The sequence below is a fragment of the Homo sapiens genome, chromosome 4, assembly GCF_000001405.40.
Source record: "Homo sapiens chromosome 4, GRCh38.p14 Primary Assembly".
NCBI lineage: Eukaryota > Metazoa > Chordata > Mammalia > Primates > Hominidae > Homo > Homo sapiens.
Genome location: NC_000004.12, coordinates 77135449 through 77279627, shown reverse-complemented (window position 1 = coordinate 77279627; position 144179 = coordinate 77135449). Strand labels below are relative to the sequence as shown.

Here is a 144179-nt window from a genome sequence, read left to right as displayed (position 1 = left end):
GTTAAGGGAAGAATTGTTACCAGTTCTGACTAGATTTCACCATTCTCTAATATGGTTCTTGTGCTCTTCAATTCTACTTGGTGAGGTCCCAAGGTCCCTGCTATGCTGAGTGACAGATGCCCATGTCACTGCCATCCTGCCAGCCACAGTTCCTTCCACTTCTCCTTTCTGGATTTCTATGATACTTCCGTCTCCACATTTGGCACCACAAACATGCTGAGCTTCACAGAGTCTGGTGTGCACTGCCCTTCTCAGATGTGAAGAGGACCTGCTGCATGTGGCAACATGCTCAGCCACATACTCACCAAGTTGCAGATTTGGCAACAACCAGAGTATGCTGGTACACAATCACACCCCCTTCTTGCCATCAGTGGGACAAGTTGTTCCAGCATGTATGATGAAAATAGTTGGTGCTTCATGCGGTGCCCTTTCACTGAGTCAAGGCATTTACCACCCAGTAGCTAAGACTGCTGGCTGCTAATGGTTCCCAAGCCACTTCCTCTGGAAAACTGCCCTCAGCCTAGTAGAGAGACCTCTTCCCCAGAAGCCCACAGCCAGTACTGACTCTGGGAATAAAAGGCTTACATCGATACCTCAACATGGCACTTGCACTCTCAGAGCAACATGCTCTGTACCCTCAACATGCTTTGTAACCTCAGAGCTCCACGTGGGCCCGGATGGAAGCTGAACTCCAACATACCATATGCCTGCTTAGCTCCCTCCTCTGCCCCTCCCCTAGAAAGTCTTATGCAGGCACCTTGACCTACAACAGCATGGCTGACTTTCAGTTCATGAAAGGACAGAGTACAAGAAGCATCTCACAATGGCCTGTGGTAGGAAAATTTTTACCTTCTTTAAAGGGGCACAAGTTATGTCACAACAGACTTCTGACTGTTTAAGCTAACAGACAAGAACTACAATAAGCCATTTGATAGGCACTTGGATGTGTTAACATCAATATTACTTCTAATTCAGGAACACAATTTCCAATCTAACAAGGCAGATGGGGATTCCTCCACAATCGTGTTTGATCTGTTCAGCTGAAAAGGGGCTCCTAGGAGATAGGACAAGTTACTCTGCCAGTGACTCGGTTCTCACAGGACCTTGAGGAAAGCATCTCAAGTCATTTTCCTGGAAGTAAGAGCCCACCTGCAACCTTGGGGTTGACTGTCTACACTTGACTGTTGACTCAAGAGTCACACAGGACAGAACCTGATGAGGGTCTGCCCTGGCCTGCAAGTACAGCATCAGCATAAAATCCAGATCCTGCACGCTAGAACTCTCCCTAGGACTCCAAATAATGGAGGACAGGGCTCAGCCAAGGGTTAAGTTGGTGCTTGAAAGTTATGGGCATCTGTAATTTTACCTTCACTTGGAAGGGTTATCTTTTGTACCCCAACCGGTATCAGCTATCACTTTGTAGTACCTGAGGTACACCAGTGCCATGCTGTAGTTGTGGTTTCTATAGCTTAGATTTTTCCTCTGCTCATAGGAGCGATTTCCAGGGTCTTTAGCAATGTGACCTGGAAGAGGAAGCCATACACGTAATATACTTAGGGCTCACCTCTCAGACACCTGTCTCAGTATCTAAAAGTGGGAGTATGCACTCGAGACATAAGTTTCAAATGCAGAGACCTTAAGCCAAAGGAAGTCATCTGGATACAGGCAACCTACAAATACCTAGGGGAAGCCAGGGGAGTTGGACAGACAGGAAGGTTTAAAGTTCCTGAGAATAGTACACCAGATAGCAAAACACTGGAGTCCCCTGAATAGGTGTTCTGCCCATTGCTGACACCAGTGACATGACACGTTTTCCTCTAATTTCTAGGTACAAGCCAGCATGTTACAGCATTTTATGGCCCTAGATAATTATCTTCTATACTGCCATGGTTTATTCCCTGGTGTTGGCCCCTCACCTATGGAATTCTGTGTCTTTCATTGGTCCCATCAAAAGACGACTGTCTAGAAAGCCAAAGATAACCCTCCTTCCTGAATCCAGAAGCAACAATGCCCACGATGGTCTTAACCATGGTCTACATAGAGTCCAAGGATTAGCGTTACTGAATCAGAGAGCATGTCAACACGAGGCCAGACTAGTTGGGGGCAAGGAGATGCCAGATATCCCTCTTGCCACCAGGGGGATATTTGGAATTCTATCATCTTTCTCTGTACTGGTGGCATCTTCTACAAGACCTAGAGAAAGTGTAGATGAGCATCTTGCTTCTCTAAATTCAATGGTGTCTATGAAGATATACTGTATCAATTCAGATTAACTGGATTCCAGACTTCATGTAACACCTTAGCTATGTCACCCTAGGGAAGTAGTTTGCCTATAAATTCCCCATGCAGTAACATGCAGACTCTAACCCTCAAGAAGGTAGAACTATCATTGAATGCTTTAAGAACTGTAACTTACATCAAGTACCATAACTGTTCCTCAACATTCAACTTCTTTGGAAGAGCCACAGAACCAACAAGGTCAAGACAAAGTCCTTCCTGCCAAAGTCACCACTGGCACATTGATTGTATAGACTGGCAAAACTTTTCTACCCAAGCCACTATTCAAATTGAAGATGCCCCCACATGACCCTGTGCATGCACACCAGCATGTTCATCTGCAGGTGAATGCAGGATGTAGAGCTGCCCTATACTCTATGTCCCCACAAGGCCCATCTCACATGCTTACATTGCTTACTTTGCCATGATGTGTCACATGTCTTTCCTGCATTGAGAGAAGTTAAAACAATCCCAAGAGGCCTGGCAAGGCTCCTGTTTGAAAGAAAGTTTGTATACAATAAGGCACACTAGAAAGTGAAAGCATAGAAAATATAGCCATACATTTTCTTCCTTCTGATTCCTTTTTTTCTACACATAAGAGAAAATGTGAGCAAGTGTTTGGTTCTGCAAATGTTACCTTGAAAAACATACCATCCTCCAGCTACTATGACCCCCAGTCCACACTCCAAGGTGCTGGCCATTGACATAGAAAAGCTGGCTCTGGCTTCTCTGCATATTTGCTCTGCTTTAGACTTCAGCTCCTGTATTAGTCTGTTTTCATACTGCTATAAAGAACTACGTGAGACTGGGTGATCTATAAAGGAAAGATGTTTCATTGACTCAGTTCAGCATGGCTGGGAGACCTCAGGAAACGTGCAATCATGGCAGAAGGCAAAGGGGAAGCAAGGCAACTTCTTCACAAGCTGGCAGGAAGGTGAAGTACAGATGAAGTGGGAAGAGCCCCGTATAAAAGCATCAGATCTTGTGAGAACTACCACAAGAACAGAATGGGGGAAGCCACCCCCATAATTTAATTACCTCCACCTGCTCTCTCCTTTTACACATGGGGATTATGGAGATTACAATTCAAGATGAGATTTGGGTGAGGACACTAAGCCTAACCATATCACCTCTGTTCCACTAGAGGTCCTCTATCCTAAACAACTTCTACTTTGGATCCCCAGCTTTGAGATTCATTTTCCTTTCAGCTTAACCCATTCTCCTTCCCAAAACTGCCTCCCATCCAGGCCTGCATGCCCCAGAAGTCTCCTTAGGACTCTCAATCACTGCTTGTTCTCCACAGAATGACATCTCAGAAGTTGGCCAGCTGAGGCTCCAACTGACCCAATTTTCTCAGAAACTTAGGTTTTTCCTGTGTAACTCAGTGCTTCCATCTGGCCAAGACTGTGAACCTCAGTTCCCAAGGTGTCTTGGGTCACAAATGTACCAAGTGGAATCTGGATCTTGGAGGGGGCATCCATAGTCCTCACACAAGACCATTTAGAAGTAGGTAGCCTTGTAGAATGTGCAGACAGCCTTCAAGAAGCCTGGTAGAAGCATTTGTGAGTCATGCATGCTGCATATTTGGATGCCCTCCTTCAGGAGAAAGCATATACATGCGGGAGGCATCTCCATGGTACCACACCCCCAGTAACACTAATGGGTTCGGTACCAAGAGATAAAAAGAAGTGGTCCCTTTTTCCATCATTCCAAGTGAAGCATTGACGTGTTTTGTGAGTCATCCTAATGCAGGATTAACCACTCTGAAGAGAGGATGGACTAGTATACCCCGGGAGCAAGTAATATGAATGGAACCCAGCAGATAAAATGGGACATCTCCTTCAACTTCCTTGCCCCACTCCAAAAGATAAAGGCAAGCAGCACTATCTTGAAAAGCATATGATCTCTAGAAGTGGAGACCCCTCAGGCCAAAGATTTAGGTCACAGCACCAGGTAAGCACCAACCCTCAGCTGAGTTGACAGCTGAGGCCAAAGGGGATTTAGGGTAGATATTGGAGGAGACAGAGGATGAGAATTAGTTGTTACCCAAGATTGACTCCAGTCACAGGCGCTGCATTTTGTCCCAGAGCCTCTTGAGTTTACTCTGGAAGGGAGGCCCAAGGGACATGGAGTTGCTGCTCTGAGAACCTGTGTAGCCAAGTACCTCTGCGCAGTACAGCGGCTGACTGTGGTGGCTATTAAAGTGTTGCTTCCCACATCCTATGTCCAACCAATGCCTGAGTGTAGCAGGGGTGCTCAATCCAGCACATTCAGGACGCATGTGACTCCAAGGGGGCATTTGAGCTCTGGGGCTTACCAGCATCTTTGCTAAGACACTTAGTATCACAGCTCAGTCTAAACCACTTCCCACCTAATATTTCTTCCTTCGAGTCTGACATGCATGATCCTCTGGATCCTACCCCAGATTCAATTCCTCACAGAACTTCCTCAATCCCAAAATTTTTGAACCTCTGAATCTCCCTTAGCATCTGCATCTCAGAGTTCACAACAGTATGTAGTTTTTAGATGTCAACTAAAACTCGAGAGTAAAATCAGCACTATAGTAATTTGAGATGTAATTTCTACAGCTCTTGAATAAAGCCCCATGTGAAAGGCAGCATGTATATGCCCATGGACACTGCCACAGTCACTCCTGTCAGAGGGAGGATGACCATTTGTCTGGAAGGAGATGATTAGGCCTGATCTTGAGTTACCTTTACACCTTGGGCATTAACTTTATTACATATTGACCTGATGTCTGAGGTATCTTCACCATCCCTTCTAGGAGTTAGTCCCTATCTGTAACTTTAATATTTCACTGTTTGCCAAGTTACCACCTCATGCTCCAGGAAAATTGTTGGTTTCTTCTATTCTGGCTCTCATGTTCCTCTATGTGCCATTTCTTTCTGCTACTGACCCAGGTGAACTCATGACTACTGTAAGCATAGCCGTATACCCATGGCTCACAATGCCCCACAGAGGCTTATTACCAAGTGTCTAAAACTTAGGTGGCCATAGGACACAATGATCAGGAAGGCCAGAATTCAGATTTGTTTTCACTGGAGGCTCAACTGGATCCAGGCAACTATCACCTATGCTAGGGTGTGGGTTGGCGTTACTAGCCATGACACCTGTCAGTTACTCCTTCCATTTGCAAGATATTTCATGTGAAGCTTCTTGTTTGATTTCACCTTTCATTTCTGTGCAGAAGTTCCAGGGTGGTGGGGGATATCTAAATTTGTTAAAAGAATGTCATGAGCAACAGAAACAAGGCACCACCTTGTTTCTATGAGTGGCACATAGCTGGGGAAATAAGCATGTCAGTCACATGAATTCGGTATGATTTCCATGTTATGTTGGCTTTGGCACAGCCTTTCTAGCTCTCTTTAGGAGACGATTTCTCCTTCCTCATTTAAGCATTTAATCTGATAAGCCTTAGATGCTATTCAGTACTCTTATCTCTCCAAACTTGTTAGCTACAGGTTGGTTTTCATCCTGCAAGTGATAAGTTAGGTTCTAATATCCAGAACATTAGTTATATTTCACTGGGCTTCAAGTGTTAGGATCTTTTGATCACAACTAACCAAGGAACCTGCCAACTGCATTGGCCTAGTAAAAAGGAAATTAGCTCACCAACTGCAAATTCTACATGTAGTGTTGGTTCCAAGTGAAGCTGGTTCAACAGGCTCAGGTGCACCAAGAATCAGATTTCTTTGTCTCTTCTACCCTCCGTGGTATCAGCTTAACTCTCAGCTCCACCACCACCCTCTGGACAGGAAGTTCCAGGCACTCCCTTCATGACAAATGCTGTATACTTGAGTATTTTCTTTCAAATGCTCTTCGTGCTAGAACATCAGTTCTAGCAGTATCTTCCAGGGTTTCAGTGGCATGGCCATGTAGATAGCATGCCCATCCCTGAACTAGTCACTATAGTTAGGGGATGTGGGTTGTAGTATGGTATACCTTAATAAGCTGGAATGAGATCTGTGGGGAATAATTTCTCCACAAGGATGTCAGGTGTGTATTTGGCCAACAATGTGGGAATCAATGTTGAAGAAGCACCTGACAAGTGTCTCATGTAAGATGCTAACAATATCAATAAGCCTTCTGAGTTTTGGCCAACATATTCACCAAGGAGTTCCCTCAACAGCCTAGGTCCTGCTTTGACTTATTTTTCCTTGAGTTCTCAAAACATAGCCTACGTGATAGAAATAAAAATTACTATCTAGACATGTGGCCTTGGCATGCCAGCTCGAAAACACAAACAGCTTTCTGATCTGTTTCTGAGCAACTTACAAGGGTGGTATGACCACATAAGCAATAGCCTCTTAGGTAGTCAAGGAAAGAGCAGGTATATTCAAGTACCTGAGAGTACTTCATACCTATGCCAGAAGAACACCTGTGTTAATTGATCCTGCCTAGAAAAAACAAAAGTGATTCCACTGCATTTCTGATACAGTTTAACCGGACATCAGGCCACTTGACCAGCTTTTCCAAAGACTTGCTGAGTTGAAACCTATAATTCATGTGACTCAGGCATTGGAGTAGTTCATATTTCCCAGAACTCAGTGCAGCTGGGATCAGGAATCATTTAAGGAGCTTATTACCCTCACCCCATGGGAGTGTCCTGGGATTTACCACCAAATACTAGGATTCTCAGGTAGAGCTCTACTGGTCACAGGAACCAAGCTTGACTCAGATGTCTACAGTGAAGAGTAATTGCCCAGCAGTGTCCCCATCATGGCACAGCAGCCAGGCCTAAGGCAAGCTCATTGCCACAAAACGGGACCCCACTCTTCAGCAGCTTTGAGTCTAAGCCTCACTCTTGGCCTACCCAAAGCTCATTTCACCTCACTGTACTCTGAGGCTACCTGCCTTACTCCCTTACCTGCTTTGTGGGATGAATCCTCCCCCACAGCTTCTCATCTCAGTTGTCTGATAGATTCCTCCATGTTCAATCCTGTGTAGGCATTTTTTTCTCATAGGACCCAGCTCAGCCCTTGAACTCACATATTCTTCCCCTAATCCTGGGCTCAAGGACCCAGAAGCCAGCAAGACCCTTGTAATTCCCCCTCAACTACAATGGTTAGGTACTTGCCTCTGATACAGCTCTCAGTTTCCACCACACTTCTGCTTTATGCCAAACAATCCAAGCAGACCTAGCCCAGGAGCCCACACTTTATCTAGAAAAAATATCCTGATTATAGGAGTCCAACAATCGAGGAGACATGCGATCAAAATGATGAAGGCACTAACACTTGCATTTTATACACTGCCACTATCTGTAGTTCTGTGTCTATACCAAAGGGTCCCTGATACTCAAAATATGGAACAGGACTAAATATAAGGGCTGGCAGCAATAGCTCAGGCAAAAGCAAAGGGAGCTACAAAAGAGGCCTTGGGCTATGTCTTCTCCTGTATCCTCCTATTCAGACTGGTTCCAAGGAAGATCCATTCTACCACCTAAGGGCAGAGCATAGAGCTTCACTGAGCCACCAGCCCCTGTTGACAATCTTGAACAGGGAAAGGGAGCTTCTCCCTGATCACTAGGGAGATTCACGATGCCCCAAACCCACCCATCATGGGGATGATGCCTTCCATGCTCTAACCTGTGTCAAAGGAGCTCCCTCATCTCATGCAACACTATTCTGAAGGTACATCAGCACTATGTGTGAAACTTGCATAAAGCTCTTACCTTTTCCTACAAAACCTGGTCTTAGTTCCCTCCCAGAGGGGGGCAAAAATGTTATAGAAGAAAGTATATTTGGACAGAGCATTGTTTGACATGTAACACAGTTTTCTAGAGAGATCCAGCTCTTGCCTGCAATTTTTCATGTTCCTTAACAATGTTGATTCCTCTGAGGCACCAGATAGCAGACTGATACAGTTGAAAAAGGCAAAAAAGGCAGCCAAGTGGCATTTGAGTTGCCAGAAGGAAAACCACAGTTTGTTATTACCTCCTATAACCTTGTTTTACTATCGATGCCCTGGTCTGGTTTGGCTCCATCATTTGTACAGAAGCAGGCAAACTGTTCAATCAGCACCAGGAATACCACATACCAACTCAAAATGATTAATGTGTAAATACATTAGACTTCAGAGCAATCAAGTCCAAGAAGCATTTAGGTTGAGACCAAGTCAACCAGCAACACTAGGTTAGAAGACAAACATTATCAGAGAAAATAATATGCCTCAAAGACCCAGCTGAATTGAACCTCAAGAGTAACATCGCAGGCTATCAAACATGTAGGACTCAGAGTAGTTCCATTAAGTCCATCATTTGGGGTCTACTAGAGGACAAGCTTTAAGACTGTCCAATGTTGACTTTTCCCCAGTTATTAGAGACTAATGTCCCTGCCAGGAGACTGCTAGGGAAGTGTGGTGAAAGGGAGAAGTGTTTCTAGGCCAACCTGTCCCTTGCCCCAAAGGTGACCCAACTGAGCCTCCAGGGAGCATCCCTCAGAGACTGATCTAGCTTTGGGGATGCTTCCACACAATTCTCATCCTGTTGTCTGTTCAAAACATTGCAGCTCTTGGCACAGACAAGTTCTGAAACTCCAGAACCCTCAAGATGGGGCTGACATGCTGGACTTAAAAGTAACAGCATCTATCTGTTTAAGAATTTAGAAGGAGGTCAGCTCTGATGCTTCATGTTCACCCCTTCAGGACACCATAAGGAAATATCCTGACAGTTTGATCCATACTAGGTCTAAACGTTCATGTGTTCATTTTTATGCTGTGATTCTTTGACATAGTAGGTGAAAGGATGCAGCCACTATTTCCCCTTTCAGGAAGGAAGGATTTGTTCTGCAACCACTGGATGCCCCAGGAGTCTATTAGCTGTCGGCCCCTCCTAAGCTTTAGCTCAGCTGAAGAGAATCTCACCTAAGGCCACATCCCCTCCCAGGTAGCTGCCTTCCAGTGCTTGTCAATCTGGGAATAAAACCCAAGACCTCTCATCCCAACTCAGCTCTAAAAGGTCATCTAGGTATCACAACTCCCCACAGGATTGGCCAGAGCTTCTGTGGAAGCTGCATCACAGCTCAGCTCCTTCCTCTCCCTGGTCCTGCTTCCTTTCACAGGTGTGGAACCCCAGACCGCTCCCTGGTGAGTTTCCTGAGGTTTACCTCCGCCTGAGGATCTGCTTCCTGGAAGACCCCTCCATTTTGACAGCTACAGAAACATGAAATTCACTTGTCCAGTTAAACATGCTAGTCTATCTGCTGTTGTAACATGAAATGGAGGCCAAGGGCAGAAGCATCTTTAGGATAACCCCATTCTCAAGAACTTCTTTCCCTTTCTAGAAGAGATTCGCTGAAAGAAACATCTTGCATACACACACAGGAGTTTAAAGTGACACAAAGCAACACAGGACCACTGCAGCCAAAGGCTGTATATTGTCAGTGCAGTGTGTTTTATGACTTGAAGAGGTAAAAAAATAAATACAGGCCATTTCTGAGGTTTCATTCCAATCTCCTAACAATTCCCACATAAGTATCTAAGACCTTCAGTTGGGCCTTAGGTCAAATGATGTAACAAGGCTACTTTGAAAAAATGGCCTTCTTGGGATGAAGCCCCCGCTCAAACCTGCAAATCAAGAGGTGTCACATTCCAAGGACAGGCACATGGCAAAGGATGCCTGGAAGGGGTAGTGGTAAGGACAGCTCTGTGTCACTAATTTTGTGGTTAGAACTATGAGTGAATCACATTCATGCCATGCCTATAACCTCAGATTCCTATTAAGCATGTCTATCTCCTCAGCCCTACCTTGTGTGTGTCTTCAAGGGCAAGCACCTGCAGTCTTGGGAGCACTTCCCTTGGATTATTGGACCCATTTTGCATGCATACATGAACAGTTACAAGTGTCAGAGTTTAAAATGTCCCCCTACACCAAATCAGAGCCACCATGAATGACTCTCAGATACAGGATTGTGAAAGCTCATTCCACAACCAAGGTATAAAGTACAATCTTGCACTCCCCTGAGGGACCCAAGGAGCCTACAGATTGCAGGATTTTGATGGTTATCACAACATTGCCTGGCCTCCTACCAATCCCTGTGCTGCCTCCCACTCCTTCACTTGTTTCTTCTAGGAGTAATTCCTTAGTTCCACATGAATCTCTCAGGGTCTGTCTGGGGGAGTTCAAACAAACCACCATATCACTTGATTTCACCTTAAATCCATGACACTTCCAGTTTCTGGATCTGGGTCTTGATTTCTCAGCATTTGAAATGAAGAGACAGGATTTTCTTCGTTGAGCTCTGGGCTCCCAGGACCTTCCAGCAGAAGCTGTCAGTGCTTTGCCAACATCTCCTTAGGCCCCTCTCTCATGTTTGGCTTACCAGTGCCTACCTATATGACTGCCAACAGCCTGCATCTATGTTTGGGGCTGCCCTAAGGGAACACAAAGGACCTGGCAGTTTGTGTCCCCATAATGTCTGGCTTTATCCAGTATCAGACAGAGTAACAATAGATAAGTACTTCTGCTCCCTCACTGATTGAGGCAACTGTGATATGACCCATATAGCCTCTATGGGCCTGCCATATCAAGCTGTGCTCACCATCCAAGGGACTCTTGTTACATCCCTGCTCACCTCCCTCCTCCATCTCACTTCTCTACCACTAAGTTTTACTTGGCTCTATGTCCTCATCTCTCAGATTCTCATCAAGTCTACTTCCAAAGAATCTACCCCAAGACTTACTCAACTTCTGGGCAGCCACTGGTCCCAGGAAGTCATTCATGAGCAGCAGCTGCGCCTGAAAGAAGCTCCCATGTGCCCAGGATTATTTCTTACAAGCAGATGCTGTCAGCCACCTCATCAGTTTTCATCTGAGCACATTCTATCTTTATACTCTGTCATGGCATTTTTTTCATATGCTGCAGCCCTAGAGTGCTTGGACCACTTTGACGTCTGGTAGAAGAATGCTCTGAAAGCACCAAAGACACCCTGGAGTTGCTAGGTCAGCCCTTCAGCTGCACACTCCCAGAATGAACAGGGTCACACTCCACATGCCATGAACAAAAAGTCAACACACGGTGCTTTCTGAGTTCAGCAAACCATGTAAAAGCTCATCCATGTGAACACCTGGAGAACCATTTCCTGAAGAGGAGGAGTCAAAAGCCTCAAGATGAGTGAGCAGCTGACCAGACAGCCCCTGCAGGCTGAGCCTCAGGCCTGTCTCAGGTGGCTTTAAGATCAGTAGTGGGCCCATCTGGAAGCACCTGTGCCCTGCCACCTTCATTACCCTTTTCCCATCTTCAGCTCACCCTATTATCCAGGGTCCTAGTTCTCTGTGCCTCAAACTCTTTGGGTATTTAATTCAGCTGGTTTCATATCAAACCTTTCACACATCCAATTAAAGGCATGTTTGTTGGTTATACTGTAAGTTGGAAAGAACTTTTTTCCCCAGAGAAAAATGCATCCAGTACCAAAGGGCAGTGTAATGTGGCTCCTGTCACCATTGCAACTGGAGTCCCACCTGGACATCGACTGCTCTGTTCTATAGCTTCAACTCCAGTAGTGAGAACAGTCTCCCTCCCCACCCAGTCTTGCCTACCCCAAGAGAGGAATACTTCCTCTAGGAGACACTGAATGGGTTTCCAGAACACCTGTAGCTACTAGTGGACACTCGGGCATTTTATAGCAGTGGACACGTAGGCAAGGACAGGCGTTACTCTACAGGCAGTGGCAAATGATCCCAAGTGCTCATGAGGAAATAGGTTTCTGCTACAGAAAGAGGAATGTATATAGTCTTACATGTTGCTGCCACCAGTCGTGGTTCAACAGTACAGTTACTACAGCGACCATGGCCTGGCAGGGGCAAGGCACACAGGTGCTAGAGACCCCTCATGAGTCACTGGCTCGCCCTACTGGATAAGCCATCTAGATCACAGATATTGGCAAAACAGACATCTAGAATGGTGGTTAGAAGATGCATATTCATTACTATCTAGGGACTAGTTGAAGCTGTGGAGAGAGTAGCTTGTCATACTCATGTTATTCTAAAACTCTTTGTAATGGGTGATTCTTCAAAACGGTGACTTGTCAAACTAAGACATAGTGAACTCAATGTAGGGGCATATGTGGATCCAGGTGAGTCAGGTAGACTCAGCTCCACTTGCGTATTTGCTGAAGCCACCAGAGGTCCCCTGCAGACACGTCCACATGTTGTGTTCTAAGGCTCTGTCTGTACCCATATTCTCCTGCCACAGAAACATGCTTGCCTACATGCAGAACAGGCCAGGAGTGCTGACAGTTCATCTTCAGGAAGAGTCCTCAGCCAGTGAGGGGCAGGAGTGAGCAGCTCATCCCAGCCATCCACATAGACCATTCCTCAGGATTGTCCCAGAGGGTCCTCAGAATTGGCCCCAGTTTCCCACTGGGCTCACCCACTCACTGACACTTTCATGGTTTACCTGCCTTCCCAGCCACTTCCCCTCACCATGCTTCCAGGAATCACCTCCATTAAGTTACTTGTGCCCAATTTCTTGCCTTTCTAGAGAACCCAAACTAAATGGGAATGGAACCTGAATTGACTAAATTTACCTGAAAAGTTCTTAACACAGGGACTCAACTAAGTTGAGCTGGGCTCAGATGTTGAGACCATTTTAAGAAAGACAAAGGGACTTACACTTGTCCACCTTAATATTTGTTTATGTTATGCTGAGCCGTTCATTTCTTGCATCTAAGTGAGCATTGTTAGCCAGTAGAACAGTGCAGTTGCAGCATTGAGGCAGGGAACTTGACCCTGTTCCTCTTTTTCCCCTTATGTGACTTATAGAAATATTTTGGGTAAAGTTAGGGGAAGATTTCAAAGAGTCTATTTTACTCAGAGGTTTTTCATGTAAGTAACTCAGTTTTCTCTACATGGAGTACCAGTTTGGCTTGAATACATTTTAAGTTGTTTTTCACATACAACAGCTTTGGTGGTAAGTCATTACTGAGTCCTGAAGCTCAGTGGTGTCATCAGGGACCCAAGTTCTTTCCATGTTCCCATTCTCTCATCTTAACATTGACTGCCAAGATGCATGTACCTCAGGCTCAGAATAGCTTCTGACCTGCATATGTCACATAGATGTTTCAGGTACCATTATAATAACAGTGCAATGCCTCTAGTTGGATCAGATCAGTCTTTCCAAAAGCCCTTCAGTACAGATATTTGTTATATTAGTTCTTGCGCTGTCACCTATTGAGGTTAGATGGAACTTATGTTTAGCTTTGACAGCCTCTTTGAAGTCAGGCAATAGGGAGTGGTTGGCTAACCCTCAGTATTCATACCCAACAATGAATAGCATAGAGGCTTGAAACCTAATATGAAAGGCCAAAGCTTCAAGGAGTAGAACCTACCCCTTTTCCTAGGGCCTATCCTGCCCTACACTCAGGGCTTAGTTAACCTTTCTTCAAAGCAAAGAAACCAAAATTGCCACAGCTACCTACTGACCAAGGTTAATGGACTCATGGGTGCTGAAAAATAGGCCCACTATGCTTCCCTCATCTACCCTCTCAGATCAGCATTAAAATGTCTTTCTAGAAAGCACCAAATCTCTAAGTATACTAGAAGGGCTGCAGCAGGAAATAAGAGGAAGTTCCTTCCTGCTATTTTTCCACCCCTCACCAGAGCTGCTTAAGTAGCTTCGTACCCAATCCCTATTTTCACATTTCCATAGCCCAAGAATACAAGACACAATATGAAAATTTTACTACTATACCTTACCCAGGCCTTGCAGCTAGACAACATGATGCTGCTTTACCTAGATTCTGGTGAGGTACTGAAGACACCAGCCTCAGAGGCCAGAAAGTGCACAAACACCAATGTGGTGGGTGCTCCATAGGCCCATGAGTTCTTAGTGGTGGCCTCACATGAGGTTCTTAGAACACTAGAACTCTGCCTGAACCTGCCAGTAGCTAATGTGTGACCACTACACTCAAAGCTAGACAGATCTAAGCCAGGTAGCCAACCTCTAAGAAGTTAGACACCATCAATCTACCATGGGTGAGGCAGAGGAAACCTGATCAGGTGAGCTAGCACATTGTTACACATGTAGTTACATTTGGTACTAAATCTGAAGGATTTTCTTATCCTAGGTGGTATAAAGGACTAGTTATCCAATGCCCATTTTCTTCCTGTAGGTAAGAGTTCCAAGTTAGGTAGCCACACAGCTCCACCAGCCAAGACTATATGACTAGCCTCTCAGCTAGTTGTGACCACGTGATTAAATCCTGGGCAATGGGTGTGGACAGAACTAGTAGGCAAGTTATAGTTCAGGCGTTTGAAAGCAAGCTTCAAGCTGGCCATCTTTAGTCTCCACTTCTCCTTCCAAGAACAGAGGGTAGCCATGATGACTCACATTTGACAACTCAAATGCCTTGAGGGTTTTTTTGACCTAAGAGATCACAAATCCTTACTGTTGTGGGAAGTCAGGGACTCCCAAATGGAGGGACAAGCTGGAGCCACAGCAGAGGAACATAAACTGTGAAGATTTCATCTTAATATGGACATTTATCAGTTCCCAAATAATACTTTTATAATTTCTTATGCCTGTCTTTAATCTCTTAATCTTGTTATCTTCATAAGCTGAGGATGTACGTCACCTCAGGACCACTGTGATAATTGTGTTAACTGTACAAAATTGTAAAACATGTGTTTGAACAATATGAAATCAGTGCACCTTGAAAAAGAACAGAATACCAGCGATTTTTATGGAACAAGGGAAGACAACCATAAGGTCTGACTGCCTGCAGGGTTGGGCAAAGAGAGCCATATTTTTCTTCTCGCAGAGAGCCTATAAACGGACATGCAAGTAGAGATATCACTAAGTTCTTTTCCTAGCAAGGAATATTAATATTAATACCCTGGGAAAGGAATGTGTTCCTGGAGGGAGGTCTATAAATGGCTGCTCTGGGAAGGTCTTGTGTAGTTGAGATAAGGACTGAGATATGCCCTGGTCTCCTGCAGAACCCTCAGGCTTACTATGGTGGGGAAAAACTCCACCCTGGTAAATTTGTGGTCAGACTGGTTCTCTGCTCTTGAACCCTGTTTTCTGTTGTTTAAGATGTTTATCAAGACAATACGTGCACCACTGAACACGGACCCTTATCAGTAGTTCTGCTTTTGCTCTTTGCCTTGTGATCTTTGTTGGGCCCTTATCAGTGGTTCCACTTTTGCCGTTTGTCCTGTTCCCTGAGAAGTATGTGATCTTTGTTAGACCCTTATTAGTGGTTCTGTTTTTGCCCTTTGAAGTGTGTGATCTTTGTACCTACTCCCTGTTCTTACATCCCCCTCTCCTTTTGAACCCCTTAATAAAAACTTGCTGGTCTGAGACTCAGGCTAGCATCATGTTCCTACTGATATGTGATGTCACCCCTGGCGGCCCAGCTGTAAAATTCTTCTCTTTGTACTGTCTGTGTATTTCTCAGCCAGCCGACACTTATGGAAAATAGAAAGGACCTACACTGAAATATTGGGGGTGGGTTCTCCCAATACCTTATCTGACCTGAACAAGAACCACATGGACTGCTACATTTATTATTTTTTTTTAAATTACCAAATAGTTTGTCAGGATTCTTATGTCTATTCGAGTGAAGGAATAAACATCCCAAGGAGAGCAGATGTGTAACACCAAATGCCCATCTCACCTATACTGGTCAAACAAATGGATACTACTCAAGGACCCTCCAGTACTGTGCTTTCACTGACTACAGACCAGATTTCTGGCCCTTGGAGAAAAAAGAAAAATTGGTCTCCAATAGAACCTCCCACAGCAATCAGATGGAACCCTTCCAGGGAGGCTCACATGGTCATCTTTAGTTCTACTTGCAACAATTACTTCATGCCATGAAAACGCAAACTAAGCACAGCCCTTCCTGCCAGTTCTTCAGATATTGTTGGTGCTGCCAGATGAGTTCTGGGGCCCATAGAGGTCACCCAGAACTGTGATCTATGAGTCACCCACAACTGTGGTCAGTATAGATTGGTTTGGTTATTTTTGCTCAAGGAATAGCATTACAGCTTCACTGAACAGAGGAACAACACTTGAGCACTGAAGCTCATGAAGAGGCAAGCATCGAAGAGAAACTTAGTTCACAAGGACATGAATGCTTAAGACCACAAAGCTAAGACAATGGCCAAAGTTATGGGGGAGGAATCTGAACACATATCAAGTTCTATGATCCCATATCTGAACAAGTGGTAGAAAATATTAAGTCTAACAGTATCTGAAGGTGTAGCGCAACCAGAATTAGAAGCAGCTAGCCAGCTTATGCAGATTACAGAGAAGCTCACAGGTCAAAGTGAAGGAGAACCAGAAAGAACACCACAATCTTTCCAAGAGGCATACAGACCCACTGGTTCTCAGATGCATCTCCTTCCATCTCCATATCCACTGAGCACACTATCTTTGGAGCTCATGCTATGGTGGTGGGAACAGTCAACATCTCATGAGCAGCATCAGCATGGACTCACTTGACTCATTTCAGGACCTCCTACCCCTTTTTTCCACGGGGAGATAGGGTCCCTGACCTTTCTGTGGTAGGCAGAATGATGGCACTATAAGACATTCTCACGTAAGTATTATGTTGTACACATCACACCCCCAGCATACTTCAAACTTCTTATTGTTTTCCCCACTACATGGAAGATCCTGTCCAAAATCAACAGTACCATAGACATATTCTAGTGCCCAGCTTCCTGTCAGGTCAGAAATGAAGTCTGTTTCAAACATGGAGTTACACATTAGAATCATAGTGATGGGCTAGAGGTAGTTTATCTGTCCTCATGTTCATAGTAGTGGGGAATAAATGTGGTCACAAGTTGTGACAGACTAAATGGGGGTTGCACATTCATTCACATGCATGAAGTAGAGGCACTTTGAGGCAGCCACATTTAAGCTAAGATCTAGAATCCAGTAAGATACCTTAACCATGGGGTTAGGTAGGATAAGATATACACCATGTCTACAAATGCACTTGTTGGCCAATAACCACAGCAAGTGGTCCACTGATTGCACTAAAGGAGCACTGATGAAGCCAAGAGGCATGGATGGCAGTCATCTAGAAATGCCCCACAGCACCACAAAATTTGTGCTTATGAATAGGGTAGGTGAAGTTAACCAGCCCAGTCATCTTTTCTAGTCTCTTATGTATGTAGTATACACGATTCTTTCAATGAATTCACAATTAGTTCTAGTCCAATCCATACCACTCCAAAATATCCCAGTGTGTACTTCTAAAGCTACATCTTAGAGGAAACTAGAATATATACAATCAAGAGGGAAAAGCCAAGATTCCAAGTCAAGCTGGGCCTTTACCCGGAAAGGAGACTCATCTCCTCACCTCACGGATGGGTCCAGCCAAGACATGGGACTCAGGTAGTAAGCCTCCCTGAGCAGAGAGCAAAAGGGAATACTCAAGGAGAAGCACATCAGTACTTCCATGCTTCTGCTCCATCTCCACCAGGACCACACCATCCTGGCCTGTCACTACAAGGCCTAGCTGCCTTTTCTACAGAAAGGGGACAGATGTGTCCTGCAGCTAGGTATGTTAGGCCTTATCCAAAGTCTTCAGGAATAAGATGCGAGTCAGCAGTAACTAGAATCTTAGCTTCTGTCACATGATAGGCACTCATGTGTACAAGCCTCATTTGACACCCAACATGGAGAGGGAGGTACATGGGATATTGGTGGAGGTCTACTCCAGGACAGCCCACCAAAAGCTTTCAACTCTGAATCTGCTTCTATTCCAAATCTGCAAGGTGAAGTGGAGAGTAAGGTTTATTTTGGGTCAGCTGGCATCAGTCAGACGTACCTCCATTCTACACCAAAAGACAAGCAGTTCGAGATTTCTACATCCGGGGTGAAAAAAGTAAGACCTCCCTGGATGCATTCTATTGCAGACCCTACGTGGAGTTGACTGGCACTTCATGGTAAGCCTCTCAACCCTCACCTTCACACCCTTGCAGGCTGCCCAGCTTTAGTCTTCCCCTCAGAGGGAAGTAGACACTCAACTTGCCCTTCCCTGAGTCCTTCCTACTGAGGACTGAATGAACCCCATCTGACAGCTGCCCCAGTTCTGGCTTAGGTCCCTATTCTAATGCTGGCTGTGGCCTCAGCTTACCCAGCCTGACCCCACCTCTGGAACATGCTCAATGGTCTAGATTGCTTCACTGGTGGCACAAGAATCTGCAGCTGTCCGTCATCCAACCTACAATGGGTACTTCTAGGAGCCAGACAGGTCATAAGTCACAAGCAGTCTACTGAGAGGGCATTTTTCCTTTAAGAACATATACTAAGTTCCCAAGAGCTGGCAATTTTTTTTTTTTAAGGAAAACATGGGTAAATTGTCATCTGATTTTAAACAAGCCTATGAGGCAGTTCCTTCATCAGTACGCAGGGAATTACTGCCCAGGCTAGAAGACCCTAAATTAGAACCAGAGCCACAGTTGAATAGGAGTAGATGGGACTTGAATCTCCATCTAACCCAATCCAGGAATTTTAAGATTGAAAAATAAGAGTCAGGTGAAATTAGACTATTAGAGTAGTTGAAATGTAGACAGCTCATTTTATTGGACAGAGCTACCCCATTCAAGGCTATTAGTAGGGAACTCCCTGTACTGAGTGAGGGAAGTCTCAGAATTATGATCTCTAGGGTGGCAATGAGTGTCAACTGATGCAGTAGAAACTCTAACAAGACCTTGGCATGCCTGATCCTGCTTACTCCATTCTAGTCTGACTCTACAAGTCTCTTGTGATCTTCTTAGCTCTCCCAGACCCCGAAATCCATGAAACCATATTCCATTTTCAAAAAGCCAATGTCAATGTTCCTTAGCTGATCCATTCTATCATGGTCCAAATGCGCTTATCCTGTTGACAAAAGTGAGTGTAAGTAAAGGGACACTAGTGGAAGAAGGAGTACTGAAGCCCTAGCAACATCTATTTACTGATTGAGTTTAGAGCCTTTTTCTTAATCACCTGACCTGCCATGGTAGATAGAATCAGAACATGCAATTAGTTTGTTAAAATGCTGCAGGTGCCAAAGCATGTCTGAAGATACACTGACCTACGTACCAGTAGGCAGCTTCTGCTGTACAGCAAGATTCATGCAAAAGTCTACATTTTCTGCTTTCAAGTATGGCCATTTCTTGGCCAATACCACTGTTATTCCTGCACAGCAATCACTTGCTGAAGCCAAGTAGCAGCTGCCTGTTGCCATAGACATGGTTTATCTATTGCTGCTGCACAAATTAACCCTTGCAGCTTAAAACAGCACATACTTATCTTCTAGGTTTTAAGGGTTAGGAATGCACTCATAGCTTAGCCAGACACCTCTGGTTCAGGTTCTCATGAAGACACCGTCTGTTAGCCAGGACATGTTCTCATCTGAGGGCTCAACTGCATACAGGAGGATCTGCTTCCAAGATTACTCGTAACAATTGGCTGATGCCTCAGAACCTCCACAGTGGTCCCCTTCTTATGCGTGGGGTTTTGCTTTCTGCAGTTTGCTATCTAGTCACCCACAGATGGAAGATATCCAGTGGAAAGTTCTAGAAATACACATCATGGGTTTTAAATTGCATGTCATTCTGAGTAGCATGATGAAGTCTCATACCATCCCACCTTGGAATTTTTTTTTATACTTTAAGCTTTAGGGTACATATGCACAATGTGCAGGTTTGTTACATATGTATACATGTGCCATGTTGGTGTGCTGCACCTATTAACTCGTCATTTAACATTAGGTATATCTACTAATGCTATCCCTTCCCCCCCACCCCACAACAGGCCCCAGTGTGTGATGTTCCCCTTCCTGTGTCCATGTGTTCTCATTGTTCAATTCCCACCTATGAATGAGAACATCGGGTGTTTGGTTTTTTGTCCTTGCCACAGTTTGCTGAGAATGATGGTTTCCAGCTTCACCCATGTCACTACAAAGGACATGAACTCATTTTTTGTGGCTGAATAGTATTCCATGGTGTATATGTGCCACATTTCTTAATCCAGTCTATCGTTTTTGGACATTTGCGTTGGTTCCAAGTCTTTGCTATTGCAAATAGTGCCGCAATAAACATACATGTGCATGTGTCTTTATAGCAGCATGATTTATAATCCTTTGGGTAGATATCCAGTAATGGGATGGCTGCTTCAAATGGTATTTCTAGTTCTAGATCCCTGAGGAATTGCCACACTGACTTCCACAATAGTTGAACTAGTTTACAGTCCCACCAACAGTGTAAAAGTGTTCCTATTTCTCCACATCCTCTCCAGCACCTGTTGTTTCCTGACTTTTTAATGATCACCATTCTAACTGATGTGAGATGGTATCTCATTGTGGTTTTGATTTGCATTTCTCTGATGGCCAGTGATGAGCATTTTTTCATGTGTCTTGTCTGCATAAATGTGTTCTTTTGAGAAGTGTCTGTTCATGTCCTTCGCCCACTTTTTGATGGGGTTGTTTGTTTTTTTCTTGTAAATTTAAGTTATTTCTAGATTCTGGATATTAGCCCTTTGTCAGATGGGTAGATTGCAAAAATTTTCTCCCATTCTGTAGGTTGCCTGTTCACTCTGATGGTAGTTTTTTTTGCTGTGCAGAAGCTCTTTAGTTTAATTAGATCCCATTTGTCAATTTTGGCTTTTGTTGCCATTGCTTTTGGTGTTTTAGACATGAAGTCCTTGTCCATGCCTATGTCCTGAATGGTATTGCCTAGGTTTTCTTCTAGGGTTTTTATGGTTTTAGGTCTAACATTTAAGTCTTTAATTCATCTTGAATTAATTTTTGTATAAGGTGTAAGGAAGGGATCCAGTTTCAGCTTTCTACATATGGCTAGCCAGTTTTCCCAGCACCACTTGTTAAATAGGAAATCCTTTCCTTATTTCTTGTTTTTGTCAGGTTTGTCAAAGATCAGATAGTTGTAGATATGTGGCATTATTTCTGAGAGCTCTGTTCTGTTCCATTGGTCTGTATCTGCTTTGGTACAAGTACCATGCTGTTTTGGTTACTGTAGCTTTGTGGTATAGTTTGAAGTCAGGTAGTGTGATGCCTCCAGCTTTGTTCTTTTGGCTTAGGATTTACTTGGCAATCTGGGCTCTTTTTTGGTTCCATATGAACTTTAGTTTTTTCCAATTCTGTGAAGAAAGTCATTGGTAGCTTGATGGGGATGGCATTGAATCTATAAATTACCTTGGGCAGTATGGCCATTTTCATGATATTGATTCTTCCTACCCATGAGCATGGAATGTTCTTCCATTTGTTTATATCCTCTTATTTCATTGAGCAGTGGTTTGCAGTTCTCCTTGAAAAGGTCCTTCACATCCCTTGTAAGTTGGATTCCTAGGTATTTTATTCTCTTTGAAGCAATCGTGAATGGGAGTTCACTCATGATTTGGCTCTCTGTCTATTATTGATGTATAAGAATGCTTGTGATTTTTGCACTTTGGTTTTGTATCCTGAGACTTTGCTGAAGATGCCTGTCAGCTTAAGGAGATTTTGGGCTAAGACGATGGTGTTTTCTAGATATACAATCATGTCATCTGCAAACAGAGACAACTTGACTTCCTCTTTTCCTAATTGAATACCCTTTATTTCCTTCTCCTGCCTGATTGCCCTAGCCAGAACTGCCAACACTATGTTGAATAGGAGTGGTGAGAGGGCATCCCTGTCTTGTGCCAGTTTTCAAAGGGAATGCTTCCAGTTTTTGCCCATTCAGTATGATATTGGCTGTGGGTTTGTCATAGATAGCTCTTATTATTTTGAGATATGTCCCATCAGTACCTAATTTATTGAGAGTTTTTAGCATGAAGGGTTGTTGAATTTTGTCAAAGGCCTTTTCTGCATCTATTGAGATAATCATGTGGTTTTTGTAGTTGGTTCTGTTTATATGCTGGATTACATTTGTTGATTTGCGTATGTTGAACCAGCCTTGCATCCCAGGGATGAAGCCCACTTGATCATGGTGAATACTGGCAAACCGAATCCAGCAGCACATCAAAAAGCTTTTCCACCCACCATGGATTTAAGTCATCCTTTGTCTAGGGTATCCACACCTAGCACACTACCCAGCCATTAGTTATTATTTGTTACTAAGTCAACTTCTGTGGCATTGTAGTGTTCGTCTTCCAGCAACCCTTATTTTACCTAAGTCCCAAGGTATACTAGTAGTGATGCTGGTATGTTATAGTTTTATTTTCTTATTAATCTTAGTGTGCCCAATTCATCTGTTAAGCTTTGTGTATGTATGCTTTGTGTATAGGTGCATATGTACAGAGAAAATACAGTGTATATAGGGTTAGGCATCTACAAGGTGGCCAGGGGGGAGTGGTTCTTGGATCATATCCTTGACATCAGGAGGACTACGATGCTTCCAAGCTCACTCAGTGGTAAGCTCCAGCTCTTCAGCCTGTTGGGCTCCAAGTTTCTGCTCCTTGCCATCATATGTGGGCCATTCAGTGGGGTGGCTCAAACACAGCAGCTTAGTTCTCCTAGAACACATGTTCTAAGACAAGGAGTAAGGGAAGTGATATGGTATTGTTGTGTCCCCACCCACATCTCATCTTGAATTCCCATGTGTTGTGGGAGGGATCAAGTGGGGGGTAATTGAATCATGGGGGCAAGTCTTTCCTGTGCCGTTCTCATAATAGTGAGTAAGTCTCATAATATCTGATGGTTTTATAAAGGGGAGTTTCCTTGTACAAGTTCTCTTGTCTGCCACCATGTGAGACATGCATTTCACCTTCTACCATGATTGTGAGGCCTCCCCAGCCACATGGAACTATGAGTCCATTAAAACTTCTTTCTTCCCAGTCTTGGGTATGTCTTCATCAGAAGCATGAAAATGGACTGATACAGGAAATCTAAGACAGTAGCTAGTATCTAACCATGTATTTGGAGGGACCTGCCACTTCTTCCATTGTCACTTCATCAAGCAGCAAGCCACTATATCTACTCTCAAGAGAAGGGGCTTAACACAAGCTGGAATACCAGGAGTCAAGGATCACTGGGGGCCAGCTCAGAGGCTTCCCACCTCACATGGACTATGCCATCTCCCACTCACTGGGTCATCTCTATTGTCTTGCACTTTGCCTTGTGGCTTAGCTATTCTAAGTGCCACACCTTTGTAGATCTCAGAATTAGGCACACTGCTATTGAAGGGCATGAAAGTTCTCATCCCTATGAAGGTCAGTCCAATTGATGTCCCACTTGAGAAAGAAGGGTCTGACATGATTTGGGATATTGGTCAGTTCTTTAAACATTGTGTTAACATGCAGCTTCCCAGAACTCCAGCCCATTACAGTGCTGTTATATACTGTAAAATGGATTCTACCCTGAAGCTGCTACTCCAGGAATCATAGGCTTCACAAAGGAGATCCCTCCCTTCATGATTACTCAAGTACCTACACAGCCCACATTACCCATCTGGCCTCCATGCTTACATGGGCACATATTCCAGGCAGTAGAAGTCCTTTCAGGTGTTTCCTTTTCCCATTCTCATCTGCTGAAGACTCAGGGTCACAGTTGAAGACATCCTTATTGTCAAGAGGCAAGTAAGGACTAAAGTACTACCCTGGCCTGAGTGGATCACTTTGGATTCTATCTTGTGCCTATAGGACTGGCACAGGATTTCTTCTGTCAGACATACCCTACCTGAGGAACCTGAAACAAGTGGCCTGGGATAGCCTGGCTACTGGACAGGCTTTGGATGGGTTGTGCTTTCCTGCATAGTGCCCCCCCACACTAGTGTGGCAAAAATACAGAAGGTAAGATTGAAGGTAGCTGTAAAGCCAAAAGCCATAAGGCAAAACTTATAAGTAGGATGTGAGGAGTATTCAAAGGGGCCACTCTAGTATTAAGTTGGTTTCTTCTAACTAGAAACAGAATAAATCTGTAGGTATCTTACAGTAAAATTGCTAGGAACACAGAAGAGGTGGTCTATGTCTCTTCACATCTGACACGAGAAGAGTGTCAGATGTGTTTATGTCCCTCTGACAGGTTTTCCACCTCCAACAAGTGCTCTGCATGCTCAACTTCATTTCAGTCTGTTTCCCAATAATCTAACCTGTCATACTAGGCAATAGGAACCTGGAGGAATGTGATCCCCCTTATCTATATAATTCTTGGTCATCATTGGGACGAAGTCACTCTCAATTCTATGAACTTTTCAAAGGTCACATGCTATCACCCAACCTCCTGAAGGTAAAATGCCACTCCTACCCAAGGGCCACATTCCCCTTAAGGTCACAGGATGTAAGAAATGACTTCTTGCCACAGCCAGCATATTTCTCTACCAGCTCTTCTGATTTGCTGAGCTGGGGGACCCAGGTAAACTTGGCACATACCACACAACCCATAGAATAAAGCAATGCTGTGAGGATGATACCTGAGGTCTTTCATGCTAACACTCTTCTAGCCTAATACTCTTGACTGAATTCCAGGCAGTTAAGGATTTGGGAAATGCTAAGACATGGGCTAGCTGAGACTATTCATTTAAGTAGATGCCCTGGAAGCCCACTGAACTTCTCCGCCCTGAGATTTAAGTAGAATTTAGTCTTGAGGCCACCCTAAGATACAGGGTATCACAGGACAAGTAGTTGCAGCTCGGCTTATTGCTACCCAACAGAAATGAGCAAAGGAAGAAGAGTTATAAGCTCTGCAATTAAGTTTTTAAGCCACCCCCTAGTCACTGATTACTTAGTCACAGCCCAAGTAATAGTAAGACGCTTGGGCTCTATTAATAGTGTCTTACTATTACCTGGGCTCTTAGATACTACTTGGTGAAATCGCTGGGTCCCTGCTGTGCTGAATGATAGATGCCCATGTCACTGCCATCCTGCCAGCCACAGTTACTATACCTTCCTCTGCTTTCTGGATTTCCTTGATATTCCTCTATTCATGTTTGGCACCAAAAACCTGCTGCCGAGTGGCTCAGCAGCATTGACAGCCTGGTGTGTACAGCCCTTCAAGTGTTAAGTAAGGCCTGCCATGTGTGGCAACATAAGCATGGCCAGGTGCTGACAAAGATGGAGATCTGGCAACAATATACTAGTTTGGAGATCCGGCAACAGAGTCAACTGGTACAAAGTCAATCACATCCCCTTCTTGCCGTCAGTGGCACAAGGTGTTCCAAGCATGGATAGTGGACATTGCTGGTGCTTCATGGGGAGCTCTCTCCAAGTCAGGGTATTTATCCCCTAGCAGCTAAGGTCGTTGGCTGCTAGTGGTTTACAACTGTCCTTTACTTTGGACAATGCCCCTCAGCCTAGTATTAACCTTCTCCCCAAGCAGCGCATAGCCTCTACTGACCCTGAGAATAAAAGCCTGACATCTGTACCTTAACATGGCACCAACTCGGCTTTTGCACCCTCAGAGCTCCCCTGGGACAAGATGGAAGGTGAATACCACCATGCCACATTCCTGCTTAGCTCCTTCATCTCCCTGCAAATCCTACACAGGGAACTTGACCTGCAACAGCATGGCCAACTTCTAGTTTGTGGATGAACAGGATGCAGGAAGCATCTCACACTGACCTGTGGTAGCACAATTTTCACCCCCCTCATTAAAGGGACAAAAGTTATGTCATGATAGACTTCTCACTGCTTTTAAGCTAACAGAAGATGTGAAAACTACAATAAGCTACTTGATAGGCACTCAAGTGTGATATCTAGCCTCAATTTTACTGTCACTTAGGAGCACATTAGGTTCCAATCTGTCAGACACGAATGCAGATGAGAATTCCTCCATGGTAGTGTTTTATCTGTTTCTTTGGCTGGAAAAGGGCTCCTAGGAGATAGGACAGGTTACCCTGTCATTGCTTCAGTTCTCATAGGACCTAGAGGAAAACATCAAGTCATGTTCCTGGAATTTTGAGTTCCTGTCTCTACACCTGACTGTTGGCTCAAGTCACACAGGACCACAGCCTGATGAGGGTGTACCCTGGCCTGTGAGTACAACATCTGCATAAAATCAAGATCCTACACAATAGAACTCTCTGTAGGACTCTGGATAACCAAAGATAAGGCTCAGGTTCTTTCAGAACTCCAGCCCATTACAGTGACATACACTGTAGAACGAATTTCACTGTGAGGCTGCTACTAAGATCATAGGCTTCACAGGAGATCCCTCCCCTCAGGACCACCGATACCTACCACAGCCCACATTGCCCACCTGGCCTCCATAGTTACAGGAGTGCCTATTCCAGGCAGCAGGAACTCATTTAGGCTTTACCTTCTACTATTCTCATTTGCTGAAGGCTCAGGGTCAAAGTTGAGGATATTCTGAGAAAACAAGCTGAGAGTTAAAGCACAGTCCCATCCCTGAGTGGATCACTTTAGTCTCTCTCCATCTTGCACCTATGAGAAGACTTGGACAAGACTGCTCCTGCCTGGAGACATACCTCAAAGGAACCTGGGACTAGGGGTCTAGAAGGGCTCTGCTACAGCCACTGGACAGGTTTTGACTCAGTTCTAATTCCCTGAGAGGTTTTTATCCTTGTGGCAAAAGAGCATAAGATTGAAAGGATTCCCTATTTAATAAGTGGTGCGGGAAAACTGGCTAGCCACATGCAGAAAACAAACTGGACCACTTCCTTATACCTTATACAAAAATTAACTCAAGATGGATTAAAGACTTAAATGTAAAGCCCAAAACCACACAATCCCTAGAGGAAACCTAGGCAATACCTTCAGGACATAGGCATGGGCAAAGACTTCATGACTACAACACCAAAAGCAATGGCAACAAAAGCCAAAATTGACAAATAGGATGTAATCAAACTAAAGAGTTTCTGCACAGCCAAAGAAACTATCAGAGTGAACAGGCAACCTATAGAAGGGGAGAAAATTTTTGCAAGCTACCTATCTGACAAAAGTCTAATACTCAGAATCTATAAGGAACTTAAATTTACAACAAAAAAAAAACCATGAAAAAGTAGGCAAAGGATATGAACAGACACTTCTCAAAAGACACTTATGCAGCCAACAAACATGAACAAAAGATCATTGGTCATCAGAGAAATGCAAATCAAAACCACAATGAGATACCATCTCATGCCAGTTAGAATGACAATCATTCAAAAATGGGGGAGAGTCTACCCTGTGGTCCAAGCCATCTGGAACATGGGGGAATAGCATGTTGAACTCCTATTCAACTCAATCTATGGAAGTGATAGATATATAGACTACTCCTGCTATGTCCTTCATGAATTGTGGTGTTAAGATATCTACAGACCTAATTCTTAGTTTCCAGTTTAATTAGAAGAATGGAAGTCGATGATATAGTGGCCCTATTGAATACTCCTCCCAACCTGCTTAGAATAAGCACAACTTTAGTCCTACCATGCCATCTCACTTGCCAAGCACACCCAGTCACTGAAGATGAGATTCCATCTGGAGGGCTCTATAGGAAAGGCAGCAGTTCGACAGGAAACCTGTGCCAAGTGCTTCTACATGGAAAAGCAGGTCAGAGACTAGAAAGCAAATCCAGTCCAAATCACTAGATATGAAATGACTTGATTTGGGAAATCACTAGCTATGAATTCACTAGATTTGGGAAATGCAAATACGTGTGCTAGCCAAGACTGTTCCTCTTAAGTAGATAACCTGGGAAGCCCATTGACCTTCAGACCCATAAGATGTAAGTAGAAATTGGAGTCACGCCCACCCTGAGCTACAAAGTATCACAAAACAAGTAGTTGTGGCTGGGCTTACTGCTCTCAACAGAATTAGGTAAGGGAAGAAGAGTTACCAGCTCTGTGATTAGCTTTTACCATTCTCTAATATGATTCTTGCGCTCTTAAATTCTACTTGGTGAGGTCCCAGGGTCCCTGCTATGCTGAGTGACAGATGCCCATGTCACTGCCATCCTGCCAGCCAGTTCCTTCCACTTCTCCTTTCTGGATTTCCATGATACTTCCGTCTCCATATTTGGCACCACAAACATGCTGAGCTTCACAGAGTCTGGTGTGCACTGCCCTTCTCAGATGTGAAGAGGACCTGCTGCATGTGGCAACATGCTCAGCCACATACTCACCAAGTCACAGATTTGGCAACAACCAGAGTATGCTGGTACACAATCACACCCCCTTCTTGCCATCAGTGGGACAAGTTGTTCCAGCATGTATGATGAAAATAGTTGGTGCTTCATGCGATGCCCTTTTACTGAGTCAGGGCATTTACCACCCAGCAGCTAAGACTGCTGGCTGCTAATGGTTCCCAAGCCACTTCTTCTGGAGAACTGCCCTCAGCCTAGTAGAGACCTCTTCCCCAGCAGCCCACAGCCAGTACTGACTCTGGGAATAAGATGCTTACATCGATACCTCAACATGGCACTTGCACACTCAGAGCAACATGCTCTGTACCCTCAACATGCTTTTGTACCCTCAGAGCTCCACCATGGGCCCAGATGGAAGCTGAACTCCAACATACCATATGCCTGCTTAGCTCTCTCCTCTGCCCCTCCCCTAGAAAGTCTTATGCAGGCACCTTGACCTACAACAGCATGGCTGACTTCTAGTTCATGAAAGGACAGAGTGCAAGAAGCATCTCAGTGGCCCGTGGTAGGACAATTTTTACCTTCTTTAAAGAGGCACAAGTTAGCTTGAACAGTCAGAAGTCTGTTGTGACATAACAGACAAGAACCACAGTAAGCCATTTGACAGGCACTTGGATGTGTTAACATCAATATTACTTCTAATTCCGGAATGCAAGTTCCAATCTAACAAGGCAGATGAGGATTCTTCCACAATCATGTTTTATCTGTTCAGCTGAAAAGGGGATCCTAGGAGACAGGACAAGTTACCCTGTCAGTGCCTTGGTTCTCACAGGACCCATGTCAGGTCATTTTCCTGGAAGTAAGAGCCCAACTTCCATCTCTGACTTCCTGTCTCTACATGACTGTTGACTCAAGAGTCACACAGGACAGAGCCTGATGAGGGTCTGCCCTGGCCTGCAAGTACAGCAACTGCGCAAAATCCAGATCCTGCACACTACAACTCTCCATAGGACTCCATATAATGGAGGACAGGGCTCAGCCAAGGGTTCAGTTTGTGCTTGAAAGTTATGGGTGTCTGGAATGTTACCCTCACTTGGGTCATCTTTTGTACCCCCACCTGTGCCATCTATCACTTTGTAGTACCTGAGGCACACCAGTACCATGCTCTAGTTGTGGTTTCTATAGCTTAGATTTTCCCCTCATGCTCATAGCAATTTCCAGGGTCTTCAGCAATGTGACCTGGAAGAGAGGCCCATTCACCTAATACACTTAAAGCTCACCTCTCAGACACCTGTCTCAGTATTTAAAAGAGGGTGTCAGTCAGCGTACCAATAGCTTAACCACATGTTGAGCCCTTAATCCAAAGTCAGTCATCTGGATACAAGCTATCTACAACACCTAGGGGAAACTGAGGGAGTTGAACAGACTGAAGGATTTAGGATGTTCCTGAGAATAGTATACTTGGTAGTGAAACACTGGAGTCCCATGAAGAGGTGTTCTGCCCATTTCTGGCCCCTTTATAACATGCCATACCATGGTTTCCTCTAACTTCTAGGTACAAGCCAACATGTTGCAGCCCTTTATGGCCCTAGATAATTCTTATTACACTGGCATGGTGTATTCCCTCGTGTTGACTCCACCTGTGGAATTCTTTCATCTGTCCCATTAAAACACAAGTGTCTAGAAAGCCAGAGATAATTCTACCTTCTGAATCCAGGAGAAGCAATGCCCACTATGGTCTTATCTACGGTCTACATAGAGTCCAAGAACTAGCATTACTGAATCAGAGAGGATGTCAACAGAGCCAGACTGGTTGGGGGCAAGGAGATGCCAGATATCCATCTTGCCACCAGGGGGTAGAGGGTATTTGGGAATTCTATCATCTTTCTCTGTACTGGTAGCATTTTCCAAGACCTGAGAAGTGTAGTGAGTGTTTTGCTTCTGTAAATTCAGTGGTGTCTGAAAGAACACTAGATCAATTCAGGTGAACTACATTCTAAACCTAGAATGACACCTCAGCTAAATTTCCCTGGCCAAGTAGTTTGCCTATAAATTCCTCATGCAGTAACATGCTGACTTTAGCCATCAAGGATGCAGAAAAATCATGAAGTGCTTTAAGAACTTTGACTCATATCAAGCATCATAACTGTTCTTTAACATTCTCCAACTTCTCTGGAAGAGCCATGGAAACAACAAGTTCTAGCGATAGTCCTGCCTATCCAAAGTCAACATTGGGACATTGATTGCAAAGACTGGCAAAACTTGTCTACCCAAGCCCCTATGCAAATTGAAGATGCCTGCAAGTGACCCTGTGGTTGCACATGAGCACATTCAGCTGCAGGCGAATGCAGGGAGGATGTCAGGCTGCCATGTGCTCTGTTCCCACAAGGACTTGGTCTCATGCTCACATTGTTTACTCTGCCGTGTTTTATCACGTGTCTTCCCCACATTGGGAAAAAAGTTAAACAAGCCTAAGAGGCCTAGCAAGGCTCCCATTTTAAAGCAAAGTTGTACACAGTAAGACACTGGAAGGTGAAAACATAGAAGATACAGCCATACATTTCTGCCTTCTGATTCCTTTCTATGTAAAAGTATGAACAAGGTGTTTTTCAAGGTAACATTTGCAGAACCTTGTCAACCCTCTACTCTTTGGCCCTCAATCCATGCTCCAAGGTGTTTGGCATTAACAGAAAAGCCAGTGTCAGCTCCTCTATTTTCACTCTGCTTTATACTTTAGCTTCTATTCCCACCCCCGCCACCCCTCACTGAGGTCCTCTGTCCTAAACAGCTTCCACTTTGAATCCCCAGCTTTGTGATCCATTTTCCTTTCAGCTTAACTCATTCCCCTTCCCAAAAACTGCCTCCCAACCCCACCCACACCTGCATGCCCCAAAAGTCTCTTTAGGACTCTGACTGTCAGTCACTACTACTCCAGAGAAGCGCATCTCAGAAGCTGGCCAACTGAGGCCCCAACTGACCCAAATTTCTCAGGAACTTCAATTTTTGCCATGTGACTCAGTGTTCCCACCTGGGCAAGATTGTGAACCTCAGTTCTCAAAGTGACTCAGGTCACAAAGATACCAAGTGGGATCTGGGTCTTGGAGGAGGTCATCCGTCATTATTACACAAGACCATTCAGAAGTAGCCTTGTAGAATGTTCAGACAGCCTCAGGAAGCCTGGCAGAAGCACTAGTTACTGGGTCAAAAAGGCTTCACACTTAGGATACCCTCATATAGGATGCAGTACATACATCAGGCAGGCTGTTCCATGGTACTGCAGGCCCAGCAGGAAAACTAATGGTTTGGGAACCAAGAAATAAAAAAAAAAAAAAGTGGGGGCCACTTATGCTTTTTTTAATCAATCCATGTGAACCACTGCGGGATTTTGAGAGTCACTCTTCAGGAGTAACTGACTGATCAGAGGGCTACTTTTATATTCTGAGAGGTAGTAAGAATGAATGGAACCCAGCTGATGCAACCGGGCATCCTTCAACTTCCTTGCCCCACTCCAACAGATACAGCCAAGCAGCACTATCTTGAAAACCTATGGTCTCTAGATCTTTATGCCCCTCAGGCTGAAGATCTGGGTCCTACCACCCGGAAAGCGTGAACCTTCAGCTGAGATCACAGCTGAGGCCAAAGGGAATTTGGCAGTGGATATTGGAGGAGAGAGGATGAGGATTCGTTGTGACCCAAGATCCCACTACAGCCACAGGAGCTGCATTTTGTCACAGCATCTTGAGTTTACTCAGGAAAGGAGGCCTGAGGGACATGGAGTTGCTGCTCTGAGAGCCTGTGTAGCCAGGTCCCTCTGTGCAGCACAGGGGCTGACTTGGCAGCCATTAAGGTGCAGCTGCAGTGCTCAATATGCCCATTCAGGACACATGTGACTCCAGTGGGGATTTGGGCTCTGGGACTTACCAGGATATTTGCTAAAACACTTAGACTGAGGTGCGATACTAAGCCACTTCCTATCTGACATTTCTTCTCTTTCCTCCCAAGTCAGACATGTGTGATCCTCTGATCTTCTCCCAGGTTCAATTCCTTATAGAACTTTCTCTTCAACCCCAAGATTCTTGAAGCTCTCAATCTACTTTAGCCTTTGCATCTCATGACACAATAGCATGTAGTTTTTAGATGCCAACTAAGACTCTAGGGTAAACTCAGCTCTATAGTAAGTTGAGATATAGTTTCTACAGCTCCGGAATAAAGCCCCATGTGAAAAGTAGCGTATACATGTCCATGACACTGTCACAAGTGCTCCATTCAGAGGGAGGATGACCATTCGTCTGAACGGAGATGACTAGGCCAGATCTTGAGTTACCTTCATACCTTGGGTGTTGACTTTCATGTTGACACGTTTGAGGTATATGGGTCATCCTTTCCAAGAGGGAACCCCCACCCCTCCCAACTGTCATGTTTCAGTTTGCCATGTTACTGTCTCATAAGTGCACCAGGAAAGTTATTTTCGATTCTCCTATCTGACTCCATTCTATATGCCATGTCTGCTACTAGCCCAGATGAACTTATGGCTGCCATGCACATAGCCATATACCAGAGGGCCTCAGTGCCCCAAGAGGCTCATTACTGAGTTTCTCGAGCATAAATGGTCAGGGGAACACTGACTAGGGAGGCCAAAATTCAAACTTGTTTTTACTGGAGGCTAGCTGGATCCTGGCAATTGTATCACCCATGCTAGCATGAGGGCTCGTGTTATAGACATGACACCCATCAGCTAGTTCATCCCTTTACAGTGTTTCCATTTAAAGCTTTGTTGTTTCAACTTTAGTCATTCCTGCACAGAAGTTCCAGAAGTGGTGGGGGCTACCTGACTTTAAAAGAATGTCTTGAGCAACAGAAGCTTAACATATCACCTTATCTTTATACGAGCGGCACATAAGGCTGCTGAATTAGAAGCAGGTCAGCCATAATTCAGCATGATGTCCATGTTACATGGGCTCTGGCACAGCCTTTCTAGTTCTCCTGAAGGCTTACTTCTCCCTTCCCTATTCTGAAGTATTTAATCTGATAAGCCTTAGACACTATTCAGTACTCCTAACTCCAAGCTTGTTAACTAGCAGGTTGGTTTTAACTTTGCAAGTGAGAGAAAACCCAGTTTATTCTAATATCCACATCCTTGGTTACACTCCATTGGGCTGCAAGTATTAGGATTCTTTTGATCACAAGTGATCCAGAATCCCACCAACTGCATTGGCCTAGTAACAAGGAAATTCATTAGCTCACGAACTGCAAAGTCTAAACACTGTTGGCTCCAAGTGAGACTGATTCAACAGGCTCAGGTGCACCAGGAGTAAGACTTCCTTTGTCTCTTCTACCCTCCATGGTATCAGATTAAACTCTCAACCCCACCACCCTCTGGATGGGAAGTTCTAGGCACTCCCTTCATGACAAATGCTTTGCACTAATCATTCAAGTTTTTTTCCCTTCCAAATGCTCTTCTGGAAACATCAGTTCTAGCAATATCTTCTAGGGTTTCAGCGGCATGCCCATCCCTGAACTAGTCACTGTAGTCAGGAGAGAAGGGTCGGGACATGGCATACCTTAAGCTGGAGTCAGATCTATGGGGAATGGTCGATTTCTCCCTAAGGATGTCAGAGTGTGTGTAGCTGCCAACGTGGGCATCAATATTGAAGTACCTGACAAGTGTCCTAGGTAAGGTGCTGACAGTGTACGATCAACTAGGCTATCTGAGTTTTGGTCAACCTACTCGCTAAGGAGTTCCCTCTTAACATTCAGGTCCTGCTTTGGCTTGTTATTGTCCCTTGAGACCTCACAACGTGGACTCCCTGATAAGAAAAATTTGGGGGACTACAAAATGTATCTAGCTACACAGCCTTGGGATGCCTAGTCAAAAAACAAAGATCCACTTTCTGATCTGAGCAACTCATGAAAGGGGTATATCACATAAGCAACAGCCTCTCAGGCAGCTAAGGAAACAGGTATCCTCAAGTACCTGAGATTATCTTTTTCGACACTCATACCAAAGAAGCAACCCTATTAACTTATCCTACAATATGTCCAGGAATAAGTGACTCCACTGAATTTCCAACAAGTTTTTTAGCCAGACAGAAGACCACTTGACCAGCCTTACCAAAGACTTGCTGAGTTGAAACCTACAACTCACGCAATTCAGGCATTTAAGTAGTCCAAGTTTCCCAGTGCTCGGTGCAACTGGGATCAGGAGTAATTTCAGGAGCCAATTTCCTTCAACCCCATGGGATCCAGACTAGCAACATGAGGATCCATTCTCTGCTTCAGACTTAAGTGGGTTCTAAACCCTCTTGAGTGCCCTGGGATTTACAACCACATCCTAGGCTTCTTAGGTAGAGGTCTGGTGGCCATAGGACCCAAACTCCACTCAGATGCCTGCAGTGAAGAGTAATTGACCAGCAGCATCCCTGTCATGGCACAGCAGCCGAGCCTAAGGCAAGCTCATTGCTGCAAAACAGGGGACTCCACTCGTGAACAACGTGATGGTTAATACTGAGTGTCAACTTGATTGAAGGATGAAAAGTATTATTCCTGGATGTGTCTGAGTGTGTTGACAAAGGAGATTAACATTTGAGTCAGTGGACTGGGGGTGGCAGACCCACCCTCAATCTGGGTAGGTACCATCTAATCAGCTGCCAGCATGGCTAGAAGAAAGCAGGCAGGAGAAGATGGAAGAATGGACTCACTGAGTCTGCTCTGGCCATCTTTCTCCTGTGCTGGATACTTCCTGCCCTCAAATATCAGACTCAAAGTTCTTTAGCTTTTGTACTCTTGGATTTACAAGAGTGGTTTGCCAGAGGCACTCAGGCCTTTGGCCACAGACTGAAGGCTGCACTGTCTGCTTCCCTACTTCAGGTTTTGGGACACAGACTGATCCACCACTGGCTTCCTTGTTCCTCAACTTGCAGATGGCCTATTGTGGGACTTTACCTTGTAATCGTATGAGTCAATTCTCCTTAATAAGTTCCCTTTCATATAAACATATTAGTTCTGTTCCTCTAGACAACCCTAATAAAAGCAATGATGAGTCTAAGACTTACCATTGGCCAACCCAAAGCTCTTGTTTCACTTTACCACAATCTGAGGCTACCTAGCTACCTTACTTCATTCTTCATTCTGTACTTTGTGAGATTAAATGCTCTCCTGCAGCTTGTCTAAGGTGTCATTTCTGATCAATTCCTCAATGCCCAACCCTGTGTAGGCATTTGCTTCTCCTAGGACCCAGCTCAACCCAAGAATTCATTAGTATTCCCTGTAACCCTGGGCTCAAAGACCTAGAACCCAGCAAGGCCCTTATACCACCCCTCAACCTTCATGGTTAGATATTTCCCCACCCAAATCTCATCTTGAATTGTAGCTCCCATAATTCTCACATGTTGTGGGAGGACCTGGTGGAAGATAATAAAATCATGGGGATGATTTCCCCCATACTGGTTTCATGGTAGTGAATAAGTCTCATGAGAACTGATGGTTCTGATGGTTTGATCAGGGGAAACCCCTTTCGCTTGGTTCTCGTTTTCTTTGCCAGCCACCATGTGAGACATCCCGTTGCTCTTCCTTTAGTCTTCCACCATGATTGTTGGAAGGCCTCCCCAAGCCATGGGGAACCGTGAGTCAATTAAACCTCTTTCCTTTATAAATTACCCAGTCTCGGGTATGACCATTGGCAGTGTGAAAACGGACTAGTAAACCTATCTCTGCTTTACACCAAATCACAAATCAAAGCTGACATAGGCCCAGGAGCCCATACTTTATCTGGAAGAAATATCCAGATTATGACAGTAAGGCCAAAGACAGGAGACAGATGATCAAAGTGGTAAAGGCACCAACAGTTCCATCTTATACTTTGCCAACATCTGTAGTTCCATGTCTACACCAAAGGGTCCCTGATACTAAAATATGGGACAGAACTATCCACAAGGGCTGACAGCAGCAATAGCTCAGGCAGAAGTAAAGGAAACCACAGAAAGTCTTTGGCTGTGTCTTTTCCTTCATTCTTCTATCTAGACTCTTTCCAAGGAAAAACCATCATACCCTCTAAGGGCAAAGCATCAAGTCGTACTGAGCCATTAGACACTGACGGCCAAGGGTAATTCAAGGGCACTTCTCATCCTGTACAGTGACTTTGTGTGTCAGCTGCATTTGACATTGACCATGCATAATAGCATGTAGCATTGTACCATCGCTCTGGAAGCATTTCCCTGTACCAGATCACCTCAATAAGCCAGACAGGACACCACTTAGCTGGCTACACACTGGCTATTGGAACGGACAAGTGCTGCATTGCTGTTCTACCTGATGACACTGCATACATGCATGGGTTTACCATGCTGTTTTTCACATCCTGATAACATTGCATTGGGATTCACGGGGCTATGTAAGAGTAAGCAGAGGATAGGTTTGGTGCCTTTAAAGCTGCTGCTGGGATTAGAGATCCATGCAAATTACCTGCAACTTCATGTTCAGGCTATGTGTCAAAGATAGCTGGCTATAGTTGGTGCCACAATGCCCTTGTTGATATCCTTTACAGCTTAAGTTGATGGCCTGGACAGCCACTGATGGTTCAAGAGAGCATATATAGCAAAAGAGTTGCAGATATACTTGTAACAGCTAGTAACTTGAAGTATTTTGAGTCTGCCCTGATTCTTATTTCCAGGGGTAATTGACCAAACTGATTTTGGAATGCTTGGAAGTCACTTGAAGCAACTGGACCCAAATGGTTTCCTTATGCCAAAGCCACACATCACCCAGATGCATTCAAGATCACGGAGACTCCTTTTGTTATACCTTGTGTCTGCCATATTCTACCACGCTGCCAAATTCTACTATGAGGAATTACCAGAAATGCAAACCAATACCTGGTAGGATACCAGAGAAAGCTTAGAGATGCTTACAGGAGAGAATTAACTGGTCTATCTACCTTCATGGACAAGCACTCTGCACGCATGTGGAGTCACACACCGAATGCTCCAGGCAACCTCTCAGGGGGAGAGAGAGGTGGTTCAATCAACCAAGACACACTAAAAATTCAGGGTATTTCTGAAGATTTAACTCCTAGGAATTTCCACATCACTGTCTTCCCTGCTGGGCCTGGGAAGAAGCAAACAGGCAACACCACAAGGCTATCTTGAAAGAATTTTGGTTTTGGGATAAAGCCCAAAGGCGAGCCTGCAAACCTTAAGCCGTCACATTCAGAAGATACAGAAGTAGCAAAGGTATTACTTGGAGACAAGGAGAGCCCTGTTGCCTATTCACCTATTCTTTTCTTCCTGTAACAAAGATAATGAACCCTATCTTGGGGCCATGTCCATATCTCCTCAAATTCCTTTTGCCATTTCTCTGTAATCCTCAACGTTGGATACCTGTGTCTTTAAGAGGCAGCATCTGCAGTTGTTCGAGCACCTCCCTTGAGTTACTGGACCTATTTTACATGCACACCAACAGCCAGAAGTGCCCAAGATTACCACCTCTTACCCCCCACTAGACCAGGACCACCAGTAATAAATGCTGTCATATTCTCACATATGAAAGCCCAGCTCAAGCAATGGTGTAACCTCCAGCGCTCCTCTGTGAGAGGCAAGGGGATTTTGTCTGTGATCACAGCCTTGCTTGACTTACCTATCCCCTTCTTACTCATCCTGCCTCCCCAACTCCTTCACTGATTTCTTAGAAATACGTTGGTATTTCTAAGATCTCTGGTCCTGAGGAGTTCGTTACAGTTACCATATAGTTGGCTTCATAATTCTTGACAACTAATGACACTTCCAGGGTTGAAAGTCGCCTTGATTTCAGTGTTTGGAAGAAACAGACTGAGGATTTTTTCCTTCAGGCTCCTGGCACCTTCCAGTGGCTGTCTATGTTCTACCAAACATCTCCTGAAGTCCCTCTCATTATCATGAACCAGAAGCTTCCATGGTGATAATCCTACCTATCTAAAGTCACCACCTGCACATCTAACAGTTGGCTAAACTTTTCTATCCAAGAGTCACTATGGAAATTGAAAATGCACTTAGAGGACCCTGTGGGTGCACGCCAGCAAGTTCAGCTGCATGAGGGACAGCTGAGATACAGATGAGCTGCATGCATCAGTTCAACCAGGCACACATCTCATGTTCACTAATTTGCCGTGCCTTGTCACTTATCCTCACGTTAAGAGGTTAGCATGATGCTTAACAGACCCAAGAAAACTATGTTACAAGGAAAACTATGCTGTAAACCATACTGATGGTGAAAGCATGGACACTAAAGCCTTATATTCATTCCTTCACTTGAATTTATGCATGAGAAACAGCGTTATCTTGGTTCTGGAAGAGGTACCTTGAAAGACATGCCGTCCTCCACTACTGTGGCAATCCACTCTAAGGTGTACACCATTCGCATATCGAGGAATTCACTGGCTTTTCTCTAGCACTTTGTCCTGCTTTACCCCTTTTTCTGTTTGCCATGGACGTCTGCTCATTCTGCTTTGTGTCATCTGCTTGGAGACCCATTTTCCATTTACATTAACCCATTCTTCAAAGCTCCCAGTTATCCCGAACTGTACACCCCAAGTGTCCCTCATAAGACCATTATAGTCAGTCACTGTTGGTTCTTGCTCTCTAAAAGCCCCTTAAGTTGCCCAGCCCAGGCTCCATCTGAAGGAGGTTGCTCAGGGAACACAGTTCTGTGATCGAGTACTGCCCTCTCCTGGCCAAAGCCCTGAACTCAGTCCCAGCGGGTCTGCCCCTCCAGTTCACCTGTGAGACTTGTCTGATTCTCCCCCAACCCACACCACGGCCCACCTGTACTGCCTGACACGAGGGAAGTACAGGACCTCTCACATCTAAGGCAAGGGAAACTGGAGAATCAGTTAACAGCGATGTCCTATGGACTCAGACCTCATACTACATTCCCTCAGAGGAAGCTCAAGTGTCACAGTCTACTTTCTCACTGTCCAAGAGTTGGTTCGTTTGAAATGTAGACATAAAATATAGGTCACAGAATGCACCGTTCTTGAACCTAATACCTGAGGCGGCTCACTGGATGCTTTCCTGTGGACACCCTACAGCCCACTGTAGCTGATGTGATTCTGAATGACGGAGGTTGTCTGATGCTATCTGCCTATGACTTAGATTTCTTTCCTCCAATGACACAGCAGTTCCCCACTCTGGACACAGATCAGCAATTGACCGAGGGGCTAGGGAGGCAGGCATACTATGTCCTCCAAGTGCACACCTCTTGTGAGCACTTAACCTTGGAATGCTAACCTATTAGGAACTTAACGAGATCAGCCTTCATGCTAAACTCGATACAGAGTCCTGAAAGGATATCAGACCTTTGATGTAACTTGTTGCTATAGATTTCTATCCCATCCTGTCACCACACTTTATCCAACAGGACTTCAGTTAAGGGTTTGCCACTTCAGATTTTCTGCCATCACCCCTCCACTGAAAAATGACAGCTGTCACTCAGTCTCATTACCTGATCCTCAGCATGAGGTCTGCCAACAGGCCTTGGCATTACCAATCACATCCCGCAATACCCAAGGGGCAGCTTATTTCCTTTAACTTTGCTGCTAAGACTCAGTTTTACTTCAAGAATTTCTTCATTATCAAGTAATCTCACAATATTTATTCAAAGGGCTCAGACACCAACAGCAGGTATCTTCCTGAGCCACAAACCTGGGCTCTGTAGGCATTTACAAGCCTGTGGCATCACTGAAACTGTGTTGGTATCAGGAAAGAGATCCCATTATTTCCCAAATGCTAGATGAAGACCATGTTTAAAGCATCTTGGCTGTACTCTGTGGCTGTGGCAGCCATGAAGATATGCCTCAGGCCATATACAGGAAAGTAACAAATCCAAGTGTTCCACCAAGAATTAAATTTGGTGGCAAAAGCAGCAGCTCAAGATTAGAATATGTATTGATGCCTGGGCAGTGACCAGTGCTTAAGCTACCTGGTCAGAGGCCTGGATAAAAAGACTGGAAAAATTAGAAGTCCAAGATGGGATGTATGGATGCTTAAGACTTGTAGATTTTTACATCACCTGTTAAGACACACTACAAGCCAGACGTTTTGTCTGTTTGGTGAACAGGCAAAATAGCTCTGCCACTGGGTATCGGCCAGGCTTTTTCAGCAGCTAATGGGTAAATGCATATTGTAGCCACGGTAGCAGACATGGAAGATAACATGTGTGCCCAACATGGACTGCCATTTCCTAGAGAAATTCTGGTTACCATTTCTTCTGAAAGACCCACTTGTCAGACATTGAATCTCAATGTATCAGTATAAGGAGACCAACTCACTACATGGTAGCAAGTTGACTACATTAAGCCCCTTCCCGTTCTGGGAAAGCCAGAAGTTCATGTTCACAGGAATAGATATCTCATGTTGATATGGGTTTGTCTCTCCTGCTTATGAAGTCTCAGCTACCTCCCACTCCGGGGACTCCTGTGCTTCATCCACAGGTATGGAGCCCCATACAGCAAAGTGTGTTACCACTGGATTGAGGTCACAAAAGATAGACAGGCCCCAGATCACAAGGTCTACCGGCCATATCACAAAACCATTTAGAGGCAGGGAGTCTCAGAATGGTGACACAGCCTTCAGGAAACAGAAGCATGGACTCCAAGTAAACATGCTGACATTTTGGGACACCATCCTTTATGAGGCAGTGTGTTAGAGGCATCTGTGTAATACTGTATCCCCTATAGGAAGACTACATGGATGCAGAAACTAAGAAGGTTAGTCATACTTTCCATCATTCCCTGTGAGCCACTGGGTTCACTGAGTTATCCTTGTGGGGTAACAGGAGGTGGTTTGTACATTAACATGTATGAATGAAACCTGGGTCATCTACTTGGGCATCTCCTGGTACTCCCTTGACCCACTGTAACTAATTCAACAACCTACCTTGAAAAGCTAGAGCTTACTAGTGGTTCAGGCCCCTTAGTATGAAGATTTTTATCCTACCAGCTAAGAACTAGCCCTCAGCCAAGGTTATAGCTGAGGGCTAAGAAAATTCAGAGTGGATAGTTGTTGTGGCAGATTAGTGTTCATTGCAACCTGGGATCAATCTAGACACAGGAGCTGCATTTCATCCCATGCATCCTTGAGTTCCCCTGAAGAGTCCTAAGGGACACAAAGTCACTCTTCTGTGGACCTGTGTAGAGAAGTAGAGCTGTATAGCACGGGAGCCAACTATGCTTATTAGAATGTCATTCTTCCCATGTGCTGCTTCATCCGATACTTGAGTGCAGCTAGGATGCTCAAGCAGCCCTGTTTAGGGCACTTGGGACTTCTGATGGGCAATTTGGGCTCTGGTATTTATCCTTGCCAAAACAATGTCACACACCTCAGTCTCAGCCCACTTCCTACCTAACATCTTTCCTTCAGAGTCAGGCCTGCATCATAGTCCTCTTCCCAGACTCTTCCAGCTCCCTCAGTTTCCCTCACAGAACTTTCCCCACCCCAAAGTTCTTGAGCATCTAACCCCACACCTTGGCATCTGCATCACAACACAAGCCAGCAGTATAGAAGTTTTGGGTTAAAACTACAACTTAAGTACTGGAGTAAGTTCAGATGTGGAAGTCAGCTTGTAGATCCCTATGGACACACCCAAGGCTACTCCATTCAGAATAGAGATGACCACCCATGCCAGGAGTCTACACCAATCCTGAATTGCCACAATGTGGCTTTTGGCCGTTTGCTTTATAAATTCCATGCTGACGTGTTATCTGAGGCATATGGATCCTCCCTTCCAGAAGTTACCCCCCACCCTTCCCAATTGTTTTACTATGTACCAAGTTATCTCACAATTGCTCAGATGCAGTTACCTTGTTCTGTTCTAGTCTTCTCACATTCTGTGTGCCATTTATTCTATTGACCCAGACGAACTCATGATTTTCCTGGGCATAGTTAGTTGTCTGTTCATGGCCCCCAAAGTCATCCTTAAGAGGTGGCTCTGAAAGCATCCAAAATTTGAGCGGCTGGAGGAACCCAGACTGAGCAATGAGGTTAGAACTCCGATCTGTCCCTTTGGTTTGGAAGCCCACGGGAACCAGGGTTCCCTGGAATCAGGTAATTCCAACTGGTGATGCCAACATGAGGGCTGCTGTTACTAATCACGACACCACTCAGTTAATCCCCAGTTTGGTTTGTGTTTATATTCAAAAGACTTAGTTCTTTGCTTTAACACTAGTCATTGCTATGGAAGTCACACAGGTGGTGATAAGCTTCTGAATTTGTATTCTCCAGGACATATTTGAGAGCAGTACTTTGTCTTTATAGATGTAGCATATATGCTTATGAGGTGGCTGCCAAGATAACGATCGAGACAGGTGTTCCTACCAGGAGGTAGTGCAAGGAGAGCAGTGTTCAGCAACAGGAAGGAGTGCCTATACCAATCCATCACCCTTGCCTTCATGACCACCCAGCTGAGCCCTCAGGCCACTTCCCTTGGACAGTGGTGAATCCAGCCATGGGGTTTCCTCCTGACAATTCTCGTTCTGCTCTGAGTCAAAACATTGAAGCCCTGTTGCCCCAAAAGGTACAAGAATTCCAGGACAAAGATGAGGTTGACTCGACTTCAACCAAATCATTTATCTGATTAGGACAGCCTGTGACTTCCTACTCACCACATAAGGCATGAAAATAAACCTTATTACTGCTTTTGAGGTTCATATTAGGTCTAGATGTTCAGTGTGTTTTCTGCCATGTGCTTTTACATAAACCTTTCAGGAATGAAAGGTTTGTTCTCCCAGCTACTGGATGCCCACAGGCAGGCAGGCAGATGTCAGCAGTCCGCCCCTCTTGGGCTTGGCTCACCAGAAGTCACACCTCTTCCTGGGTGGCTGGCATCCAATGTTCCACCTGAGATTAAAACTCCAGACCCCTCATCCCAATGCAGGCAGGATAGCTCTAAAAGGACCTTGGCTTCAAAACCCCCTGACAGGGTTGGCTTGAAGCTTCTTTGAAGAAGGCATCACAGCTCCACTTCTTCCTTTCCTTCGCTTTCACAGGTGTGGAGCCCAAGACCACTCCCTGGTGAGCTTCCTGAGGCTCACCTCCATCTGATGATCTGCTTCCTGGAAATCCCATCCATCCTCTGACAGTTAGAAACATGTGATTCACTTGTTCAGTGAACATGCTAGTCAAGCTGCTGTTCTAACATGAAATGGGGGCCAAGCACAGGAGTGTCTTCAGTAGGAACTGTACCTCCAGAACTTCAATTTCTACAGAAGATTCACCGACTGTTCCCCCAAAAAACAGTCCTGAAATCATGCCTAGGAGTTAAAGTGACTAAGAATGCAGCACAGGACCCCTGCACAGATAGGCCAGGTAGCCAAAGGTTGCCAATCATTGCATTACTGATGCTAAGGATTTTATTACTTGAAGAAAACCAGGAATAGGCTATTTGCAAAGATTCTAACTCTTGGGAATTCCCATATCACTATCTTCCAAGATGCCAGGTGAGCCGTGGAAAAGCAGACATTCCCATGAGACCATTTTGAAAGTTGTCTTGTTCTTGGAATAAAGCCCAAAGATGAACCTGTAAGCTGTGAGATGTTATGTTCTAAGGACAGTCAGGCATGTTGCAGAGCATAAGAATGATATAAATGGAGTCTGGGGACTCAAGGGAAGGGGGTGAGGGATAGAAGGCTACACATTGGGTATAGTTTATACTGCTCAGATGACAGGTGCACCAAAATCTCAGAATAACCACTGAAGAACTCATCCATGTAACCATAAACCACCTGTTCCAGAAACTACCAAAATTTTAAAAAGGGAAGAGTGCTCTACCTGCCACCTACTCTTTGTACTTTTCTTTCTAAATATGGTGTTACTAGTGAACCATATTTAAGCCATGCCCACTTTTCTCATTCCTTTTTACCATTTCCTTTCTCAGTCCTAGCCTCTGCATGACTTCAGACAGCAGCACCTGCAGCCATTTTGCAGCACTGCACTTGGGTTCTTAGACCCGTTTGCCTGTGTGCGCACACATATGCAGCCAGAATCACCCATTGCAGACCTTCCAAACCAGGTCACTAATGAATGGCTGTCAGTGTGATGAAGAGAAGATGCACAGCTGAGGTGTATCCTGCAGTCTAGTGCTGCCCTGGGGGATCCAAGGAGTCTGCATAGCCTGTAGTATGATTTTTGCTAGAGATCACAGCCTTAGCTTCCTTCCCAACCCCTGCTCTGCCTCCGTTTTTCCACTAGTTTCTCCTGAGAATGTTTCATTTGTTTCACATGACTCAGGTTCTGGGGAGTTCACACTGAAACCACATTGCTTGGTCTCGCTTTAAGTTCATGACAACCATGGCACCTCATTTTGAGAACGTGTTTGATTTCTTAGCATTTAGGAAGGAACAGACTAGGGTTTCTCCCTTCAAACTCCAGGCTTCTAGAGACCCCCCCCAAGAGACTGCCAGTGTTCTGCCAACACCTCCGTAGGTCCCTCTCCCATCTCAGGGACAATAGCTCCTGGTGATTTTACTGCTAACAGCTAGCATTGTTTCATCTCTCAGGGAGCCAGCCCAAAGAAAGAGAATTCAATGAGCCTGGGGTATGTCCCTATAGTGACTGGCTTTATCCAATGACAGAGAGAGGGGGTGTAAGTAATTTCGCTCCCTTGCCACTTACTGAAACATGTGAGGTATGACCTGTTCTCCCTCCAGAGTTCTTCAGCCATGATGAACTAGAGTTACCACCCATGGGACTATGCTTAGTTATCACATGTTTGCTCACCTCTTTACCCTCACCCTTCTCTACCAACTTAAGGATTTTTACATGGAATTTTACTTGGTTCTATATCCTTATTCCCTCACATTCTCATCCTAGGATCTATACTTTGAAAGCCCAGACTTAAGACCCACCCCAAATTGCTGACAGTCTTTCATATCACCTATCTTATCACAAGTTTCCATGCACCCAGCATCAGTCCACACAGGCTAAAGATGCTGTCAGCCCCTTGGCCCATTTGTACCTGAGCACCCCCTTTTCCTATGAGGTTCCTGGGCTTCCATTTTGACCACAAGGATGTGGCCCTGGCATTGTGCTGAACCCCTATTAACCTCAATAGGGAAGATATCATGTTCAGGAGGCAAAAGAGACCCAAAACTAGCAAACAAGACATGGAGTTTCACTGGGGGCTTACATACAGAATAAGCGGCAGCAGACTGGACAGAACTGCATTACATACAGATAGTCCAGTGGCGGTGGGCTGGACAAGATATCCACCTTCCTGCAGTCCAGTGGCAGTGGCTGGATAACACGTCTGCCTTCCTGCAGTCCAGTGGCAGTGGGCTGGACAAGGTAACACAGCCCAGTGGTGGTGAGCTAGGCAAGAAAGCCACAACCACTTGCTAACAGCATGCAGTTCACGTAGCATCCTCCCCTTAAGGATTTCCACCTGACAACTCATTTAACCCAAAACTCAGGGCCTCAATCCCCCATACAGCCCATGTTCCAAAGGCCAGGGGCCCTGAGGTTCCTCACAGACAGGGAACAAATCCCCCAGGTTGGCCACTCTTGGATTCCCTAGCTCTGAGCACGTTCAGGTGCATCTGCCACACAGTGTCTCACACTCAGGATATGCTCAAGTTATTGCTCTTAGGTGAACTTACCCTAATTCCTGGAAAGCATGAGCCACTATCTGGCAGAGGCAAGTTGTGAAAGCACCAAGACATCCTGAATCAGCAGTACCCTCTTCCCAGGAAGAGATGGGTTCCCACCCAGTAGGCCATAAATAGAAATCTGAACCACAGTCTGCCAAGTCCACATGTACTGGACTTGGCAAGCATGCAAACCCCTCACCCCTGTGAGTACCTGAGGAACCACTTCCGAGAGGTAAAAGGCACCAAGAAAATGAGCGAACACCTGGTAGATGGTTCAGGCAGTAAGAATCCCAGATGAGCTAAGAAACATGAGAAGCTTGAGCACAGATGGAGCCATGTGATCTCAGCCGCCTTCCATACTAGTTTTCCATTTTGGCTATTTACCCAGAGACCTAGTACTTTTGCTTTTGCACCTCAACTAGGGAGAGGTTTCCCCTGTTTTCATATCAACCCTTAAGTATCCCAGTAGCATATGAAGTTGTACTGTAAGTTGAGCAGCCATAACAGTATTTTGGCCCCCAAAACTATAGTATGGTGTCCAATAGCCAAGAAGTAGATGTATGGCCTCTGTCACATACTGGTGACCCACTTGGAGACTGAAATGCTTCCTGTCTCACAAACTTACCCCCATAGGATCAGAGCTGTTGATTCCCTAGAGGCAGATACATCTTTTAGGAGCTGTAGAATGGGTTAGGCATTTCATACCAGTAGACCATCAAGCAGAGAGGAGTTATTCTATTGGCAGGGGTAGTTGACGCCTATCCTGTTCAAGTAGGTTCTGTTATGTAAGGGAGGATTATATCTAGATATACGGGGTTCACCACAGTACTTTGTTGCCACCATGAGGTAAGGAACCAGATTATGCAGCAATGATGGTCTGACAAGTACAAGGTGCTCAGGCCTCTCATGAGTCATCGTCTGGGTCACTTTACTGAGTAAGCAATCAAGATTAGCATAGATATTGGCAGAGCATGGAAAAGCCTCTAGAATGTGTGGTTAGAAGAGATGGACATCGTTACCATCTCTGGATGAGTTGCAGCTGTGGTGAGTGTCACTTGTCACTCTTTTACTGCAGTTTCTTTCTAAAGGGTGGTTCTTCAAGATGGTGACCATTCAAGCTGAGAATAAGTGAACTCAATATGCGGCACAAGTGCATCTAGCTGCAAGTTACACCAAACACTCAGCTCCTCTTGGATATTTGCTCAAGTCACCCAGCGGTCAGCTGCAGACACATGCCAATAGCTATCCGTCTCTGCCTGTGCTCTCCTGCCATAGGACCATGCTTGCCTGCATGCAGGGCAGGCCGAGAGCACTTGCAATTAGTCCTTGGAAAGGACCATCAGTGAGTGAGGGGCAGGGATGTGTTGATTTCCCCCAGAAGTCCACCTAGACCATTCCTCAGAATTGGGCCCAGTTGCCCACCGGGCTCACCTTCTCACCAACGTTTTGTTTTACTTGCCTTGTCTCACTTCTGTCTCCCTCAGTGTGCTACTGCCATCACCCCCACAATTTAGTTACTTACACCCAAATCCTTGTCTCAGCGTCAGCTTTTAGAAGAACAAAAACTAAGTACATGTGGAAGAGTGAGTCAACTGGTTTTACCTGAAAATTCTTAACCTAAAAGTAATTCAGGTTTGTTGAATTTAACTGAAGTGTTGAAGTCATTTTAGGTAGAGAAATAAAGGGAGTACATCTTTGTCCATCTCAGACTAAGGATATTTAGGACTGTTTACCTTTGCCTCATCTCAATGACCAGTCTGGAGAACCGTTATGATACAAGTAAGCAGCCTGGCCTTGTTCTTCCTTTTCTGGACTACAGAAACTTTGGAAGAGAATGAATTAAGATTTGAAATTTAGAGTCTTATCCAGTGGTTCAGGTATGTATTTGGACGTACACAGTAACAGTTGGCTTGAACATCAAGGATTGTTTTCCATATATAGCAAGTCTGAAGACAGGCAATTACTGGTATTTGTACTGTACAGTGATGTCACCAGGTCCTATTCACCCTATGATCTTTAGGATATTTATCAACATGCTTGTACCTAAGGCCCAAGATGGCTAAGCTCCAGATATCATGGATATTTCAGGTACAAATACAGGGTAGAGCAGTATCTGCTATGCTATTTTTAGTCAAATAAATAGCTTTCCCAGGAGCCTACCAGCAGACTTATGTTTGTGACTTATCTCTTACATTCACCTTCTCTGGAGGCTAGTTTAGCAATGTATTCCTTTCACAGCTACTTTGGTGATGGAAAAGGGGTTACATATGGGTACTGGGTTAGCTAACTAGTAGTGAATCCCATAGTTTCTTAATCTAATAAAAAGCCAGGGCTTAAGGGAGTAGAACTTCACTTCTCCTAGGGCCCACAGTGTCTTACTGTCATGGCTTCATAACTTTAAGCCAAAGAATCCATAATTGGCACACCTACCTACTGACAAGTGATACTTCCCCCCTCAGTTTTGAAATGCTTCCCCAGAAAACACCAGATAACCTGATCTTTTAATGCTATTGTACCCCTGCTTTGTCTTGACTGATCTTCGACATATCATGCAACTGGGACTTCCAGTGCCAAGCTTCACACATCCATGTGACATTGCTCAAGGATCACGCGTGTAAGTACTGAATCCACCCCAGGGAATCCAGGCCTACCCAGAGGACCCACAGCAGGAAACAAAAGAGCTAGTTACTTCCTGCTACTTTTCTACACTTCACCAGGGCTGCTTGAGTAACCTCATGCCCAAGCCCTGTATTTACATCTCTAGCCCAAAGACCCAAGACAATACAAATGGCTTTGCTAATCTTGCCCAGGCCACACAATTGGATGACAAGCTGCTGTTTACCTGGATTCTGGTGAGGTACTGAATACACTAGCCTCAGGGGCCAGAACTTGCACAATGTGACAAGTGCTCCATAGCCCTACATGTTCTTGGTGATGTTCTCGCATGAGGTTCCTCAGCAGAACTGCACCTGAACCTGCCAGTAGCTAACATCTGACTACTACACTCAAAGCCAGATTGATGTCTAAATCAGCTGATCAACTTTAGAAGGGTTAGGCATGGTTGGCCCACCACACAGTGGGAGAAGCAGAGGCAATCTGATGAGGTTAGCTAGTATATTACACGTGTGGTTGAATTTGGCATCACATCAGAAGGGCTTCCTTTAAATACCAGGTGGTACAGACTACTGGTGATGGTAAAGATCCTCTTGCAAGTACTAAACTCTTGCCCCTTGATTAGCCAGAATACAAGTAGGCACCTAAGCTCAACTTGTAGGACACTTGAGGTTGGTAGAAGCTAACCTGACAACATATACATCCTATCATGGTAGGTAGGGCCAGGATTACAATCTGTACAAGGTTACAAGACTTTATTAGCAGTGTCACATTGTAGTTTTTATCTTTGACTCCCTTTCAGAATTCTGTCTTGTTTTGTCTGATATATGGATATGGTTTATAAGCTACAACCTCAGGCCACATACCTATGTTGTATTACATTATGTTAAACCACCATTTTAGAAAGCCTTGCATTTGGAAACTTATAGTTTTGGGTAACAGTTTTACTCTGCAACTCAAGTTTGGGTATTATATCCCAGTCGTACTGCTGCAATGGTGAAATAAAACCTCTCAATGCCAGAGGTAGTCCAGCATAAAAGAGGGCCTAATGTTAAAAGTTGAAGCCAGTGGAATATTGAAGTATTAGCCAGTGAAAGCCAAGTTACCTTTATGACTCATTTGGCTGAGTCCTACACCATGGCTACTCATGTATCTTATACATGTCTCCATCATTGGGTGCTTTTGAGTATGGCTATCTTTGGACCTGGACACTAGATCCCCTCCATTATGCTGTCTTTATGTTTACCCATATTCCCGGTAAGGATTTCAGGAGCCACCAAATCCTATTGATTACATCTCTTGTGTCCTTCAAATGTTTTTTGCATTTCCAATCCTGCCACCCTATTCCATTTCTCACCAAGACTTGGACACTCAAAATGGCTTCCCCTGCCCATGATTCCTGACATCTTTGTTTTCTAGAATGGCAAGTTTATAAAATTAAGTCTGATGACAAACACCTGCAAATCACCTGTAATTCTTAACAGCTTCCCTACTACATGTCAGGTCATGTCCAAAATCCTTGGCAAGACTAATGAGAATGTAACCTAGTGCCCAGCTTCCCCTCCCACTCTGCTAGGCTCAGCAAGTACAAGTCGGTGTCTGAAGCTTGGAGCCACACCATTAAGTTTCTGAGCATCTTGGGGAGCACATAGGGTGACCAGCCATGAAGGAAGATGACCGAAGGTGAGACAGTAACTTCTGAGCTGAAACCTAAAGCATAGTAAGAAGCCCCAACCCTAAAGCAATGTAGGGTGAAAAAACATGAACCATATCTAAAAATTCCCAAATTGGCCAGCAGCTCTAGAAGGTGGCCCATTGTAGCAGATGTGAGGATGACTGACCAAGCCCAGAGGCATGGGTGGCAGTGGTCTACAGAAGTTTCAGGAGAGATTAATCTATGTTAATGGGTGGAGGCAGGTGAAGAGGTAAATGGAATCCAACTCTTTTCAGTCTGTATCTAGTACACAGAATTCCCTCAGACAATTAGTCTGTGGTATGGATTGGAGTGGAATCCCCACCTATCAAGTCTTGGCTCCAAGGTATATCAGGAAACCTGGAGGATAATATCTGAAGAAAAGCCAAGATCCTAAATCTAGCTGTGCCCTTCATCTAGTGAAGATGCATCTCCCCCACCTCACAGATGGGCCCAGGCAGGACATGGGACTCAGGAGGTCCTAAGACTACCTGGGCAGGGAACAGTGAATACTCATGGGGGATGTACTTTAAGTGCTTCTATGCTTCTGCTCCCACTCCACCAGGACCATGCCATCCTGGCCTGTTGCTGTAAGGTCTAGGTGCCTTTTCCTAGGAAAGGGAACAAGAATGTCGTGCAGGCATATTAGCTTTTCTCCAGCCAAGTCTTTAGCAATAAGATGAGAGTTAGGAGTAAATCACAGCTTCTGTCACATGGTAGGCATACAAGTATACAAGCCTCATTTAACACACCTGACATGAAGAGGGAGCTACCTGGGGTGTGAGGGAAGTCTACTGTAAGTCTACCACGTTTCTTTCAACTCTGAGCCTTCAACTCTGAATCAGGCCTTCAAAGTCTCCAAAATGAAGTAAAAAGTAAGGTTTTAGTCATCTGGCAATTAACCAGTCAAATATACCTCCGTTTTACAACGACAAGCAGTTTAAGACATTCTACATCCAGAATCAAAGATTAAGACACCACCCTGGATACATTCTGCACAGACACTGCCCATGGTTGATGGGTACTTCATGTGGATCATCTCAACCTTCATCCCCTAGGGGTTCCCCAGCTTGAGTCTTCCCCTCAGAGGGAGGTAGAGAGTTGAGCCTGCCATCCCAAGGTCCTTCCTACTCTGGGGACTGAAATGTCCCACATCCATGGCAGCTGCCCCAGATCTGGCTGGGATCCCTATATTGAGGCTGTCTACTCCCACAGCTGATTTTACTCTGCCCTCCCCTGTGGATCATGCTATGAGACTAGTTTCCTCCAGGTGGCATAAGAATGGTTTACTCTCAGCCAATCTAAAAACCATATTGTAGGATTTTAGAAGAAAATGCCAAGAGACAGAACTAATGTGCAACTCCCACTTGGACAGAAAGAACAGTGTGGAGACTCACATCATGGGCTTTTACTCCAAGAGCCACTGCAGGAACATACCAGGAAAACAATTCAGACCCTTTGAAAGAAGCAGCTTGCTGCTGCAAAATCCATGAGACAGCCAAAAAACTGAGCTCCCAAAAGTGTGAGAGGGGGAGAAGCCTGCTTTCAAACACACATCCCCACTGAGGAACATGAAAACCCAGATCACAGGAGGAGGATTTAACCTTACCTAGAGCTGAAACTCATCTAGGGAGTGGAGTGAAATACGTAAGTAGAAGCAGCAACTAGAAGAGCCCTATAGGCACTCCCAATCCCCAGCTCAGGCCCAGGGAAGCCATTTCCTGGCCCTCTCACAGGGGTCCTTGGGGAAGGCAGCCAGTGAAATTGGAGAGGGGCCACAAGGTGAAGGAAGCTTCTAGCTGAAGTTTGTACTAAATTAAGCATAAATTTTCCTGAGCAGAATCCAGGGAGTTAAACAGGCAGTGCAGATACAAGTAGAAGCTACAGCCATTGGTTCATGAGCTGCCTGAGAGCCCTGCTTTCTCAGTGTAAAGGCTTATAGCCTGAGGCAAGATCTCAGCCCTGCACACCCGCTGCCTGGATATAAACTCAGTGCTGTTGGCAGGGCACAGCAGGAGCCAGAATGGCCTTGCCGGCTACATAGCAGCTGGGTGAGGCCTGTCACTACCAGCTTTCCCCCACTTCCCTGGAAACCTGTATGACACAGCAGAGGCAGCCATAATCCCCCCAGAAACAGATCCATTGGCCTGAAAACCACCCCCTATCCCCTCCCACAGTGGCTGCAGCAAGCCCCACCCCAGGAGTCTGAGCTCAGACTCACCTAGCCATGACCCCACCTGATTTTTTTCCTACCTGCTGTGATAACCAAAGAAACTCTTGGGAGCTCTATGGCCCCACCCATCACCTGAGAAACCCAAGTACTCACCCTGGCCAACACAGGGGAAGATTATATCCTCTTATACTACTGCAGCTGGTGCTCTTTAAAGTGCCACCTCCTGGTTGGAGGCTAATCAACAACCCATTACAGCAACTCATAACAGACCCACCCTGCTCCAGAGGAGGAGAAAACAGTTAATTCCACTGCCTGCACACCCTGGCTAACCAGAGGTCCCAAGTCTGTCCATGTGACGACTTCACTGCTTGCATGACCAGCATTGAAAAACCAGCTCACTATAGCCAAGGACTCCCAGAGTCCACTTCACTCCCCTGTCACCTCCACTGGAGCAGGTGCTGGTATCCACAGCTGGGAGACCTGAAGACACAGCACATCACAGGACTGTGTAAATATTCCCCAGCACCAACCCAGAGCCCAGAGCCCTGCTGGGTGGCTAGACCCAGCAGGGCAATAACAATCACTACAGTTTAAGCTCTCAGGAAGCCCCATCCCTAGGAGAAGAGAGTATCACATAAAGGGATCACTCTGTGGGACAAAAATCTGAACAGTAGCCCTTGAGTTCCAGATTTTTCCACTGAAACAGTCTACCCAAATGAGAAGGAACCAGAAAAGTACTTCTGGTAATATGATTAGAGGTTCTATAATACTCCCAAAATATCACACTAGCTCTCCGGCAATGGATCCAAACCAAGAAATGTCTGATTTGCTAGATAAGAGTTCAGAAGGTTGATTATTAAGCTACTCAAGGAGGTACCAGAGAAAGGTGAAAACTTAGACTATATTTTAGAACTTTTCAGACACCAAAAAGCCTTTAAGGTCACAACTGATATGCTTAAAGTTCATCGTTCCTTTTAAAACACATTCCTGAAGTGGCAGAACATCTTAGGGAAGCATGATTAGATAATCCAGTACATTCTCTTGTTAACAGGCAAGGAATTCTACATGGGCAGGAAATTTTTGAGCTAGGATCCACCCACAACTAGTAGTTGTGATTGACTACAAGTCCAACTAGATTCCATTTTAAGATTCGCTTGCTTTGTGTTTCTTAATGTAGCTACTAAAAGTTCCAGTTACACAGGTGGCTCACAATGTTTCAATTGGACAGTGCTGCCCGCCAGGTTATCAGTAGGTAGAGCTCCCTGTGCTGAGTGAGAAGAATTAAAGTCTTAAGAGGATGATGTCTACGATGGCACCCAAGGACAGCCATCTCAGAGTGCAGATGCTCTAAGGCCTCAGCATGCCTGTCTCTGCTACCTGGCATTCTGGTCTGACCCTGGAAAGTTCTCCAATTATATCTACTCCATTACCATTTTCAAAGAATGCACCAAGACTCCTCAGCTCATTCAGGCTGTTGTATCTTGATCCAAATAGTCTTACCCCATTCATTGACCAGAAGATGACAAGGGGAATTGGAAGAGGATAGAAGACAGACTTTGGTAGCATCTCAGCAGGCTTACTTGAGATTTAGAGCCTTAGTTTTACCACTTGGCCTCCCACAAGAGAGACTCAGAAGGTAGCATTACTTTATTAAAAATGTAATGTTGATCAAACATGAAGACTCCAGAGTCTACTATCATGTTACCTCTGCCCTATAATTTAGAAATCTAAATTTCTAGTTCATTGAGTTCCTTCTTAGCCAGAGTTGTCATTCTAATAGAGCAAATGGTTGGGTCAAGCTAAGTAGCAGCTGCCAACTCACATAGGCTATTGCTTGTCTGTTGCTGCCAAACAAATGATCCCAAATTAGCAGCTTAAAACAGTTTCCAAGGGTTAGGAACACAAGTACAGCCTAGGTAAATGCCTCTGGTTCACGTTCTCTCATGAGGTTGCAATCCAGCTGTTAGCCAGATAAGTTTCCATTTGAAGGCTCAGTGTCAGGGGGATCTGCCTCCAAGTATACTCATGGCAGCTGTCACACCTCAGAATGTCTACTTCCAAACTCACTCACAGGTGGTGAGCTTCAACTCCTGACAGGCTGTTGGACTGAGGGTTTCTGCTACTTGCTGTGACACTTTTATCCTCCATGGGGTGACTCATAAATGTAGCAGCTTGCCGTCTCCTTGAACAACTGATCAAAGAGAAAAAGACCAACTACAGAAGCCAGTCTCTATAGCCTAATCTTGGAAGTAATGTACCATCAACTTCTTCCATTAACTATTCATCACAAGGCAAGTAACTACATCTACCCTGAAAGTAGGGTGCTTACCACATGTGAGGATCACTGGGGCTCTCACAGGTTGCCCACCTCCCCACATGGACTGTGCTATCTCCTGCGTCCTATCACTCCTTATCTTGTACTTTGCCTCATGGCTCAGTTACCTTGGACACCTCTTAAGTTTTGACACCTGCTGTTGAAAGGCATGAAAGTTTTCATCTGAAGTCAAGAGATAATGGAGGTCTTGCCTGAGACAGAGGGTCCTGACACCACTCGGGATTTGGATCAGGAGTTGGTTTTTCCACATTGCAGTAACAGGCAGTTCCTAGAACCCCAAGGACCATCATAAACTGAATAGCCAATTTAGCTGTTTCGGAATGATACTAATAAAGTCTGTACCTATGGGATCCATCCTCTAACCTATCATTTTGGTACACCTCCACACAGCTCACTTGCGTCTCCCTGGCCTCTGTGCTTTACTAGCACCTGGTTCTAGGCAGCTCTGTCGACTCTTCTGAAAGCTCATTGTCAAAGTTACGACACATCAGGCAAGTAAAAATAAGTTAAAACTCCCACCCCTCTCATGGGTAGAGCCACTTTTGATCTCTTGCTTATACATGCAAGAAGACTGGGACAGGACTGCTCCTGCCTGAGGAGTACACCAACCTGAGGAACCTGCAACAGGTACCTAGAAAAGCCCTGCTCCAGGCGATAGACAAGTTCTGGCTTTGTTGTTCTTCCTTGGATAGGTCTTTCAGAGTGTCTGAGTGAAGAGGGTAAAGATGGAATGGCCTTAGGACAAGAGATCTTGAAGCTTCAGGCTACCTTTGACCAAGGCAGAGAAAAGTCTTTCAGGTGGTCCAAGCCATTTAGACTTACATTGAACTACCTTGATTTATACATGCTACGATCATCAGATGCAGAAAGGGCGTTTAACAGTTAATCTTTTCATGGAGAAAAGGGAATTAGGTATAGAAGTGTTTTGAACACAAAAGGCCATATATTGCAAGCCCACAACTAACATCATACTCAATAGTGGAAAGCTGAACACTCTTCCTCTAGGATCAAGCAACAAGACAGTTGCTTCACTACTTTTGTTCAGTGCAGTAGTGGAAGTCCTAGCCAGAGCAAGGGGCCAAGAAGAATCAAATGCATCCAAATCAGAAAGGTAAAGTAATGTTGCCGTTGTTTGCAGACATCATATAGAAAACCCTAAAGACTCCACTGTTAAAACTAATGAGTTCAGTCATGTTGCAGGATACAAACATACAGGAATGTAGCATTTCTATACACTACACTGCCCCAAAAAGAACAATCCCACTTAATCAAAAAAAGACTTAGGAATAAGTTAACCAGAGAGATAGAAGATCTTCGTACAGAAAACTAAACACTGAAATTTGAGATAAATGGGAAGATATCCCAAGCTCATAAGATGCAATATTAAGATGTCCACACTACCCAAAGCAGTCTACAGATGCAAAATTCATTTTCATAGAAATAGGAAGAAGAGTCTTAAAATTCATAGGATAGCCTGCTAGGAAAACTTCTGCTAGAACAAATCCGCTAGAACACTACCTGATCTCAGTGCCAGGTTAGTTATCCTAGCAGTATGATACCAGCATTAAAACAGACCAATGGGCCAACAGAACAGGACAGAAAGCCAGAAAAACTCAAACATATGTAGTCAACTAGTTCAGTGGTACCAAGATGACACCATAGGGAAAGGTTAGACGCTTCAATAAGTGGTTTTGGGAAAACGATTTCTACAGGCAAAAAAGGAATTGAACCCTTATACACAAGTGACTAATGGATTAGAGCCCTAAATCAAGTCCTGAAACTAATACCCCTGCAAGAAAACACAGTTTGACATTGGTCTTGGCAATTATTTCTTGAACAGGATACCAAAAAGTATAGGCAACAAAAGCAAATTTAAGTGAGACTACAAATTGAAGAACTTCTACACAGCAAAAGAAACAAAATGAAAAGGCAGCCTATGAATTTGCCGGAGTATTTGCAAACAATATCTAATAAGGTGTTAACATACGAAGTTTAGTCAATTCACATCTCAATATTAATAAAACAACCCAATTTTCAAAGTTGGTAGGAGCTAAATAGACATTTCTCCAAAGATGACATACAAGTGGCCAGATATATATGAAGTGCTCCACATCTCTGGTCAGGAAAATGTCAATCAAAACCACAATGAAGCATCACCTCATGTCTGTTAGGATGACTTTTCAAAGAGACAAGCTGGTGTTGGCAAGAATGTAGAGAAGGGAAGGAAACCTTGTCTGCTGTTGGTGGGAATTAGATTGGTGCAGATGTTATGGAGAACAATATGGAGCTTCCTCAAGAAGTTAAGAGCCCAACATTTCCTCTTACAGGTATATACCCAAAGGAAATGAAGTCACCACCTTGTAACGATGCCTATGCGCCCATGTTCATTTTAGCATCATTCAGCCTTAGAAGGCAATCCTGTAATTTGTGACAACATGGATGAACCTGGAAAATATTAAGTGAAATAAACCAAGCCAAGACAACTCATGATCTTATTGTAGAATCTAAGAAAACCAAATATTTAATACATAGAAACATTCAAACAGTGCTTACAGAGAACAGGGGGAAGTAAGATGTAAGTCAAAGGGGTATAAAGTTGCAGTCATGTAGGTAAAGTCTGGAGATCTAATATGCAATGTGAGAGCTATAGTTAATACTGTGTTGTACACTGATTTGAGACAGGGTCTTACTCTGTCGCCCAGGTTAGAATGCAGTGGGGCAATCTCAGCTCACTGTAACCTCAACTTCCCAGGATCAAGCAATTCTCAGGCCTCAGCCTCCCAAGTAGCTGGGAGTACGCCATCATATCTGGCTAATTTTTGTATCTTTAGTACAGTTTTGCCATGTTGGCCAGGCTGGTCTCGAACTTTTGGCCTCAAGCGATCTGCCCCCCTCAGCCTCCTAAAGTGCTGGGATTACAGGCATGAGACACCGCACCCAGTCCCACTGATTTGAGTAGATTTTAGGTACTCTCACCACACAGGTTTATACGTGCTACAGAAGTGACATTTAAAAGGACAGACCATTACTGATAAGTGTTCTATGATCGTCCTGAAAAGTTTGATTCCTACAGATTCTCCTTAGTTTGATTCTTACATTATATTTAACAGATGTTGGCAGTATATTAGCCTCTACACACTGTATCCTACTTGGAGTTGTTAAGGAGGCAGCTTTAGGCTAAACTTACATATTAAAGTTCAGCCTAAAGGTTTCTCTATACATTGTTAATTACAATAAGTGGAGTTATAACCAGACCACAGCCTACACTTGTGCCAGAGTTGGCCAATCAAATGTAGTCAACCATTCAAACTATTCAAATAAGCAAATGTCAAGCTGCAACCAATTGGCTGTTTCTGTACCTCACTTCTGTTTTCTTTATAACACTTTTTCTGTCTAAGTCTACTACATGTGACTACGCTGGGGTGTCTGAGCATACTTTGGCTCAGGAGGCTGCCCGAGTCGTGAATCATTCATTGCTCAACTGAACTCTTAAATTTAATTCAGTTGAAGTCTCTTATCAGAATAAAACTAGTCCTCATGGACTCTGTTGGCAGGTATCCAGTAACTAAAGCTCAGTTCTATTTCGGGTAGGGGGTGGGGGCAGGGGATGGGACATGCTCAGGAAAGGCAGTGGCCCTACTAGGAAAGATGTGCCGAGTACATTCGTGTGAGAGCGCAGGCCAGGGACTAGAAAGCATAGTCAAGTAACTGGGCACAATGGCTGTATGAAGTTCTGCCAGTTCAAGCCACCATGGAGTAACTGATGGGCCACATGCATGCCAGTGCTGTCTTGGGACTGGCCAAAGCATTTGTGCACCCACACCAGTTAGCTTTCTAATGCAGTTCTTCCTTTCCCATACCTTTAAACAAGTTCTCTAAGTACTCTTCATGGCAGCTCCACTTCAATCTGTCAACAACCCAATCTGCAACAATAAGCTGAAGGACCCCTTGGAATATGATCCCTCTCTACTTGACTAGAATGCCTGTGTATCATGACCAAGCCCTTCAATTCTAAATCTTCTCAGATGTGTGTACTGCCCAGTTCTGGCACATGTAGGATGTGCCATCCTTCCTGTAGTTCTCTAGTTTCTGGTTACATACCAACTCATAGCTCATTAGGACCCCAAACATTTGTCTTATCCTCTGGCATGACTTCTTTCCCAGTAATGGCTCCTGACCTAGGAGTTTTGTGCTTCTTTCACCTATCCAGCCTAAATACATGTCTAGATAGCCAAAATTCTTACTATTTTATTAAGAAAACACTGCCACTGTGGGCTCAATGGTTCAGATACCATTTCAAACTGGCTTTACACCTTTAGGGATGCCAGGAAGGATCCTAATGCTGAGCTTCCAAAATAATGGATACAAGATATCCATCTTCCCACCTACCCTTCTCGAAGGTGCTCAGAGAGAAATGATTGGAACTCAGTACTGCTACATCTTCCTCAGTACTTGAGTTTGATTCACTTTCTGCTTTTGTGAATTTAGTGGTATTTTTAGACACTAGACAAAGTCAGAACTACATTCTAAACCTAGTCCAAATTAAGAAAATGGAGTACATATACAATAGAGCACTATTCAGCCATGAAATGAGATCCTGTCACTTGCAACATGAATATAACCCTTAGTCAAGTAAGCCAGGCACAGAAAGACAAATTTCACATGTTCTTATTTGTGAGAGCCAAGAATTAAAACAATTGAACTCATGGAGAAAGTTAGATGGTTAGAGGCTGGGAAAGGTAGTGGGGATGGTTAATTGGTGTAAAAAGTTAGAATGAGACCTGGTATTTGATAACACAACAGGGTGACTATAGTCAGTAGTTGTACGTGTTATACTAGGAGTGTAACTGGATTGTTTTTAAACACAAAGGATAAATGAGGGAATGGATATCCCATTTACCACTATATCATTATCTATTGCATGCCTGTATCAAAGTATCTCATGTACCCCATAAACCTATGTACCCACAGAGATAACTAGACCTGGTCTAACACCTCAGCCAAATTACCTTGGGGGAAGTTGTTTGCATGTAAGCTGCAGAAGTAGTAACACACAGACTTAACCCTTGAGGAAGAAAAGTGTACTAGACTGCCTGAACCAGTTAAAGTATTGGAACTAGTGTTCAAGTTTGAGCCTCTACAAGAGGCTAGAGTTGGCCAAATTTGTTATGAAGGAATTAGTTCAATAGTGATAACCCTTGCTATAAGAATTCACCATCTCTAAAGTTTGGGAGTTGATTGCCAGAACTATCCAGAAGTTACTATGAAGTTGAGAGTGCACTGGGACGAAGCAGTGGGTACACCAGCAAATTCTGCTTTCAGGGATTTCAAAAGGATGTGCATGAGCTGCTGTCTTCTGTGTCTCTACAACACCTCCAACTCATGCTCATTGTTTTATCTGCTGTGCTTTAGTCACTCATCTTCCCTTACATTAGGGGAAAAGTCAGATGAGCCTTATTAAAAGTAATGGCAAAAACCGCAATTACTTTTGCACCAACCTAGTAAGAAAAGGTACCATGCTGTGCAGGGACAGGTACTTTTGAAGAGCATGTCATTCTCCGTTACTGTGACTCCCATCCATTCACCACAGTGTGGTCCCATTGACATGGGAGCTGACTGGCTTCCCTGGCACTGTGCTGTGCTTTAGCATCTGTTTCCCACTTAGGTTCTACTTCTGCTCAGAAAGCTTTTGATTTGAGTCATCTATTTTGAGATCCATTTTCCTCTTAACCTATTCTTTTTTAAAGTCTGCTTCTATTCAGGGCTGTGTACCCAAGGTATTCCTTTAGGACTATCCTAGTCAATCACTGCTGGGTTCTTCTCTGCCAGAAAGCCCTCTCAGACACTGCCCAACTTAGGCCACAACCCAGAAGAGGTGTCTCGAGAACAGCTCTGCTGTGTGAGTGCTGCCATCTGTTCACACAGAATTCAATTCCAGCATGTCTGCCCCAGCCATCAGCCCTGCGACTTGTCTGATCCCACCACCTGCACCAGCCAGGATGGGAGAGGTACTCAGCCACCCATGTCTTGAGACATGAGACTTAGACCATCATCTAACAGCAACGGCCTATGGATTCAGACAACTTGTCCTAGATACCGAGAACTATTCTCAAATATGAGGATCAAGTGCTCTAGTCTGGTTTTCTGACCTGGTCAAATGACCCATGAGAGAAGGGTCTATAGTAGTGCCTGCTATCCTTTAGGTGCATCTTTCAGAGGATTCCAGGCTGTGATTCTTTCTACTAGTTAAGATGGGGTTTCTGAGTGACAATGCTTCAGAAGGCAGACCTTATGGGAGACTCCCTATGAAGGATTGCACTTTGTTTATCTAAATGAGTAGATGGATTTCCCCCTGCTTTCCCTGAAGAAAACTGACAACTGTCAACATGTCTATCAAGGACCTATAACCCACGTAGATTTGCAGTTGGGTGATATGAAGCCACTGTTCTATGGACCTGTGTAGAAAAGTGGATCTGCACAGGACAGGGGCCAGTTATTTTGGTCACAAGTGACAACTGAGCTGTACTGACTTAAGTAAAAGGGAATTCATTGGTTCAGGAGTTAATGAGTCTGAATATAGCATTGGGTCCAAGTGAGGCTGCTTTAAGATGCTCAGTTTCACCAAGAACCAGATTTCCTCTACTTCCCTTCCCTGGTGTCAGATTTGTACTCAGTGTGCACACAGGGCCATACCACCCTCTGGGTGAGAGATTCCAGGTACTCCCCTTATGACACCGCAAGGCTCTAGACTATTGTTGATCACATCTCTTTTCTTCTAAAAGCACTTCTTGAAACAGCCAGTTCCAGCAATATTCTCCTTGGGTTTTTGTGGCATGCCCATGTAGATAGGTTGCACACCCATTCCTGAACTAGTCACTAGTCATGGGAGGTCGATAGGCACATGACATGCTCTAATAGGCTAGAGTGTCAGATCTAAAGGAAATAGTTTAAGAATGTCAGGAGCATATTTGGCTGACAGTATGGGAATAGATGTCAAGGAAGCATCAAGTGTGTCTTCTGTAAGAAAAATCAAGTGCAGAGTCAATAGGCCTTTTGAGTTTAAGAGTCTACTGTATCCCCTCACCCCTGGTCTTCATATGTCTACAAGTGCCAGCACCTTCACTTTTGCTGTTGGAAGACTGCCTTTTGAGTGTTGGACCCATCTTTTGCACACTCACAAGGAGCCAGAAGTACCTGAGAGTTTACACACACCCCTCAGAACCAGTGCCACCATTAACAAGTGAATGTCAGCTATGAGGATGCACACAACCAAGGTGCAACTCAGCCTATTGTTCCCCTTTGGGATCCAAGGGGTCTACAAAGCCTAGGACTTTGCCATCGCAGCCTTGCTTGGCTTCTTACCAGCCTCAGTTGTGCCTCTCCTCACTCCTTCACTGGTTTGTCTTGGAAGTATTTCCTTCATTACTTCCACACGAGTCTGTTTCTGAGGAGCCCTAATTAAATACAGTACTTGGTCTCGCTTGCACTTCATGAGTTAAGGCACTTCATTTTGTGGATGTGCTCATTAGTATCAGTGAAAGGAACTGACTGGGGTTTTTCCCTTTGAGCTCCAGGCTTCTGGGGGACCCTCCATCAGAGGCCATCAGTGATCTGTCAGCATCTCCTTAGGCCCCTCTCCCAACTCGAACTTACTCCCTCTTGGTAAGGTAATAGGAATGCAACTGCCAGTACCTGTGTCTTTTAAGGCTGCCCTATGAGCCCAAAGGGCATGAGGATTTACATCCCCATGATGGCTGGCTTTAGCCCATGTCAGATGGGGTGAGAAGGTGTAAGTACCTCCTGCTCCATAGCTGATTAAAAGCTGAAGTATGATCTATACTGTCTCCAGAGGGCCTCTGCCCAGCTGAGCTGTATTTACCTCTATCAGACTCTGGTAACACACCTTCGAGTCACCACCTCTTGTCCACCCCACTTCTCTATCACTCTATGGTGTTTTACTTGGTTATGTGGTAGCAATTCAAATTATCTTAAGGTCTGCTTCTAGATAGCAAAGTATGTCCTACTCCAAATTCCTAACAAGCCACATTTTCTATGGACACCACCTTGCTTCTGACCAAACTTCTGTATACAGCAGAATCATTCCACCCAGGCAGAGGACGGAGTCAACCATCTGGTCTACTTTCATCTGAATACCTATATCTTATCACCTGCTGGCTTTTAGTTTGGCCACAAGGATGTGGCCCTAGAAGGCATGAACTTTTTTCCTAGATCTGGCAGAAAAAGTTGTAAAGGTCCAAAGGCATCCCGAAGTTGCTAAGTCAGACAGCTGCACCCACTTCCAAGAATGAATGGGGGTCACACCCTGTATGTGAGGGAGGAAGATATGAACAAGATGCTACTGGATCCACATGCCCTGGGCTCAACAAGTCATGCAGACATCCATCCCTGTGATTTCCTGAGGCACCACTACTTCCTGAAGGAGGTGAGAGGCCTTAGGAAAGTGACCAACTTACAGTGCAGACAAGTGGCCCCAGAATAGAAGGTACCTTTTCTAAAAGCTCTACCTCAGGCACAAGTGAAAGCCACCTGAGCTCAGCCACCTTCAACACCAGCTTTCCCAGTCTTCAGCTAATACCCAGAGTCCTGGTGCTTTTGTGCCTCAAAGCAATTAGCGGTATGTTTCAGGTGCTTTCAGATAAGCCCTTAACTTCAATATATCCATCAAATTATACTTCAAGTTGAAGAAACTTCCATATAATATCCCCAAAAGCTAAGATACAGTATCCAGGAACCAAGTGGTAGATGTAACATGGCCCCTTCCACCACCTGCTGTGGACCCACTTGTAGAAGTGCTTCTTGTCCCACAGATTTAGCATGTTCAGAATTAGAGCTTCTGATCCCCTGAAGAACGCATCCTCTGGAGATACAGAGTGGGTTCCATAGAACCAAAAGCTACAATTTAGTCACTTAGGCTTTTTATACCAGTAGACCAGGAGGCAGACAGAAGTTACTTTACTGGCAGGGGTCAACAATCCTGGTTATGATGAAATAGGTCTCTGCTACACAAAGTGAGGGAAATACACCTGGATTTGTAGGGTTTACTGGGTGCCCCTTAGTGCAGCATTAGTGATGACAAAAGCAGTTATTGCAGCAACATAAGAGACAGTCTGAGATAAGTGAGTGCTCAGACCTCTTGGATAAGTCTGAGTGGCCCTACTGTGTAAAGCAATCTGGACCAGCAGAAATACTGGCTGAGGGTGGAGGGGAATCTAGATTGTACTGTTAGAGGGAGATGAATATCCATTAGTCACAGAACTAGTTGCAGCTGTTGGGGGAGTAGCTTCTCATGCTCATGTTATTGTAGTATTTGTAAAGGTTGGTTCTTCAGATGTTGACCTGTCAAGGCAAGACGGTGAACTCAACACTGGATCTGAGTGGGTCCAGCCATGTACAAGGTAGGTTGAGCAGACACTCAGTTTCTCTTGCATGTTTGCTAAGGGCATCCAGAGCTCACCGGCAGACACTTCCACATGCTGATAGATCATGAGCAGGCTGGAACTCATCAACTCAGAAAAGCTATTGTTCCTAAGCAGTCAGGAAAGATTCTACGCAGAATGGGATCCACGGGCACAGGTGATGCCACTGTCCACAGGTGGAACTTAAAAATAGCCCTGACATATCTGAGTCAGTCATAGTGACTCAGGTTGCATCAGGTTCAGGCTGTCCAGGATACTTTTAGTAAAAACTACATTGGTGCTTTAGCTACATGTGCAAGATACAACTACATTGTAAAACCCTTTCAAATCAACACTTGGATTAGTGTCAGCATAACTGGGCACTAGCCTATCTACTTCAGCATACCAGAAAAGCCGTCACACCTGGTAAGTAGGTTGGTGTATTGTTAGAGGAAGAGATCACCTGAAATGTGTTAACACATTTGAGAACCCACTTGGAGTTTAAGGAGTTTTGAAAAGCTGTATTAAAGATGTCTAACTATTCAACAGTATCTGGACATATACATTAGCAAGCTGTTCACTTATCTTAGGTGTGCTGTTTGTGAGAATAGTGCTGATAAAAATAAACATGACTTTGAAGAGATGAAATCAACCTAAATGCCCAGTGATAGACTGGATAAAGAACATGGTACATATACCATGGAATACCCTGCAGCCACAAAGAATGAGGTCATGTCCTTTTCAAGATCATGGATGGAGCTCCTGGAGGCCATTATCTTTAGCAAACTAAAGCAGGAACAGGAAACCAAATACATGAATCCATGCTTGCACTTAAGTGGGAGCTAAGTGATGAGAACACATGGCACAGGGGAACAGACACTGGGGCCCTACTGAAGTGAAGGAGGGAGAGGATCCAGAAAACTAGTGGGTACTAAGCTTAGTACCTGGGTGCCAAAAGCTGTACAAACCCACGTGACAAGTTTACCTATAAGAAGCCTGCACATGTACCCCCTGAAGTTTAAACATGATTAACAGAGCTTTTCTATTACCCCCCAGTACACAAACCATTGATATGCACGTGATTGGTTATCTGAAACCTCACTGAGGTTGAGTTGCTTTTTCAGTTGTCCAATTGGTATGCTATTTACACTGATCCAAATCAGTTGTATGGGACTCTTGTGAGACTGCTTTGGGGTAGTGTGGGCTGGAGAGTTGGGGAATGGCAAGACATCCACTTGGGGAAGAGTGGAAATGTGTGGAGTCACTCTGGCTCATTTAGTGCTTTTCTTGCTTGGGAGTTGGCTGAGGCTCTACCAGAAGGTGGTCAATGGTGGTGCTATCATGAAGTTTCCCATTCCTGAAGGGGCCATAACTTAGTGCCAGAAGCAGAGAGGGAGTGGGTTGTCATTCCTCAGCCAAAAAAATCATACCCCAACAGGCCCCTGTCTGTCAAGTCCTTGGTAGAGATTACCAAGCCCTGATTAAGTAGGTGTGAGTTTCCTATTGCTGCAGAATTACCATTAAGTGGCCTAATTTAACACAAACTTGTGTTTTTGGTAGAAAGTACCAAGTCTAACAGCACTTCAAGTTGCAGACAAACTATAGATAAATATCCTACAACTCTGCAGGTCAGGTCTGAAGTTAATCTCACTGGGCTAAAATGGAGATGTGGGCAGGGCTGTATTCTAGGAGATTCATCTTACCTCCTCCAGCTACTCTAGGCTGCCTGTATTCCTTGGTGCATGGTCCCCTTTCATCCTTAGTGATCAAGGGCCTAAAGGAACAGGATTTGAAGATAAGAAAATGAAGCCAAAGAGAATAGGACATGGATCTACCTGAGGAATTAGGCACAAGATCCGCACGCTTGTCTCAATGAGAGTATCTACTACAGAAGCAAGGCTCCAAGTATCACCTTGAACTGAGGGACCCATTGTACACCTGAGGTGAAAGACCTGATCACAGTATCCATCATCCTACCATATATACCACATCACACCGAAGCTGGTCTTGCAGGTATCTTCAAGGAAGGCATTCCTGCATCCTAATGTGCTGACTTAGTGACAGTCTATGCGCCTGTGGCACTGTCCTCCAGAATGCATCTACAAATTGAACCAGTGACTACATCATACATTTTTCCCAGCCCTGTGTGTCCTGTGTATTGGTGACAAAGCAATGATCACTTTAACTTCTTTTACTATCATTCCCAATAACCCACTTGAGAACTATGCCTGAGACTGAATGATTAGTTGTCTTCAAAGTATTTCAGGGAGCTTCCAGAGGACACAGTTCAATAAACCCACAATTAGGCTATCATTTTGGACTCCTTAAACCAGTAGTCCAGCAGGGACAGCACAGGTCTGCTTTGCTGATAGTAATTAGCCCTATCATGGTGAGTTTGCATTGCTGTTACTAGGTGGCAGCAGGAATTGGCATGTCTACAACTCAGGGGATTTGAAGGAGAGTGGTCTTGGTGCTCAGTGAATTGGCAAACTGCAGCAGCCATGACCTAGTAAAAGGTGAAGTAGCCAGAGGCTCAGATCTCAGGGATGAAGGTTTACTTTATTCCACTGGGCAAGATATTTGAAGAGGGACATTCTATAAAATCCCTCCTGAAAAAATTGCAACAAGTATAGAAGAAACATGGAAGAGCCTTAAAGCTTTAAGAGCTGAACACTAAACATTAAGTTTAATATACTATAGACCTCATAGCCATTGTTCATGAGTTATGTTACTACATATAGACTAATAGCTTTGTGGCACCTAATGACTTGGCCACAGGTACAATTTGAAGCACAGGTGACCTCAGACTTGGCTGAACACCCTTGTGAACTTCCTAGAACACAAGAGCATTAAGAGGCTTGTGAGGAGCTACTACAGGCCATTTCTCACTTAACTTCCTGATCTAAGGAGGCTGTCATGAACCCATTTCATTGCTTTTAGGGTATTCATGAAGTAATGGAGATCAGAGTCTACTAAGATGCAAACCGCTTGACCTAGCTCTTAGGGCATGGCATGTCAGTTTCTTATCTGTCCCAGACAGTAGTCAAGCTTGCACCAAGAATGGAGGGAAAAAATATTAAGAAGGAGCCAGCATCAGTCTAGGTCCTACACAAACAATGTGTAGGAAGAAAAGAGGGATAACCTTGACTCCTAAAGTGCAGGCCCAGATGGATCCAGTGGAGGTATCTCTTGGTAATAGAAATACTCAAGGGAGAACTTTGATTAGAGTGAAGGGTTTCTTATTCCTCAGCCACCAAACGTGGCTTACTGCTAAGGGAACAATGTTAAGTCAGCCTCTTCTGGCTTTTAAAGGCAACAAGCATTTGGGTGTGCTACTTCAGTTTGTCAGCTAACCCCAAAGCTTTGAGACCTGAGAAAAGAGCCTCGCAGCAGGTACAGCTTGGTTTGCTTGCACATTTGATGATTCAACTCTAAATTGGAGCCTATAAAATCTTAGGAGTCACCTTCCCTAGTAAGGGCAGGCTCAAATAAGTTCTGGAGACTTAACAGACATCATGGTGATTGTAGTTAGTAGTGTATCATATACTTGAAGTTTGGGAATACATCAAGTGTCCTACAAAAAAGTATGCAAGGTGATGGACATGTTTAATGTGGTAAACACCTCAGCATATATTGAAACACTTTGTACTTTGAGATGGAGTTTCTCTTGTTGTCCAGGCTGAAGTGATCTCAGCTAATGCAACCTCTGCCTCCCAGGTAGCTGGGATTATAGGCATGCACCAATACACACAGTTTTGTTTGTTGTTTTTTTTTTTTTTAAAGTAGAGATGGTTTCCTCATGTTGGTCAGGCTGGTCTCGAACCGCTGACCTCAAATGATCCACCCACCTTGGCCTCCCAAAGTGACTTTGAACATCTTAAATGCCATTTTTATTTGCTTATTATACTTCAATAAAGCTGGAGGCCTGAGGGGGAGGCTCACATGTCAGGCACTTCACAGTAAGATTTGGGGATTCTTTTTCCTTCTAACATGGCTGGCAGAAGTTATACAAATAAGCCATTTTTTCCACAAGGACCTTGTCGGGAGAAGCAAAGACTGGCTTCTGGTTTTATTATATCCAAGTATGTTCAGATCTAGTTAAAGAATGAGGAGTAGCCGGGACAAAGTGTCCTGAAGCAGAGATGAGCACAAAATGCATAGGGCAAAGAAAGCAAGCAAGCAACACATCTTCAGATTTTTCTAGGGCTATGCTTAGCAGGAGTGTCCTGGCTTAGGCACAGAAATACTGGTAAAATGAAAGGAGACTGTGAGCAAAAACTTGCTATTCATCTATTGCTTCATGGAGCTAACTGGACATGGCCAAGTCCATCTTGATTTTCAGTGCTCTTTGGGTACTCCACTTGAAGGGTGTCAAGGGCCATTTAGTTTCACACTGCTAGTGTGGCATTTCAGGTGCTGGGAAGGCTCAGTTATTCCCTAGTGTCTGTAGAGGACCTTATAGACCGGTTTTAACTTTTGACACCTTTGATATTAGGCATGACTGATGGGTTCCCTCTTAATAACTAGGATGGACTGCATTTCCCCTTGCCTCACTGGATCCTACCTGACATGCAGTCTTGAAACCCACTGTCAGGAAGCGGCATCACCCATGATGAACAGCATCCAGCCAAATTGGGAAACACCACTTGCTTTGAGGGTACAAGGAGCTTGCCTTTTACAGATTGAGGGACTTGAGGGCACTCCCTTTTTTACTCTGGCCAAAGCCATTTGGAAGGTGAAATCTCCTCACTCTTGCTGTCATCTTAATCTACTCTGGTCTGGCATTCCCTTTGATGGGACAACCTGATGCCTCAAGATCATGGAGGTGGCCATTCCTTCAGTTCATGTACTACGCCCCAGTATGCTTACTTAGGCCAGGTAGTAGAACCCAATTACAACATGGTAGAAAGCGATTATTAGTAATGCCTATCTTTTTCCTGCAGTATAGCTATCCCCAGAGTCATCACTAGCCTACAAGAGTAAGTGAGAGCTAAGTTCACAGTAGGCATTGCAGGTTTTGTGACTTAGAGGTTAAGGTTTAAGAACCCAGCTGGCTCTAAAAACAGGTCTACTCTACAAAAAACCAGCACACGAGGTGCCCCATACAATCTGGGAGATACTCTGTCAGCAAGCACAGGGGTAGATACTAAGCAATCATACCAGACCTCAGTTAGCAGACTCTTCCAACCTAGGAAACAACTAGTTGGGCTCTAAAACAGCCTAACATTGCCTTGGGAAAGGGGGAAGGGTAATTTAGCAAAAGGTTCCCCAAGACTATGAAAGAAGCCTTTCCTCTCCAGGAAGAGCCTGTTCTCAGGGGCTCCACTGGGATGTTTACACTCTAAAGCACATTTCCACAGCGCTAGCTGAAAGCATCGACAGGGTCAGGACATGGTCGGCTGGGTGTCTGTTTGCTTAGCGCCAAGTTCCTGGTTGGGTGCTCAGTGTTTGGCAGGGGTATCTAGGCAGGACACAGCCCAGAGAGGTAGTAGTGTACAGATACCCCGTATTGGCTTCAGTGTTATGACCAGGTTTGCAGTAGTGGTCTGTTTTAATCAGGATACTTTACAATTAATAGTCAGCTAAGATGTGGAGAAAGGAGTAAAACCAGAAATTCACCAACAAAACTCAAGGGAAAGGAGTCAGAAGGAAGGGATTGGAGGGAGAGAAAGATCCCAGGGCTAGAGATCAGAGGCCTACATACATGTTTAAGGACATTTGGGAGGATAAAGATTAAATCCAAGTAGGACATGGTGCAGATAGTTAGCACCAGCCATCTGAGGCAGTGTTTCAGACAGGGACAATCTTGCCCCACCCACCACCCCGCAGCACATTTGGTAATGTCCGTAGCCATTTTCGGCTGTCAGCAGGGAAACGGATGCTACTGGTAGCTAGCAGGTAGAGACCATGGATGCTGCTAAACATTCCACAATACACAGAACAGACCATCCCCCACCAAGAATTTTCCAGCCCAAAATGTCAATATCCAGCCTCAAATTTCAGACTGAGGAAATGGTAAGTTTTTGGCTGGGTCATTCAAATGGATATTAAGGTAGTCAAGGATAGCAGGATCTCAGGGCAGAGGATCCTTTTAAGGTGCCTTGATCTTCATCTCATCTCCAGGCCATTTTACTATGTTGACCAACAGTAGAAATAGTTCTTAGTAGCAAAAGCCTCAGTAAGAAAGCTCATAGTGTTTAAAACTAGGTTGAGTAAACTTCAGAACAATTTTTGGAGAGTCTAAGACTACTAAGCTCCTCTCCCAGCTCTAACAAATAACAGCCTTGTGAAGAGTTTCACAAGCGATATGCTTAGGTTTTAGTGACTCAAGTAATCTTGACAGTTGAAGAGGGTAGCTGGAGAAGCTGACTGGAGTTCTAGAGGCACAGCAGAAGGGAAATAGAAGTCAGTATAGGTGTACAGGACAGAACACTGGAGGCATATTAGGGTACCAGCCAAGCCTGTCAGTTGCAAATCCTGTTATGGTCAGTTACCTCCAAGTTCTAGGGGAACTCTAGGATTATGTTGTACTACGTAACTATGACATGGTACTCGAGTCTGAGGTGGCTATGAAGCTACAGGTGAGATCGGTATAGTTTTAGAAGTTCTACAGCTTATGTGCACCTGCTCAGATGTTCAACCTCACCTCTCCGTAGGCACTCCAACCACTTGCTCAGACACATTGGAGCTATTTTCTTTCTAAGTGCCTGCATGGTTTCAACTGGAGACCTCCCAAACCTGTGTGCAGTCCCTAGTTCTTCCTTCCATTGTAGGAGGAAGCACCACACCCTGACAGCTTCTGAAGGGTTCCATGTTACCAGTAGTTGAACATGGGTCACTCACCCCAAAGGACACACCAGGGCAAGCACCAACCCAAAGCAGGGGCTCCATGGCCCTCAGTGCATTAAGCATGAATTATTTAAATTCCCTTAGTTTGGAAGGGATGATGCAGATGCCTGGAAGCATCTAGTGCCAAAATTAACGTCCTGGAGAAACGCAGTTTGAGTTTTCTTCATGAGGAGCAGGGCACCATACAAGGGGTACATCCTGAGAATGTTGTCCATACCTTGAGAAGTGCCATGGTTCTAAAACCATCTAGTGAGCTTACTGATCCTTAAGTTCAGGAGAAAAGCATACCTGTAGTAGTTGCAGGTTGCAGCATAAAGGTGCCCTACTGCTTGGGCTAGGTGATCTAACATGGTGCTGGAAGTAATTGTGATGCATGAAGATGCCACATGACACCTCTGGAAAATCCAAACATAAAACCCTAGGTTTCTACTGCAAGGCACGATCTATGACAGAACTATTCTGCATTTGAGAAATAGGCCATGACTTAAAACTATTAGACCCCAGGGGAGACTGAGTCCTGAACATTTCGCACCAAGTAATATCCCAAACTGGAGCTCCCCATCATAAGCTAGGTTTATACCAGATCTAAATCCTAAGGTTAGGTAGGACAGTAACAACTCACTTTTCCCCTCCCAGATTTGTTCTTCTATTGTATCCTCTATTAGTGGCACTACCACACAGCAGTGCCCATACCAGAAGCCTGGAAGCTGATCATGTCTATTACTACCCACTCTTATGACACCTATTCCAATCCCCAAAGTCAGTTTTCCTACTTGAGATGTTGCTATGTTGAACATACCAGTCTGACCATGTTACTGTCTTGTATAACACTACGCAGTGTCTTCCCTGACCCATTAGGTAAGTGCTGACACTCTTGTAAGAATCTGCTCCCCTCCCTCAGCTTGGTACTGGCAAAACCAAGCTGCAAGTTTTCTTAAGCTTTGTTCCATGTATACGGACGATGCTTTTTCTAGACTTCCCCTTTCACAGAGCAGCAGTAAGGTTTACTTTATGCTTTCATTCCCTGACCCTACCTCCCATTACCAACTTTGGGAACACCTTTAGGGTTAACCAGATTGTTATTGCCACACTGAAGTTACTCAGATACAGTTCTACCTTCCGGTGCTCCCAGAAGCAGGGGTTCTCATGTCAAGACCTTGAGATATAGCTGGAGGACCTGGTTAGCTGAGCAGACAAGGGTTCTTAGCAAGTCTCCCTCTGCAGACATCCATGTTAATATACACTGAACTAAAGAATTCGTGAACCATCGGGCATAGCAACTGAGTTGACATTGCCATCTAGACACCCAGAGCATTATGGCCACAAGTTAAAGTACACACACACAGGAGTTACAACTATCTTCCATTTGAGAAATAGATTGCAGCTTTAAATTATACCCTAGTACAGACTGAGGAAATGGAGTTCTTGCAGATGTTTGGCTGACAGTTGGTCCACTAGGTCCGAAGACCCACCCAGAAATATTTCCCCTGAGTACACAATTGAAATTGATGTGCTTGTCATTTGAATAAATCCCTACGTTGGGTCCCTAGCCATGTGAAGTAACAGCATCACAGCAGGGCCAGTTAGAAACTTCTGAAACTGTCCCTACCCCAGCCAAGATATTAAGTCACAAGTATTGCACCCCTGTAGGGGATGGTCAACATTAGTGCCATGCTTAAGTATCAAGCAAATATGGTTGGTGGTCCTTATCTGTTCAATTCTGCATTCTAGCCCATGACGAAATTAGATACTAGAGGATAATTAAAGCACTACAAGTTCAACCAAGTGTCTGGCCTGGTTCCCAACGGGTCGGGTTCCACAAGCAGTATACCTGGTCAGCTACTTTGTATCACAAAGGGCCCAAGATGAGAATGCACATATACATAGGTGGTTCAATGGCATCACTTTCCAGTCAGCAGCCTGGAACAAAGGACTGAACGGTCAGAGACAAGATTTGGGTAGAGGAATGTGGATGGACATAGTAAGGCTATGTATGAAGTGTGGAGCTGTGTGTCTCACATTAACACCCACCAGGAAGGGTCCATCTTGGAAAAGGTACTGAACTTACTTGACCTGGCTGAGACTATTGCAGACCCATATTGCAGGGCAGGGGCTCTACCTGTTCTTCCCTTCCCTGGTTCCTTGCACAGGTGTTACACCTGTAAGACCTGAAGATTCTCCCTTGCTGCTCCTATTCCAACTCCCTTCCACCCCCCACCCCAAGTATTACCCCCACTGAGTCTCTTGCACTTAACTACAAAGGATCCAAACTGACACCATAGAAGTTGTTCTTCCTACCCCTGCTAGTATTGATTGCCTTTAAATGCATTCCCCAGGCCTACATTCAGCACTCCCCTAACCACAGGCCGAGATGCAGAATCTAATCCAAGGCAGACTCATCCATATACCTTGGAAACCCCCCCCAAAATTATGCTCAGGGTCAGAATTGACAAAGTTGGCCAAAATTCCCTAGATCCTACTGGTAAAGGGTTGCCTTCTATTTAAGATTGGAGCTGAGCAAGAATCCAGCCACAGCCCCATAGTCAAATTCACAAAGCTTCCTGAAATTTACCTGTGTTTAAGAGCTCCTCTAACCCTGTGCTGGGAAGTTCCTCTCACCCCTCAAAATGTTTGCTACTTCTTCCGGGAAAGCAGTGAGAGACTTCCAACTATCTGTTATCTTGCCACTCTAATTTCTCCTCCCCAGACTTCACCACAGAGGTATTGCTAGAAGCAGTTCATTTCTTCCCTTAGTGTAACCCACCCAATCTGACATTCCCACCAAACGAAATGAAGACCTTAGAGAAAGTCTTTCCTTCAAGCAATCCCTAGTTTGGACTCAGTACATCTAGACAAATGACTTCAGTATTGTATGGGAAAGCTGTGAACACCATCTGCAATTCTCACTGTGAAACCTGAAGATGCTTAATGTCCCAGGACCTTCTCATTAGACCAAAATTATAGACACTCATCTGTCTCAGGAAGTCAGGACCATTGTGTGCCAAACTAGCATGTGTGGGAGGAGAGGCTTACCTAGAGATTCTATCAAACAGCTTCTGAGACCCCACTGCCCAAGACACTCACTTCCATACGGAGCAGGACCTGGCCGAGTTCCACGTTTGTCTTGCCCTGATAGTGGTACTCCTCTCCGTGGCGGGGTAGGGGAGGAGGGGGCGGCTGGGGGCGGGGGGAGTCTGATCCTGTTGCTCCTAATGCCACACTTTCAGGGAACCTAGAAAGCCTTTGAAGACCCTCAGACTGGCCTGTACCTTTTACATGCCAGTGTGGAGCCCTGGATATGAGGCCATCAGCAATATGCAGGTAGTGTGCCACAGCAAGACTGCCATAGAAATTCAGGGCTTAAGTGTCTGAGGTACCATTCACCTCACTTTCCCCATGGGGTTCTGAAAGTAATTGGGAACTACACCTGAAATCAAGATCAGACAAGCTTTGTTTCACTGAATCAGAGGACCAAAGCTGGAAGTGGGCCCCCGAACTAGGCTGAGCAAGTCTTCTACCATTGAGTAACGTAAGCCCACTCAGTGAGCAATCCTTCCATATACATTCATGAAGTAAAACAAGTACCATAAAACTCATGAGGGCAGTTCTCTCTAGAAGGGTTAACTACATATGTGCCATGAGTTGTTCCTAGTCTCATTAACCCATCCAGGTTCTTTTCCCTTGGGTAATATTGAAGAGATAGAGAAAAGCAGAGACTAGATAACTTAAGTGTTTCAAAAATAGAAGTTACATAACTTCACATGGTATAAATCAGTAGTTGATATTGCACATCTACAAGACATACCTTTTGAATTAGAACATTGGATTTTGCTTTCCATCAAAAGATTTATGTATAGGAAAAATTCACATCTGGAATCCATTTGCTTTTCAGGAAGATAACTGTAGCCTTCTAAGATAAGCCATTGTAACTAGATGGTGATGAAGGATTAGAGATGAGTTTAAAATAAAGCATTACTTCATTTTAAAAGTTAAATATACCCCAATTCTGCTACAATAGCTTTAAATTCTTCTGTTCTGGTCAACATACTTCTGAGGGATGTGAGATTGGCCTCTGCTGTGAAAGCTATTAAAACAAAGCCTTTTGGTTGTTTTCCTCTGAGTAGCATTGCTATCACTCCAACCTAGATTCAGTAGGTTAAACAAGCTTATTTGTCACATGAAGAACTCAGTACATTAAGCACTATATGCACAATAGTCATTCTGTACAAGAACATTAACATGTACCTCAGTTACCTCTAGATAACTATCATTGTACATTTGTAGTCGTCACCTGTCACCTGTATGTTCTTCCAACGAACCATGTATTTCTTCCCCTTTGTTTGCTAGGGTGTGGGTTTAACAAAATTTGGCATTTTCTATTTATTGTGTTTTACAAAGTATTGGTCCATGGCAGATCAGAACCAAATGGGTCCTTTAGGTAGTCTCAAAAGCTAGTCGGGGTCATTTTAACTTTAACTGTAGTTGAGACCTATTAACTCACTAGAAGATCAGCCATTTCTAGGCACTAGGCTAAGGTCCTAAGCCTTCCATCCAAGCACAAGAAGGTGTTTAGGGAAACAGGTTTCTCAAAACCAGCTCAAGATTTGCAGCTATGTTTATTCTCATATACCTTGAGCAAATGAGAACAAAGCAATTAGCCTTGTGTGGAAGGAATGGAGGGATTGTGTTGATAATGCCAACCCTAGAAGCCATCTTAGGAGAAGAGGCAAGAGGCCCAAACAATGAAGCAAGGGTGAAGCAAAAGCTGCCAGAGAGGACCTAACGGGGCCTGCCCTCATGTTTGGAGCCTTGGACTGTTTCAGGAATTAGACACACGGGGTCTTGCCACTTTGAAGCATGGGGCACAACCAGTTTTAAACTGCCATCAACAGGGGGCGCTTAGTAACCATAAAAGCTTGACTGAGTTGCAAAGCCATGACTTTGCTAACTCTTGAAAAGTGAGCTGGACGTAAGGATGCTCCCCGTTTGGAGTGAATGCTTTACCACAGCAGCATAGACACCGTTGAAACATTTACTCAGAGTCGAGTAGAGTAAGCTACTTGGTCTCAATTTCATACTGTCTTCAAGAGCACAGGTGAGCCATGGCTATCTGCTATGCTGGTTAGACATGCAGTCATGTAAGCTTTTCTTAGGACCAGTTCAGCATAGTTGTGGAACTTTGTCACATTGGAAGGCCTCATGACCCCAGTTTGAGGGGTTTCTCCCATCGAGACCCATTATCCCAAGGGCTCTCTCCCAGAGTCCCTGCTGCTGCTAGGGACACAGTCACAGGACTTAGCCTCTAGCAATCAGAGACACCAGGACTATTTCAGAAAGGAACAAGGAGTCAGTAGGTGGAACCATTTTAGAGTAGGGCAGCTACTTAATTTGGTGGGTTTAATGTGGAGGAATTGGTGAGCATATGAGACCAGAGCAAATCAATCAACTCCTGCTACACTGAGTTCTGGACATTATCTCATGTTTTACTCACTCGTTTATAACCTGAAAGCAAGGAAAAACTTGTTACAAGAATAAAACAAAAGCTACATGTTTAGAAGGGCCCAAGTTTACCAAGATTGCCCAACAACCCTGTTTTTCTAGCTTCTCTCCCCTCTGCGAAATTTGGGAGTTGGAAAGATACATCAGAAGTCAGTGATAAGTTTAGAGACATGGTTCTACCATAGTCTAACTCAGCCAAGCCTTATCTTTCTAGTATTAGGACTAAGACATTTGGGATTCACGAAGGGTTGAGATTTACCAGAAAAAAAGCCATGGGGTTAAATAAATGAAAGATACTATAACAAGGAAATAAAGTCAATAAAGGCAACAGCTGGAATGAGAAAGTCTGTGGGTTGGAGATTTGTGTCAAGAGAAGTAGTCTTAACAGGCCTGAAGTGGAATGACTTGAACAAGAGACTTGAACAAGCTGGAGAGGAAGACGGGGTGAGTGAGACAAAACTGGGTTGTTTAGGACAAAGTACAAGGTGTTAACCACCTATTCATGAGGAATTCCAGTAGGAAGCAGTTGACAGGAAGGTGAGTCAGGGGATGGGGAAGGTGTTTTCACAACCATACTAACACCTCTTCTTGCAGAACTAGTTATCTGGCTGTGGACCCAAACCTGGGGTTCAGGTCCCAATACACTTTGTATAAGGAAGACCTTGTGCAGGTTTAGCTTCAGATTATCATATAGGTGATAACCACCAAGGACAGAGTAGTTGAGATGTCATATTCCTGGCAGATCCGGCCCATAAATGCTTTCTCAGGTATGTCAGGTTAAATAGAAACTGATTATGGTAACACCTCCAAATAAGATTTCTATCAGTTCTGGTTTGTCAGGTGACATACTAATTGCCTCACTAATCAGACAAGTATTGTTACGCTAGTCTAGATTTTTACTGTTAACAGGAAGGTATATGAATACATTGCTTGTATAAAACAAGCAGTCCTTAACTGGTTTTATTAAGGCACTCCCGAGAGATGTTAGGTGCAGTTAAGCCACAGGCCAAGAGAAAAGGGAGAAAAAAAGAACAGCAAGATATGCTGTAAATTATGACAGATTTACTCCACCCTTTTTATGTCTATTTGGTCATTTAGTCATAGACAATCAAGTACATGACTAAGCTCAGGACATTTAACCCATTACACCCTGCCACACCAAAAGCTTTTCATAGAAGCCCCATGTTACCCACCACGTTGACATTTGAGTCAGTGTACTCAAGAGCCAGGTAAGCACAGGGAAACAATCATTTCCTGTAGCATGAGTGGTCTTAAGACATCTAGCTTCCTGTTGAGCAAGGTAAGAATGACATCCACCCGACTATTTGATTTTAGAGGTTTAGCTTATTGATCCGAGTTATACCTGACCCTTAACCATAAAGCATTAAAGTGAGACGTTTGTTCTCAAGGCAAGCTATAGCAAGTCACTGTAAGAGGAGTAGTATATGGAAAGACTTCAAAACAACCTAAAGTGAACAATTTCCTAGGTTTGAGAGATTGTGAGGGTGACACTGAGCCTCAGTTTTTCTCTATAAAATAAAACCCTGAGGTAGTTACTCCTATAAGTGAACCAATATGAGAGCATTCAGAACAATGGCATGAAGTCAAGTCTGGGTGACTCTTGTACATACTATTCCTTGTCCACATTCATAGGTATTTTGCAAGTTGAGTCATGACTGGTCTGTTCATAGTCACCATGGTCCTATACATTCATGAATCAGTATGTATATGGTCTTAAATGCCTGCGACATTAAGAGGAAATCAGCTCACTACCCAACAACCTTAAAGCAAAGCAGTAAGAATTAAGGATAGGGAAATAGAACCTTAAAAGATGACAAGAGGTGGGTGGGAAGTGGTATAAGATTAGGCAAAAGTAACTAGTATGAACATGAAAATAGAACCAGAATGCTGAGAGAACCCAAAGAGATGGCTATATATGGAACCAGAGTGTTCTTAAAAATCCACCCCAAATTGACCAGAAGCATGGTAACTGGAAGTGACGTGAAACCACCTAGTAGAAATTTGAGCAGAAACTGCACAGCAGTGGGGAATTCACTATGAAGTATACCAATAAGTGTGGCTTCCTCAACCTGTAGAGGCTGTGTTGGTTCAAAACAATGTTGCATAGGTTTGGGGATACCCATGGCATTGTTTATAGTTCTACTTCCAAGTTCATCTGGGAATGTGTCTCATCTATTGATCTGACAAGTCTTTCTCAACCCTGTGAGAGGTATAGAAATCTTTGAAAGACATGCTAAAGATACCCAGCTCCTACAAATGGTGGGGGTGGGTGGAGAATAGAATAGCAAGCAACAGCTAGCATTTGTGAGAACTCTGATTTCTTATGAGCTAACAGATCTATTAGTTCAAATTGTACATGTCCCCATATAACTAGGGACATGCCTACTACCAGTAAAGTTGACAAAATGCAGTCAATCCACTTAGTACCTGATCATAAGCAAAAAACTTTAAAATGCAATTCCACGTGTTGAAATTTAAGACATCAAGAAAGCCCCTCTGAATCATGGTTGTGACTGAGTATCTACTGGAAGAAGCTTCTATCACCAGGGAGGGTCTTTACCTATGCACTCAAATCCTATGGAGTCTTGGACAAAGCAAAATAGTCACTGAAATATTACACGGCAGGTGACAAACTGACAGCTGGGAGTTCAGCATGTTTCTCTCAGCCTAAGTCAAATGGACACCAGCGAGTTTTCCCGTGCATTGGGTCCTTTGCTGTTGCTAGGCTTTATTTCCGTCAAGACTGATTCATTATTCAAGGGCAGTTACAGGTGTATGTGTACAATAATTATCTTCCATTAGGTCACATGTCTGGCCAGTCTCAAGCTCATCTTTGGTCAAACTGTTCATGTCGCATTAGCTCAAGACCAGGATGGACATATGCAGACTCATCCTAGACAAGTGCTTTTTATGCTGGAGTAATAGCCAAAGTTTAGCTTGGGTGAAACATTGGATGCCTTTGCTGCTGAGTCGAGGGAATCACTGGTTTTTATTCTGAGACAAACTTTCCAAATACTCCTTGGTAAGTGAAATATGGGCAAGTTCTGCCTAAGAGAACAGTAACTAAGATCAAGTTGAGAAGACAGTTGTAGGAAGGACTGCTCCAATTACCATAAAGTGTTAGTTGCCTCCCCAACAGGCTAACTTGCTGGTAGAGGCTCACACAAGGTGAGGGAAACAACTCTTCCATCACACTCAAATCCAAGTGACAAGATAGCCAAGTCTGTTATACAAGCTAATTGGTTAAAGCAGAACACTTGCCAGAGGAGCTCAAGTATTTGGCTCACTTAAATGTCATACACAACAAAGCCAGACAGTGTTTGAGATTCTTCATTACCCTCAGTATCAGTCACAAATAATCTAGCATCATACAGAGAAAGCAGTGAGGGGAAGAGCACAGGAGCTTCCAGGTAATGGCCCTAGTTAACTCCGGGCCTCAAGTGGGTTCATAAACAAGTTGGTCCATGTTCTGGTTAGTATTTTTGTCAACTGCCCCCAAATCCAAGGGAACTGCTTCAGCACAGCCAATGCTACTGATTTGACAGCTTCCTACTTTCTAGATATGCCAAGGGGTTCTATTCTGAGAGAGCCAAGTTAAAAGTTCTTAAACATGGTGGCTGCTGCCTTTCTTCCCTAATTGCAGACACTGGCCTTGCAGCAGCCCAGCCCAGCTTCAGCCTGGGGCTGTCTTTCCTGCTCTTCAGCCTCCCCACAGCTCTGACACAGGTCAGAGGAATGGACACCCATCTACCTTCCTGTGATAACTCCACAAGACCAAAAACTTCCTTCTTGGCAAAAATCACATGCCTCCCGGATAAGCCATCCCAGCTGTCCTAAACCCCAATCCAACCCAAGTCAGTTTCCGTAGAAATAAGTGTTAAGCAGTTGTGTTGAAGACAAGAAGACTGCCCCCTCCTCTCTAGATGAGGTTTGATTAGGTTCAGGTGTTTACCACTGGTCCTTATAGGTAACACATCAACATCAAGTCCAAGTAAATTGAATAAGGTATATACTCCTGTTGGCTTAGAAAGCTAATATAGCACATCACTGAAAAGCACACTCCAGCCTGATTTAGGTATAATAGGAAGGGGAGTTGTGGGCGCTTGAGCTTTTGGGATAGGAATTGGGCACTACAGCATAGATGTTAAATGCTCTCAAGTACTTGATCTCTAGACACCTGTAACCTCTCAGTGTGTTGTCCAGGATCTAAAGAATACCAGTAACCCAAACTGAAAACTGGAAGATATTGAATGAGAGCTACTTGTATTCTTCCCATTTCCCGTGCTCAGGACAAATAAGTTACTAAAATGAGCTTTGGAATGGGTGCTTTAGATATAGATGGCATAGAAGATGCCAGGACAAAGCTTACCCACAATAATCAAAGTGATTGCTAGGGGTATGGAAAATGGTCATATTGCTGACAGAATGGTGTTTTACACAAAGGCAGTCATTCTGACAAAGTCCAAGTAATACAAGTGGTTCTAGCCTACTAGTTCCTGGAAGTTTCCAAGGATTTGCACTCAGACAGCAATACAGACACTACATTCTACCGTCATTTTAGATCAGCATTTCCCTAAAGCGGTAACAAATGAATTAAACAAAAACAAAAACTTAAAGTTATGTTTTATCCAGAGCTGTGCTCTCCAATATAACCACTATTCATTGAGCACTTGATAGGACCCATCTCAATTGATACACTAAGTTTAAAATGCATACCAGGCTCAGTACCAAGAATAAGCTGGGTTACATGTCAAAATAAGCATCTCTTGGGTTAAAGATATTCGTTTTTCTTTAATGGGACTGACTATATATGGCTTATACTTTTGGCTCGTGTGTCTCAGCACTGTTCTAGAGGCTCCTATAAATTCCCTCTAAAGAGGATGCACAGAGAACTTGATCTGGAAGCGTTCCAAACACATTTGCAGATAGGAGTTGAGAGCTCTTTAAAAAGAGGTGATTTCAGAACTAGACAAAATCACAAGACTGTTCTGTTTATATCACATCCCCTTCTATCTGGGAGTTCCTAACCCCAGTCCCAAAGACACATGGCACATTAGGTCCCTTTGACTGTCCTGTTGATCATGACGAATTTTTGCATCTCTACAAGTTCTCCAGACTGTTTCAGCAGTAAAATAGACCAGAAGTCATCCTGGGCTTTCCTAGGCTTCTTCCCCATCTCAACTTAGCCATGCTTCTACCAGGCCACCACATTAAGGAAGTAAGACCACATTGTCATCTACAGGGCTTACCTACTGAAGACAAGTTCCATCCCCCTCACTTTATGCTTCCTAGAGCGCCCAAACTTCTGTCACATAGTTGGGAAAGGTTATTCCAGATTAGACACCAGAATTTAGATACACAAAGGCACTGTAATGTAGCGTTTAGGCCAGAGCTGAAGTCTACTCCATTGAGAATTACTTCACAGGAAAAAACCCAGACTTGAAAGTCAGTTCCAATTCCCAGCCAGCACTCCCTCACCCATTTTCTATTGCCATTAAGTAACAAGCTACAGCTGGGTCTTCATGTTCCTTCAAGCTACGTTGTAAGTTCCTGGAGGGCAGGGACTCCCCTCTGGAGTGTGCTCAGTGTGCAAGGGTGTTAACTAATCTCTCCAGGCCAGTCAGACCAGTCCTGCACAAATGCTTCAACAGGCTCGTTTGCTACCAGCAGTTACTTGCTCCAGTCACCTGCCTCATGACCATTGCTAGGTAAAGCATTTCAGTTTGGGTGGCAGCCGGAGAAACCATTTAGCCCGAATAACCTCCAGCCACCGCTCTGCTCTCACTCAGGGGCTTTTTTAAAGAATCTATTCCCTGAGGAAAAAGATCCCAACCATTTGAAAGTCAGATGTCAGAGGGCCCGTTTGTAGGCACACTACAATTGCTTTATGGATCAGAGGATTCAGAAACAGTGAGGGCCCAGCTCCCTAGTGAGAGCACTTTCTCCAGCACCACCCCCAACTGAAGATCAGACCTACAGTACTGAAACTGATGTCATAGGAGCCGTGAGACCCAGAGTGTGAGCAGTAAGCTGAAATCTGCCACAGAAACAGGATTAAACCAAGATATGGCATCTCCCTATGGGTAGCCTGAGAATTGAGAAGTTAATCCTGTGACCACAGCTGCAAGCTTGAGGCACCTCCCTCATCAGGGACTGATTCGGAGAACTCTAGTGGGCAAGCACCTCAATAAGCAAAAGTATGTTTAGACCCCTCAGACTGTTCCAATGCCTCGGGGATTCTCTGGGCTCCTTGCGGCAGCAGGCCAGCAAGGGGTTCTGCTTACATGCTTCCTGCCACACCTAGAGCAGTCTTACTTTGCTAGATTATGTCAAGATTCTAAAGACTTAAAAGTTACTGGCCCAAATTAAACATGTAATCTGTGTAGATTGGGAGGAAGTGGGTCTTGATAAGTTACCTTTAACAAATCCCTCAAGAAATTAGTTTCTCCTAGAGTCAAGAGTTTCAGTACACCTGGTTCCAGTTTCTATCACTTAGTTCTCACCTTCGACCACCTGTAACTTCTCTCATCTGAATGGCTGACAATTAGGAAGAAAGTCGTCTTCAGCTAGGGACTGTTTTAGACAGGTTTGATGCCAAGAAGTGACATGGCTACCATCAGTTTCCTGGTAAAGAAGCCACTAGCCTCTGGCATCAAGCAGCTCTAGGTAGACACTAGACACTAAGCAGGAACCCCAAAAATAGGTTGAATCCGAAATGGTCTTGGCACAACTGAGGATTTTCAAAGTAATGCTATCCTAAGGGATAGTAAGGATTTGAGCTACTAAAAAGCTGGGTTCTCAGGCAAGCTTTAAGAGACATCAGGAGTTCAGATTGGAGTGAGGCCAGTTGCAAGACAGACAAACACGCATCAGGCCAAAGCTCAGAAGTACATAAGCAGCCTTAGGAATGGCGGGAGTGCCATTGACAAATCCTGCACTACTCCACATCTTGTTCTAAAAGGAAGTTGATATTTGAGATGTTTCAGCCCCTTCTACCTTGCTCTCCAGCCATAACTTTAAACTTGTCTCCTAAGCCATGTGAGTTTTTCTAGAACTATGTGGCATGCCCCAGAAGCCTATGCAATAACACCTACATATAGACATCAGTTCCATAGGACTCACCTGCAGTTGAAACTATAGTTAATTGGGTCGGTAGTAGATATTTTGCTCTGCCTGAGGTGGGAAAGATGAACTTTCCAGTGTCTTTACTGTTAGCCTAGGTGAAAAGTCCTGAAGACCCAGTGATCTATCAGTATTAGTTTGGATTTTTGGTTTTTTTCTTTGAGACGGAGTTTTGCTCTTGTCACCCAGGCTGGAGTGCAATGGTGCAATCTCGGCCCATTGCAACCTCTGTCTCCCAGGTTCAAGAGATGATTCTCCTGCCTCAGCCTCCAGAGTAACTGGGATTACAGGCACCTGCCACCACGCCCAGCTAATTTTTGTATTTTTAGTAGAGATAGGGTTTTCGCCATGTTGGCCAGGCTGGTCTTGAACTCCTGACCTCAGGCAATCCACCCGCCTCAGCCTCCCAAAGTGCTGGGATTACAAGCGTGAGCCACCTCACCCAGCCCAGAGTATTAGTTTTGAAGTAAAGTTGTTTATGTAAAGTTAGTTTTTGTTTCCCTCGGCTTTTATAGTGGTTGAAGTTTACAAAAACGGGAAAAGGATTAGGGAGATAAGGCATCCGTACCATGCACTTAAATTTGACCAAATTCTTATTTGGCAGGACTAAGTCACTGCTGTATTAGCTTCTGGAGTCTATAAAAGCAGAGAAAGTTTTGCTATCAGTAAAAGGACACAAGTACAGGTGAGAATGCTACAGGATGACTAATCAGAAGACTAGTTTTTAATGTTAAGCAACTGTGGAAAAACAAGGCCACCTATTCCCATCCTTGACCATCCTGCAGGAGCCTTCCCTGCCCCAGCACCCCAGCTCTAATTACAGCACTTAACTAACAGTGTTGGAAAGCCTTGGGCTTCGAGATCCCAGACCTGTCAAGTGACTCTTTGTCAAGTGGATTGTCAGCCTGGGAGACACATCCCTTGATCAGATTATCTACATGAAGGAAAGAACTCTGCTCTTCTCCTTGAACCCTGCTTTGTAAGGACAGTGTGAAGAAAGTAACTCCATGCTGATGGGGATGAGGGGAGAGTGCTTCATGTCCCTACCCATGTATTTATTCACCCTTGTTCAGGTTAAGGCAGGTGGACCTACATGACTGGACATGGTTTTAAAAAGCACTTTTCTGTAGCTGGCACGCAAGAATTACGATATTTAAGCTATGTAACTTGCTACCATCGCACCTGTGAAATTGTCAGTCAAGATAATGAACATATCCATCATGCTGTGTACTTTTGAGTCTGTCACTAAGATGCCACTTTATCTTTTCCATGACAGATGGTTTGCCTTTCCTAGTAAGCCTAAAGGAAGTGTCCATTCTCAATGCTAACGATCTGTTCAACTAGATGAAATTTCCTGTTTCAACTACTAAGTTTCTAACTGCTATCAGAAGTGCTTTCAGGTGTGTCAGTCTGACATTACCTGAGGCTTGCCAGTCAACGAGTCTCCCACCTCCACAACCAGGTGGAAGGTCAGTTGCAGCCCACAGGTTGCGTGTCTTCGAGGCAGACAGCTGCTTTCTGCTGAATATGATTAAGATCCTAACTTCCTAGTAAGGAGTCTTAAAAGCCACATGCTTGAAGTTCATTTTAGTTTTTTTTACTAATAGGTCACAAAGGGACGTTTCCTACCCTCAAAAAAAAACTAATTCAAAGTTGATCTACATTTTCTTATGGTTTTCATCGAAGTGGATCTAATTTTTAGTCTCTGAAGAGATGAGAAGCTAGCTTTTTAGTCACTTTCCACCATTACTCCAGACAGGTGTTTAATAGAGACTTTGGGATTCCAAATAGCTAAAAGGAAGTTCTAAAGATTGCTGCGCTTGCTTTAAACGTAGAACCTCTAAACCCGTGTATTTCTCTTGGAGTTTACGTAACTTCAGTAAGTTAGCTATAAGAGTGGCTTTGCTAAAGTCTATGGTAGAGATTAAACAGAAGTCAAGAGACAGGAGCCTTCTCAGCAAGTAAGGCTTGAGCATGAGAGAAGAAACCTCAATTCAAGATTGTATCTTAAGCTTCTAAAAGAACAAACTCTAAGAAAGCACAGTAACTGGAAGAGGCAAGCCTGCTAAAAACGACTTCAGGGAGTTGCTGTGACCTCCTAGGAGGTATTTTCTGCCCACACACAACGCCTAGTTCCCCTTCTTTCGAGTTCCTTAGTCCGCTTAAGTGCCCTCGCTTTTTTCTTCGTTCATCTTTCACTTCTAAAGCAAGCTAACCAAAGTTCCCCCTTGAGAATTACCAAGAGCTTGGTCCTTTCCACCCACCCCTCCAGCCACCAGAGAACTTCTTAGTACCTCGCAGGCCTACAAAGCTTTGGAAGAAACCCCGCCCGACCAACCCCAAACCATCCACCAGCGGAACAACCCACAGCCCCGCCAGGCTTCCTCGCCTTTTACACTTGAAGCCACGCCTTCCCCCTGGGTGAGGACCAATGAGAAAGCGTAGGAGCTACTTCAACTCCGCAATTGGTCCCAGACGGCTGCCAGGTGAAACCAAGCCTCTGGACGCCCCAGGGCTTTCTCTTGGGGCTTCCTACTTTAGACAGGCATTTCTCCCCTCCACCCGCTTTTTTTTTTTAACTACATTGTAAAGGCTGTTGAGTATTTTGAGAGAATAATTTAGAGTCACCTTCAAAAAGTGGCTGAATCAATTTCCCTTCCAGCACTTAGACAACATGGAAGATGTTTAGTGTGCCCTAAAGAATTTCAGAAGAAATATGAGTAGCTATTTGGTCAGACACTGGTGTTGAACACAAATATCCTTACCGTCAGACAACGCTGGTATTTCTCATCGCTCACCTGTGCGTGTTATGCATTTATTCGTTCATTCACAAGTATTATTGAGGAGGATGACTCAATGGAAGCAAGGAAGTAACCCAGTGAGGCTTTGGGTTTTGTCTGTGCTTCGCAAACGGCGGGCTAGAAAGTATGAGTATCCTCAGGACTCACATGTTTCTGGAAAGTCATTCCACTTGTACATTTGGGGATAAAAAGATTTATTTTATATTAAGACAATAGTAATCCAAACCAATATAAATAAATGAATGGGAAAAGAGATAAATCTTTCTTGCAGAAAAAGTTCAAATAATATATGTAACTCCCCACTCCAGGAGGTGGAGTTTAATCACCACACCCGTTCCTTGAGTCTGAGCAAGTTTTAGAGAATCCCTTCCAAAGAACAGAGTAGACGAAGGGAAAAGTAATAACTGTATAGTACAGAAACCTCAGCCGGGCGCGGTGGCTCACGCCTGTAATCCCAGCACTTTAGGAGGCCTACGTGGGCGGATCACGAGGTCAGGAGATTGAGATCATCCTGGTCAACACGGTGAAACCCCGTCTCTACTAAAAATACAAAAAATTAGCCGGGCATGGTGGCGGGCCCCTGTAGTCCCAGCTACTCGGGAGGCTGAGGCAAGAGAAAGGCGTGAACCCGGGAGGCGGAGCTTGCAGTTAGCCACGATCGCGCCACTGCAGTCCAGCCTGGGCGATAGAGCAAGACTCCATCTCAAAAAAAGAAACCTCGCAGGCACTATCTTAACCAAGTGATCCAGATTAATATGATCAAAGATAAACCATGTTGCTATTATGTACCCCCTGATATGATGAGAAGAGCACTTCGCTCCCATGGTATGCTTCTTCAAACCCCATACCCCTAACATAATCATAAGAAAAACATCAAAGTCAAACTGACAGCCATTCTACAAAATGCTGACCAGTAATCTTCAAAACAGTTAATCAAGGTTATGGAAATAAAGAAAGACTGAGAAAGTATTACATACCAGAAGACACTATAGAGACGTGATGAGTAAGTTCAATGTCATACCCTGGATGGGATTCTGGAACAACAACAACAAAAAAATCTATATTAGTGAAAAAAAAAAACTGGTGAAATCCAAATAAGTTTGGAGTTCTTAGCAATATACGAATGTTAATCTTTTCGTTTTGACAAATGTACTGTGGTTACATTAGATGTTAACATTAGGGGAAACTAGGTGAAGAGAATATGTTATTCACTTTACTATCCCTCAATTTTTATGTAAATCTAAAATCATTCCTAGATAAAACATTGATTTAAAATTTAAAAAAAGGAAATACATTGTAAAATTTGCATGAAATCTTAAGAAAACATGAGCCTTCAAAGAAATCTTATGCTTATCACAGACTGCTTTAAACTCTACCTTCCCCAGAGTTTCCAGAGGCACTTATCCATTATTAGAGGTATTTAGAGCAAAAGTTTTTGAAAAGCTGCAAGTTTAGCTACATGAATCCCATTGGAGGATAGATGTGAGGATGAAAAGAAGAGAAGCTGAGAGGCCAGCTGGAATCACACTGAGATCTAACCAAGTCTAAGGCAATAGGTCAATGGACAATGAGACACAAATTGACCTAGTTTATTCCTGCGACTGTCACCAGTGCTTTCCGGGAATTTACTGATGCTAGTCCCCTTCTTTCATCTTGAGTGTTCACATACTTGTAGTCAGGAGAAAGGAGATAGATACTCTTCCTTTAGGGTAGCCAGATAGAATCAACAAAATTGCCAAACATGCTGGAGAAGAACTGTTTAAAAAAACCTTTCGGCCGGGTGCGGTGGCTCACGCCTGTAATGCCAACACCTTGGGAGGCCAAGGGGAGTGGATCACTTGAGGCCAGGAGTTGGAGACCAGCCATAGGCAACATGGTGAAACCCCGTCTCTACTAAAAATACAAAAAAAATTAGCCGGTCATGGTGGCAGGCGCCTGTAGTCCCAGCTACTTGGGAGGCTGAGGCAGGAGAATTGCTTGAACCCAGGAGGTTCAAGCAGTGAACTGAGATCATGCCATTGCACTCCAGCCTGGGCAACAGAGCGAGCGAGACTCCATTAAAATAAAAAAAAAAAAAAAGACAAAAAACTTTCTCAAAAATTTAAAACACCTACTATGGAAGACTGGGTAAATAGTGGTCAAGAACACAGACTTTACAGGTAGACAGAAAAACCTGGGTTTAATTCCCAACTCTACTACCTACTAGCTCTGTGACCTCACACTAGCTAACCTCTCTAAGCTTCTGTTTTCTCAGGCTGTGAAATAGGGATACAAATAGTGCTTCCTTATAAAACTGTTGTGAGAGTTGGTTGATATTATGTTTGTAAAGCATCTAGAACTAGTTCATGGCACAAGCACATATAGCACTATTAACCAGATCTGTTCCACGTGCAATACATATTGACTCATTTAACTCTCACAACAATTCTATTATTGGTCTTCATGTCCCACATGAGGAATCTGAACCACACAAGGATGAAAAATTGGCCTAAGGTAGCACAGCCACAGTAGTGGACGTGGATTCAAACCCAAGCAGTCTGGCTCCAGAATCCTTACCTGTAGTCAGCACACTACACAGCACTGCCTGTAAAGGAAGGAAGAAGAAAGGAGACATGGCATCCTGGAAAGCCCAAGAAAAGAGGCACCCTTATAAAAGGGAAATGGTCAGCCCCACTTTGAAGTTGCAAATGTATAAATAATGCAGAAATGAATTTGGAACAATACCATGTTCATGTCCAAGGCCTGCAATGGTAGCACCTGCTTCTGCAGGCCCAAAAGTCAGTGAGAATCTTCATCTACAAGTCATACAATAACACTAAAAATAAAGCTTAACAAATAAGAGAAACCCACTCCCCGCATGTTTATGCCAGTGTTTTCTCAGTTGACTTCCTGGATAGAAAGCTCAACTACCTGATAGTCCAGTTCAAAATTAGACACATAACAATCCTCACTGTAGAGAAGCCAGGCAACATTCCACAGTTAGTCATCACTCTTCAAGGCCAGAGGATGGGGCCCTGGACCATGCCTGAGGATGTGATCTTGAGGCTCCCACTGCCCCCTAGCCTATGTAGCTGACAAGCACAAAAGTGGAGGCCCAGCTTGGACTCCTAATTTGGCCATTCCATCTCTAATTTACAGCCCAAAAATTAAAAGTTACCACCCTTTGGCTGGGCACAGTGGCTCATGCCTGTAATCCCAGCACTTTGGGAGGCCCAGGTGGGCAGATCACTTGAGGTAAGGGGTTGGAGATCAGCCTGGCCAACGTGGTGAAACCCCATCTCTACTAAAAATACAAAAATTAGCCAGGCACGATAGCACGTGCCTGTAATCCCAGCTACTCAGGAGGCTGAGGCACGAGAATCACTTGAACCTGGGAGGCGGAGGTTACAGTGAGCTGAGACTGTGCCACTACACTCCAGCCTGGGCGATGCAGTGACACTCTGTCTCAAAAAAAAAGAAGAAAAAAAAAGCTACCACCCTCTGCTTACTCTGAGCCAGGTACTCTACATACTTTGGCTTATTTAATCCCCCATTTGCCTCTATGAGATAGCTATTAATATTCCTATGTTATGAATGAGAAAAGTCAGGTTTGAAGGGATGAAGCAACTTTCCCCAAGTTACACAGCTGCCAAGAGGAATAGTCAGAGTGAGGATTTAAACCCAGGTTGTTTGGATTCCAAGGCCCTGCTCTTGAGCACTAAGTACTACAGCTAGGATTGTCTGAAAGTGAGTTTAGAGGGATGTATTGAGATGGTAGAGCCAGTAACCACTCCCTGTGGCCCTATTATCCCTTTTTTCCCGTGAAAGACCCCTGAAACCCACAAGAGAAGAAAGATAAAATGCTCTTCCTGCCACACGAGCTATCCTTAGGGATGGCGGCACAGAGAGAAGAGGTGTGGTGAAAGCACCCCAATTTTCTTTTCAATAGCTTTATTTCAATTCTATTACTTCCAAGCCAAGACAAACTGCTTCCGAATCCTAATCCACCCATCCCTTTTCTTTTCTGTCTCTTGATTCCCCCCAACCACAACCTGAGTCTGTGGAGGAGGAAACAGGGAGGGGAAATGAGGTTTGTGTAAAGAACAATTCTACTTCCAGTTTCCTGAACTCATATTCTGAGCTGGATTAATTTCAGTAGGTTATTCGCCAAAACTATCAGCAACTCTGGCTGCATTGTGAAGCCTGCCTGGATCCTAGTTCTGCCAGCATAGAAGAACAAAAGCATCCAGGGGAACAGGTGGTGAAAGGTGGCCACTGTCCACGCCAGCACAGCAGGAAGAACCCTCTGTGTTGGTGCTCTGCCCTTTGGAATCTGAGATTTGTTACTGTCTAACTCATTATTTGGATGGAGCTGGTGCTACTGCGTAGACAGATATATAATAGTATTTATTCTATCTTTTACAACATTAATAAGATATTGAACTCCAAAATGTACAAGCCTAATTTAGAATGTATACAGAGCTAAAACTTTCCAATTCCCTGCCACGGCTATATTTATACATCCCCAGTTTAAAATGAGAGAGCAGCTGCAAGTACTGTGGTAAAAAGGCTACCCACGTAGACCTTCTCCTGAGTTCTCCCTCGTCAGCATCCACTCTGCAACAACCCTAGTTTCAGCCCTCATTTCTCGCCTACCGCCTTGCTCTGCCCTCCCAACTGTTTTCACTACCTTCAGGGCCCACTCTCTAGGTCCTTCTATACACTGCATCCAGAGAGACGTTTCTAAAACACAAAAGCCTTCCCTGGCTTCCCATCACGTTCAGGATAAAGACAAAATTCCTGCAAAAAGAGTAGAGAAAAAAAGCCGTTTACTGCCTGAGCCAGTCTTCTACCAGTCTTCAAATTCCATCTCTGCTCTGACCCCCTTAGTTGATCCTCCTCCTAGCATTTTTCCAAAACTATTCCCACTTCTAGTACACTCTCATCTCTCTTTCATCTTCCCCATCCTGGCTAATTCCCACTTATCTTATTCCACTTTGACTTCCAACAGTGAAAGCAAAAGCAAGGTTTTCTTTTTTTTTTTTTTTTTCTGACACAGGGTCTTACTCCACAGGCCAGATGGGAGTGCAGTGGCACAATCACAGCTCACTGCAGTCTTCACCTCCTGGGCTCAAGTGATCCTTCTGACTTAGCCTCTAGAGTAGCTAGGACCACAGGCATGCACCACCACACCTGGCTAATTTTAAAAAAAAAATTTTTTTTGTACAGATGGGGTCTCTCCATGTTGCCCAGGGTGGTTTGAAACTCCTGGCCACAAGCGATCTTCCCACCTCAGCCTCCCAAAATGCTGAAATTACAGGTGTGAACCACTGCACCCAGCCAATTTTTTCTTCTTCAGAAAGCATTTCTCTGCTAGATCCCTGTCTTAGTCCATTCTGGCTGGTATAACAAAATAACATAGATAGGATAGCTTATAAACAATAAATTTCTTTCTCACAGTTCTGGAAGCTGAGAAGTCCAAGATCAATGTGACAATTCAGTATCTGGTGAGGGCCCACTTCCTGGTTCATAGATGGCACCTTCCTGCTGTGTACTCACATGGTAAAAGGAGCAGGGGAGGTCTCTGGGTTCTTTTTTACAAGGCTATTAATCCCATTCATGAGGGCTTCCCCCAGTAACCTCATCACCCCCCAAAGACACACCTCCTAATAACATCATCTTGGGGGTGACGATTTCAACATGTGAATTTGGGAAGTGGGTCGGGGCACAAACATTCAGACCACAGCTAGTCCTTAAAGAGAACTAAGGACCTCCCTCATGTCCTTTCAAAGCAAAAATGCTAACACTGCTCTTATTACAGCTCCATTGTCACCATCTGTTCATTTGTCTGTGTCCTTTGCCAGCAGTGAGCTCATGGAAAACAGAATGTATTATTTGCCTTTGTATCCCCAGTCCCCACAATAGTTCCTGGCTAGAAATGGTAACTCAATCATGGTTTTTGAAGGAATGAAGAGTTAAATAAATGGGTAGGTTGCTGTAACTAGAAATAGATGGTACACTTAAATGGTGTAATTGAGAGTTTAATAAAGGGACTATTTATGAAGGTGTAGACAAGTAAGGAAAATATATAAGAAGTAATGTAGCATCCCTGGGGCCAGCTACAGCAGGAGCTGTGACCACCTCTAGGCCTGAAGGTACAAGGAGAAAGAGTAGCTCTTAGAACCAGAAAGGGTAATTTCAGGGAAGGACCCACTGACAGGCGATATGGCCTTCAGTAGAGGATGTGTCCAACCTGCAGTGACCTGGGAAGATGGGGATAAATCTGAGGGGATAAATATCCTGAACTCACTCTCCCATCCTCCAGTCTTCTGCTCCTGACACTCACTGGCCAAACCATCCAGAAGCCAAAAGGCAAGGAGCCAGTGATGCAGTCAGCGTGGGTCATCTTCCCTAGGTGCACAGCAGGGTGAGGATGAGTGTGGGGTGGGAGGAGGGGGTCATATCTGGAGGAGCAAATGGAAAATATCCAACACAGTTTCTCTCCAAGAAAAGAAGAATTGCATTCTAAAGATTAAGGAGTTTAAGAACATGATCAGAGAAAAAAATTGTCTTCTTAGCATCTGATCAGAGACAGAAGAAATACTTTGATTACCCAGTTGTGATTTTAAAAAAAAAAAAAAAAGAGGCCAGGCATGGTGGCTCACGCCTGTAATCCCAACACTTTGGGAGGCCGAGGCAGGCAGATCATGAGGTCAAGAGATGGAGACCATCCTGGCCAACATGGTGAAACCCCATCTCTACTAAAAATACGAAAATTAGCTGGGCATGGTGGCATGCGCCTGTAGTCCCAGCTACTCGGGAGGCTGAGGCAGGAAAATTGCTTGAACCTGGGAGGCAGAAGTTGCAGTGAGCCGAGATCGCTCCACTACACTCCAGCCTGGCAACAGAGCGAGACTCGGTCTCAAAAAAAAAAAAAAAAAAAAAAAAAGAGCAATAAGCTGGCATCCAGGTTTCTTATGGTAGAAGCACATTTCTCAGAATAATAAAGGAAGAATAGGGAAGGAAAATGGGATTGGATGCATTCTTGGGGTAAGTTTAAGAGTAGGAGGAAGACAGTGGCTGAGGGCCAGGAGGCAAGAGTTAGAAGAGATCAATCTAGTAGAGATTTTTCAAGTGAAAATGTGGGCACTCTGTGTGATGAGATATCTCCCTATGATCATATGAACTCACAGTAAGGATGAAAAAAAAAGTGATAATATGCTCAGTGTGAATAGATTTCTTATGGAAGTTAATGAAGGAATTGAGTTTGTATCAATATTGGAATGGTACAGGGCTGCTGAAGGCATCAAGAAGAAAGACACATTGCTTAGATAAACAGAGAAGGAACTGGGGTTTGGAGAAGTAAAGTAGCCAACCAAAGGGCACAATGCCAGGAGAGACAGCAAGATCCAAAATCAGGTCTGTCTGACTCTAACTTCTGAGCATTTTCACTGTCAACCTCCCTCCTTCAATTGTATCTCTAACACAGAAGCAGTGAGGTAGGCATGTACAAATATTTAAGCCTTTCTGAATATAGAAACTATAGCTCTATAATTCTAATAGTTTATAGATACATACTAATATAAGGGCTAGAATTTAGGGAGTACATACTGTGTGCCAAGGGCTTTACACAGGTTATCTTGCCTAATTAAAGAAACTCAAGAAAGATTCTATTACCATCCCATTTTACAGATGAGGAAACATCCGAAAAGATGAAGCAACATTCCTAAAGTTGCATAGTTAGTAAGTTTGAATTCAGAATTCAAATTTAAGCAATCTGTATTTCTAGATAATCTCAGCAGCTGTCCTGAATACATTTATTCCATTTAAGCATTTAAAAAGAGAGGGTTTATACCTTTTTGAATGAAGAGCTGCAAATCAAGCTGTTTTTTGAAGCTGGGTTTCTTCCAGCTCCAAAGTACTATGGATCTATTATCACAAGTATCCCTTGATTTTTAGTCCCAATTCCTGCTGTCTGGCATATCACAATAGCTGCTGCCATTGGATTTTCACATTTTACTCTTTGAAATGAGACTACCAGTGGCAGCATTGGAAGGTCACAGCACTTCCTCAGGAACTCATATGTTAGAAGAGGTCCCCTATGATGATCTCAGCAGCAGCTTGTCTCTGCACTTGATCCTCTCTGCAGGTCTGCTTCAGGTCCAGGAGCTTAGAAATAGAGGAAATCTTATTGTAATAAAGGAAAAGAAGAGGAAGCATTGTTGTTCTCTGTAGTTCATGTTCCTAACAGGAATTTCTCCAGGCACTTAGACTTTGGCAGTATTTAGTCTCACTGTTACATCCAACAGGAGTGGTGTTCTGCCTTTATCTGGAATGTTCTTGATGAGCACTGTGGCCCAAAATGCTGGTTTGACATCTTTGACTTTTCCTTAAAACATTTTATCCATGGATATCAAAGCATTTCTTAATATTGTTATTATATTTCACATTATCTGTGAGTTTTTAGAAGGTAATATTATTCCATTTTATAGACAGTAACAAAATGTCACAGAGAAAATAAGTGACTTACCTAAGTTATAAGTCAGTGACAAAACTGGAACCAATATCCTGTGTTCCTCACTGCAGGTGAAATAAATTCATCTCCTAGAAATATTCTGTTTTTTCTTCTCCATATGTCCAAAGCCATCCTTTCCTACAGGATAAACTACCAGTCTTTTAGTGCTACATGTTAAGGCAAGAAGCCAGCACCAGCCTTCCATTATAACTTTATAACCCAGTACACAAAAGCATTTGGAGTCCAAAGAAGCCAAGTGTGAATATTAGCTCCATCACTTACTAACTGTGAATTCTTGGATCAATTCCTTCACATATATGAGTCTTAGTTTTCTGTAAGACAGGAAGCACTGCTAATTGCCTGCCCAATATCTACGCCTGTTTCTGTCTTCTACCAGAAACCTGATTTGGTTCAGGGCATCACTGTGCCCAGGTAGAAATGTCTGCTTCTCCAGACTCGCTCTCAGCTCGGGGTGCCCAACTACCATATGACCCAGTTCTGGGTAGTGAATCATAAACTGAGGTTTCTGGAAAGCTTTGCTTCCCTTAATAAGTGCCCACTCCACCTCCTCTGCTTCTTCCTGCTTGGTCTGCTTTCCTTTTCTTTTTTTTTTTTCCTCCAACACTTAAATACTCATTTCCCTATATTTTCCATTATGCTATTTCTTGGATGAAATAACTAGTTAACTGGTTGAAATGAGAACTCTTCTTCCTTCAATACCAGCCAAAGGTACGTTTCCAAACACCCTCCTCAACACCTCCCGGGAGAGCTCGCTGTATCCAAGTCTTACTTGAAAGCCTGAAGTTATGATTTATTTATGTTTTCAGAATCTCTCAAATTCTTAGGAACAAATTACATCATCTGCAGATGTTCCAGACTTAGTTTCCTTCTCTCTCTTTCTGGTTTTAGTCCTAGAGTTGTCCAGAACCATCTCTGAAAGAGGACAAACAAGGGAAGGGACACAGTGTCTTCTCTTTGTCCTTCAGACCCACTCTCTGCTCTTCTCCATTGTGCTTTCCACCCAGGAAACTGAGTTCATGAACTACACCAGTAGGCTCTTGTGCTCCCTGGCTTCTAGTTGGGCCAATGGGGAGCCCTGGCAGAGATTGGAGGGAGGGAGGAGTATGAGGTCAGTATATTTAGGCCCCTGGCTCTCAGGTAAGCTGTGTCCTCTCAACCAAGGTCACAGATCTTCTCAAGTCATCTTTTCTACGCAACTCTTCCTTTTGGGTTCCAGCAGCCATCTATCCTCCTTTTATCACTTTGGGCCTAATTTGATTACAGCTTCTCTGTTTCAAGACCTGACTTCACTATCCTTGAGGTTTCCCTACACCTCTCTTTTACCTTTGAAAATTGTCCTTTTATTAAACACTCTTTGAATTATCCTAATTTGAGCAAGTCATCTGTTTCCTTGACAACACTGATACAGATGAGAACATCAAAATGGTCCATTTTTGCATCTAAATAGTGCTCCTCAGATTTCCCAGTGTCTAGGGTCCTCACACTAAAGGGACAAGTGCCCAGAATTCCCACTACTACAGCCCAGCAACTCGGTATTCCCCACTCTGTCACTATTGTCCTCACACCATACTTTCTTCAACTATGTTTAAAACTGACCTATTCTGTATCCTTTTTCATGACTCTGTCTTCCAACATGACAACGAGTGAATTTCCTTATGGTTGCTAGTATGTCAATGGAAGAAAGTCGGCACAGTGTTTATCGGTCTTCTATAAACAAATTGCTTCTTTCTAGACAATGCCCACTGGTCCTCATAGTCTATATATTCCATTGCTGTCCTGTGGCCTATAATTAATCATACAGGGCTGATTCTCCTAAAAAGTACAGGCGCTGCTTCATTATTTCACTGCAGAAATTTTTTTTTTAAAGGTGACAAGTTTCAGGCTTTTGATATTTAAAAATTATTGCCAACTAGGATGTACAGCCATAGTTTGTCCTGGGGCTTGAATAAATGCAAACCCTCTTGCTAAGATTGGAACGCACAATCTCGGGAAGGACGCTGAGTGAGTGCACCTTGTCACCCTTTTCAGGCTTCGTCTTTCTCTGGCTTTTCAGGTCTCAAAACTCTTTTCTCAGAATACTCTGTGAATATTGATTTCACAAGGACTGGCTCACTCTAACCAAAGTATTAAGAAATTCACATGTAAAGTAGAATGCCAACTTACTCATTTATAATGAGACCTATTATATGGGAACTTGCTTGTGGGTGAATTACATATATTCTTTAAGTACATATATACTTTAAGTTACTTCAACCAGGCAATAAATGTATTATCAGTTAGCTGCAAGTAACAAAAACCAAAACAATAGATTAAACCATAAGAACATTTGTTAATAACATATTGTTTATTTACCAGGAAGAGAGCAGTCTCATTAATGTCATCAAGGAACTATATCCTTCAGCACATTTGCTTATGGCCTCTTGGTTGCAAGATGGCTGCCCCTCCAGGTATCAAGACGGCATTCAAAATTAGAAAACAAATAGCCGGTGCACGTATGTGTGTGCGTGCTTTCTTCGCATAAGGCTTTGTCTTTTTATCCAGTTAGCTTCTCAGAAGCCCCACTAGCCAGAACTGTGTCACATAGTCATTCCAATTGTCAGGGAGGCTGGGAAAGCAGGTATCAAACTCTCTGGCCACTATTCTATAGTGAAAGCCAGCATGGAATAAGAGATTTGGATCGCATGGCAGCTGTGGAGGTGTGCTGCGAAGATCTCCCTTTAAGAGAGAACTCACTGTTGCCTCTAGCTGCAGCATCTTCAACATATGCCATGTGTTTGAGCTGAGGCCCATCTCTTCCTGGGTAGCCCCCAGCCAATACCGTACAAGCTGGGAGTGCTCGGGTGTGGCCCTGTCTGCCCAGCATGGGACTCTTCTAATGGGGACTCTTTGTTCCAGAACTCCCTATTGCATAGGCAGAGATTTATGCAGATCCACACCATGGTCTGAAGCTCCCCTTGCCCAATTCTGCCTCTCTTTCTTTCCTTTCACAGGTGTCTAATCTGCATGGAGGTGTGAAGACTTTCATTGCCCAGTCCTGTTTCCTCTCCCTTCTGTCATGGCCATTAGCCCCCAATAAATTTATTGTACTCCTAATTCCATCTTAGCATCTGCTTCCTAGAGGAGCTGAACTGACAGCAAAGGGCAACATCAACATGTTAGTTACCTGTAACAAAGAAATCAGACATTACCCGTGCTAGGAGAATATAGGATCAGAAAGTCAGGTGCAGGCCTTCTGACTCTATATAGCATGAGTATTGTTTGATTACAAGCTTATGCTTGTAATCCCAGCGCAAACTGGCATTTAGGAGGCAGAGGTGAGAGGATCACTTGAAGCCAGAGTGTGAGACCATCCTGGGCAAAATAATGAGATCCTATCCCTGCAAAAAATTGCTAAAAAAGAAAAATTAGCCAGTCATAGTGGTGCTCCATGCCTGTAGTCCCAGCACTTGGGAGGCTGAGGCAGGAGGGTCACTTTAGCCCAGGAGGTCAGAGCTGCTGTGAACTGTGATTGTGCCACTGCACTCCAGCCTGGGCAACAGAGCAAGACCCTGTCTCAAAAAATAAAAACAAAACAAAACAGAAATATAGGATCAGAACAAGCTAGGGTACTCTAAGTAGTCCGGTCTCACCATAAGGGTGTTCCTAATTTGGTCTCTCTTCTCTCTTATTTCAGAAAGGACATCCAGGCCCCCAGCCTCACACTTGTGCACACTGGCAAAGTCGGTCTTGGATTCTCTGACTCGTTTTTCTGTTCCTGGTCAAATCATTCTCATTCTGTTGGCCTGCGCTTTCTTAGCCATGTTGATTCCACAGAGTACACTAGAACCAAGCCCTGTTTTTCCCACCTTGGGGCCCAGAAGACATTCTGTTCCCTTTTTTGGTCGGTTGTTTGCTTGTTTTGTTTTGCTTTAAGGAGAATTCTCCAAATATCTGCTTTGTTCCATTGTGTATTGACTTTATAATTCCAATTCTCAGAGTTCTAAAGAAGCATCACTGACACCCCTTTCCATTCTATACTGTCCTTTAAAATAGCATCCATTCTAGAGCATAATTTCCTGCGGGGAACCCTTCAGTAGCTTCATGTGTTTGTTAATTCCACCTTCATTTATTGAGCATCTACTCTGTGATGAGCTCTTTTCTAGGAGCTGGCCATAGCAACAATGAAGAAGAAGCTCACAGCTGGTTTTAAGTTAAGTAAAACTATTATTAAAAGGCAGAAGAGGGCTGGGTGCAGTGGCTCACACCTGTAATCCTAGCACTTTGGGAGGCCGAGGTGGGAGGATCATGAGGTCAGGAGTTCAAGACCAGCCTGGCCAACATGGTGAAACCCAGTCTCTAATAAAAATACAAAAAAAAAAAAATTAGCTGGGCATCATGGAGCATGCCTGTAATCCCAGCTACTCAGGAGGCTGAGGCAGGAGAATTGCTTGAACTGGGACCTGGGAGGCAGAGGTTGCAGTGAGTCAAGATCGTGCTACTGCACTGCAGTCTGAGCTACAGAGCGAGACTCCACCTCAAAAAAAAAAAAAAAAGGCAGAAGACGCCAGGTGTGGTGGCTCACACTTATAATCCCAGCACTTTGGGAGGCCGAGGTGAGGGGATCACCTGAGGTCAGGAGTTCGAGACCAGCCAGACCAACATGGTGAAACCCTATCTCTGCTAAATCCCAGCTACTCTGGAGGCTGAGGCAGGAGAACTGCTTGAACCTGGGAGGCGGAGATTGCAGTGAGCCAAGATCATGCCATTGCACAACAGCCTGGGTAGCAAGAGTGAAACTCAATATAAAAAAAAAAAAAAGAAAAAAAGGCAGAAGAGATAGATTCAAGCCAAAAGAGGAGTTCTTCACTCATCAGACCCTTTCTCTAACCTAAATATTTTAAGCTTTCCATCCTCCAAGAGATGAAACTGCAGAGATTGTCAGAACAGCATAGACTCTCTACAGGCATGCACTGGATATTAAATATGGGTGTGGCTTATTGTCTGCCAATTTATGCTGCTTGTCACTGTCTGGTGCCACCCTCAGATCTCCACTACTGATAGCTGCCTGCCTAAGATGGCCTCTCTCACCAGAGCTTGAAAAATGATGGAGCTGCCCAAATGGTGGTTCTTTCTACACCTGCTATACTTGCAGCACATTCCCAGGTACATTTGCCTTACAGTCTTCATCCTTGTCTTGGTTTCAGAATATATTTGTGCTGAATGTTCTTATTCCCATTAATTAATGCCCATCATTCCATTTTGCCACCGTAATTATTTATATAATCATTATCAGTTCTGTCCTTCTAAAGTAAAAATTAACACAGCTCAAGACAGACTTGACTGGATCACAGTCTGGATTGTAATCTAAAACATTATACCTAGAAATAATGACAGCCCTCTAGTCTGGGAATTCAGTCTAGTCTGGTCTTTCCCAAAAGACAAGAGTCTTGGGTGCTTCGGCAAAGCTATAGTGGACCTCAGAAAGTCACCTAGGTCACCTAGCCCAAACTCCTCATTTCATAAAGAACAGAATGGGGGCCGGGCATAGTGGCTCAGCCTGTAATCCCAGCACTTTGGAAGGCCGAGGCGGGCAAATCACCTGAATTCGAGACCAGCCTGACCAACACGGCGAAACCCCGTCTCTACTAAAAATACAAACATTAGCCAGGCTTGGTGGTGCACACCTGTAATCCCAGCTACTCCGGAGGCTGAGGCATGAGAATCGCTTGAACCTGGTAGGTGGAGGTTGGAATGAGCTGAGATCGGGCCACTGCACTCCAGCCTGGGCAACAGAGCTAGACTCCATAAAAAAAAAGAAAGAAAGAAAGAAAGAAAAAACAACAAAATTAACTCCAGATCAGTTAAGTTACTTGCCTAGGTCAGACAGCTGTGGACAAATCTGGGACTAAAACCCGAAAGCCCTCCTCCTGCCCAGGCTCTTTCCAACAGCTGTCCTACACAGAACTCGCCTGGACTCACTGGCTCCCACAGCTAATCCTCCCTCCATGTTTTAATCCCCACTGTGTTCTCTTTCTTTCATCTCATGTCACCTGCAGCTTCCTTTCTTTCCCTCTTCCTTCTCCTTCCACAGGATTTTTTACATTCCTGTCAGTCCTGTGTTGCTCCCTGTATGCAGAGCCTATGTTTTTTCTCTTTGCTACTAGTTACTAGTAGCAAAACTAAAAGAAGAAAACTAGTATGCATGTCTATCTTTGTATCTTCTACATTCAGTGCTTTTAAAAAATGCTTAATGTTTATGGAAATTCTGAACTATATTTAAAATTATAATTCTACAAATATACTATAAAGTCTACTGGGAAAATAATACTACCCAATTCCCAATACTAAATGCTTAATACTAAAGTACTTCTAGGATAGCAGAGTCGTTTTTGGAATGATTGCATCAGAGCTCTCAGGATCAAGAAAAGATATACAGTTTTTATACAGGAATTCTAGTCTCATGTAATATAATCAAACCAAAATGTAAAGGATGATATTAACTCTCTGTAGAAGCAATGGAAATGAATGACTGAGAGAGTAAAAAACAAGCAACAAAAACAACAACACCTCATGACCTTAACTGGGAAAGCTGTTTGGGGACAAGTAATGCTCAAAATCAAACCTACTGTTCTGTGGCCATGCTGCCCAAGCATGGACCTTCTGATTACCGTTCAATTTCCCATGTATTCTGCCAACAGAAAGAACATGTTTTTGATGGCAGGCATTAATATTCTAGATCCAAGGAAGGAAAATGCTCAGTATAAATTAATTACTTGGTATCCTCATTCTCTTTCAGTAAGAGGCTGTTCCACTCCGTGTGATAGATTCTAGCTCTGGGCTGGCAGAGCTGAGGTTCTCACCTTGAATTCTGGTGACCCCACAAAGGTGTGGTTACCATGAGCTCTGCCTCATGTCCAGCCAGCCTCCCTCTTTAGCATTTTAGGTCCCTCTCTAATTTCTTCAAGTTGATAAAATGATGCATATCTATTGAGCATAATTGCAGGTCTTGAATATAGTAGGTTACTTGCCCTCTAAGAGCAGACAATCTCGTTGGCTTCAACAAACCAGGAGTATGGCTTTTAAAGATTTTAAGAATTGGATAACTAGGTCTGCTTCTCTCTGTGCCATCTTTTTCATGTTTTTCTAACAGCATCAAGAAAGGGAAGAAAAGCAGTGTTGAGAGCCTGCTGGGGCTGGCCCTGGGTGAGCAAATGCAGTTCTCTCTGTGTGCCTCAGACAAAGGAGAAGCGTCTCTTGTAGGCTCATTTCATTCTTGCTTGAGCAGCCCTGTGTGTGTTCTCAGAACTCAGGGTCCTGGAAACTGCATAAAGGAGTCAAATCATTCAACCCCAAACAGGGCTCTTGCCCTAAGTCCAGACAACAGCTGTGAAGCAGCTGCACCATTGTGCTCTAAAGCTGCTTAGTGTAAGATGCAAAGGAAAAAAGGATTAGCCCTTGGAAACTATGTGAAAAACACAACCCCCTGCGACAACAGCTGGCAGGTAACATATATCATGAAGACATTTGCGGTATTAGAATGGATACATAAAAGATGAGAATTCAAACAGTATTTTAAAGTTTTTTTCCCCATGAAAGTTAATGCGCTCCAATCTTTTCAATTTAAGAAAATTAATAAGAAAAAAATGGAAAGAGAAGAACTACGGCAGCTGGTACAACACAGACATGGAGGCGGGTAAAATATGAGTCTGCCACCTTCACCTTTTCCCCCTCTCCAATGCCCCACCCGAAAATAACATGAAATGTTTCCCTGGAGCAACCAAAGATGAATGTCTGCTCCCCAAGCCAGGCCCCAAGTTCAGGCGCAGCACCACTTCTTAGAGTTGGCAGCTTTACTAGACTTTGATCATTCCTTCGTGGGACACATCAACCTTGCTCCTCCTTAATGTGCAAGATGAGGCAAGAGCCGAGGCCAGGCAGGTATAGCTGCAGGCAGAGCTTTCTCCAGTGCTGTACAGAAAGGCTTTTGCCTGCCCAGGCCCAAGGGGAGCCGTTGCAGTTGCTTGCCTCCCACATCCTATGGAAAGGAGTCCCCATGTTCTGGTGGCTTAGGATGTGTGTTTCTCAGTGGTGGGCGAGCTGGAACCTGGGACCAAAAGGTAGTCAGGCACTGCCTACTTTCTGAGCCCAGCTTTTGGGGTCTGTGCTTTTTCCTCCCATCCTTTTTAGTGACACCTTCCTCTGAATTCTTTAGGAATCGAATTGACCCCATTTGCCTTTCTGACCCTCCTCCCCCTTCCCCATCAAAATTACCTGTCAAGGAAGTAAGGAAACTGTCACTGAAAGGCATTACTGATGGGAATATAAATCTATATCCCCTTTCAGGGATGCAGGTCAACACAGTATACATTTTAAATGTACATTCTCTTGGACCCAAGATTTTCACTTCTAGAAATGCATCCTAAAGAAATTATTACCCAGGTAGGCAGAAATGTATGTGCAAGAATGTTTACTGCTGCTTTGATTTAAAATACTGAACAATTGTCAATAATACAGCCATCCATCAGAAAGAGATCAGTTAAATAAATTATCACGTAAGCATCCAACAAAACCCTCTTCAATCTTTAAAAATAAGGAAGTAGGTTTATATCTACTGACACTGATGTATGCCCCTGATATATTGTTAAATGAGGAAAGTGGGTTATAGAAGCATACATAGAGTAGGATCGTGCTTATACATTTTTTTAAAGTTTACATGTTTATACTTGCATAAAAAGAATGAAATGATAAATGTCATTCTGTTGACAGTAGCATCTCTGAGGAACAGTATTAGAGGCATTATCCACTTTCTCTATATTGCTTACATTTTTACAAAGGAGATATAGTAACAGAAAAATACTTTGATGTAGTTTTTTAAAACCTTCTCTAAGAACAATATATGCAAAGCCTTCACACTGACAACAACTTATATTTGCAAAGAGCTTCACAACTTTATTTTCCCCATTAACTTATTCCGTCTTCACAGCCCTGTGAGGTTGGGAAGATAGATCTTAGTATTTATTGTCAAAGATAAACAACCGTCCGTTAACGTGGTGAAAACAGATTTTATTCAGTAACTACTGAGAGTAAGAGAAGGAGCAGAGCTCAATTCTGATTTGTGCTGAGGTGACTGGGCGTTTTAAAGGGGAAGATGCGGGAGGAGGGAGGAGGAGCCTGTGGGACTCTGGTGAAGCCTTACAAACGGTTGGTGGGCATCACCATAATTAGGCCAGCTGCACGTGCTAGCTGGCAATTAACACCAGTTAGGAGCCAGGGCCCTATCCTTCCTGATAATTACATTTCAAAGGAATGGCTTTCAGATTCTTGAGAGAGACACTCCTGACTTGCAGGAGATACACATACATCTCAAAGAGACAGAGAAAGAATTCACAATTGTAAGCCCTGTTTGGTAAATGCTCTAAGTAAGGAGGTCAGGGGTCTATCTTCAGGTGTTGGCTGGAACAAACAGCAAATTCTTTTCACAGCCCTGAGCTTTTCCAGACAGGAACTTAAAAGAAGGCTAGGTTGCCCCAGGGACACAACCTTAGTCTGCTAGAAGCCGTGTTAAAGTTTGGTCAAGTCTGTTCGTGCAGAAGTTTGAAAGAAGCGTTTGTGCTGAAGGTTTTTGGCATTCTGAGTACCCTTTTTTCAGCTTAAAAAACTAGTTCTCGGTCGGGCGCAGTGGCTCATGCCTGTAATGCCAGCACTTTGGGAGGCCGAGGCGGATGGATCACCTGAGGTCAGGAGTTCGAGACCAGCCTGGCCAACATGGTGAAACCCCGTCTCTACTAAAAATACAAAAATTAGCCAGGCATGGTGGTGGGCGCCTGTAGTCCCAGCTATTCAGGAGGCTGAGGCAGGAGAATCGCTTGAACCCAGGAGGCAGAGGTTGCAGTGAGCCGAGATTGTGCCATTGCACTCCAACCTGGGCAACAGAGCAAGACTCCATCTCAAAAAAAAAAAACAAAAATGAAAACAAAACAAAACAAAAAAAACAAGAAAACTAGTTCTCAGAGAATTTACATGATGTGGCAGCTGGGAGGTGTGACACACAGATCTCCCTTCCAGGAAGATCTTGCCATTCCACCACCAGGAGGGCAGCAGCTCCCAGTCACCAGCTGCAGCATCATCAAACCCCACCTCAGCGTTTGAGCAGAAGCCAAGCTCTTCCTGGGTAGTTTTCAGCTTACAGCCTCCCCAGCTGCGAGGAAGTACAAGGTCAGCCCATTTCTGCCCAGCCTGGGACTCTTCTAATGGGCAAATTCTGCGCCAAAGTACTAGGTTAGCTGCATCTTTGTCAGATCTGCAATACAATTGCAGCCTCTCCTTGTCCAATCCTCTTGCCTCCCTTTTTCCCTTTTACAAGCATCCTCCCAAGAAACCCCTTCATCTCAGTATCTGCTTCATGGGGTACCTGAGCATGTGGCTTGCCAAAAACTACATTCACAGCTAACATATGCTCAAACCAGTTTCTGAATCCCATTAAAATGTAAGCCCTGTTAGAAATATTTGCATTTTAACCAGATTCAAGGTGTTTAGCTAAAGAAAAGGCATTCTAAAAGGGGGAATGGCAGAATGAGCTGAAGGGTAACAAGGATGTGAGGGGAACTGGGGAGAGGTTGGGCCCTCAGGGCCTCCCTTCAATGACTGGAATCACACTACATGGCCTTTTAGCTTCATCCAGAAGGTTAGGAATACAAGCAGAGGCAAGGCCAGAACACTAACACAGCACTATAGACAAATTCCTATTCCCGCATTTCTTACATTACATAGTAATTGATATGTCTGCCTCTCTCATTAGATTATGAGCTTCTTGAAGGTAAAAACTGTGCTTTAATTCCTTTTGGCATTCTCAGTGCCTAGGACATAACTCTGCATCATACTAGTTCAGTAATAGTTGAATAAATAATTGAGTCTTAGCAGGAAGAGAGACAAAAACGGGATGATAATTGTTACAGCCAGTATTTATTGAGCGCATATCAGCCACTGTTCCAAATGCTTTATCATATATCATCATATTTAAATACACAGTAACCCCACGAGGCAGTGGAGCAGGTGGTGTTGCCCAGGAAGCAGACTCTGAAACAAAGTTTAGGGTACACTGTGTTTATTAGGGAATACCCTTGGGATCAACACCCAAAACAGAGAGGGGAAAGAAGGTTGGGCTAGGTGTGGTGGCTCATGCCTGTAATCCCAGCACGTTGGGCGGTTGAAGCCAGACGATCACCTGAGCACAGGAGTTCAAGACCACCCTAGGCAACATAGAGACCTCATCCCTACAAAAAAATTTTTTTTTAATTAGCAGGCATAGTGGCACATGCCTATGGTCCCAGCTACTCATGAGGCTGAGGTGGGAGGATCATTTGAGCTTGGGAGGTCGAGGATACAGTGAGTGGTGATCGCACCACTACATTCTGTCACCAGGTGAGAGCTAGACCCTGTCTCAAAAAAAAAAAAAAGGAAAGAAAAGAAAGAAGCGAGATTGGACAGATTCACCTGGGTTGTCCTGTGTGGGCACCAAAGTGACCAGGACTTTATACCTCCTCCAACTCAGTCATTAGATGTGAGCCCTCCTTGGATGAGGCAGTACTCTGCCACTAAGGCAGTCCCCAGAGGGGCTGTCCACAGAAGGCTGCCTGCCAAGGGCACTCCCAGAGGCTGGGGCATCCGCAGCACACTACTATGTCCCTCACAAGTAGCTGTTATTAGTTCCTTTATGCAAATGAAGAAACTGAGGCACAAACACTTTAGTTAACACCTCGCCAGGTCAAACAATGAGTGGCCAAACCAGGACTCAAGGACTGGCCTTCTGGTGCAGAGCCTATGCCCATCACTACATCTTACTCTCAAATAGGTACAGGTGATTGTAGCAATGGGCAATGGCCTCCCAGAAGCCCTGTTAATGATCTGAAATCCTAACTCTGGAGAGCATGAATTTGTCCTCACGTGTGTTTACCTTTACAAACTATAACTCACTGCAACCAAGAATGGAAAAAAACATTGTCAGGTGTGATCCACGTAGAAAAATATTGACACACATTTTTACCCAGGATTATTATGCTAGGCACCCATAGGATATAAAGGAAGGAGACTGTATGGTCTCTTCTCACGAGAAGCTTAGAGTTTAGGCAAGGGGATAAACCACAGACATGTGAAATATTTATTGGACAAACCTCAGAGCAGTAAATGAGTAAGTGTGAGATGATTGCTACGTTGAATAATAGTAAAATAGCAAAGGGCAAGCAAGCCTTTAACAAAACGGTTGTCTGGGGTTGCAAGTTCCACCCACACTAACACTGAATTCCAACACTGTGAGTATTGGAACCCAGAATGATCAAGCACAAACTGTCATCAAAGTGTAAAAAGAACTAGACATACAGGGGCTGGGAAGACCCACAGGCTTGAGTACCAAGAGGTCCCGGGCAAATTAAAATCTCCAGCCCTTGAGGAATACCTATATTCTCTGCCACTATACTGTCTTGGATTTTTACATTTGTGTCCTATTTTGGCTTCTGAGAAAAAATATTTTAACTCTAAATCTTAGCCACCTTTCCTTTCTATGGGTGAGAGCACTTAAACATTGAACAAAAGAATTCTGTGATTTATTTTACTGGTATTATGAGTAGAATTTTCTTTATAAGAATTTTTATTATTTAATTCAATCAACAACTATTTGGTAATATCATCAACTTTTGGGTAATAGCTTAGCGTTGTGGTTAACAGGATAGTGTTTGGCAGAGAAATTTTGTTTGAATTATGGCCCTGCTACTTACTAGACCTGTGTCAAGGTACTTATCTTCTCTAATCCTTAGTTTCTTCGTATGTAAAATTGGACTAATAGTAGTACCTGTCTAATAGCAGTGTGGTGAGGATAAAATCATTCATGTAAGGTGCCTGAAACATATTAAGTGGCCAGCAAAGTTACTTGTTGCCAGTAATAGCAACAGCAGCATGAGGAGTATGGGCCAGATAATGTGCTGGGTGCTTGGCAGTCAACAAAGAACGAAAGAGACAAAAGGCCCTGCTGTTCCAGAGCAAACAGGTAAGGTTAGCAGATAAGTGGGACACACAAGCAAGATATTAATTTCTAGGATAAGAAAAAATGTAGGGTTTTATGGAAACATGTAACACTGACAAAGAGAGGAAAGTCAGGGAGTTCCAGAAAGATTTCTTGGAAGAAAAAATTGTCACAGCCTTTTAACATGATTTATTTATTTATTTGGTGGTGTTGTGGTTGAGATGGAGTCTCACTCGGTCACCCAGGCTGAGTGCAGTGGTGTGATCTTAGCTCACTACAACCTCTGCCTCCTGGGTTCAAGCGATTCTCTTGTCTCAGCCTCAGGCATCCGCCACCATGCCCAGCTAATTTTTTTATTTTTAGTAGAGATGGGTTTTCACCATGTTGGCCAGTCTGGTCTCAAATTCCTGACCTCAGGTGATCCACCCACTTTGGCTTCCCAAGGTGCTAGGATTATAGGCGTGAGCCATCGCATCCAGCCTGAACATTTTATTATTTGCCATGAATTTTTGGGTTCTGCTACTAGACTGTAAGTTCCTCGAGGGCAGGGATAGGGTTTGTTGTGTTTGGCATTCCATAGCAACACAAGTGTGCCTGACACACAAAGCATTCAAATATCTGATGGGTGAATGAGTAAGTCAATGAAGGGAGTCCTAAGGTAGTAAGTAGGTTTGCCAGATGAGGGTGCCAAGGTGTTCTAGCCAGAGGAAATGGTGTGCATCAAGGCACTGAAGTGAGCAAAAGCATGGTGAGTGGGGTGTTATCAAACAGAACTGGGGTCCACCCACCCGGCCCAGCAAGATCAGATAGCCACACTGAGGTTTGCAGCAGGAGAAAGGAAAACATTTATTTGCGGGGCACCAAAGAAGGATCAGGCATCTAAGACTTAAATCCCAATTTCCCAGATGGTTTACAGGTAAGAGTTTTTAAAGGCAGAAAGGCAGAGGTTACAGGCGAAGTCAGAAATCAATACATAGAGACTATACATTGGTTTGACCTAAAAAGGCAAGGCATCTCGAAGTGGGGGTGGATTCAAAGACTTTCTAGTGTGCGATTGGTTAAGGAGATGACGTTTTGTCTCAACATTTGAAATCTACAGAAAAAAATGTAATCTCTGGCTCATGGGCATGACCTCCTCCAGGCCTCTCAGGAAGAAATTTAGAACAAAGAACGGTGGTCAGAGTTCAGTCCTCAGCTCCCTCTTATCTGAGGTCTATGTGCTAGCGCATCCATTTGCTAGGGGTTCAGGTTTCTGGAAAACAACTCAGGGATATATATTAAGATGTTATCTGTAGTTTCTATAGGGGAACCAAACATCCCATGATTCTAACTTACTTGGCTATTGTTTTGAGCCGCTATTTGTTGCTTATCACATTTCTCTCTTACTTCTCAGGGCTAGCCAGATGCCTGGAATTTCTCTTGGAAGAACTCACGATTTTTTTTTTAATTTCCATGTTTGGGAGTAGGGAACAGGCCCCTAAGAGGGGTCTCTGACTCATCTCAGATGTAGTGGGCCTGGGAAATACGTGGATGTGGATGCCATGAAACAAGGCTGAAAAGGGAGCCGGGAACAAATCAAGCTGGGTCTTCTAAGCCGCAGTACGAAGTTGGAACTTGATGCTAAGGTGTGGTGAGAGCCATGAATTTTAATTAGAGGAAGCATATAACCAGCGTGTGTGTTTTAAAGTTCATTCTTTATTCTGTTAATACACTAATAATTCAAATCAATTTTAGGAAAAAAAGGAAACTACAGATAGGCATAACTTAAAAAAAACATCACCTGTAATCTCACCAGAGATAATCACCATTTGACCATAAATAACAAGCAATCTGTCTCACTTATCTATTACTGTTTAACAACCCTCCCCCAAAACCTCGTGGCTTAAAACAATAATTTGTTATTTCTAGTGAGTCTGTGGGTTGATTGGGATCGACTGAGTAGTTCCTCTGTTTTCTGTGGTGTAGCTGAGGATACACCCACATTCAGCTGGGAGCTTAAGGCTGGAACATCCAAGATAATCTCTCATCCTCAAGAGTCTCTCTCCACATGGCCTCTCATCTTTCAGTAATCCAGCTGAGCTTCTTTGCAGCATGGTGGCTAGCTTCCAAAAAGGATAAAAGGAAAGCTGCCAGTCTCTTAAAGCCTAGGCTTGGACATATACTAAATTTCTTCTGCTGCACTTCAGTAAGCAAAGCCATTCATAAGGCCAGCCAAAACTCAAGAGAAACAGACTCCACTTGTGGACGGGAAGAGCAGCATGTAGGCACAGGGATGGAAAGACTGACTGGCCATCATACTGGGAAACTATCTATCACACAATTTGATTTGCTAAACACAAAGTAAGTTATTGACCATTTCTGGTAGTAAATAGTTAGGAAAACTGAATTCCAGTAACAAATGCAAAATACCTTGTCCTTGTCCATATATGAATCTAAGTGGGTTGTCTCAATAAGCTGACAATTTGCATGTGTGATGAGGGAGGAGGGAGGTGGGAGGTAGCAGGAACACCATATTGAAACCTAGTGTTGAAATAAAAGAAATTGTAAAAAAGAAAAAGGCAGACTCTAGACAAAGAAAATGGTTAAAATTGTCACGAGGAGTGTTCTGAAGCCAATGCCTCTCTACAGTTAACCTGAGTATGTATTAATCCTGAGTGTGACAGGTAATTAAAACACATTATTTGTCTAACCACACTTCCTGGGAGGAGGAAACAGTAGCAGAGCCAAACAGATGAAGACCCAGGACCTAGGCACAATACTTCACCATGCGCAACAGCAAAGTGCGTGCACCACATCCTAGAAAATGACAGGATCAAAACCTGAAAGGTCAAATCTCTCGCCAAGTCAACGGGGGTAAGGATGAGGACAAAATGGTAGCTTTCTCCTCACCCTCTGCTCTGAAAAGGGCAGGGGCTTCTCAATTTTATTCATCACAGTCATGGGAAAGCCACCTGGTTGAATGGCACAGGAGGGTATAACCAGGCTCCTGGACTTGTCTGTGAGCCTCCTAATAATGCCCAAAGAGAAAGGATAGCGCTTCTCAATTTTCACCTCTCTTCCTCATCCACACTTCCACTGCCTTAGTTCAGTCAGACTGGTCTCCATGCTGCTACTCTATATTGCCCAGTTCATCTTCTGTATAGCTAACAGAGTTCTTTCTCAATACACATTTTTTAAGGTCTAGGAAATGACAAGAAAAAAAGGCCAGAGACAGGTGCAGTGTTCAGATTAGACAGAGACTTGTATGTCATGAATAGATTTTTCTCCTGATTGTGCGTGACCTACTCAACAATTTTTCAGGAGATAGTTAAAATTTTATTTTAAAAGGATATGTAGATAGGAAGGCAGAGACCAGGAGTAAGCCTGGAAGCTGAGGGATCACAAATATATTACAGTACCTCTGCTGATAAAGAGTACAGGTCTAAACCATGCCAATGGCAGAAAAAGGGGGGACAGAGAGATATAAACAGTGTAAACGAAATCATACAAATGATAGAGGCTGGTGACCTCCATAAACAGGCAAAAGGAGATGAGCATATCACCTAAGTTTCCAACATGAATAGATGGAATTATTCGCTGAGAAAGACATAAAGAACCAGCAGGTTTGGGAGTAATCAGAAACCTCCAAGTGGCATGGCAGGCCATGTGAATAAACAGGTTGCAAGCTCAGCAGAGAGGTCTCGACTAAATACACTGAAAACCACAGGGGGAAGAGATGAAGCCACAAAGATGCTTACCCAGGAAAAATATCCAGTAAGAAAAGCAATACAATCCTGCAGGAGCTAAAGAGAGTCTTGAGATTTGGTAAGCCCCAAACAACTTTTACATCTCAACAAATCAAAATCTGAAAGCAGAATATATTGCCCACTATTTACTAATATTATTTAGTAAGAGAGGAAAGGTCATCCTCAAGTAGGATTCTCCACTAGAAGGGTAGGAAAACATACCCCTATCTCCAGAGAAGAGGTGTTACATGAAAACCATATTCAGTGTACCTGATTTTCTAACTAGAGAAAACAAAGGTCTACAAAAATCAAACTAGACAGATGGGGAACCTATTGGGGTGGGGCAGGGGAAAGGACCACCACTTGCAAAACCACCTGATACTTTTGAGGTCCACAAGAGCCAGAAGCTGGCGGGGCCCTATCACAGCGAACACCCCATACTTATTAACCAAACAACTGATTAAAACTTGCTTTGTCTCCTGAAAGATCGTTCTAATCTGCCAACCTGAGCATTCTGTTCTACTTAATACCTGTTGCCTCTCACTGAAAATTAATAGGCATTCTGGTAATATACCAGTCTCTGAGAGCATACTTAATGAGTCCATCCCACAAAGAGGTCAATTGTCAAATGACAGATTCTCTTTCAGTATCTCCAAGGCACAGATGCCAAACCTAGAGAACTTCTGCTAGCCAGTTAGAAGGCTCACTCTGGAATCACTGTAGCCTCACCTAAAGTCTTCTCATTAAAATACATCAAGAACTTTTAACAGATTAAAAATTAAGATGTGATCCCAAACAAGGAGAATTCATTAATAATTTTATTTTGAATTACAATCTATTATCACTTCAAAAAGAGCCACTTCAGAAAACATCCAACGGATGTTGACTTACCAGTAAAAATGTAAGTCATCAATGTATGATTTATACTACAGAATACATAATAAATTATATTTACATGCAATGACTAGACTATCACACACAAGGTAAAAAAATACAGTATTTTATGTACATTTTAAAAGATTTACATGTTCATATACAATTTATAAAGTTAAAAATTCTCTGTACAAAATCTTACATGTACAGAGTTTATATAAGCCCCATTCTTATGGCTGTATCACCACACAGATTTGCTTAAAACTATAATACTACAAACACTCGGGTTCTTCATATTCAATCTTGGCACCCATATAGCAATACACTATTCTGAAATGTAAATTACAAAGGAAATAAAATGTAATCATGCAGACATTTTTTAATATAAGAAAATGCGATAAAATATACTACACCAGATCAACATTTATCAATTCCATAGATACTGAGTTTTCAACTTACTGCACTGTTTTCATATAAGTACATGCAAAACTAGCAGATTATGGATTTTTAAAGTAACATTAAAATAATACCATAGTTTGACAATACTTGGGCAATAGGAATGAAAACTAAGAGCCCTAGCCTAATTATTTCTGCCTTAACAGAAATCTCAATTAAGACATTACATATATAAAAATCACAGAAATGTCAATATTATAATTCCCAAATTTATAAGATCTGCATCACATCAAATAGACACTGATCATTTAAAAAACAAAACAACAAAAATGTGTTTGACATTTAAGAGCATACTCACTCTTCTGAGAAGGGGGGAGGGTGAAATCTATGATAAACCATTAAGGATTATCCACTGTCCCTGCTAAGGAAGCACTTGCATACTTCCAATCTGCTTAAAGACATCTGAAGGTTTTATAAAATGTTTAAGATAAGCTACACTAGTTATTTTTAAAAATCTTGAAAAGTAACAAATTGAAGGTATCAGCACCTTCCCTCCTCCCCAAAGTAGCTAAAGATCTACGAGAAAAATAAAGTGCCAATGTCTAAAGTACTGTTAATGGTTTAAGAGGCACTACCCCATTTGATGGCTTAGGATAAATATGAAAATAGGCCAGATCTGATCTGAATAACAAATAGAAGGTAGGTATTCCAGTATATTAATTCCTGACTAGATGGGGGCTAAACCAGGAAACTACCTATTCCCCCATTTATTGCTTTGAAACCTGTAAATATAAATTCTGACAGAACAATCAGATTTCTAAGATGGAAAGCACAGTGTTTGTGCCACTTTGAAGTTGAAAAAGAAGGTGCACTCTTGATCACTGGGAGGAGAGCTGCTGAGACTCTCCTCTCCACAACTCATATCTTCACAAGAGTCCTCACTAAAGAGAAAAAGAGACAAAAAAAGAGGATACCATTACTTAAAACACACTTAAATGTTTTATAGCCAAAATAAAGCTGCTATATCTCTAGTGAGGATTTTTATATTCAAAATTTATGCTTTACAGAGACAAAATTTATAAGGACTTCCTAAATGAAGTCTATAGTAATCTCATTGGAAAATATAGATTTTTTGGACTGGGTGCAGTGGCTCATCCCTGTCATCCTAGCACTTTGGGAGGCCGAAGTGTGCAGATCGCTTAATCCCAGGAGTTCAAGACTAGCCTGGGCAACATGGCAAAATCCCATCTCTACAAAAAATATTAATACAAAAATTAGCTGGGCATGGTGGCACATGCAAAAAAAAAAAGAAAGAAAGAAAGAAAATATAGGTTTTCTTAAGTTTAAACAAGTTACTATTTGCCAAACTATTATTCTTGTACCAATTAATAACTATCAGCAAGTATTAGAATTGTAGAATTCTAAGTATTTTAAATCCAGTAATGAAGACTAAAAACAACATACCTCCTAGCATATGGTCTATTTAGATGTATTTCTTGCATCAGTGATTTATTATACCACTTACACTGTCAAATATCAAAGTAAACTAACAAGCTATGAAAATGAAACTTCTGGCCCTTTATCTCTACGGCATAAAACAAACAAATTTAGCAAAGTTATTCACTTTACAAACAAAGTAATCAAATTCTGAATAAGACAACACCAATTGACAAACCTCTGAGAACATATATAGAAGTCTTCCCCATCAGTGGTGGTGATTCCCTTTATTTTCCAGGCACCTACCCCTCAATCTCTTCACCACAGCACAATATTAGGAATTCATACTAACATTACAAAGCCCAGAATTCTTTTTCAGTTTTGTTTTTTTGGGGTTTTTTAGCTGTATTTCAAGAGCAAGGGAAATAGGAGAAAGATGGAAAACAACCACTTTAAAAAGGGAAAAGAGGCCGAGTGCAGTGGCTCACACCTGTAATCTCAGCACTTCGGAGGCTGAGGCAGGAGGATCACTTGAGCCTGGGAGTATGTAAGACCAGCCCTGGGCAACATCGCGAGACCCTATCTCTACTCAAAAAAATATAAAAAAGAAAAAAACTAAAAAAATTGGAGAGGACCTTATAAATCATTACATATTAAAATACTACTTCTGGTTAATTTGCTTACCTGAAGAGTGGGGGCTTTAATTCTTAGCTCTTAGTGTAGGTGCTTGCTTTCTCTGATGTCTTACACTATTCCAGTTCTGAGTATAATAAACTCAGTAATATTTAGTCTAGGGAAGTTTAATTAGTCAAGGAACCTGCCTACCTTTCACTTTCATCAAAACAACCCCCCTCAGGTATCGTTGGCAGCTCAGGAACACTATAGTAGCTGTTGTGGAGGTTCTGGGCTGTGCGCCTTGAAACGATCCAAACCAACTTCTTAAGATCTGGTTTGCAACATTCAGGAGAAGAATACTCGGCTAGGCATTTAGAAACCAACTCTCTCCAGTAGAAGAACTCAGTGTCATTAATCTGAAAAAAAAATATTTTAAGAGGTTACGGCAATGTCTCCCAAATCTTGCTGCACCTTGGAATCACTAGGTGAGCTATGAAAAATATATATATATAGATGCCTGGCTCCCACTACCCGCTTCCACCCCTGGTATTCTGATTTAATTGACAATGAGTGCAACATGGGCATCAAGAGTTTTCTAAGTTCCCTAGGTGATTGTAATGTGCAGCCAAACTTTCAAAATTTGGGAACCACTGGTTTAGGAGAAGAGCACCGTAAGTATAAAACTACATAGGATTCAATACACAGAAAGCTTTGCCTATTCTAAGAAAACACTGACCTAAAAACACTCTGGGTCTGTTAATAAATCAGCTATCAAGTATAGTCCTTAGTCTCAATGCAAAGGAATTTAACATTCCTTTTGTTACAGAAACCAATTTGGGTTCCTGCAACAAGGCATTGTTTGGATTGCTGGTAATACACACTTATAACACCAGATACAAAACTAAAGAAGTTAGTGATATGAGAGAACAGGAATTTCCCAAAAAGGACATAGTTCCGCCACCACTGGGCAGTGCTCCAGTTTATTTCTTTTTTGTTTTTCTTTTTACGTATTTTTTTCCCTCCTCCTTCGGAATGCCTTCAGTTTATTTCAACGAATCAATTTTCACTGAAGATGGTTCCAGCTATCACTATCAATAAAAAGTTCAGATAAAAACTAATAAAATCATAACTAAAGCAAAAAGTTATCTGTTACAAACAAAATGCTTCACATGCACATATTTTCACCAGAAAACAGAAGATCTATTTTCTTGGCTTCCCATTTTCACCTAATGTAGCTACATCCTAACCCACTTGTAATCTGGTTTCTACCACTTCCTTCTCACTGCTCTACTGACATTACCTCTGACACACCCAATGACCTTCAATTTTCATTATATTGGATCTCTTATAAAAATTCAATACTCCTGACCACCTCCTTAAAAACCTCCTTCCAGTCTGACAGTGCTTCTACTTGTGGGGATGTACCTTTCTTCACTTGGCTCCTAATGTTGGGGGGAAAGGCCAACGCTGAAAACCCCAGAGCTTCAACTGACCCCTACAAAAAGGATTCCACAGCTTCTTACCGTTTCAACTACTGCTTCTTCATGAGAAATTCCAAACCTCAATCTCTAACTATAGTTTATCTTCTTATTCCAAAACGCCAAACACCTACTAGACACCCACCTGTGTACACAAGCATCTAAAATCATATTGCTCTCATCACAAATTAACTTCTCCCAAATTTCCTGCCAATTATGCTAATATTATATCCACCATTAGGTACAAATCTTGGTCATTCAAGACTCCTTGCCTCATTTCCATGCTTGGCTTCCAAAACCACTGTTTGAGTTGGACAGCCTTACTCCTGCTTGTGACTACCACCTAGACATTGTACCTGTAAGTCTACCCTAAAATGACTTTTATATCTGTCTAGTCCACCAATTTCTTGGCCGTTAAGCCTTCGCTGAAACTTTCACTGTCAAAGATTCTTTTGCTCCAAACAGGCTCCCAGTCATAGTGTTTCTCCTAGTCTGCCCTATTTCTTTGCTTAAAAAAAACCCAAAGTAAGCCGGGCACAGTGGCTCACGCCTGTAATCCCAGCACTTTGGGAGGCCAAGGCAGGTGGGATCACTTGAAGTCAGGAGTTCAAGACCGGCCTGGCCAACATGGCGAAACCCCATCTCTACCAAAAATATAAAAATTAGCCTGGCATGGTGGTGAGCACCTGTAGCCCCAGCTACTCGGGAGGTTGACGCAGGAGAATCACTTGAACCCGAGAGGCTGAGGTTGCGGTGAGCCAAGATCATGCCACTGCACTCTAGCTTGGGCAACAGAGCAAGACTGTCTCAAAAAAAAAAAAAAAAAAAAAAAAAATCCCAAAGTACTCTCTATATTCACTATTACCTGGCACCAAGACACAATAACAAATGACAGAACACACCACTTCATGTTAAGTTCCTCATTTCCCCAACTAGACTGAGAGTTTAAGAAAAAGTATTGTGCTTTTGTTTTATATCTCTTTGTGATGGTAAGACTTACTTTTACTTAGCTGGCCTAAAGGATTTGAAAAGACATTCGGGTTTAAAACATCAACATTGCTGGTGTTAATTGATGCTGCTGCTAATGGGATGACAGTTCAGTCCTACAGGTGTGATGGGATCCCATCCTATCCCATTAGTGTTTGTTCTGAGTCTACTACCTAGTATGCATTTCAGAACAATGCATATGTGGCAATGTAACAGCTGTACTATCATATGGCATGATTACTACAGAAGGGGCACCTATATGCAGAAAGAAGCTGAGCTAAGTGACCAGGTTCCCTTCCGGATTAATACTGTCTGGGTCAAAGCTGCATTTTGAGAACTTTAACACTAGAGATATAAGAAAAAAAACAAGTGTAAAAGTTAAGAGTCCCATAAAGTATTACTTAATGTTTAAGTCACCACAGAAAAAAATAAACATCAGGAAAAAAATTTGCCTTAAAGAATAATGACTGTAATTACCTTGGAATGTTTTTTAACTAGCAAGAGAATTTCCAGTAATTCAACAGATTTCAAAGTTTCCACTTCCAAATTGAGAAGGCACAAGGCTAATACAGATGGCTGTAAGAAAAAAGAAAAAAAAGAAAAATATTTTTTAAAAATTCAAAATACAAACTGTGAGATATATACATAAGCAAGGAATCGACTTACTTTTGCTTTTGAAAAGATGAGTCGGCAGTTGCAAGCTTTCAGCTGAGCTTCTAGTTTATCAAGGCTCAGTATTTCTTTCCTATACAATGCAAAGAACAAAGATTTATTAAACTTCCAAAGATTTAAATGATTTTAAATGATTTTAAATATTTGCCAGGGCCAGACGCGGTGTCTCACGCCTGTAATCCCACCACTTTGGAAGGCAGAAGCAGGTGGATCACCTAAGGTCAGGAGTTCGAGACCAGCCTGACCAACATGGAAAAACCCTGTCTCTACTAAAAATATAAAATTAGCCAGGTGTGGTGGCGCACGCCTGTAATCCCAGCTACTTGGGAGGCTGACGCAGGAGAATCGCTTGAACCCGGGAAGTGGAGGTTGCAGTGAGCCGAGATCACGCCATTGCACTCCAGCCTGGGCAACAAGAGCGAAATTCCTTCTCCAAAAAAAAAAAAAAAAAAAGATTTACCAATAAAGTCAAAGTTGAAAGTTTGAAGAAGGTAAAAATATAAATTTCATTGCCATTCCAATTATTTACTGTTAGCTATAGCAATGTTCAAAGTACAAAATGTATCTTTAATCCCACTGACCTTTCTGAAGTATGACAAAGTATAATAGTATGGTATAAGTGCAAAAAGTTTAAGGCAGTAGTAGCTTCCAATTCATAGTGCAATTTTTCTGAAATTATTTTTTCCATCCGTTTTATGTCAGAAGCAGTACATTTACACTGACTAATCCGGATCACATCATGAGTGGATGGAATATTGCAGTCTTCTTCAACTATTCTAGCAGCCAGCAAAAAAGAACAGACTCCAATGCAAGACAAATGTTTAGGTTTCACCTGAGAAAAAAACAAGAGGCTTCTTTTAACAACTGTCACTTTGACTTAGCAGATACTTAGAATATTGTAATGATGCTCCTATTCTTAAGACAGAACACAATCAAGTTGTTTCTCTTATATGTACTGGCTCTTTACCCACAATTATACACATTTTCACATTTTAGACGTTCTCGACCTCCCCCCCCCCCCAAAAAAAAAGGCAGCAGGGAACAGTGGCTCATGCCTGTAATCCCAGGACTTTGGGAGGCTGAGGTGGGAGGACTGCTTGAGGCCAGGAGTTTGAGAACACTCTGGCCAACATAGCAAGACTATTCTGGCCAACACAGCAAGCCTCCATCTCTATTTAAAAAAAAAAAAAAAAGTTTTTTGAACCTTTAAATTATGTAAATTCAAATGCAGGTACAAAAATTTCCATGCAGGTTCAAAAGCTAGATTCCTAGCACTAAAGTATAATTTGTATTTCAGACTTATGAAATTCATAATATAATCTCTCCCAAAATAAATTAAGCTTTTTAACACCAAAAAAAAATGTACTGGGATATTAAAATATTTTATACTTATCTTTTTACATAAAAATCTTTAAGAGTCATTCCATATTTCAATGTAATTTTGCCCAAGAGAAATATCACGAGTTGTGCAGAGTGGGACATATGTAAAAGCTGCCATGGACAGATGGCGGCCCTTTTCTTTTCAGTGCCCTGAGAACTGACCCAGCAGCTGACAGCAATCCTACTGGCAGAAGATTCCCCACATTTTTCTAGCCATTGCTGGTGACTGTTAATAAAACCATGGCTCCCTGCTTTGAAGAGACTTCTAGGGAAGGCAGCCGGTCATATTTAATAAACTGTTATACTTCATTTGTCATGCTTCAGTATTTTAAAAATCTGGCTTCAAGAGAAGCATGATGGCAGATGAAATCTTATATTGAGGACTATAAATATATGGCAAATACCTAAAAAATAGTAGTCTCTCTTTTGTCACATATTCAAGAGAAAGTACTTAAGAGGTAAAACCTAAGACACAACAGAAAAACCTAAGATACAACAATACAATTAATCTTGTAGTCTTATTCTGGCACTAACGATCACAATTCTGATTATAAATTTTTATGTACAGTGGACGTTATTATACCCATTCGATAAATATTTCTTGAACCCTGTGTGCTAGGCACTGGGCATAGAAAAAGGAAGACATATTTATAAAAATGATGAAATACCTTCATAAGAGCCAAGAACCTGTCCAAAATATTGACAGCCAGGACAAAAGTTTCAGTGCAAGATCCAAAAAAGTTGGCTAAACTCCTTAAATCTTCAACTTTGGCATTTCTCAATCCTGGACACAAAGTGTTATCATTCTGCAATAAAAACCAAGAACCAAGGTTTACAATTTTCTTAGAACCAGATGAAAAACACATACAGGTCCAAAGAATAAGGTTAATTTTTTCCCAAGAATAAGGTTAATTTTTTTCCCTCAATCTTCAAGAATATAGGTGGAAAGAGTGGTATCGCTTAACTAAAGCTATACACTTTATCATCTGTAAGACGTAAATCACTGCTTCTTAAAAATACGCATCATAAAAGAGCTTCAGCAATTCAATATAAGGTGAACTGTTGCAAGATTTCAGAGAGTTATAGCAAATATAATTCAATTCCCTTGGAATGGAGAGAAAGGGTTCTTTTGTTTGCTTTTCTAAAGTCATTTAAGATTCTACTATAAATATGTATTTCACAGGCAGAGGGTGTTTGCACAAATGAACTACTCAATTCACCCGGGGTCTCCCATCCTGAAGCTGCAGGCTGGAGTATGGGGGGCAGCGAGGAGGGTGCCACATTAAAAACAACAACAAAAAACCCCACTTCTCTAAAGTATCACTCTCATTCTTGCTAAGAAACAAAAGCATTAACCTGTAATAAGGTTTATCTTGGTACTCCAGAAAGAACAACTTTTAAGAAATTTTGCAGGCTTTAGTCATGATTCAACGGGGGCGGGGGGGTTACCTCCTCCAAGCCCCATCAGCTGCTTGAGCAAGTTATCTTTTCTGCCAACTTACCTCCGGGGTAGCCTCAATCAAACTCAGCCCTTTTTCTCGAGGTTGGAATCTCTCTTCTTGTTCCAGGTAGACGTTCAACAACCCGAGAAGTTGGACCCCTTCATGACCTGCCAAGTGCTCTGCCCCCAAATCCTTCATCTGCAGTAAAGACACCACACAGAGAATGTAATCTGGGGGTAAGAGGGGTGGGGAAGCGGGAGAAAGGGCTGAGGCCAGTACCTCCAGCAAGGGTCGCCCCAGCACACCCCGACAAGGAGCGGGTGAAGGGACCAGTCACGTCCGCCAGAGCCCCAGGGCAATCCCCACCACGGCCAGGGAGGTGTGGCAGGGGGAGGAGCCGTGGTCAGGTCCGCCGGCCAGCGCTGGGTAAGACCGGCCAGCCCTGGCCTCTTGGCGTTTCACAAACAGGAAACTGTCCGCGGGCGCCGGCGTCCCCTCGGTCTGCCCCACCTGAAGTCGCGCCAGGGAGGGCCTTCTGCCCAGGGGACTGCAGTGTGGCGAGCGACTGCAGCGGGTCCCGGGGATGGGGTGTTGCACAATAGGGGGGAGGGGAGGGAGAGTCTCGCGACTGAACAAAGAAGCGGAGGGAGGAGACTCCCGAGCCCCGCCCGCCCGGGGCGCCCAGCTGCAGAAGCCCCTCTCGGAGAGTCCCGCCCCCAGCTTTTCCCGTCCGCTGCTGCAGCGCCGATTCCGGACTTACCCGAGAGGCGGATACCCCCGTCCCAGGAGCCCTGGGGTGGCGCGGCACACCCGGCTACGGTCCGGGGAGAGAAGTCCAGTCCAGCCCGCCCGCCCCGCGCCCGTAGGGACAACACCCGTCCACCCACTGATGCCGGGGCCCCACAACTCTGCAGAGCCCCGGGGCTGTCAATTCGAGAAGCACCACGCCAGCAAGTCCCCGTGACAACACGAGCGGGGGCGGGGGGCACCGAGGCGGAGACTGCCCTTAACCTAGTCGCAACCTCCTTCCACCCCACGAGCATCTATCTGTCCATCGCGGGCGCCAGCTCCCCCCGGGGCTGGGGCTGAGGGCAGCACCCTGGTCGCTCCAGCGGATGAGGAGCAGGCAGCACCGAGGCACTCGCATGGTACCAACCTCCTCAAAGCCCACAGTCCCCACCACGAACAAAGAAACCCACGGCGGCCCTGGGCGGGTCCACTCACCGTGCCGGAGACGCGCCTCCACCCGCCCGCGGCCTCGCGGTCCGCACGGACTGGGCGCAGCGGGGGCTTCCAAACCTGTCTCGCAGGTCGGGGACCCACCGCCTCAGCGGTGCCCCCGGTCCGGCATCCGACCCTTCCTCCCAGGCACCGCCGCCTCGGCCTCACAGCCCCGGCTCCATCCCGCTCCCCGCGCGCCCACCCTCCGCCGCGGCGCAACGCCGGCCGCGGAAGACCAGCCCACCGCCGCACCCCCGCCGCCTCAGCGGAAACCTCCCCGAGCCCCTTGTTTTTGTTAAGAGTTTCGACGCCCCCAAGGGGGCGGGGCACGTGACTCCCCGCGGAGGGATCCTGCACTTCCTCCACGGACTTTAAAAAAGAGTCCCGCCCCTAAGCTGCCGTCTCGAGCCTCTCTCGCGGCCTCCCTAGCTCTCCTTGGCTTTGCCGAGCCAGTCCTCCCGCCTGGCGCTAGGGCGGAGAGCGGAATCTGGGCGTCGGGCTTATTCCGCGATTGATCTGCGTTGGGGAACGGGGGAAGACAGAGGGGCGGAAGGAGATCGTTTCTGGTCTCATTACGCCTTTTAAAGGTCCCCGATTTGTTTTGTTTTCGCTGTTTTGAAAAGTCCGCCCAAAGTAGCCGGCTCTCTGATTGGATGCGGGTGGGGCGATGGGCATGCTGAGGACCTGATTCACCCTCGAATCTGGATTGGCTAACTTATCAGTCTTGGAGCCCTCTGATTGGCTTTCTCCGTAGCCTGAGCCTCTCTCTGCCTTGGGGCCTTAGCAACTCCAGGGTCTGGATTGCGCATGCCTGGGTGTGCAGCGGAGAAGGTATTCAGTTACCTGCCCTGCGGGGCTGTGCCTTCTCGCCTGGCTGCCTCCGCCTTTCTTGGGGGAATGTCACGCTCGCGGCGCTTCTCCTAACAGCTAACCTTTGTGACAGCCTTTTCAGCCACGGGAGAGTTTTCTACATTCCTTCTTTATTTTGTCTTGGCGTTCCATTTTGCAATAACCCACCAAATTATTATAACATTGTCGGGGCGTTTACTAAAATATTCAATAAATGCTACAAGTTTGGGTATTTGCTTTAAAATTTTACAGTCCAAGAGAAAAAAAAATGGAGAAGAGAGGTGAAATAAGATAGGCAAAAAGTTGAGGGTCGAAGCTGGGTGATGGGTACTCGAGGCTGCATTACAGTATTCTTTCTAGTTCTGTGTCTTGGAATTTTTCCATAATTTAAAAAAATTCAGGAGGGACTGAAGGAGGGGCTTTTCAATAAAAACTTAGCACGCTGATGAGGGTACGTAAACATCTAATAATTACGGCGTACCTCCAGAGGTTGTAGTGCTGTTGTTTTAATGAAGACTCCCAGAGCTTCTTGGTCCTTGGTAACCCATAAATTATCATTTATTGTTCATTATAATTAGCGTTGTTATTATAGGCGACACGTCTCCCAGGACGGGACAAAAAGCAAACAAACCAGGTGCCTTAGGCCAGAGACACTTTCACACGGAATATCAATGGGGCATGTGGTTGACTGCCCTGGAACATTTATTTGTTTACTCTCTCCCTCCTAAATTAGAAAATACCATATTCGTGAGTTCTAATCTACATAATCAGATAGTCCCTGGGAAGAGATTTCTCCTTTCTGTTCTTCTATGTGTTTTCTGTGAATTATTTTGTTACTTGTGAAATATGGGAAGGCACACAACATAGCTTTGGCAGCGCTCTTCTTTGCGGAGCAGCTAAGGAATTTTAAAACTAGGTCCCTTTGCATATTAGCTCGGACTAAACACAGGCATCTGTTTGGAGCACAGAGCAACTGGGGGAAGGCAGCCCAAAAAGCTAACACTTATTTCAGAGAGGTGTGAGCTTGGTGAGGGTTTTGGAAAATAAGATAAAATTAGCACACCAGTTTTAAATGATTTACAGGCTACATAATTTTATCCAATGCTTGTTTTATCTTTTAAACATTAAGTGATAACTTTTATTTGACATAATCATCTTGCTGGAAATCTATGCTGATAAACATAATAGGAGCATGAAACTAACTTAGAGACTAGAGCTAAGATTAAAATTACAGAGATGACAGCTCATTGTACAGAGCATCAATAGGCTGAGTGGACAGGGCCCACAGACAGAAAGCAGCTCGACCAACTATCCACCATCAGAGAAATGAAGAGTTTGTGATCAAAGCATGAAGGAGACTGGGGATGTTTTTTTCAAGTAAGAAGGCAAAGGTAAAAAAGGAACATACGTTATTTTATAAGTGATGTGAAAGAGGAAATGCAAATTTATGTGGTAGAAGACTTTAAAAATAACAGACTATATAAAACAAAAAGGAAAAGATTTAGAAATTGTCCTTTGCTTAGGCTACATAATTTTATCCAATGCTTATCTGATCTTTTAAACATAAATAAGTGATAACTTTTATTTGACATAATCATCTTGCTGCTTAGCACTAAATGATATGAAGCTATACTAAATGTGTACTCTATATTTCATAACTGGTATTTTATGTGTCCTTTTACAGACAGCCTCTTGAATGATGTGAACAGTGATGGCTTTCTCTGAGAGTAAGACAAGAAAGCTTTGTAAATGGCGTTGAATTTCCTGCTCTTGGCAGGCCCTGCTCAGCACAGAAGAAAAGACTGATCAAGTTGTCCAAGATGGAGCCCTTTATCCACGTTAGTCCACTTATCTCTTTAAGATTAAAGGAAAGCAATCATTAAAAATACAGATCCAGTAATTATTAATACAGCATCCTCTTTTTTAAACACCTCATTTTAAGAATGATGATATTCTTAGGAAATGGGCTGGGGGATTATGTAGGTTTTCTCTGTTTACTTTGCAGAATTTTTTGTTTGTTAATATATCTTTTAAAAAAAAATTCTCCTCATTCTATTTGTCCTTATCACATTGGCTTACCTTGCCGGAGCTGAAAGTGTTATTTATGAAAAAGACATTATTCCCCTTAGGCTAATCAGGCTTTACCCATTAGCCTTTCCTGAGCTTTCTGGAAGGCAAATTTCCTGTATCATGCACACATACAAAATAAGGAAATCAGAAACTTGGCAGCCCCCAAGAACTTCCAGACAATTTAAGATACTTGGTTTTCTACAGCATGTGGTAGGGGTGCAGTGGGGTTGGGTGATACTGTCACCAATAACCCCATGAAAGCCTGATGTGCAGCCCATTGTCCTCAGTGACATGTGAGACTGAAACTAAAAGGTGCTCACAGAATGGGTAATAAGCAGGGAGTGCCCACACAGAAACACTGACTACATTCAGTGAATCCCTGACTCCTGACAAGTGTGCTGCAAACCTGCTCACACTTAAGCTTCTACCTTGAAAATAGGGCACTCTCATGGGACAGTTGCAGTGCTTCCCTAAATGACTTAGACTTCCCTGAACTTCATAAGGCATCAAAATTGCTACAATTTTCCAAATATCATCTTTCTCCTCAAAGATATGGTTTTTGACAATAAATCCTAGCTTTTTATTCAATCGAAATTTAGTGAATACACACTGAGTGCCAGGCATGCTACTAGGCACCAGGAATACAAAAATACATAAATAAAACAAGGCCCCAGCATATACCCTGGTATGTCTGAGGTGTAGGGCAAAAGCACTGGCCATGGATCAAACTGGCTTTGTGTCTCAGCTTTCCTACTCATTAGAAATGGTGCCTTGAATACCCTGAATAATTCCCATGGTCTTGAGCCTCAGCTTTCTAAACTGAGGAAAACAAAAAGCCAGAGGTAGTTGTGTCTGCTTCATATGTGATGACTGAATACAAACATTTGTGAAAGCAACTAGCTATATATTTCTAGGCTGCACCATGTTGTGACTTCATGAAGGGAAAGGAAGGGATCATCCCTAACCTCATCAAAGAAGTCTGGTGGAAAGCAGCCCTGAAAGGAAAGAACCTGAGGATAAGGATACGTAAAGCTGACATGAGGCCATACTCCCCCTCCCCGTCTACTCACTATTGCTGGGTCCCTGCCTGGGCTGTTTTCTGTCATTAGGCTGAGCACAGTGGTTCATACCTGGAATCCCGGCACTTTGGGAGGCTGAGGTGGGAGGATCACTTGAGCCCAGGAGTTCAAGACCAGCCTGGGCAACATAGCGAGACTTCATCTCTACAAAAAATTTTAAAAATTATCTGGGCGTGGTGGCATGCACCCGTAGTCCCAGCTACATGTGAGCCTGAGACAAGAAGATTGCTTGAGCCTGGGAGGTCTATGCTACAGTGAGCCATGATCATGTCACTGCACTCTGGCCTGGGCAACAGAGCAAAACCCTGTCTCAAAAAAAAAAAAAAAAGTGGTTTGCAGCCCCAAACTTCCTGCTTAGATAAGTCTTGCTTCACAGAACCTGCAATGGAGACAGGAATGCCTCTCTGAGGAAGAGAAACAGGGAAGGTATAGCATAGTAGCATAGGGTGCTATCTTGAAGTAATGCAGATTTTTCAACCAAGAGCTCATTTTTAAATCAGAACCTGGAAGAATGAGATGATTTATATAGCAGATGATTAATCTCTGTCTTCAAGCAATCAGCAGAATAAGTCAGTGAAACATCTCATATATTCTCCTTTCTGATTTTCCCACAAACAAGACCATCTCAAATTTGAAATCAACATTTTACAATCCATTTACTATATATTTTGTTGCTTTTGTTGTTAATGCTAGAAGCATGCCCTGTTTTTTTGGAAGAGTGTTTATGCAAGGGTTGGCCATATTCATAAACATTCATAGTGTTTATCTACGTAGGGTTGGCTTTGGAATTGTGGAAATTATCCACACTGTAGACACCATCTGAATGACTACAGCAAGAGGACCAGTTTTTCCAGCCAGCCACTTTAGTCCCTCCCAGTTCTACTAGCCTGCAAGAGAGTAGCCTTGTAGGAACTATCTCTGCAACCTGAGAACTTGAGAACTAAATGCTCGGTTGACTCTGAAGCCCGACTCAGTACTTTGTTATCCAGTGCTCTCTCTTTTACACGAATAATCAACTGAAATAAATGAAGTAGCTTTGACATAATGTGAAAAGCCTGGCAAAGGAGAGTGAACTGAGAATTCGGCAATGCCTGAAATCAGAACTAATCATCTCAAAATCATCTTAAAATATATTTTAAGTGGCTCAGGCTACATTCTGGTACATTGTACATGATTCTTTATGTAACACATTTTTCTTTCATGGTTTGTTTCAAGAACCATGACCTAACTCAGAGATTTCCTGTCTTTCCTTGACATCACAGTGCTATATGAAGTTGACACTGTCAGCAAAGAGTAACTTAGGATACATCTGTTGAATGTATCATCTTATTTCCAAAAGAAGTTTTACTGTCTGTGAGAGTCATGATCTCTTTTTTTATCTCAAATGAAAAGGCAATTGATGTTTAAAGTGATATGGATAAGTGGTATAAGCTTAAAATTTGCTTCTGTTAACATTTTAAAGTGTTTTCAAAATGAAATTTTTTTTTTAACTTTAAAAAGAAAGACTGCTGTTGAAACCCTGTCTCTACTAAAAATACAAAAATTAGCTGGGTGTGGTGGCACACACCTGTAGTCCCAGCTACTTGGGAGGCTGAGACAGGAGAATCACTTGAACCTGGGAAGTGGAGGTTGCAGTGAGCCAAGATCACGCCACTGCACTCCAGCCTGGTGACAGAGCGAGACTCCGTCTCAGAAAAAAAGAAAGACTGCTTTATATCAAAGATCCTCAGGTCTGTTTAATTACGTATATTTTTATGTTTTCAACCACATTCTGAATAAGAAATTGTGGCTACATGCAGAAGTAGAACCAGATTTAAGGTAGTACATTTGAAGCTTTACTATTTGGAGGGGCTCTCTCTAGGAAAAAAAGAATTTACAAATACAAAATTAGATATGAAAGTGAATACTTATTTAAAACGAGACAATTCAAGACAAAGTGTAAATTTTAAACAGTTGTTACATACTGACTGCTTCGGCTATCTACTGCTGTACAATGAATCACCCAAAACTTAGTGACTCAAAACAACAATAATTTTATTATCATCACCCACAGGTCTGGGGCGTTGCTTGAACTCAGCTGGGCAGCCCTTGCTCAGGGTTTCTTATGAAGTTGTAATCAGATGGTAACTGCGGCTGGCATCATCTTGCTGCCACTCACGTGTCTGGAGTTGTTGCTGACTGTGGGCTGGGACCTCTGCTGAGGCTGGTGGCTGGAACATTTATATGTGACCACTCCACGTGGTCTTTCCATTTCCTCATGGCATGGTGGCAGGGCCTGAAGAAAATCAGGTGAACACTGTGTCTCCTTTTACAAACCAGCCTTGGCAGTCAGATAGCATCTATATTAATTTCACACTGATGGTCTAGGAAATTACCACAAATTTAGGGATTTAAAACAACAAATGTTTATCATATTACAGTTCTGGAGGTCAGAAGTTCAAAATGGGTCTCACTGGGCTAAAATCAAGGTGTCAGCAGGGCTGCAGTCCTTCTGAAGGCTCTAGAGAGTATTCATTTTCTTGCCTTTTCCACCATCTAGAGGCCACCTGCGTTCCTTGGCTTGTGGCTCTTCCTCCATCTTTAAAGCCGGCATCATGGCATCTCCAGATCTCTCTTGACTCTGACTCTTCTGCCTCCCACTTCCAGCTATAAGGACCTTAGTGATTACATTGGGCCCACCTGAATAGTCCAGTATAGTCTCACCATCTCAACGTCAGCTGGTGCTTGCTTCAGCATCACATATATTAAAATTGTTTTTTTGTTGTTTTTTTTGTGTGTGGGGGGGGTTGTTTGTTGTTTGTTTGTTTGTTTTGAGATGGAGTCTTACTCTGTCACCCAGGCTGGAGTGCAGTGGCACGATCTCGGCTCACTGCAACCTCTGCCTCCTGGGTTCAAGGGATTCTCCTGCCTCAGCCTCCCAAGTAGCTGGGATTATAGGTGTGCACCACCACGCCCAGCTAATTTTTGTATTTTTGGCAGAGACAGGGTTTTGCCCTCTTGGCCAGGCTGGTCTTGAACTCCTGACTTCAGGTGATCTGCCCGCTTCAGCCTCCCAAAGTACTGAGATTACAGGCGTGAGCCACCACGCCTGGCCACATATATTAAAATTGGAATGTTACAGAGAAGATTAGCATGGCCCCCATGCAAGGATGACAGGCAAATTTATGAAGTGTTCCGTATTTTTAAGAAAAAGAAAAGTTTGGGCATGGTGGCTCATGTCTGTAATCCCTGCACTTTGGGAGGCCGAGATGGGAGGATTGCCTGAGCCCAGGGCTTCTAGACCAGCCTGGGCAACATGGCAAGACGTTTTCTCTACAAAAATTTTAAAAATTAGCCAAGCATGGTGGCATGCACTTGTAGTCTCAGCTTGGGAGGCTGAGGTGGGAGTATCACTTGAGTCCAGGTCAAGGTTGCAGTGAGCCATGTTCACACCACTGCACTCTAGGCTGGGTGACAGAGAAAGACCCTGTCTCAAAAAAAAAGAAAAGAAAAGAAAAGAAAAGAAAAAAAAGGTCAGCAGATTTGCAACCTTAATTCCATCTTGCTATATTACATAACATATTCACAGCTGGTGAGGAATAGGATGTGGACATTTTTGAGGGACCTTTATTCTGTCAACTACAACATCCTTTCAGCCACAGTCACATCTACTCAGGTTCAAAGACAGGGAACGTAGATTCCACTTCTCAATGAGGGATGTGTCAATCACCTTATAACAAGAGCATGTGGGATAGGAGATACTGTGATGACTGTCTCTGGAAAATAGTCTTTTACATTCACAAACATAAAAAATCTGGAAAATCCCATAATATTTTTTATTAATAAACTGCCTGACATATGGCTGTACAACTTTTTACCAATATTTTTGGCTGTATACTCTCTGATCACCTCTTCATATGATAATAATATATTAATATAATTTTCTGAAGAGAACTTTTTTTAAATTTAGTTTTTCCTTTAATATGGCTAATCAAATTTTGTTTTTAAAAAATTGTTGCTGTTTTAAAATGTTTATTTCAGTTTTATAATTCATTATTAATACCATAGTATATGTTATGGTTGATATTAGATTTGGGAAAATCTTTACCAAGTTTTTTTCTGCGTACAAGCTATAAAAAATCCAGGATACCAGTGAAAACGGATAGACTAATTATTTAGCTTCTCATCTGTTTCTTCATTGCAGAAGCATATTTTGAGGTTTATGTCATCTTTGTCAATGTCAGTATTTTGTATCAAATCAGCAAGAAATTTCTATATTTTGTAGGATTTTATGATTCCTTCCTCTTAATAGAGTATCAAACAATCCAAGACTTATCCATTACTTCTAAAAATTTCTCTTTTCCCTGTAAGGAAGCACTGGTTTTAGAATGATCTGGAAAAAGTGTTATACATAGTTTGCTTCTTCGTATCTGAACAAGAAGCAATGTCATCATGCATTTTTATCACTTTTATTTCATATCCCATTAACTTTTTATGTAAATTTTCTCTTAGTTCTTCAATAAAAGCACTTTTAGATAACAAAACAGAGCACCTTTCTTTTATATCCAAATTAGGTTTTTATAATTCCTCATTGTTTTATTGGAACAATCCAAAATGTGTTTTTAAATTTTAGTTAAATGATATGTTTTCAACTCAACTTCCCCTTAGATCCCCAAAATGCTGGTGGACACTCAAGCACCTCTAAATTCAAGGGAAAATGATACAGTGAAATTTGACATGGAGAAAGATAGCAGCCTTAACTGATTGTAATTAAAATCACTTACTTTCACAAAACTCAAAAAAATATATATGTGAACTGTATCAGTCAGGGTTCTCCAGAGAAACAAAGCCAATAGGATATATATAGATATAGTCATGCACAGCAAAATGATGTTTCAATCAGTAACGCATCACATATACAACAGTGGTTCCATAATATTATAACATTGTATTTTTACTGTAGCTTTTATCTGTTTAGATATGTTTAAATACACAACTATTTACCATTGTGTTAGAGTTATCTACAGTATTTGGCACAGTAACATGCCGCAAAGATTTGTAGCCTAGGAACAGTAGGTTATACCATATAGCTTAGGTGTGTAGTAAGCTATAGTACCAAAATTTGTGTAAGTACACTCTATGAAGTTTACACAATAATAAAATTGCCTAATGACGCATTTCTCAGAACTTATCTTCATCATTAAGCAATGCATGACTGTATATAGAAGGAGATTTATAATGAGGGATTGGCTTATGCAATTATGGAGGCTGAGAAATCCCACAATCTGCTGTCTGCAAGCTGGAGGCCCATGAAACCAGGTGGTGTAGTTCCAGTACAAGGCCCAAAGGCCTGAGAATCCCGGAAACCAATAGTGTTAAGTCCCAGTCCAAGTCCAAAGGCCTGAGAATCAGGAGCACTGATATCCAAGGCAGGAGAAGATGAATGTCCCAGCTCAAACAGCAAGGGCAAATTCACCCTTCTCCTCTGCCGTTTTGTTCTATTCAGGCCTTCAGCATAGTGGATAATGCCCACCCACATTGGTGAGTGTGGTCTTCTTTACTAGTCTACTGATCCAAATGCCCTTCTCTTCTGGAAATGCTTTCACAGATACACCCCAAGATGTGTTTTGCCAGCTACCTGGGCATCCCTTAGTTCAGTCAAGTTGACATAAAATTAACCAACACATGAACACTCTGCTAGGGCCACTCCTGAGAACTTGGAGAGAGTGTGCAAATGAGGGCCCCTGAAGCTAAATTTCATTAGCTTTATAATAATCTACATGTAGTAATCAATAATGAAGTTGTCAAGCACCGTATTCAGTGATTTATATGTCCTGACATAACTTTAATGCCTGTAACACACACAAGTGGTAAGTACCATCACACAGACCCAGAAATAGAGTCCCAGGGAGTTTATGTAACTTGATCCCACAGCTAGACAGTGGTGGAATCAGTGTTCAAACCTAGACAATCTGACTCTAGCATCCACACTCTTAACCACTATTTTACAGTGACATAGTTACTATGTTACATAGATCAAGTTTAACCACTATTTTACAGTGACATAGTTACTATGTTACATAGATCAAGCCTAGTGACTATGTTACACAGATCAAGCCTATATCCGAATTGTTTTATTTTCCTTCTTCTCGAATACCAGGAAGAAGACCTATTTGGCTGTATTTCCTACTAAGTTCACTCAAAATGGCTGCATCAGTAGTTTAGGTTAGTTTAAGCACAGGCAATTTGGATTGGGTGTTTTATTATGAAATTTAATCACTGGTCACCTGCATACGTGTGTGCGTGTGTGTGTGTGTTTCCTTTGTTTTTTGTTTTTCTTCAATAGAAAGCAAATATGCTTTTGAGAAATCTTAGACTTATCTCTGTCAAACTAATCTGAAAAGAAACTGTCCAGACAGATCAGGCCTGCCAGGATCAGCTACCCTTACCCTAGAGTTTTGAATTAACATGTTTCTTAAAAAAAGCCAGCCAGTTGTTTCAACACAGTCCCACCACTCAAATCTCAGGAAAGCCAGCAGGGGAAGAAAAATGAGGCTCCTTCTTTTCTGCCTGGGGGGAGATGTCTAAAGATTTGAGACATCATGTGAGTGTGTCATGTCAGTAGTTTGCAAATGTTTAGGGGCCAGAAAGAAATTGTGCTATGTTCCTATTTCTCCTGATAAGGACTATTTTGCAGACATGTGGGTTCTTTTCTACCTTATGACAAGGAAGTGTTTTTAAAGTCTTTAAAACAGAAGATGGCAATCAGCAAATACTCTGATGACTCTACTATTGTTAGCTCAGCTGCATACCATCATTCTAAGAGGAAGTCAAGGCCCTCTGATAACTCACTGCTAAAACAGCAGGTTTGAGGTTTACAGCCTGTGCTGGATTCTAGGAGGTAGAGATGGTAAGGGGTGGACAAAAAGAGTACATAGAAAATAAACTTTTTTAGAAATGTGCCAGAAGTTACCAATGTATTGTGCTTATTGTGTTGTGCAATGTTTGTTAAGTTTTTATGATGCACATAAATAATATGCTATCTCGAGATCTTGTATTTAAACAGGACAGAAACATATTGACTCATCCTGCGTGAAGATTAGCTTCCAAGAATATTCAGGTTTCTGTAGCCATGTGTCTTACAAATGCAGCATTTTAAAATCTTCATTGCTTCTTTTGTTCAGTTTAATAAAAGTTGTCTGGGCAGCTAATCTATTCCAGGCACAGTGGAGGAAACAGTAGACGCAAAATGGCTATGGTTTAAACCCTACCCTCAGAGAGCTCAGAGCCTAATGGGAGAGAACAGAATTGACAAATCACAATACTGTTATGCAAGTTTTGCAACAATAGCAGTGTGTAGAAAGGATAGCAGCAAAACAGGGAGAGAATAGTTATCTCAGGAGGGAGAGATTTCACTGTGTGACTGTCTTCTCCTTTCAACTCAGAATGTTACATACATTTTTAAGAATGAGCAGCTCTGCACAAGAACAGATTAACAGCATCTAAGCAACTCAAGAGTACATGTGGGTAGAACTTCCACCTTCAGGATGTCCTTTTGACACTGGTGCTTCCGGTATATTTGTGAAACCCATTATCCTAACTAAAACTACTTCAAGTTATACTTTTGACTTATTTAGGCTAAGTGAGATTATTGCCATTTCCCTGTAAGGGTTACTTATTTTACTTTATTTCTTCTTCTTTTTTTTTTTTTTTTTGAAACAGATCTTCGCTCTCGTTGCCCAGGCTGGAGTGCAATGGTGCGATCTCAGCTCACTGCAACCTCCTCCTCCTAGGTTCAAGTGATTCTCTATCCTCAGCCTCCGGAGTAGAGACCAGAAGAATGTACATTACCACAACAGCATTAGTTGTATTGCATTGTTTGGTTACAGGTGATTTTGTTTTTCTTTTTCCACATTTATTTTCCACATATTATTCCACATAGAATAATAAATCCTTGAGTGGTCTATTTTACTTCAGAGTAACTACATCTTTCATACTTTTTTGCTTTTTTGAGATGGAGTCTCGCTCTGTCGCCCAGGCTGGAGTGCAGTGGTGCAATCTCGGCTCACTGCAACCTCCACCTCCCGGGTTCATGCCATTCTCCTGCCTCAGTCTCCCGAGTAGCTGGGACTACAGGCACCCACCACCATGCCTGGCTAATTTTTTTGTATTTTTAGTAGAGACGTGGTTTCACCATGTTAGCCAGGATGGTCTCAATCTCCTGACCTCGTGATGCCCCCGCCTCAGCTTCCCAAAGTGCTAGGATTACCAGGCATGAGCCACTGCTCCTGGCCAGGGTTACTTATTTTAATCATGAAAGTAATAACAGCACATTACAGAAAATGTGGAAAAAGAAAAACAAAATCACCTGTAGCCAAACAATCTAATACAATTGATGTTATTGTAGTAATGTACATTCTTCTGGTCTCTTTTCTGATAGATAGATATATATATAAATATATATATTTATATCTGATATATATATATTTAATTGTATTGTAAAATACACAAACAAGAGAGTATACATATATTCAATGTAAAGACCATCAATAAAGGCTGGGCATGGTAGCTCACACCTGTAATCCCAGTTCTCTGGGAGGCCAAGGAGGGAGGTTCACTTGAGGCCAGGAGTTCAAGACCAGCCTGAACAACATAGAGAGACCTCATCTCTACAAAACTTTCTTTCAATTTGCCGAGCATGGTGGTGCATACCTGTAGTCCTAGCTACTCAGGAGGCTGAGGCAGGAGTTGAAGGCTGTAGTGAGTTATGTTCGAGCCACTGCACTCTGGCCTGGGCAACAAAGCAGGACCCTCTCTCTAAAAATATAAATAAATAAATACCATCAATAAAACAAGTAATTGTGTATCCACTACCCAAGTTAATCAATAGAATATAATCTGAAAGCTCTAGATGCTCTTCCTGGATCACATCCCCTACTCTCTCTCTCTGAAAGTAACCCTAGTACCAAATATTCAGTTAATCATTCCCTTCCTTTTAAAAATAGATTATCTGTATCCCTAAATAATGTATTGTTTAGTTTTTAAAAATTTATATAAGTGAAATCACACTGAGTATATTTTTCTGTGACTTTTTTTTCCAACTTTGTGTTTGAACTTCATCCATGTTTGCCTATAGCCATAGCAAATTTTATTGCCATATAATTCCATTGTATAAAAATACTATAATCTGGCCAGTTGTGATGACTCATGCCCATAATCCCAGCCCTTTGGAAGTCTGAGGCAGGAGGATCACTTGGGGCCAGGAGTTCAAGACCAGCCTAGGCAAAATAGTGAGACCTCCCCATCTCTAGAAAAATTTGTTTATAATATTCTATATGTTTCACTGGTAACATTTTATTTATATTCTTAATTTCTTTTTTTAAATAGCTCACATTTATTTTAATGTTTAATATTAGAAGTGTTTGAGATCTTTATTTAGAAGTTTGGTGATTTCTTGTGACAAGAAATATGCTGTAGAAGCTTAACTCTTTTTTATATCAATTAGCCTATGGTAAAATTCTTTTTGTTATACATCATTTCCCTTAAAGTTGAAGTTTCCAAGAATCTATCAATGACATTAAATAAGAACTTATTATATAGCTAAAATATAACATTAAAATAGAAAAAAGAAAATACATTCCATGTAATTTTAATCAGTTAACTACACAACTTCTAGAGTGGGTAAAATATGACGTTTTTGTGTGTGTGTGTCTTTTTTTAAATTTGTATAAATGTATGGGATACAAGTGTAATTTTGTTACATGCATAGATTGTATAATGGTGAAATCAGGGCTTTTGGGGTATCCATCACCTGAGTAATAGACATTGTACCCATAAAAAGTAATTTCTCATTATTCACCCCCTCCCACCCACTCCCCCTCTCCAGTTATGTTGTTAATTTCATTAAACAAAAATGAAGGGTCTGGACCCTGTAAAGCCTGAATAATCTGGATAATTATGAAATCTACATTTCATTTTGTACTATACAGACTTTAACTTCACAATAAATACACATATCCCAGACCTCGGCTGTCTAATAGTTAAAAGATCTTGAAACCTGGAATCAGCACACTTGGCTTTTTGTACTGGCCCTGACATCTGCTAGCTGAGTGACCCCTGAAAGCCCCCTCTCCCGCATTCGTAAAAATAAGATTATAACTACTGACTATCTCACAAGACTGTCTGGGAAGATTAAGTGAAAGAATGTATGTAAACACAATTAGTAAACCATAAAATACTAAGCAAATGTAAATTATTATCTTGGGTTCAAATTTCAGCTTTACTACTTTATCTCTATATGACTTATATGGCAAGCTACTTAGTTTTTCAAAGCCCGTTTCCTTACCTGAAAAATGGCAGTTTTATAAAGATTAAATGAGACAATATATAGACAGAGAGCTTAAGTGCCACATAGTTTGTGGCACATAAGGCCTTACACATAAGGCCTTGGTAAGTGTAACTAGTATTTCTTATTGTCACTTATCTTCTTACCCATATGAAAGAAAACATTGCTTTAAGTTGTTCTTCCAATAATTTAACAGTTTATTCCAAACTATTCACATGATCAATAACCCGTGCTTAGAAGAGACCTGAATTGGATAGCGTACAAGCTACAGCAAAGGAGCAGAGCTTTTCTCTGTACAGAGCTAACTGGCCAATATGAAAACTAAACCTTGTCCTTATTAGGTAATTGGATGAACCAACCTGGACACAAACTGTATAAACAAATTTTGCATACCAAGAATGTTGTTGCCAAGCCCAAGGATCAGCATCAATAAAATCTGATGAATACTACATTCATAAAACGTTTGGATAAGAATTAACATTGCCTGTTTATTTCTTACAAGGACATTTCAGTAACGACCTATTTCTTTCTCTTTGCTTTTGTTTTTATATCGCCCTGTCCTTGCAAATCTGAACTCTGTGCCCATTTCTACAACAGATGGCTTTGGCTGTTGCCACCCAGCCGTCTTTTCCTTTTTTGTTCTGAGAAGTGAACAAAGTGGGTCACCATGGAGGAAAGCTGCGTGCTACCCCTCACGGGCTTAATTTGATTCCCTACAGCCCTTGAGGTCAGAAATCCCCAAGCTGTTTATGACCCAAATTCAGATCTGCAATGTGCCCAGGAAACCTGACAGCTGTGTGGGCAATTCTGGCTCCAAATTATGCTAACCTTCCTGTGATTCCATTTAAGACAAAATGAAACAAAACAAAATGAAAACCTCAGGTGATACTCAATTGAAAAGTATAATTTTTTTGGTGAATGATGGTATGTAGCATATTGAGCAACAATAATGTAAACCAAGCAGTTATTGTTTTATTTCTTTATAAGTGTAGAGTGCCGTATGTTCTCAGAAGCCACTGAACTATGGTAACTTCTGATCTTATCCCAACCAGTTGCACAAGTACTGGGAATCAAACACCTGTTTATTTGTTAATGCAACTGAAGGAACTTGATCATTAGGTTTTAATGACTCTAAAATATGTACTGAAATTCTATTTCAGAACAAACTGCATTTTCTTTCATATACAGGTTTGTTGTGATAATCGATTTCTTATTTATAAGAAACAGTATGATTCGGATACTTTGCCTTACTGGGTTTTCTTTCTTTTTCTTTCTTTCTTTCTTTTTTTTTTTTTTCTGGAGATGGAGTTTCACTCTGTCACCCAGGCTAGAGTGCAGTGCCATGGTCTCAGCTCACTGCAACCTCTACCTCCTGGGTTCAAGCAATTCTCCTACCTCAGCCTCCCTAGTAACTGGGAATACAGGCATCCACCACCATGCCCAGCTAATTTTTTTGTATTTTTAGTAGAGATAGGGTTTCCCCTTGTTGCCCAGGCTGGTCTCAAACTCCTGACCTCAGGTGATCTGTCCACCTTAGCCTCCCAAAGTGCTGGGATTACAGGCGTAAGCTACTGTGCCTGGCCTACTTTGCCTTAGTGTTAATAATTCATTGTTTTTATTCTCAGAAAACAATGTAAACTCTGTATGAATACTATCAGTCAATTTCTGAGTTTCAGGAATTGCATGTGGTGTCAATAAATGACTTAGCATTCTTTCAGGGTGCAAGGCAATCAATTAAATGCATTACATTGCATTGTATCCTAGTATAGGACATATAATATTAGCATACACACTATATGTTAATTATGGATTCCAACCACTCCAACTTTCCCTGGGAAGAGTATTTTCCCCACTGCCCAAAGGTAGCTAGGCACAGGGCCAGTGTCCAAATGCAGCTGATGCTCTCTTGGTTATATATCAGCTGTTACTGTACCATTTCTGGAAGAGTTTTCTAAAACAGCGCAAGAATATTGGTGAGGAGAAAAACATTCACTTCACTTAATGAGCAACTATTGTGTGGCAGGCACCAGAATGGGCGCTTCAAAAAAACAACAACAAAAAAAGATACTGCCCCTTTCCATTCTAGTCAAAAGGCAAGCACATAAGTAGGTCATTCAAGTAAAACATAGTAAACGCTATGACAGAGCTAAGCACAGGGCCATGGGAATATAGAGGAAGAGCTAGAACAATCTTTCCTCAATTTCAGACTCACTAATCCAACAGCCTGCTAGATGTCATTAACTTTTCAATGCGTTAAATGTAGAACTCAGAAACCACGCCATCCAAATAACTGTAGCAGATGCTGTAGGTGCCCTATTGTTTCTCTCTGGCCTCCAGAGTCTATTCCTCCTATGTGTGAGAACAGCCCTCAGCCAGTAACTGAGTGGGTGGACACATAAGGCAGCTCTCTCCTTACTCAGGTGAGATAACTCAGAGGCAGGAGAATTCTCTTGTATGTTCTGCAGTGGTCCCATTGAATCTTTACCCATTGAGGACCATTATGGTAAAAATAGGTCAAGTGGAAGCCCCTGGAAATTCCTGCCCTTACCAGTGTTGGAAACCACAAGTGATACCTTATCCCTGATGGAACTTCAGAGATTAGCTTCACCATTAAAGATGTGACAAAAAGCAAGGGTAGTGATACCTCTCACATCCCCATTCAATTCACCTGTTCAGCCTATACAGAGCTTGGAGGGATCCTGGAGAATAACCACATGTTATCAAAAACTTAATTAGGTGACTCCAACTGCAGTTAATATTTAGATGTCGTCTCATTTCTGGAACAAATCAAGAGCTGCTGGCACTTAGTATGCCATTATTGACTTGCAAATATTTCTATTTCCATACTAGTTTGCAAGGACCACCAGAAGCAGTTTGTTTTTACCTGAAGTAGCCTAAGAACTATGTCAACTCTCCTGTGTTCTGCCATAATATAATCTGCAGAGATTATTATAATCTTGACAGTCCACATAAAATCACACTAGTCCACTGCATTGATACCATTATGTTGATTGGATCTGATCAGGACCTGAACAGGAAGCGGCAACTATTTCAGATGATTTAATAAGACCCATGTAAACTAGAGAATAGGAAATAAACCCCCATGAAAATTCAGAAGCCCATTACCTAAGTGAAATTCCTGGGGTTACATGGTATGGAACATCTCAAAATATTGCCACCAAAGTGAAAGATAAGTTGCTGCACCTTGCACAGTCCCCACTAAAGAAATTTAGTGGGATATTTAGTGTCCCCACTAGAATAGACATGTGTTCTGGATATGAATTTGCTTACCTTGTTTGTGGTGTTAGGTAGACCCATTTGGATTTTAGAGGTAATATAGCCTACATTCAAGTGAGCTACTTCAATTCCCATTTACAAGTAATCTTATTAAATCAATAAAGCCGCCAGTTCTGAGGGGGACCAGAACAAGTATAGACTGAAGTGTAAATTGCTCTTCTTTATAACCCAGTAGATGCAATGACACTTGGCATGTCTGTGGCAAGTAGGATGCTGTATGAAGTCTCTGCCAAACAACAACTGGAGAATCAACATGTAGAACTCAGGGTTTTGAAGCCAATCTATGACTCTTCTCAAGATAACCATTCTCCTTTCTAGAAACAGCTCTAGCTCGATCCTGGTACTGAATGCCTTACATGTAACCTGAGTTTTCCATTATGAATTGCGTGCCCTTCCTAGCCATAAAAGTTGGCTGCATAAAGTTGAGTGTGCACAGAAGCAATCTACCACCAAGTAGAAATAGTATAAAAGAGATTGACCTCACACACATCCAGAAGACCCAACTAAGTTACCTAAGTAGATGGCTTTACTCCTTCAACATCAACTATTGGCCCTTCTCCTTCAATCCATGCCCGTGGCCTCATTAGAGAGTTTCTTATTACCAGTTGAATGGGAGAAAGTTCAGGCTGTATTTACAGATGGCAAGACAGTGTTCTGGGGCAAACTGGAGTGGACAGTGCAGTAGCACAGTTCCACTCAGGAGTGTCTCTGGATGGTGGTAACGTAAAATACACGCAAGCCCAGAACTTCAAAAAATACACTTGGTTATCCACTTTGTCTAAACTCAGAAACAGCTATAAGTATGGACTACTCTGATTCATGGGCAGTTTCTTAGAGCTTGGCTGGATGTTCAGGGACTTGATAAGAATAGGATTTGAATATTGGTAAGAAGAGACCTGGGAAAGAAGTGTGTGGATACGTCTCTCATAATGAATACAGCATGAAGACACTTATATTTCATGTGAATGCCCTCCAAAGAGCGTCCTCTATATAGGAAGCTCTCAATAATAATGTAGAAAAAGTGTCATATTCTTATATATCACTCAGCTGCTTTCACCAGCCATCATACAGCTCACTGAATGAGCCAATGTGTAAAGTGGTCACAGTGTCAAGATTGGAGGTCATCCACAGGCTTAACAACACAGGCTGACCTGGCTACTGTTACTGATGAGTGCCAACAGAATTGGGATCATCTAAACTGATTATGGCTGGCTAATTCTAAATATATCTATATCTTCTTCTTTTTTTTTTTTTTTTTGAGATGAAGTCTCGCTCTTGTCCCCCAGGCTAGAGTGCAATGGCGCGATCTCAGCTCACTGCAACCTCTGCCTCCTGGGTTCAAGCGATTCTCCTGCCTCAGCCTCCCGAGTAGCTGAGATTACAGATGCCTACCACCACGCCTGGCTAATTTTTGTATTTTTTAGTAGAGACGGGGTTTCACCATGTTGGCCAGGCTGGTCTCGAACTCCTGACCTCAGGTGATCCACCCTCCTCGGCCTCCCAAAGTGTTGGGATTACAGGCATGAGCCACTGCGCCCGGCCTAAATATATATATATTTACACCAGAAAAAAAAAAAAGAAACAAAAGGGAAGAATGTGTATTTTTAGTGGCCTTTTCAGATAATTGTGGAAATGTTTCTTTGACAAATTAAAACTCAAAAAGTAGTAGTTACTTAAAGGTTAATTATAATGTGGAATCTGAAACCATACAGTGAACTTTAATAACTCTGTTACAATGAGATCCACTGGTCTATCTTGCATTGCATTTTGAGTGGCTCTTTTTACTCATGCATTGTTTTACAACATAAGACTTTACAAAGTCATCTGCAATATATTGGTTCACTGAGCTGTACAGATCTTCCAAACGTTGACATACTTCATTAGATAATATAAAAAATTATATCCACTAATATCATCACTGATCTCAACAGCAAAGTGTTAAAAGTATTGACAAACTATCAAGCTCTTAGTGGTGGGTACAAGTTTTCCAAAATTCTGATTTTCACTCAAATTTTAACATTGGCAATAAATACTGTATTATTTCAAGTTTTTTTCCTTGAAGTGACAGGCTCACTTCATTTACTTTTGAGATGATGTCTGCCAAATACTCAAGTCTCAACTGCCAATTTTTCTGCCAGCCATTCTCCCAAATAAAAATAATATTCTGTGAAAGCAGCAGCTAGTTCAGCTTGTGTCTCAAACAATTGCAAAAGTGCTTTTCCTGGTGACAGCTATTCTATGACCGTACGTAGCAGACACGCGTTATGCAGACTTCCTGTTTTTGTTTTTGTTTTTTTTGAGATGGAGTTTTGCTCTTGTTGCCCAGGCTGGAGTGTAGCGGCATGATCTCAGCTCACTGCAACCTCCGCCTCCTGGGTTCAAGCAATTCTCCTGCCTCAGCCTCCTGAGTAGCTGGGATTACAGGCATGCACCACCAAGCCCAGCTAATTTTTTGTATTTTTAGTACAGACGGGGTTTTATCATGTTGGCCAGGCTGGTCTCGAACTCCTGACCTCAGGTGATCCACGCCCCCCCCCAGCCCCCGGCCTCCCCAGACTTTCCATTTTTTTACATAGAATATTTTTAAATATGTAACCAAGGTCGAGATTTATAAAATCAATAATTTTATGACTCCATCATGGATATTGCTTTTTTTTCTTTCTTTCTTTCTACTTAAAAAACAATCTTTTTGCCTTAGGTGAGCAGATCACCTGAGGTCAGGAGTTTGAGACCAGCCTGGCCAACATGGTGAAATCCTGTCTCTATTAAAAATACAAAAATTAGCCAGGCATGGCGGCAGGTGCCTATAATCCCAGCTACTTGGGAGGCTGAGGTGCAATAATCGCTTGAACCTGGGAGTTGGAGGTTGCAGTGAATTGAAATCACACTGCACTCCAGCCTGGGTGACAGAGCAAGACTCTGTCTCAAGAAAAAAAAAAAGTTTTTGCTTTGGCTTACAATTATTTATTTATTTTATTTATTCTTATAGGACCTTTCTTCTGCTTAGAAATCAAGGACATTCTATTTCTGTGTGTGAGACAGACTCTCTCTCTGTTGCCCAGGCTGGAGTGCAGTGGCGTGATCTCAGCTCACTGCAACCTCCACCTCTAGGGTTCAAGCAATTCTCCTGCCTCAGCCTCCCAAGTAGCTGGTATTACCAGCGCATGCCACCACAATCAGCTGATTTTTGTATTTTTAGTAGAGACGGGGTTTTGCCATGTCGGCCAGGCTGGTCTTGAACTCTTTACCTCAGGTGATCTGCCCACTTCGGCCTTCCAAAGTGCTGGGGTTACAGACATTAGTCATGGTGCCTTGCCAAGCACATTCTTAAAACTTTGTTTTTACTGCTACTGCACTAGTGACAAAATACAATGACTTCTAGTATGGTCTGGTGCCACTGCCTTGAGTCGTACTCAGATGCCAGATTTTTTTTTTTTTAAATTTAAGAGACAGGGTCAGTCTCACTGTCTTGCCCAGGCTGGTCCCAAACTACTGGGCTCAAGTGATCCTCCCACCTCGGCCTCCCGAAGTGCTGGGATTACAGGTGTGAGCCGCCATGCCTGGCCAATGCCAGCAATTTTAACCACCATTTCTTTACACCATGAGTACAAAGGTCAATGAAGTTAAATAGTAAAAGATCATATCATCTTAGTATTATAGTAAAAATAATTTTGACCTCACCGACTCCAGAAAGGATCTCCCCAAACTCACATAGACCACTCAAAACTGCTGCACATGACAAATGAAAAAATACCAGGCCACAGTGTTCTTTTGAAAAGTTTGCATGTGAGTCAGGACCACATAAATGTGAAAGATTGGACCTTTCTCTCCTGTTCTAAAAAGAGATTTCCCCAGATCACTATGCTGGATACAAAAAGGAAAATAAAAAAGGAAAGAAAGGGAGAAAGGAGGATTTATTGAATGTTATATTAAACAAGACAGTCATGTCGATGGTCCCTCCTGGGGAGGCAGCACTCAGCTGCCATGATCTATCATGAGACCATATGGACCCTCCATAACACCCACCATCCACATCATCTCCTAGCCATGACTTTAGACTGAAGACATTCAATATAATGGCTCATAGAAACCAGGATATTATGAGGACATTAATGCAAGAGCTCTTCCAAAACAGATATTATCTAGAGAAATCAGACTCTTTCTCTTCAAAGTTTAAAAGAGCAAATATAAAAAAGAACCAGCCAGATGTAGATGACACACAAGCTGAGAGGGGAAAAAACACTTAGAGAAAATGAGGGTAGTCTGAGCTATGACAGGTCATCAGCACACAAAAGTTATAAGATGAAACTATAAGAAGGAGACATGGCTGGGCACAGTAGCTTATGTCTGTAATCCTTAGCAATTTGAGAGGCCAAGACAGGCCAATGGCCTGAGCCCAGAAGTCTTCAAGACCAGCCTGAGAAACATGGAAAAACACTGTC

General features: G+C 43.2%; 1 protein-coding gene, 2 long non-coding RNA genes and 2 pseudogenes across 6 annotated transcripts, besides 8 other annotated features; 3 read left to right on the top strand and 2 right to left on the bottom strand.

The window, feature by feature from the left end:
• Positions 62762 to 63209, top strand: FTLP9 (ferritin light chain pseudogene 9; annotated as a pseudogene).
• Positions 85724 to 85773: an enhancer, noted in NCBI's record as "active region_21638". NCBI's record gives its function as "activates an Ori minimal core promoter by ATAC-STARR-seq in GM12878 lymphoblastoid cells {active_cell/tissue: GM12878}" and the evidence as "EXISTENCE:reporter gene assay evidence [ECO:0000049][PMID:35858748]".
• LOC107986292 (uncharacterized) lies at positions 87055 to 100595 on the bottom strand. 2 transcript variants are annotated; one of them, XR_001741742.1, is made up of 4 exons: positions 100562 to 100595; positions 94893 to 95015; positions 94218 to 94531; positions 87055 to 87417 (listed from the first exon to the last, which is right to left on the bottom strand). It is a non-coding gene; the product is annotated as an uncharacterized LOC107986292 (long non-coding RNA). The 2 variants fall into 2 exon arrangements; XR_001741741.2 differs by lacking the exon at positions 100562 to 100595 and having other exon boundaries at positions 94893 to 95317.
• Positions 103874 to 104520: an enhancer, noted in NCBI's record as "OCT4-NANOG-H3K4me1 hESC enhancer chr4:78096261-78096907 (GRCh37/hg19 assembly coordinates)". NCBI's record gives its function as "activates a minimal SCP1, AML or CMV promoter by ChIP-STARR-seq in naive H9 embryonic stem cells {active_cell/tissue: H9 hESC(naive)}" and the evidence as "EXISTENCE:reporter gene assay evidence [ECO:0000049][PMID:30033119]".
• Positions 104521 to 105167: an enhancer, noted in NCBI's record as "NANOG-H3K4me1 hESC enhancer chr4:78095614-78096260 (GRCh37/hg19 assembly coordinates)". NCBI's record gives its function as "activates a minimal SCP1, AML or CMV promoter by ChIP-STARR-seq in naive H9 embryonic stem cells {active_cell/tissue: H9 hESC(naive)}" and the evidence as "EXISTENCE:reporter gene assay evidence [ECO:0000049][PMID:30033119]".
• CCNG2 (cyclin G2) lies at positions 109568 to 122421 on the bottom strand. 3 transcript variants are annotated; one of them, XM_011532399.3, is made up of 8 exons: positions 121658 to 122421; positions 120958 to 121095; positions 120124 to 120261; positions 118657 to 118907; positions 118070 to 118148; positions 117881 to 117979; positions 115149 to 115354; positions 109568 to 113827 (listed from the first exon to the last, which is right to left on the bottom strand). In XM_011532399.3, exons 2-8 carry the CDS (start codon positions 121093 to 121095, stop codon positions 113704 to 113706), a joined length of 1035 nt encoding a protein of 344 aa, XP_011530701.1. In that variant the 5' UTR covers positions 121658 to 122421; the 3' UTR covers positions 109568 to 113703. The 3 variants fall into 3 exon arrangements, with proteins under 3 accessions (XP_011530701.1, NP_004345.1, XP_011530700.1); NM_004354.3 differs by having other exon boundaries at positions 122122 to 122421; XM_011532398.2 differs by lacking the exon at positions 121658 to 122421 and adding an exon at positions 121177 to 121464.
• On the top strand, positions 121564 to 124874 carry LOC101928864 (uncharacterized). Its single transcript, XR_244659.5, has 2 exons — positions 121564 to 124358; positions 124652 to 124874. It is a non-coding gene; the product is annotated as an uncharacterized LOC101928864 (long non-coding RNA).
• Positions 122113 to 122222: a silencer, noted in NCBI's record as "silent region_15504". NCBI's record gives its function as "represses an Ori minimal core promoter by ATAC-STARR-seq in GM12878 lymphoblastoid cells {active_cell/tissue: GM12878}" and the evidence as "EXISTENCE:reporter gene assay evidence [ECO:0000049][PMID:35858748]".
• Positions 122253 to 122322: a silencer, noted in NCBI's record as "silent region_15503". NCBI's record gives its function as "represses an Ori minimal core promoter by ATAC-STARR-seq in GM12878 lymphoblastoid cells {active_cell/tissue: GM12878}" and the evidence as "EXISTENCE:reporter gene assay evidence [ECO:0000049][PMID:35858748]".
• Positions 122743 to 122862: a silencer, noted in NCBI's record as "silent region_15502". NCBI's record gives its function as "represses an Ori minimal core promoter by ATAC-STARR-seq in GM12878 lymphoblastoid cells {active_cell/tissue: GM12878}" and the evidence as "EXISTENCE:reporter gene assay evidence [ECO:0000049][PMID:35858748]".
• Positions 125205 to 125274: a silencer, noted in NCBI's record as "silent region_15501". NCBI's record gives its function as "represses an Ori minimal core promoter by ATAC-STARR-seq in GM12878 lymphoblastoid cells {active_cell/tissue: GM12878}" and the evidence as "EXISTENCE:reporter gene assay evidence [ECO:0000049][PMID:35858748]".
• Positions 126985 to 127034: an enhancer, noted in NCBI's record as "active region_21637". NCBI's record gives its function as "activates an Ori minimal core promoter by ATAC-STARR-seq in GM12878 lymphoblastoid cells {active_cell/tissue: GM12878}" and the evidence as "EXISTENCE:reporter gene assay evidence [ECO:0000049][PMID:35858748]".
• On the top strand, positions 129191 to 129300 carry RNU6-1187P (RNA, U6 small nuclear 1187, pseudogene; annotated as a pseudogene).

Bases quoted from the DNA above. Each gene is read 5' to 3' on its own strand.
- CCNG2 (XM_011532399.3), bottom strand. From the start codon at position 121,095: ATGAAGGATTTGGGGGCAGAGCACTTGGCAGGTCATGAAGGGGTCCAA. The intron at 117,980-118,069 runs GTAAGTCGATTC...TTTTTCTTACAG, and splicing joins TCATCTTTTCAAAAGCAAAA to CCATCTGTATTAGCCTTGTG. The intron at 113,828-115,148 runs GTAGGCAGGTTC...TTTTCTCTTTAG, and splicing joins TGTTTTGATGAAAGTGAAAG to TGAGGACTCTTGTGAAGATA.